Source organism: Amblyomma maculatum, chromosome 7 (genome assembly GCF_055883805.1).
Source record: "Amblyomma maculatum isolate TAMU_Amacu chromosome 7, ASM5588380v1, whole genome shotgun sequence".
Classification (NCBI taxonomy): domain Eukaryota; kingdom Metazoa; phylum Arthropoda; class Arachnida; order Ixodida; family Ixodidae; genus Amblyomma; species Amblyomma maculatum.
This window is the reverse complement of record NC_139350.1, coordinates 114,804,195-114,948,373: the sequence shown is the minus strand read 5'-3', so window position 1 is coordinate 114,948,373 and position 144,179 is coordinate 114,804,195. Positions and strand designations below refer to the sequence as shown.

Here is a 144,179-nt window from a genome sequence, read left to right as displayed (position 1 = left end):
CATCTATCTCGGCAAGGGAAGATCTTCTGCCAGCGTCTTTACGGCATTCACTCACTTTCAGTACCTTTACTGGGTCTACCAGCGATCCAAGCCCTTGAAGTTTGGGTACTGTCAACATTTTGTATACTGTCAACACTCTTGAGCCAAAGCTTTATGCTGAACTGTTCTGCGTCCTCGACATGCTCAGAAATGAGTACATCATTCGCTTGAAACAAGATGTGCTGTCTCACTCAGTGCCCCTCGACGGATACCAATCCCGTGGCGTTCAGTTGTTCGGCAAGAACTTGAAAAACTCGAAAGCCACGCCGTCATTTGCCGTATTGATAAATCAACTCCATGGTGCGCCGGACTGGTGGCAGTGTAAAAAAATGTAATGTACCGTTTGTGTGTGGACCCGACTCGACTAAACAAAGTGGTTCTAAGGGAAATACATATTTGCCTACCGTTGAACAAGTTGTTGGTCTCATCGGTGATGCAGCCATTTTTTCGAAGCTGGATGCAACTGCAGGCTTCCACCAAGTCAAGCGGTCAGCAGACCCGCAAGCATTGACAACTTTCAACACTCCTTTCGGTCGCAATTGTTCTTGCCGACTGCCCTTCGGCATCACTTCCGCTCTGGAGTATTTAAATAAAATGGCCAGGATCCTTTGAGGTCAGGAGGATGTTGTCAACAGGATTGACAATTTTCTTGTTTTTGGACGTACCAATCAGAAACACGATTAAACACTAGAGCGAGAGTTGACTTGTCTTGCAACTGCAGGTGTCACAATAAACAAAGACAAGTTTTGGATCGAGGTCTCCGAAGTCTCGTTCCTAGGTGTCGTCGGCTCAGCACAAGGCATCAAGCCAGACCCGGGCAAGATTGATGCAGTGTATGTAATGCGACCTCCCACAGACGTTGCAGGTGTCAGATGTTTACTCGGAATGTTATTCCTTATTAATTTAAACAGTGCGAACACGATGACAAAGAACAAGATAAAAGAAAGCCAGAGTACAAGCACTTGTACTGTGGCTTTCTTTTATTTGTCCTTTGTGTTCTTGGTCGCACTGTTTAAATTATTAACGAATAAGTACCACCTCGCCCAACAAAGTATAGGGATGGTAAATCATCTTGCTAGGTTCTTGCCTCATATTTCGGAAATCACTGCTCCGATACGCACCTTTCTCATCAAGAATGCTTGTTGGACTTGGCAGCATGAACATCAAACTGCATTCAAAAATGTCAAGCAACTTCTGAGGTCCGAATGATGCTTGGCCAAGTACCACCCATCAGATGCCACAACAGTCTCTGCCGACGCCAGCTCGTTTGGACTCGGAGCAGTATTGCAACAAGCGCAACTGACTGGTGAGCGGAGGCCTTTTCCTCAAGGTCAATGACGACCACAGAACAGAGGTACAGTCAAACAGAAAAAGAGGCCTTGGCTACAGCGTGGACCATCCAGAAGTTCGACCAGTTCATCAGAGGCAATACCATCACCATAGAGACTGATAACCTTCCGCTGATGTCATTGTTCGTCAAAATGAAACTTGACGTGCTTCCTCCGAGAGTGCAAAGACTCAGGCTTAAGGCAATGCCTTACCAGTTTGAGATCATATACGTGCCCGGAAAATTGTTGGCTACAGCGAATGCATTGTCCCGCATCCCTACCAAAGTGCATCCAGTAGAAACGGTGGAACATTTTGCTACAGCAGTCATGGCTTCTGCTCCAAATGTGCTTCTTGTGAAGATGCGGAAAATCAGGAATGCCCAAAGTTGTGACTAACAATGCACCAAGCACATCTCTTTCTGCCAGCACGGCTGGCCAAAGAATTCAAACATTCCTCTTCAAGTGTGAAAGTATGAATCAGTCAAGGATGAACTTTCTGTTTTTGATGATCTTCTCCTCAAAAGCACTCGCCTCTTGATCCCTGCAGCAATGAGGCCAGTAGTCTGGACGCTTCTGCATGAAGGGCTCAGGGCATCAGTCGCTTCAAGGCCCTCGTTCGTGAATCTGTGTGGTGGTCTGGCATAACAGCGGAGATAATCTCCCTCCTGACCAGCTGTCAAAGGTGCGCCCTTACACACTTAATTCTCGTTCCACATAAACGCCGCAGGTTCCACATGAGTTCCAGATAAATCCCTTCTTCCAGATAATTTATCTTTAACAAGACGTTATTAGTTTGCGCTACGTGGAACGCTACACTTATGGCGTATTTCAGTCTTTTTAACTGGAACGAGCTCATATTAACTGGAACATATATATTCTTTAAATGAAACAGCCGCTTTTCCAACTTCCGCGTGTTCCACTTACCAGCAACGTGCTCGAAAGACACATTGTGGCGTTCTAGATAAAACCCGGCACTGTCCAAAAAGAAACAAAAAGATTGCATGGGCAATCTCCAGTTGTGGGTTTCCTCAGAGCAGTTGGCACCCTTTGGAATTAGGACCAAATGCCAATTAGTGCCCACTGGTCCAACTAAAAATAATTTGGAATCAGCTGTCGTTTTTCGACTGGGTGGTTACTGTAGAACGCATATTATGGTTACCATTACACAGCGTACTGCATAGATTTGATTGCAAATTTCAAAATGTTTTATTACTTGCTTGACATTTAGAGCAAAGATTAATGTTGTATTTATTAAATATGCCTAATATTACACACTGGCGAAGGCTATACCAAAGCAGATGAATATATTAGGCTTGATTATGGTTTCTTTTTTTCTCTTGATTATTGGTGCAAGCTTCTAACCCGGTTAACTGATGTCACGTGTGTCTCTTATTATCTGGGCTGACTTTTTATTACATAATTTTGTATTTTGTGGTGGCTGTGATATGGCTGAGCGTAATAGAAAAAGAAACTGTGCTATTCGAGAAGCCGTTTCGACAGCTGAATTTATAAATGTTTGTTGTCTTCCGATATTATTGCCAGACAACTTGAAATGCGGTGATGATTCTATGTCTCAGAAGGCCAAGTAAATATACATGATTCAATGAGAATTCAGGGAAGAAATATTCCTGTACATAATTGCATGCATGTATGCACAAGCGAAATGGTGTTAGAAGTTTGGAGCTCAGATGACTAACTGGAAAAGAGAGCTTAGCGTATGACTATCGCGCTTGGAATTCGTCTTGTCGCAAAACAAAATTATCGTTTACCATTTTTCCCCACTAAACTATTTCTACTTCGGAGCACAATAACCGCTGCCAAGATGACTAATATACAAAACAGCAATGCGCGTGCATTTATATGCTGACTGTGACGCACGCAGGAGGACAGTATTTCAAAACCTGACCTAGGGCATATCTACATGATCAAGTTCATACATCATGCTATCAAACAGTGATGAAAAAAACGGCCCTCAACTCAAGGAAATTGGTGCTGTGAAATTACGTCACATCGCTGATAACGCAAGGAAAAGAAAACCGTGGTAGGTACCATACACACGAATTAATATGGTGGTCTGATGATACGGTGCCCTTTACCGAATGTCCTATATTACGACCCTTACACCTCTTAAAGTGCATCTGTATTTCTAATCAGCCTAGATTGATCTTTTTTATTTGTGTATTATTTCATTTTCAAGCCAGCACTCTACAAGGCATAAACAAAACATATACCTCGTAACTGCATTTTCTATACTCCTTTTTGATTGTTTACCTTCAATGCACTATGGATTCTTGCTTTATTATCTATTTTCTTTTGGTGGTGAACTTGTCATGAACATAGGCTCATCAAATTTGCGCGAGGGGAAATTTGGGGGTCGAAGTGGCCAAGATTTGGGTGGGTCACCCACATTTAGAGGTCACCGTTGAATTGCTGATATTAACCTAAATTGAACTATTTTGGTTAAGTTCGAACCAGGTAAAATTTCGAGTGGCCAGGCGGTTGAATTTTGAGGGTGCGGGCAAATACTCTGATGACACGTTTCGCGGACAGATTCTGCAAACATGGTGTGTTATACTAACGAATTAAAACAATGAAACCCTCAGCATTGCATGGGCTCCGCTCATTTCGCCGCCTGGGGTCGGCATATATGCTCGAGGACAATGTAGAGCCATGGCATCTGCGGTCAGCGCCGAGCGCGCTGCCAGAGCTAACCGCGGTTTAAACGGCTCAGCAAACCGGCACCCTTTACACTTCACCTCTATATGCAAACGCGACTGGCTTGCTTGGGTTCGAACAATAATTGGTACTCCGGCTGAGGCACTCCGACAGTTGTGTACGAGGCCCTCATTATCACATTCGTAGCGGCGGCGGTCTTTGTGGGTGAACGCTAAAGCAAGCCGCCGCGTGCGTGGGTGCATGTAAATGGAGCCCTCCTTCTAAACAGGCCAAGTTGCTTTATTGCAAACCCTCATAATCCAAACCAAATAAACGTAATTGGCGCAAAAACGCCGGCGAGAACATGAAAGGTCTTTACCCCACAAGTTCATGGTCACAATGCTGCGCGAACGAACGCTTGCGAACAAGTTTCCGCAACCATGTGGTTCACGCTACGACAAGCGCCAGCCACATTACTGATAGCATGTGTATACCAGCGTTCGCTCAAAACAAGCTTGGAAAGACGCTTCGCTTGTATCATGCAGCACGTAGCCACAGAAAGTTATTTCTCGCTAAATAAGCTAAACTTGCAGCTTATCTGCCGCCATCAGGCAGACATGATTGCACGCTTTGTTCCACGACGCCGAGCCCGAGAGTCGTCGAAGATAGCTGTCTAGCCCATGAAACACGAACTTAATTTTTCGCACGCAACAGGAGGCGTCACCAAGAGTGCACGGCCACGCGCAGCACAACGTAAGCGGCGCGATGCGCTTCATTACGGTAAGCCATGAACGCGTTACCCGATGGTCCCGAATGAGAACCTCTTATCAGCCCTACGATGGTACCAATTCATTTTGTTGTACTCCTCAGTGCTCTTCCTTTCTTGTCACAACAAAAACAGACCAAAGCTCCCTGATGTCGAAGCTCCGTTAAAATGGACTATGGCGACTGCGACTCCTAGTTTTTGCAGTCCAGAACGCCGCGGATAATTGATGCCATTTAGAAGCGAATCAAGAGCACGAGATGTTTTTGGCGCCACGACACCCTGCTGATGGCCAAGTGCCTAGGTAAGTGCTGACCGCTTGACAACGCTGTGCTTTGTTTGAAATCGTAATGGCTCGTCACAAACTGATGGTATCGTTTTCCTAATTCGCGTAAACCAAGCCATCTCGCACACATTCAAAATATGTTGTGGGTTGCATGTTGGGCTCTTTTATTGGCACGTTGACACAAGTTTTTTCCCAAAAGCAGCCCTCTAAGAAGCATAGTGTCTGCTGTAAGCTAAGAACTAAAGCTGCTGGACATAAATACGCAGATTCAATTCTGATGGCGGCGGCCGCTTTTAGATGGAGGCCAAAATGGTGTCTCAAATGTGAGGCGCTAAGTGAGATTAAGAACCCATAATGGTCCAAATTTTCCGAGATGTCGACGGAGGCATCCCTCACAGCCTTTGTCGCGTTGCTGTGTTAATCCCTGTAAGAGAAAAAGAACACCGAATTGGGCACACATATTACCTGTACTATTCGGCACATTTTACTCTGATCAATTTACTATTGTGTCCGTAGGTATAAAGTTGTACACTGTTAGAATTCCAATCTATTTTTGAATTGGTCATGTACAACTCAAGCACAACTCGTTATCTCAGCATATGATATATTTCCTTGGCAACTCCTAATATTAGTCGATAAGTGATATTGTGTCCATGTGGTTGTGTACATTTTCAAAGCTGTGTTTTATATCTCGTTACAATCCGTCATTCTAACACCATTCTTCAAAGAATTAATCCTTGGACTGTGGCAAAAAATATAAATGGGCAGCGAAGAAGCCGCTACAGTGAATGACAATGCATGTAGCTTCAAACGCACCATGAAACTGGTGACCAATGCTGCATTGCCCTTGGGATGGTGTATTTTTTGAGGACACTCGCCTGTGGCGCATGGACCTTTAGCAGGTGAGATAATTTTTAACAGACGAGGGAAGTAATTTTTAAGCGAGAGCTTCCGCAACCCGTTTGGCCGAAAAGCCCTGGGCGTTGTAGTTGTAGTTGTAGTTAGCGCTTGTCGGAAATAATCGGGGGCTGCGTTGAAAAAAAAATTGTATTGTAGTAATTTGTCGTTGTATTGATTTATGGTTGATTTTGCTGATATGAAATGACCATATTTATGAAATAATTATACTGCATTGATCCATTAAGGACATGAAAATGTTAACAAATCGAAAAGTATGGTTCAAATGTGTCGAAATGCACAAAATCAAAAGCGGATGATTGATGATGGTAATAAAAAAATTTAAACTATCTGATTAATCAATAAAATTGGAATAATTGAAAAATAGGTATCAAAGTGGTCAAAATGATCAGAGTGAAAAGCGAATACTTAAGGATGCTAAACAACAAACTTTTGAGTGTTTACTTGATCAAATAATTGGTATAATTGAGGAAATAAAAACAAAAAGGAGGGATCAAATGTGTCATTACGTTCACAATGAAAAGCCACTGCTTGATTATGGTAAATGAGAAACTTTAGTGTGTAGTTGATGAACTACCTATTTTAAAAATTCTAATACGAAAGATTGCTCATTATGCCAAATTGCTCAGAATGGAAAATCTATGTTTGCCCGTATAAGTATTGGTGTACAAAAAATTAATAAATAACAAAAAAAAACAAATTATAAACTCAAGACAAAAACCATCATGCCTGTGTGTGAAACGCTGCAGCGTGTGTCTGCGTTTTGTATCTGTTTGCGGCTGGAAATCGTCATGCTTGTCAGAGTCGTAGTGAAGGACAAGTTATGGAAAGAATTCATTATTACTCTAAATATAAAATACCTATAGAGAAAATATTGGGGCGAGGAGTGTATTACATAACTATATTTGAAACTTTGCAAAGAGAATAGTTATGACTGCTCAGTGTCACTAAAATTTTTTTATCAGCATCTAACATGTTATGAATTCGAAAGCCGCGCAATGAAAGAAAATTTTGTCAAGAGAGTGGGAAATATTGCGGATCAAGTAAATGTTTCTCTTTAGGAGGAGAACTTCATGTCTAGGCTCAGTTTTATTCATTGCGGCTACTTTTCTTGAGCTTATTGCGATTCTCTCTCATGTCTGCATCTGCTTGCTCTTATTCACAACATGCTGGAAGAAGCTATTCAGAAGGATGGATGGAAGAAGTATGTAGGCACAACACCAATAGGTAACACCTTAACAATACTAACTTGTCAATGCTATGGCGTATAGAGCTAAGTTTTTCATGCAGGCAATTACTTATTTCCTACTCTACATTGTTGTTTGTTTTGCAAACTAACAGCGCTATAATATTCATAATTTGGTATAGATACATATCTAGCATTGAAATAACGAAACTCCCGTTTGTTATATTGTAACGGATGAAATGATTTTTATACAGTCAGCTGGTATAAGTCAAACGGGAACACATTCATCTCTGCTGCGACTGACCACATGTTGTAACGACGGAGAAAAATGTTACCTGAAGAAATACATTTTTTATTGCGTAAGCAATACTACGCGACTTTTCAGCCCGTCGCGTGAACCCGGCCGGTAGCTACGTTTCACCTTTCAACTTAAGATGAAGAAAACAAAAAAAAAAAAAACAAAAAAAGAAGCAAGAACACAAAAAGAAGGTACTTCGGCTTTGCTACGCAACCTACCGGGTTTAACTAAAGGTAAACTCCAGCTAATTTTTTGGTGACAGGAGGTTAAAAATGTATTGTGAGCTTTGGGCAGAAACGGCCAAATTAGGGAAAGCTATTTTAAATTTTTGATATTAAAAAACGCAGATCATGGAGCTTCACCTTGATCCGTGTATTTCTATGACAAAGGAAAACTCTGTCATGAGTGAGAAACACTGTTTGCTTGGCAGCGGAGACTAGCATTGAAGAAGCTTAGTTGTTGTGTTTGACCATGCACTTCATCCTCGGCCTGACGTACCCCAATTTATTTGGCCAAAATTTGGCATTGCTTCAAACCGTTTTCTCTGAACGTCAATATGTCTCATGACTTAAAGCTGGAATCAGTTTTGGAGAAGCTGAACTACTCTAGGTGCAACGTGCGCACCGATTACGAAACCTTCAAGTGCTTCTCAGGTATAATAGTAAAAGCTATCCTCGAAGTTTTGTTGCTAAGCTGAATGCTCTATTTATTCAAGGTCTGCAAACTTTGATATGCTGTTTGTAAGGTATTGATTGCTTTATGAGCCAGAAAAAGGGACACCAAAATAAAATTTGGGAGCAGTTTCTGCAGGCCACAGTTTCTGCTAAGATAAACAACTTGGTTTACAGATTAGATAGCAAAACCAGTTTTTGCTCTGCAATGTGGCGGTCTTTAATGCGTATAAGACATGCGCGTATAAATCGCATGTGATCAGAAATCTATGAAAATGCTGAAGTAAGTGATACTTGTAACAAACTTTGTAACCTACTTTTGTGTCATGCACATCTTTGTATTCCTACTCAAATTCTTGCAAGTGTAGCTACTATAATAAATTCATACTGCCTACTTTTCAAAACATACAGCGAACTAGTCACAGGAAAAAGAATATGGGCCACACACACAGGCAGTGTATTTACATCCCCTTTTCTCTTCCTTCCACAGTTGCACGGTATACTTCTGTGTCATGAACTAGCCAGCCAGCCACAGCATAGTATCCCATTGCTTCCTCGATTTTCATGTTTCCTCATGTTATTCCTACAGTGTTACATCCCTCATGGTTAAGCCACTTTTTCAGCTTGCCTTGTGCCTTTTCAAAAATATCGCATCTCCTTCCTTTAAATCACGAAACGTACCGTGAATATCGCTTTACCGCATAGCAAAAATAAATATTGTAATTGAAAGAAAAAATTATTTCCTTGAATGATAGTACAAGCCACAATTCAAGGCTTATTCCTGGTGTAACCTCTTCGTTCCTTGCAGTTAGCGGAAAACACGAGCATTTGAGATTGCATTCGTTTAATCGTTTGCTCATATTTGTTATAATTCACATGCAAGCATTTTTAGTCGTATGACAAATGTTTTTGTCCGCATAGCTTTTATTAAATAGCAGCTTATATGTAGCTTTCGTTATTTCGAGCTCGAGTGCCTCACTACACTTAACGGTTCTGGTTCGTAATAGTTGACGCTGTGGTTTGCAAGATATAAGTCAAAGCTATAGAAATAATAATAGTTTGAACTCAGAGGTTCTCAAAAACTTGTTTCCAAAACCTGTTACTTCACTTTATGCCGGGTGAAGAATGTGATTACTTAGAAAGGAAAATAAAAAGACAACAGCAGCATGGAAATGTAAAATGTTTTTGGAATTTGTATAACAAAGGAAAGCTAAATACATTTATTTTATTTAAAAGCTCTGCCCGACGTTGAGAGGTGAATTGTAAAGCGCACACAAGGAAGCAATTAAAACACCCTTCAGGTCTTTGCTGTAAGCTTAGATTGGCGGCTAATTTATTTTGTTCTAATTTTGCTATTCTGTAAGCTTTTATCGGTGCCTTTACGTCACAGTGTATCTAGACTTGCGCGTTTTCTTATGCTGTTGCTTTTTTATTTTCCAAGTCACTCAACCATGGGTTCTCAGTAATGAAATATCATCCCCAAGAAAACATTCTTTCATTTTTTGTCGTGCTCGTCTGCCCTCGACCACATTTCTTCTTTTTGAGGCAAAATTACAAGAGCCATGCCAGTGTAGGTTGTCATGCCCAGCAAAAGAGGTACCATGTCTAATCGTTAGCTTGCGAACTGACGCTCACTTTGTACCATTGTTCGCTTTTCTTTAAAACTGTGCACTAATTCTGATCGTTCTATTTGATCAACATAATTCTAATTATTTCAATCTGCTATTCACAAAACCCCTGCACATTTGTTACCTCTCATTGTAAGTGCTTCAGCAGCCGCTAACAATAGATAATTCTGAGCAGATGGGGGGGAGAGTAAACATTAAACACTATACCTCTCGCTATCCAAGTAATGTCGACGGTGGAAAAGTTTGTCTAGCATGTACAAGAGCTCTTGTAATGCAGTTTAATAATGCCTGAGACTGAATCAGTATTCGTGTCCCCAGCACACAAAAAAACTGCAGTGTGATTGCAAACCTGAGCCAATCACGTTTGGCTCTCTGTTAGGTGATGTCGAGCAGCAATCAAGAAATTCAACCAAGAAAGAAGCTGGGCACTCTTGCCGGGCAGCGACTTCGAGCAGTGCAGCCATCAAATAGCTCAACCACCAAGAACATTGGGCACCCCTGTTGAGCCGGGCTGTCGAGGAGAAAAGCCATAAAATAGGTTGAAGCACCGTGAAGAAAACGTGGAACGATGTTTCAGTTACATGTATGTTCAACATGAAACCTTTAGAATTTAACGGGAACGTTGTTCCACATATGGAGGTGCAGCGGTGGCGTAGCGGTAGAACATCCGCCTCGCATGCAAGAGGACCGGGGTTCAAATCCCGGTGCCGCGCAATTCTCCACCGGATGACAAAAAAAAAAAAATCCGCGTGTCGATGGAATTGCATATATAGGTTTGGGGTGCGACCTGATGCCGGTGAACACCTCCGGCAACGCACTCCCTCACCAGAACAGGAGTTGGCCACCCTGGTGCAGTAATTGGCCACAACCTCCTATGATAAGCTCCATAAAACCCCGGCCCTCAGTCACCAGCGGCTGCGGAACAACTGACCACGGCGGCGGTCAGACCTGTGACGCAGCAGGGGGTGCTAAGAAAGCCTGGCTCCGCTGGACAGGCCGCCATTGGAAACTGACCCTGGCAACGTTTAATGCTAGAACCCTAGCTAGTGAAGCTAGTTTAGCAGTGCTGTTAGAGGAACTAGAGGGCATGAAATGGGATGTCATAGGGCTTAGTGAGGTTAGGAGGCCGAATGAGGCATATACTGTACTGAAGGATGGGCATGTACTGTGTTATCGAGGTTTACCAGAGAGGCGACAACTAGGAGTAGGTTTCCTTGTCAATAAGTATATAGCGGGTAATATAGATGAATTCTATAGTATTAATGAGAGGGTTGCAGGCATCGTAATTAGGCTTAATAAGCGGTATAAACTGAAGGTTGTACATGCCTATGCACCTACATGTAGTTATGATGACCAGGCAGTTGAAAGCTTCTATGAAGATGTAGAATCGGCAATGCGAAAAGTAAAGACGCAGTATACTGTACTAATGGGCGACTTCAATGCCAAGGTAGGGAAAGAACAGGCAGGAGGCAAGGCAGTAGGTGACTATGGCATTGGTTCTAGGAATAGCAGGGGGGAGTTACTAGTTGAGTTTGCAGAGCGCAATAACTTACGAATCATGAATACCTTCTTCAGCAAACGGAAGAACCGAAAATGGACATGGAAAAGTCCTAACGGAGAGACTAAAAATGAAATCGACTTCATAATGTGTTCAACCCCCGCCATTGTGCAGGATGTAGAGGTAATCGAGAAAGTTCGATGTAGTGACCACAGGGTGGTGAGGTCCCGAATTAGCCTAAATCTGAAGAAGGAACGTAATAGATTAGTAAGAAAGAAACCCATCAACGAATTAGCGGTGAGGGGGAGGGCAGAAGAGTTCAGGATCTCGCTACAGAATAGGTATTCAGCTCTAACTGAGGATGGCGACATTACCCTAGAGGCAAGGAACAATAATTTCAGAGATATCATTACTGAGTGCGCGGTAGAAGTAGGCGGTAGGATAGTTAGAGAGGATACCGGTAAGCTGTCTAAGGAGACGAAAGATTTGATTAAGAAACGGCAGAGTATGAAAGCTTCCAATCCAACAGACCAGATCGAATTGGCCGAGATATCAAAGCTAATCAATAAGCGCAAGGTGGCCGATATAAGGAAGTATAACATGGAGAAAATTGAGCATGCTGTAAAGAACGGGGGAAGCCTTAAAGCGGTAAAGAAGAAATTGGGCATAGGCAAAAACCAGATGTATGCGATAAGGGACAAGGCGGGCAACGTCATCACTAATATGGACAAGATAGTCAAAGTAGCCGAGGAGTTCTATACAGATCTCTACAGTAGCCAAAGTAGTCAGGACCGTAATGAGATTGGCGGTAGGGAAAAACAGTCAGACGTTCCACCAGTGACGAAGGACGAGGTCAAGAAAGCACTAGAAACTATGAAAAAGGGGAAATCAGCTGGAGAGGATCAGATAACTACAGATTTGCTGAAGGACGGGGGGGATATCGTGCTAGAAAAACTGGCCACCCTGTATACGCAGTGCCTGGTGTCATCGACGGTACCGGAAGCATGGAAGAATGCAAACATTATCCTCATTCACAAGAAAGGGGACTCTAAGGACCTTAAAAATTACAGACCAATCAGCTTACTGTCTGTTACGTATAAGGTATTTACTAAGGTAATCACTAATAGAATCAGGACAACCTTAGACTGCAATCAAGCAAAGGATCAAGCAGGGTTTCGGAAACGATACTCTACTATCGATCATATCCATACCATCAATCAGGTGATAGAAAAATGCGCGGAATATAACCAGCCCTTATACATAGCATTCATTGATTACGAAAAAGCATTTGACTCAGTTGAAACCTCGGCGGTGATGCACGCATTGCGAAATCAGGGGGTAGACGAGCCGTACGTGAAAGTGCTGGAAGATATATATAGTGGCTGCACAGCAACCATAGTTCTGCATAAAGAAAGTAACAAAATTCCCATAAAGAAAGGTGTTAGGCAAGGAGACACAATCTCCCCAGTACTATTCACAGCTTGTTTAGAGGAAGTATTCAGAGACTTGGAATGGGAGCAGTTAGGGATAAGGCTAGATGGAGAATACCTCAGTAATCTGCGATTTGCTGATGACATTGCCTTGCTAAGCAACTCGGGAGATGAACTGCAAATAATGATTGATGACCTAGACAGGAAAAGTAGAAAGGTAGGCTTGAAAATCAATATGCAGAAGACTAAGGTAATGTTCAACAGCCTCGGGAAGGAACAGGAGTTTACATTAGGTAGCGAAATACTGGAAGTAGTAGGCGAATATATCTACTTAGGACAGGTAGTAACCGCAGATCCGGACCATGAAAAGGAAATAACAAGAAGAATAAGATTGGGATGGAGCGCATTTGGCAAGCACTCGCAGATTATGACTAGCAGCTTACCGGTATCGCTCAAGAGGAAAGTATACAACAGTTGCATCTTGCCTGCACTCACCTATGGGGCTGAAACGTGGAGGCTAACCAAGAGAGTTCTACTTAAGTTGAGGACAACCCAGAGGGCTATGGAACGAAAAATGGTAGGGGTAACATTAAGAGATAGAAAGCGTGCAGAGTGGGTCAGAGAAATAACTCAAGTTAACGACATTCTAGTGGAAATTAAGAAGAAGAAATGGACATGGGCAGGACATGTAGTGCGAAGAGAGGATAACCGATGGTCGCTGAGGGTAACAAACTGGATTCCAAGGGAAGGAAAGCGTAGCAGGGGGCGACAGAAAGTTAGGTGGGCGGATGAGATTAAGAAGTTCGCAGGGGTCAAGTGGATGCAGCTAGCACAGAACCGGGTTAAGTGGAGAGATATGGGAGAGGCCTTCGCCCTGCAGTGGGTATAATCAGGCTGATGATGATGATGATGATGATGTTCCACATATTCAGTTTACTTTTATCTGAAAAACTGCCTCAGACATATAAGCGGAACGTTTAAAAAAATCCGCAAACTGAAACTTTTTGTGGAACCTGATTAAGGATGTTCTCAAGTGAATTCATGGTAACCACTCAAATCGAATAAAATTAATTTTATTTTCCAACAAATGTAGAGTCGCCTGGGCTAAAAGCTGTACAAACAGCTTGACAAGGGCCCAGCAAACCCGTACACAACATAGCAGGAGCAAACAGCAAGTTTTAGAAGTTCATTAATCATGACATACAAAAGTGTTATACCATGCATACGTCATTGCAGCACGATATGAAAACAAAAAAAAGTTGATCAATAATAAAATCAATGGAAAAAGCTAAACAAGATAGAAAGTTCGTAAAGGCGAGTATAATATTTAAAGTAAAAATACATATACGAATAGTTTATATTTGCACTAATTACGTTCTGAACTGCTTAAGACTAAACCAACAGTATCTCTATTTGCTGAGAAAAACGGGAACATTATGAGCCAGGGATTGTAGCTCGTAGTCTGTACTAAAATGTGTTAGAAACCACGTGTCAGTGCATCTGGTGTGTACTATTGCAGTGCGGTGTTCAAGAGATGCAAGTTTTACAAAGAAATTTCCCATACCTGTCGAACCGAAATATGTATTTGTAACAAGCGATATTCATAAATATTATCTACTCCGATAATATTACGTGATTAGTATGAACATTCCTACAAACCTCCCTCTTCGTCCCTGGGAAGTTTTGAGCATGGACCTCTTTCACCACAACTCTCAAACACTCTTGATGGTAGTGGACTACTACTCCCCGTATCCTAGAGGGGGTGACACTGAAAAGTAAAACAGCTCCAGTGGTCACTGAGGGGCTCAAAAGCCTCTTCGTCCGTCATGGGATACCGCAACAGGTATCCGCCCTTTGTTTAACGCGAATTAGATGCATTCGCTGCATCTTATGATTTCGACCCCATTGCCAGTAGCCCCCATTACCCACAGTCTTATGGAGAGGCAGAACTAATATTCCGGACTGTGAAACACATCTTCCGTAAGGAAAACGATGCTTACATGGCCCTTCTCAGCTAAAGGGATACACCAGGTGTGAGTGGCTTCAGCCTAGCTCAGCTCCTAATGGGAAGGCGACTGAGAACTAGAGTCCCAAAGCTGGATGAAAAGCTTCGTCCACACTGGCCCGAAAGTGACTTGGTAGCCCCCAGACATGACTCTTTCAAGAAAAGGACTGAAAAGGAATTCAACCGACGTCATCACGTCAGCGATCGCCATTACATCATTACGGTGAACAGGTCTGGGTTCGAACCGACTAGGTGCGTGCTACAATTCTGAGCAAGGCACAGCGTCCAATGTCCTTCGTTGACGAAACGGAGCGAGGAACGATTTTGCAGCGGAATTGTTGACACCTTGTACCTTTGTGCTGAGGGTAGCAGATTCCGCACTTCTCCAGCCTCACCCTCGAACTCAAGAGGCTGCAACACCTCATCTGCCGCCTGTTACAGCGGTACCGTCACGTCCTGGTGATGGTGTTGTGTCTGCCCGTAGCGGCCGCCATGTAGTACCATCGGACCGCTGGAACTTGTGACTGAGAAAGAAGATGTTGGGGTCGCCACCTATGAACCTAAAAGTGGCGCTCAATAATCTGAAGCCCAGCCAGGGTTGATTGAGTTTGTGTTTGGTTCTGGAGCGGGGCGGTAGCCCGGCTCTCTCTTTCTCTCTCGGCCTCCCGGCACGACCGCACGGGAACGGCCACACAACAATTTCCGTTTCAGTCTTCCAAGCCCAATCATCTCTCTTGAGTGTTAATTATGAACTTAGAACTAGGCTGGTCTAAATACTCTAGCAGTTGAGATGTCGAGAGCACTTGAGGCTGTTTTAAAGACTTTTGCTTATTCCTTAGAACGGTTAAAAAATATTTTTCTAAACTTTCCTAGACTTAAAAGGAATGGTTTCTTTGAACAGTTTATGAAGCCATCTCATCTCTCGCTTTACGTCAGCCGTTGTTCCTCCTCTCTGCATAGAATATCAATGTTCCTGGAAGCTTCCAAATATTTCTCAATGGCCCTCTTAAGCAATCTATCCCACTAGCTGTCGGGTTTTTATTTTCTTTCCCCCTTTCGGTTGACTCATATTGTCAGTCACCGCATTGACACCGGTGACGCCAGTCCTATTCACAGGCGGCCCTATCGTGTTTCGCTTGCCGAGCGACGCGTCATCCAAACAGTGGTCGACAAAATGTTGGCGAACGAAATAATTGAGCCTTCCAGTAGCCCCTGGGCATCCCCTGTTGTGTTGGTCAAAAAGAAAGATAACAGTTGGAGATTCTGCGTTGACTATCGTCATTTAAATAAGATAACCAGAAAAGATGTGTATCCTCTTCCGCGTATAGACGACGCGCTTGATACTTTGCACGGAGCCAGCTACTTTTCGTCCATCGACCTTCGCTCTGGCTATTGGCAGATCTCTGTCGACGATAGAGACCGTGAAAAAACAGCGTTCATAACCCCTGACGGCCTTTATCAATTCAAAGTCATGCCTTTTGGCCTTTGCAATGCCCCAGCAACCTTCGAAAGTATGATGGACTCTTTGCTCCGAGGCTTCAAGTGGACCACTTGTTTGTGTTATCTTGATGATGTAATAGTTTTCTCGCCTACATTTGAAAGCCATCTCCGTCGCCTTTCTGCAATCCTAGCGCTTTTTCGCCGCGCGGGACTGCAATTAAACTCCAAAAAGTGCAGCTTTCGTCACCGACAAATCAAAGTCTTTGGTCACTTGGTTAATGTTGCCGGCGTTCAGCCTGACCCCGACAAGATTCGTGCCGTCAGAGATTTTCCCACTCCACGTTCATCCAGCGAGGTTTGAAGCTTTATAGGCCTATGTTCTTATTTCCGACGATTCGTCCCGAATTTCGCAGCGCTAGCTCGTCCTCTCACCAATCTCCTAAAGAAAGACGTTTCATTCTCCTGGGGGCCTGAACAAGTTGCAGCTTTCTCGGAACTCATTGCTGCTCTCACAACTCCACCCTTCTTGGCCCATTTCAACCCATCTGCCAATACTGAACTCCGCACCGACGCAAGTGGCCATGGCATTGGAGCTATACTTGCCCAGAGACAACACGGCCGCACAAGGGTGATTGCGTATGCCAGCCGCCTCTTATCTACGTCCGAACAAAATTACTCTATCACAGAGCGAGAGTGCCTGGCACTTGTTTGGGCTATTACAAAATTCCGCCCTTATTTGTTTGGCCGGCATTTTACTGCTATAACAGAACATCATGCCTTGTGTTGGCTTTCCTCCCTCTAAGATCCTACAGGCCGTTTTGGGCGCTGGGCTCTTCGATTACAAGAGTATACATTTTCCGTCGTGTACACGTCCGACAGGCTTCACCAAAATGCAGACTGCTTGTCCCGTCATCCCGTCGACTCCCCTAGTCCTACCGACTCTGACGATGACGCCTGTGTCTTGTCTGTGGCGGCCTTTTCTAACATTGCCGAGATCATTTGCCCCATTCCATTATCCTCCGTCTGACCTGCGACCGACCTGATCCATCTCTTGCCTTATATGTACTCCACGAGAACACCCTATTACGACACAATACGCGACCAGACGGCGCAGACCTTTTGCTCGTCGTTCCTCAACATCTGCGTTCCACCATCCTTGACCAGTTTCATTATGCTCCAACGGCTGGCAACCTGGGTGTCTCGCACATACGACAGCCTGCGCCGACGCTTCTACTGGCCGGGGCTCTACCGCTCCGTCCAGCAATACAACGCCGCATGTGAATTGTGTCAGCGTCGAAAGAAGCCCAAAATTTTACCTTCAGGCCATTTGCAGCTGATCCCCATACCCACTGACCCGTTTTGCCGTGTAGGTGTTGACCTCCTTGGGCCCTTTCCAGTTTCCGCCTCAGGGAACAAATGGATCGCCGTCGCCACCGATTATGCTACAGGGTATGCTATTACCAGAGCCATCCCGACCAGTTGCGCCACAGACGTCACTGACTTCCTCCTAGAAAACGTGATTCTACATCATGGTGCCCCTCGTGAACTACTAACTGACCGCGGCCGCTGCTTTCTTTCGCGAGTGGTTGACGAAATTCTCCGTTCGTGCTCTGTCCGTCACAAATTCACCACAGCCTATCACCCCCAAACCAACGGCCTCACGGAACACCTAAACCGTACCTTCAGAGACATGCTGTCCATGTATGCGTCTGACGACCACCGGGATTGGGATGTTCATCTACCCTTTGTGACATTCACCTACAATTCATCTGTCCATACTACCGCTGGATACTCCCCATTTTATCTGATATTTGGCCGCCACCCGTTACTGCCCTTCGGCACCTCACTACCCGCGGCAGACGCCACCAGTACTTACGCCAGTGAGGCCGTAGCCCGCGCTCATTATGCCCGCCGGATAGCTCATGCCAGGCTCTCTGCATCCCAAGACTCTCAAAAGTTCCGGTACGACAGTCCCCACCGTGATGTCCACTACCCTCCTGGGTCACTCGTCTTGCTGTGGCTCCCGTGCCGTCGCGTGGGCTTGTGTGAAAACCTTTTGCCCCGTTACACAGGCCCTTACCGAGTTTTGCGCCCCGTGACAGACGTCACATACGAATTTGAATCTGTGCCTCCGAAATCCTCGTCCAGAGCGCCATCCTCTGAAATAGTGCATGTGTCCCGCCTGAAGCCCTATTATGCACGTCCTGGTTCACAAACGTAGAACGCACCGGGCCTGTGCTTTTCCCGAGGGGGGGGGGGGTAGTGTTACTGAGCGGTATTCGCTGGCCGTGCTGACGAAAAAGGAGTGCGACAGACTCCCAGAAGAAGAAGACGCAGACGAGTGCTGTGCTGTGATCATCCTCAGTGGTGTGGACCACGGTGTAAGAAATATTTCAGGTGTAGTAACAGCGCCTCCACGGCCGCGGAAATCTCGTACCAACTTCGACGCTTCACCGTGAGATGGCGCTACTGTACAGGAGGCCTTCAAATGTGCGCCGTGACCACGGTGGCCGTGACGCGTTGTATCAACAATTCCAGCGTTGTCGGCGATGCGTCACCTGTGCGAAATGAATGTTCTTGATTTTAATGGTACATTTTCAGCGAAATTGGTCACCTAGATTTCCAGGCTATGACCTGATGTTACTTTAAAGGTGCGATGGCATCTGAAACCACGATAATTTTTGGCGTGTGGCCCGCTTTTGCTCAGGCAACGAACGCCTAACATGGCCTGTTATTGTGTAGATAAAAAAGCACAATCGAAATGAAATAATTATATGACAACTAGCCATGTCTACCGAATTCCGCTATTTCGCATCGCCACTTTTGCTTTCCATGTGTGTGTAGAACAGCTAGACACTGATGTAAATAGCTCGGTAACAGCTCATCATTCTTACGGAATCTAGAACCGAAGGTATTGGATGTAATACTGACACCCACAAAAGTACTGACAAGGAGTATGTGTGTATATTTTTTTCTCGTGGCACACAAACGGCTTTTCACTACAGGTAGGTGTTTGTTGAGCTCGGGTTAAAAAGAGGGAAGCAGCTGCAAGAATTTCAAAGGCATATAGAACGCACTTAATTTATTCACTGAAAACACAAGCAATGAAATGCACCAATTCATTACGCAGTAATGACAACAAACAGGCCCCGCAGGCGATACTACGCTCTGTGAAAATGCAACGAAAAGAGAGTACTTGAAAATTTCAACGAGGATAAAACAGTTTTAAACTAGCTTCGATAGCTTGCGCAGCTTTTGTGTTTTGTTCCCAGCATTCTTTTTCAGCTGCTTGCAATACTGCCGCATGCGTAGTGCTACGTAATAATGCACGACTTGTGCCATTATATCGACTTTATGCTCACTGCATGGAAATGACATCTTATGATTGTCTAGAATGTAGTCGACAGTTATGTCGTAGACATTCTTATAAAAAGCATGGTTCTGAAACTGTTTTTCTACTTCGTTTAAGAGAGAAAATATGGCGACATTTGCATGTAGCAGACCGCCTCGTGTTTTCTGCAAAACTAAGGATGCTTCGGGCCTGGTCACGTTTGCAGAAGCCGTTAGCCCAGTTTTGCACGCTGAGCAATCGGTGCATTTCAGCAGTTTCCTGCATAGAAACCCGGTCACATAATAAATTATACAATCGGTTACACTAGCTGAGTCGGGTTCGTTGTGAATAAAGTCCTCACATTCATTCTCACTGCCTACAAGACCATCAAGTTTGGCCTTTAGCTCATTGATACGTGGCTCGTAAGGTTCGTTGAAGACTAGAATTATGTCGGACAGGTTTATCAGACGCGAGTCTTCATTTTCATGTACCTGGCAGTTGCCATATCTTGGAGGTTTTAACAAACTGTACACAGAAAGCATGCTATACAGCTGCAAGAAAGTTGGTAGACACGGGTGCTCATTTCGCCCGCCTGCTTGGCGGATAATACCGAAGAATTTTTCGAGCACATCTTGGTTAAACTTCGCAGTTAAAACATACTTGAAATTGCATTTCTCCAACAGGTACTTGGAAAGGTGCATGCTTGAGAGAATAGTCACTCTTATGCCCTCGGCAGTTGAATTTGACAGAAAATTTCTTTGGTCAATACGTCCTGCCTTCACGTTTTTTTCCCATTCATTGAGCCAATTCAGAAAAGATTCTAGAACAACAAAATCTTGACTGTGCAGTTTTAACCCTTCCTTTGGATGTTTCCGATTCAATGCATCGAACAAATTGTTCATTTTCACAGTAAAATCAACAGTGCCCTTGACATTCTCTAGACCTGGCGTACCTCTTTTGGAATAGAACTCTAGCCCATTGGCGACGCTAAGGCTGAACAACTGTGTTGCTAGTTTCACTCGCATCTTTTCAGTATTTGTTGGGTTTAGATGTGAGTATGAGAGTTTAGGACAAACCCTCAATTTGCCTTCATGCTTAGTGTCTGCAACGTATAGCTTGTCATAGTGTGACCAGAAACACGGGTACTATTAACACAAAGCACTTTTTGCTGCAAAAGTCGATTTCGCACGCACTTGACAAGATGTGGTACATCTGAAAAAACATAAACATTCCGCGTCTCACAAGCTGGATTGAGGAAGAAGTTCTTTGTTGCCTCTAGTTCTCCGCTAACGCCAAACTGTTTCCACATGGAACGGTTTGTTGCGCACCATCGCAAACAATTCCATCAACAAGCGCGCCTGCGTCCGCGAGGAGGAGGATAGCCTTTAAGATGAGCGCTGCCAACACAGTTCCTTTTGTGGGTCCAGAGCTGGCGAAAACTGCAACGGGTTGGGAATAGTTTTCTCCGAAGGAACGAAATAAAAACACCAGTCCGTGGTCCGCTAGCTTCTCTGGTGCTGTCACACCATCCCCGAAATCTGCAAATCCAGTGTAGGTCATCGTTCTTGCGTTTACTCGCATCTCTTTCTGGACGTAAATCTCATCGAAAATGAGAATACCATGCCGCTGGAAAGTGTCTTTTTTTGCGAGCTTCTTCTTAAAAGCAGCAAAAAAGCGTGGATCAAAACCGCAGTTCACACGTACCATTGACAAGTACTTGTTTATAGTTGAGACACACGGCAGCGGCAATATGTCGTTATCCCTCAAGAATGAGTACGCTGATGGGCTGCGAATGTGAAGAAGCAGGCAGAGTAGTAGCCAATGTTCCGTGTAACGTCGGCCACTTTTGTTCTTGCATTTTGCAGCTGCAATGCACTCTTTAACTGCAGTTGTTTGTCCTTCAGGAATGTTCAAGCCACTTAGCTTCTCACTTAGGGTTTCATCAGAAATCGAGGAGAGTTTATTCTTCGCCTGCTTTAGCCGGATCGTGATTGTTCGGAGCCTTTTTCGCAGAGAGTCAACTGACCGTTTCAGCGCATATCGGGCTCTCCTGAAAGCAGCTATGTTATTGGCTCCGGGGACAGTCATGCGGAAATAGCGAGGACGTTTTTTTTCTTTGTTTTTCTCGACCATTCGTTTCTTGTGAATTCGAAGTGTCGTTGGAACACGCTCACAGTATAAGCACACGCTTCCACTGTGTTTGAGAATCAATGCACATTTTTTGTGCCGCCACTGGCCTGTGATGTCAACAAACGCACTTTCAGGCCGGACTTTAGGATAGGCTCTAACGTTCGGTCCACCAGAACACAAACGTGTTTCATTGACGCGGGCAATCAAGGACTCAATATCTTGAAAACAGCTCACCTCGGAAGGAAACCCACAGCAGCGAGGGGCTTCTTTTCCCAGCAGCGCAACTGTAACTTTCAGCTCGCTGTCAATAGAAACTGCTTTTCTTGTAACGACACGGCTTGGAGGAGCAGTGAAGTACTCGCTGTAATCGTTACCTGACGCAGTGTTTGAAAGCAGAGTTGCTGACTTAAGGAAATGCAATTCTGCATACACAACTGTTTGCACGCCGTCCAAGTCAATTTTATGACAGGCCCACGCAGTGTTCGGGAGTGCTAGGCTATCTGCCGCTTCGAAAATCACAGAGAACGCATTTGAACAAAGCATCGTTGGAAGTGCTACAGGAACAACAGCCTCACTCAGTGGATTTGGCGGCTCCGACGGCATGTCACCGGCGTCAGTAGCAGTTGCAGATACAGGGCAGTCAGACATTACACGGAGTTTTTTCCTAGCTGCAGGCGGTTGGCGGTTCGCGGGTTCTTTCCTTTTTCTCTCCTCCTTCGACATGTAGCTAGGACAACCGGGGAATTTCGTAGGGACTGCGTCCTTCGCCAGGCTAGCTCTTCGCGGCGCACTAACCAGCACATGCTCTTTGTAAACAGCATCCCAAGTCCGTGTAATATATTTTGGGTCAAAATGTTTTTCGCAGACGTAGTCCGTTGCCTGCAATACACGGTCTTTACGGGGAATAGCGTGGCGCCATACCTTCAAGCGTTCCTCTTCTTTCGGAGCCGCAAAGAGAGATACTTTGTCGGCACAGCTCTGGTACCCGGAGTTGCACCGGGGCACAAACCACTTTTTCCCCATTTCGCTTGCCTTCAAAGAGACGACTTGACTACACGCAAGAAAAAGATAATCCTTGGCAACCAAAGCACCGCCACATAAGTGAAATCATCACGAGCAAAGCAGTACACAAGCGGGAAAAGCAAGCGCAAAAGCAGCACACTACGAACACAGCGTAAGGCGCCAAGCCCCCTAAAGCCCTCTCGGCCCTAATGCCATCTAGGGGCGTGGGAGAGAAATGGGTACTGATTTTCCTCTCCGGCCGCCGTATGAACGGCGCAGTGAGCTGTATCACCTGAAATATTTCTTACACGGTGGTGTGGACCACTGCCGTACAGTGAATGTTTCACGTAACAATATATTAGCTAGTTGTAGATCAAACAGTCGTGTGAACTTCCTGTGAGTCCATACTGCAATAGCAAGCTCAAAAACGGCTGCCTGTTCCAACTTTATTGGTGCTTCAAGTAAAATATTTATTCTGGTTGTTCATTATCTCCCGTTCCTACATTAGTTACTTCTCTGAAACTGAATGGAATACGTTATTGATCACTGCTTAATGTTCTGGAGCAATATTTATTTATGGTAAAGACTCATAACATATTCATATTATTGGCTATAGCGCATAATATATCATCAAATGCAGGCCTATAATCTTCCATGATATGAGCCTTTCATAGTTCTCATTACTTAAAAATCCAGCTACGATATACATTCGAGACACACCCAGCTGCATGTTACCGGTCGAGTTTATGCACCCATCCGGATTGTATCTGTGCACATTAAAATCCCCTATTATAATTATCTCTACCTAGGTGGTGGATTTCACTACCTATACATTCTACCATCCTTTTCTTGCTTTCCTCTTCCATTCTTAATACGGCTACAATAATATAAAGAATGCTTGTTCCTCTCGAATTTGTCTTTAATTCTATTCATAACTCCTGTTTAAGTATTTGCCACTTCATAGACTGAGGGATGAATACATCATCTTCTCTCACTCATGATACCCTTAACTGTTTCAATATTGGCATACATAAACTTACCACTGCGAGGTTGCTCCTTGTCTCTAAGATGTGTGTTCACAAAATCATCCTTAATAAAAATAAGCCGTATTCAAGGAAGCCTGATCTTAAAAGAACCGCAATGGTCAATGCTGCTCCTGTTTGCCTGTAAAAAATTGAAACCATGCCAGGAGTGGCTTTCCTGTTTCCTGTACAGCGCTGATTAGTAGATACCAGGGGCAAGAGTGGACAGGAAGAAGAAATAATGGACACGGATATGCCGTGTTCTGTCTGCTCTTGAACATTTTATCTACTAGTCTTGCATCAAGGAGGCCAACAATATATTCTTCTATACAGCGCTGATACCGATGAGACCGCATGGTTCATTACCGACTTCTTTAGTAGAGTCATCAGATCTTGTGGTACAGCTTCATATCAGTTAGTCGATTATAGAAGAAAAGCTTGTTACGCGAATGTCATCAGCATTAAGAAAGAAACACTCAAGGGCATAACTATAACACAGCGGTGATCTCCGAAATAGGCAGTCTGAGCCACAGTAGGCTACACACTGCACGAAGTAGCTAGGACAAACACACTATCGCTTCATACCGGCCAAATGTAATGAGCACTCCAAGAGGTGTAACAGCTGCTGAAGCATGCAGTACGGAAATGATAAAAAGTTAGGTATTGTTCAATCGTAGCCGAACCTGTTTATACAGCGTTAGCTCTGTTTGTCGTCGCCGCAGGGGTCCAAGGCAGTCGCATAGCGTACTTTCCTTGAAGCCCAGTGTCATCCATAGCGAAGAAGTTAGGATTCAATCGAGAGCAATGAGATCCAGCGATATTAACTGCTCGGTATCAACACCGTGTCGGCGTGCAAGTTTCCATTTTCTCGTTCGGAGCTTAGTTAAGCCACATCGGGTGGTGGGCGTGCGCACTTCCATTAGCCTGAATTGTACCCGTTTTCCACGTGTGTTGTTGCTATGCGGCATCTCACGGTCAAAGCAAGGCTAAGCTTATGCACAACCTGAAGACCGACATGAACACCGAGTAAAGCTTAAGAGCTGCTAAAGAAATGCAGCGCGTTCTGCACACTATGTTCCGTATTCTTCACTGAGGCCGTTTTAGGTGTGAACCAGGCTAGCTGCAGTGCGTTCAACGATTGGTTCATATAGCTTACAACAGTGAAAGTATTGTCGGAGCTGTATTATTGGTGTGATTGCTCTGGTGACCCATGTGAAGCTAAAAGGCCAATCTGACATTCGTTAGCTTGCTAGATATACTTTTACGTAGTATAAATTACGCATGCGTTGGAACATAAACGAAAACAGAACAAGGATGGAGGTGGAGCCTAGATTGGCAGGCCAAAGCTTCAAGAAGAGGACTGCCTTTGACTGTCAAGACGAAGACAGGTTCTGTTCGCCCAACTTTGGCTTGCAGACGGAGGCTCTGCTTTTACCTTGTCTCGTTTTTCGTTTACTTTGCGTAGATATCATCTTCGTCTCTTTGTACAATATCCGTAATAAATCTAGGACAAAAATATGACGATTGATTAAGTTGGATAATAATAAACGTTTCTCGCATAAAGAAATACGTAATAACGATGTGGGGCATTTAAGGCACGTTTTACCCATCAAAATGGTTCAGCCTGCTTAGAGAGCAATGGATTAACTTTCTACAGTTGTGAAAAGTATGCTGAGTGCGAAAGACCGCTGGACAAGGAGACGTACGACATCGTCTCGGAGGTCTTGGCATAGGGCAGTGGTTGGCGCATTCCGATGGGCGTGCAGAAAATAGTGGTGTGAATTTGTGTGCGGACGCACTGCTTCTCCTTTATTCTTTTTTATTTTTCCTAAAAGTAGCCGTGTTATTTGTGAACTTGTTTCTAATCCGTACGCTTTTGAGCATATCGTCCTAAGCTGTGACGTTATGTAAAAGTCCGCAAAACGTACATATAAAGACCCGCTTTACAAAGACGTACTAACGTGCCTGCGTGACCTAGAAGCAGTTGGTATAATTTGGAGTTGATGGAAGGGCCCTGTGAGCTCGAATCCACTACCCCTGCATGCCCTTTGAGGTGAGGGCCCACAGTTTGCAGCTCCTGCCAAATGGGTTGTGTTACGTGGCCGCTTGACGAAGCGTCACCTTACGAAGAATAGATGCATAGCCGTACGTGTCAGTTAGGTGCCAGCTACAATCCTGCCAGAGCCATGTCCGCGATACTTCACTTGCAACACCGACAGCGGGGAATATATATTTTCTGCAGAACGTGACTATTAGCTCTGCCACGGGAAAAACAGATTCCCAGAGTCGGCCTTTCCACCCCCTATCATAGGAAAGATTGATGTCTTTATTCGAGGCAAGGGAATATTACAGGCCACACCTTCCTTTTCCTGCAAGAAAAAATTCAACCATTAATAAACAATGAAGTGATAAAGATTTCCTAAGTAATAATATCGTTCGCTGGTCCCATAACATACCTAGACACAAGTTTTTTTCTGCAGTTTTATGTTTCTTTCCGTTAAATTTCTTTCAGTATTAACACTTCGGTTTAAATTGTTTCAAGTTTCTTCGGCCTTTGACATTAATTATGCATTACCAAAAACAGAGAGAGAAAGGTATTTAACAAAAGAGACAACGGAGAGGACGGCGAGTGGCAGAGAGACCCCGACCTGCAACTGCTTTTCCCAGAGCCATTTGGGCGCACTACAGTAGCTTGCTTCTGTGGACTCAAGCCACGATCATCACCACTTAAGCCGAGAGTTTGAGAACTGTTCTTTGTTTTCTTCCACCTCCCTTATTGTCATCTGATCGGTGCTAGCTGGCGCCTCGCTTGGACGATGTAGCACGCGCCGGAATGCTTTCACTCGATACAACTTTGCTCATTACTCTCAGATAATGAGCAAAGACTCTCTCAGACTCATTACTCTCAGATAACTATGCACAGACAAGAGAGGTCTCCCAGGGCTCAGTGCTCTCTTCACTCCTTTTTAATATAATAATGTGCGCTGTTACGGTTCATCCTGATGTCACTATATAAGTATATACAGATGACATAAGATTCGTCGCCTCCGCAAATCATATTCATGCCCTCTATCGTTCACTACAGCACTTGAGGCCTGGTTTTGACAAAATTAAGTTGCCTTTAAATGAGTGCAAATGTAGTGTGCCGAAACCCCCTTATATTTTCGTTAAACTACCTCTCAGAGGTCACACCTCAAGAGGAATCTGTGAGGTATTTAGGCAATACGCATTTTCTAGTATCGATCTGAGGCCTCACATCAAGTTTGATGTTCTGAAAGGTGAGCATGCACTTTGTAGGCTCATATTGGTAACAGTAAATTTCGAATGCATCGAGATACTCTTCGGCTTCTGCACAAAGCCTATGTGAGAACGATGCTGAAATTTGGCCGCGTTATTTTTTCTCCTTGTCTCCGAAATATAAGCTGTATCCTTTGCTGCTTTTAGAGCGACGTGCTCTGCGCCTCTGCCAAGGGCTTCCACAATAAGTACCAACCACTGTTCTATATTTGGGGGTCCGCGTTCCGGACCTTAACTCCCGTTTCCTCCTGCTAAGTGTCAGAATATTCTTGCGGTCATATGAGGCTACTCCCAGGGTGGCTGTACCTATTTTTGCGTCAAACCCGGCCTTCTTACTCACTCACCAGTGGTCAAGGTTCCGTTTGCCCTAAGTTGTTTTACGCAAAGCATTTTAGCAAACATGGTGTTAACCTCGGTACTATAACTCCTATTGGTTGCTCAACGTCCATTGTCGATATCAATTTTTTTTCTTTTCTTCCATCCTATGTGAAGTACTTACCTTCAAGTCTATTTACAGTCTCCTATCTGATCACATTGAGAAGTTCCGTGAACACACTGTAATCGCCACTGATGCATCTGTGACTGCGTAAAAAGGAGCAATTGCAATCTTTTCAGGCTCTTTTCTGGAGTCTTTCGCTGTGAGTCCCGGATTACACACCGATCTTTTTAGCGGAGTTTATGGCAATCGGTCTTCCACTATCAAAAATTCCTGGCAAAAAGTCAAACATAATTTTTCTACCAGACTCTCTTTTTGTTTTATTGTCACTGGTGTCAGCACGGAACGCTGTTTTCTGGCGCTCACTAAAGTATTTCTTATAAGGATGGGTGAAACAGATACGCTGCATCTGGGTCACCGGTCGCTTCGGCATTTTCCAGAACTAGGCGGCAGACTTTTTGGCTAAATCAGCTCTTGATGCCCCTGCTCCAAGCACCATTCCTAATATCATTGTATTTGTTATGTCCCGTTTTCAGCGTTGTCAATACATAGCCGGCTCATGCAATGATTCTTTGCTATCTACAACAGAATACCAACATCTCACATACTTATGTAAAGTTCATTGAAATCACGGCCGTGTGAGGTAACGCTGCCTCTCATGAGATGCAGGATTCCCCGTCTAAATTTTCACTTATGCAGATGCGGGTTCAGCCATACCAACCTTTGTGAGGCTTGCGGTGAGATTGAAAACATTGAACATCTCTTTCTCGCTTCGCGAAGGATTTGACATGAGAGGAGGGCGCATTCAGAAATTCCAGTAGCCCAATTGGGATTTACGTTGTCGGTCCCGCTTCTACTCTCCTTCGGTGCGAGTGCGAAAGGATTTGCGTTGCCTCAAACTTGTCGGTATTTACTTAACTACTTTTTGGCTACGGAAAGTTTCTTGCTTAATGTATTCCAAATTTTCAAATTTTTAGTTTCGTATTTTTTTTCTTTAATTCAGATTTGTGATCTCATATCTTAGTTTTTGTTTAGTTTATAATTAATTTATTACACTAATTCAGCATCTGTAGGACAATTGGAAGTCCACACGGAACACTGGTCAATCCCTGTTCGTGAGTATGGGCCATTTATCAAGGAAGAAGCAGAAGAAGAACTCGCTGGCAACCGACGGTCGATCGTCAAGGCTCTTGATCCGAAATCGGTTGTTCTCACGCTGATTATTCTCTGAAGCCTGGGTCACTCCAACCAAGGTGCGTGTGCTGCCTCCGGGTACCGCTTTTATGATTTGGATGCGCACCTATATCAAAAAGACAGGCTACTGGCCGCGCTGGTGTTCCCTTCGCGTTATGGCTCTGCTGTGGTATCTGAGTATCTGATACGACCTTCATGTCTTCGAATGATGAGTTGCAGTTCTGCGCATATGAGCAATGTACCAGAATAGGCGGCAGCATCGGTAATCGTATGTGCGGTTAAATATACTGAAGCGGCTCAGGCTTTGAAGGGAGGAATGCGAGTTAACTTGACTAGCTGTGTTGTTTAGCTTGGCCTGACATCGCGCAGTAAATGGGAGGAACTTCGGAGTTGCCGTCATCGAGACTCGGGCGCGGCGGCTAGATTTGAATGCGGATGTCTTGTCTCTGTAATAGAGCACTCAGCTACTGGGCCACCACGGCGGATTCTCTTCGGAGCTGCGGTCGCAGTGAATAAGAGTGGCTGTTTTCTAAAAAGCAACTTCTCAGCTCCGTTTATGTATGAATGTGGGGCTTTCTTACAATGTAGGCCCACATTTTTCTCCGAAACCAGGATCAGTGACCATTACAACGTGGTCCCGCGTAATAGCTCGACCTGCTTTTTTATATGTGTATTGTTCACAATAAGTTCCCATACATTATCGCGCATACATTTCATACTGCAGTTCTCAATACTATAGCATTTATTCTTGCAGCCTTATTTCTCAATATATTTCATCCCATTTCAACCAGCGTTGCATGTATATATACATGGTGCTTAAAATTAGACGTCAACAGTTTTTTTATACATGAAATGCATTATACAATTTAGTTTCTTGTGGCATATGGCTCCAAACGAACGCAAACTGTTTGGTTAGAAAAGGATTATAGGGTCGCACTCCCGAAACGACTTACCCTATGAGAGATGCCGTGTGTGACCTACCATGTGTGCAGAAAAAAATTCCTTTTCCTAACGCTAAGTTCAAATTATTCGTAGAGCATGATAACATTCATCATAGCTTCTTTAAAGACGTCTTTCCCTCTGTATATGTCTCTCAATATCGGCGGGACACAAAACCTGTATTTCACTTGGTACCTTTCCTAAATTTTAAAATCATTTCTTACCTGAAAATTTTGTGTTGCTAAATCAAGATGCTGAATTGCGTTTAAAGCAACTGGTTATGAGCGTCCAAGGAAAATAAAATGTATAAATTCAACATGACAAGCGGGATTCGCTTCAATATGAGAGCCCAATAGGTGGTTTAAAATGGTCGAAACGTAAGCAGGTGGAGCCACTGCCTTTGTTTTGCCATCTGCAGTATACTATGGAGAAAGCCAAATCCAGTCAAAACATTTTTCCGGTAAATGTAAAATTTCAACAACTGAACAGATAACAAAATGTACATGAAGCCCAGATGGCGACACTTATTTGCATTAGGGACATTTTGGCGGCTTACAGCCTGTTTGCACCTATCTAATTTCATAGATTCCCACCTATGACACATAAAGCATAATATAGGGTGTAAAGTGAGGGCACCGGTCGTTCTAATATGAACAACACGGGTGCGCCCTGGTGTATCAATGCAATTTCTTCAATGGAGACTGGTCAAGGCCTAACGTGGGCTGCCGACAAACATCCCAATGAGTCCCATTTGACACAGATAGAGGAAGCAGATGTTGGACTGCCGATTTTCCTCCAATTTCCAAATGTGCTATTCTGACTATTTCCCTTGATGGTTTTACTTTGGACCAATGTGGGTTGCCACTCTGGATGAAAGTTTCCTTTTGATTTCGGCGGGCTACTCACATAATAATATGGACCGACGTGGGTTCCAACTTCCACCAGGATGGGTCTAAGTATATTTGCTCAGGTTGTTAGCATATCGTGCCTATGTGGACAATTGATGGGCTTTTGTTAGGATGTGGACAAAAGCAATAAACATCAGGTTAATAGCATCTGAAACTCTTCTGCTCCTATAAAAGTGTTCAGAAAATTAGTCATCAGTTCATGACTTAGACGATCCAGTGTTGGTCGCACGACACGGCGACAAAACTCATTCGACACAGCTGCGCAATGCTTTAGCCATAAACTGAACGTTCCTGACACTACTGAGAGGCGTGCGAGACTGTCATTGAGAAAACAATCACGTGAAGCAAGTAAAGCAATACAATGTCCACGAATACCGTATTACTTGCGTGCCAGACGACATTCGCACCCCACAGGTGTTGACTGCAGGACTGCTAGACTTCGGGACCTTTGTAGTTCGGGCATAAACTGAGTGCGAAACGTCCTATCGTTCCAAAATATCGCGGATAGGCAGCATAGCCTCTTGGCGCCGCCTAATTATAGTACATTGTCCGCTAGGGACGATGAAGCTATGCGGACCCATTGGACTCGAATTATTGGTGCAAGCCAATTTGCTCGCACATAATATCGGCCACACGATCTTAACAGCATTGATATCATGGTAGGTGAACTTAGCATGTCTTTAAAGAACACTTATTGAAAACATGGATACAACAAACACACGGGAGAGCACGTATGCCTAGTTCAACCTCTTATCTTGTGTGTACTAAATAGAACTATAGTTCTATTTATACTACACTACGGAAATTAGTAGGCTCCCTAAACTAGCCTCTCATATATTAACAATTAGGTGTGAGTAATTCCCCCTCATTTCAGAAAAGTTTACAAGGTCGCAATAATCAAGGCGAATGAAATTTCGTTATAATATATAGAAGCTTCCAACTGTTACACAAATCGGCCGTAATAATAATTTAGGGCACATATAACAGAAATAAGGGATGCAAAATTGCATGCAGATAATACTCAGGCAATGCACTGTGTTCAGCCCGCTGTGACCACTGTAGCACAGGCAGCGGCCTTGAAGCGGCAGCTAAATATGCTTTAGTGCTTATTTTTGCAGGGACAGGTCTCGCTTACCTTGAGTCAGCACTCATGTCCTTGACCATTCTGACACTAGCAATATGGGGACTCGCGGCGTACATAACTCGATGCAGACAGGGGACCTGTTGTGGTTTTGTGAGGGCATTTAGAGTTTGGGCAATCGTTGCAATACCTGCATTAGTCCCTAACAGGACTCTACTACGCAAGAACTATTTGGCACTGCTCTATTTATGCCCCACGGATTCGATATGGTGGTTGCTCGGACTAATGCCGACCAAATAAGCACACACTCAGAATAATGGTTCCTTGTGAGATAACTGACAGCAGATCCAGTAAAGATGGGGTCACTGTGGAAAAGAACTGATGCAGTAGAAATGAAGCCATCCTCATTAGATTGCCTCGGCAAAACTGGGGCCGTGGCGGAAGAAAAAAAAGTCTTGCGTGCCTGCATGCTATCCAAGTCACTTTCTTGTAGGTTACTTGAGGCAGGTGCAGCTTTTATGAGATCACTTTATGGGAAAGCCACCTTTAAGTGCATATGAGGCCGCATAAGCTTTACTGATTTCGCTCATATCAGACGAGATGGGGCTGAACGACTGGCATTCATGCCTACTACCCCCCCCCCCAATGTCCCCAATGTAATATTTGAAGGCGCCTGCTACAGAAAGCTGTGCTCTAACTGCGAAAACGTCATCTAGGTCAACGCAGGCTACCCACACACATTTGCTGAAGTTCCTATATCTGTTTAGCGCTCATGGAAGCACAGTCACGTGTCCGCACGCTGCCTACGTAGGAATAGTTATGTATATGACGGCTAGAAACCCCCTGGATGCGGGTTCGATTCTACACTGGGCATATCAGGGCTCAACACCCTGACACGTGTGCATAATGCTGTCTTGAATTCTCGCTATTCATTATTTGTAATTGTAATTACTGTTATAAATGATTTCTGTACTAATTGTAAGCATGCTCAGTCGGTTCGAAAATTTTCCTTACTTTGGTCATCGCGCTCACGTAATGTTTGCAAATATTACCAGAACATCGAAAGGCGTAACTACCTCTAACATCATGTAACTTGATGTAAAACAACAGTGTGAACAATTTCTAGCATGAAGTCTGTTCAGCGATTAAATAAAGGTGATTTATAGAACAATTCGCAGCATATTTTCTTTTGATGGCCGCGCGAAGGCCGATTTTTAACACTCGCCATTCGTCTTGGTTTCCCACTCTGCCCTCCTCTGCCTTTGTCCTGGCATTGCAGCCTTTAAAGCCTTTCTTCGTGGCTGTAGATCTCCAAGGACTGCTGATGCCAGGCTGCGGCAGTGTGCGTATCACAGCATATTTTGATGGCATCATGCTGTACGTTCCAGAAGAGTTAGCTTAAAAACTTTTATGTCCAGGATGTATACCTCAGCCGGAGGTTTCTGAGAATACCTCTTAAAGCAGCTGCTTCTCATAGAGTTCACGCAAAAGCGCATACCCGAATAATTTTTTTTCTGTTTGAAGGAATGAGCATTTTAGGTATAATTCTTGACTGCTTTTGTGTCTGGGAAGGAGTGTGGTCTTCCTTTGCGGAGGGTGTCAAGGTTCGCGCCCGATTGGCCCAATCATGATTTAGCTTTGCGTTAGCGACGGTATTTTGACTATACAATTATGCTGGACACAATTTGGCACTTGTGCCGCATTTACAAACCACCATTACGAGATATGAGTAATGTGGAGATCTGGTGGCCTTGTATTTTTGACCCAGAGGAACAGAGTTAGTCGTTTTAACTGCGCTTGGAGAGCCACGCTAACGGGGGAGGTTTGCATTTCCAAACCTTTCTATCGCCTGATTTTCTTGCACTGAAGAGCCTTTCTGTGGGAATGGAATCGATGGAAAGCGGCAAACGTAATCGTAAAGCCAAAACCGAGCAAGCCCCTAAAACGGGAAAAACGTATACCCATTCCTTAACCTTGCGTGTTGGGAAATTTATGGAGCACATGGCACAAACGAGACTTGCGTGTTTCATGGAGCAAAGCAACCTATGGGCGGACGAGATGGATGTTTTCCGGCCAGGCTTGGCGCAGAGGACGTGATACTGTGACTAAAACACGAAATATTAGACTAACGATCTGGGAACGTCAAAGTACACATGGGACTAGACCTAACAAAAGCCTTCGACAACGTCAGGCAAGAAGCTATTCTCAGTTGTCTCTAGGAGATCGGAGTGGGATCCAGAATATATGACTACATAAGAGACTTCCTAAGAGATAGAACAGCCTGCGTTAGTTTCCAAGATATTGAGTCTCCCATATTGCAGCTAGGAAGTAGGGGCATACCGCAGGGTCTCTTCTTTCCCAATTCTTCTACAACGTGGCGATAAGGGGTCTCCCAAAAGCGCTGAGTAACATCCTCGAGGGGCTCAAATTTAGCATGTACGCGTACGACACCAATCTCTGGAAAAACCAGGGGTCTAATGCGAGCATTGAGAGACAGCTGCAGGCAGCGGCAGACACTGTAGCGGACTACGCGGCTAGTAGGGGGCATTCATGGTCACCGTAGAAATCGTAACTTCTAGTCGTCAACGCAAAATCATTGAGGTGCGAGAAATCGGAGAAATCGATATGAGTGTGGGAGGAATTCCGTACCAAAGGTTAACCAAATACGAATCCTAATGCTATACATTCAGGAGAATGGATGCAACGACGGGATACTAAAGATATCAAGGAGAGTAGCCGGGTCGGTTGAAACATCATCACTAAAGAAAGCGCGCACTTTCGACAGGATACAGGGAGTAAGACAGCACAGATTTGGAAATGAATACAATATATTTCAAATACATTTTAGCACATCAATACGCGAACATTTTCTTAAAGTATAAAAATATTGCTGAAGAAAAAAACTTTCCAGAAGTGGCAGTGTGAATGAAGCGTATAATAGTTTAATCACACCACAAGAAATGCATATAGTGCTCTCTGCCGGAAAGCAGACTGCACCAGGGTCTGATAATTGAGTCCCGATGCACTGGCTGCAAAACCTATAGTGGGATCGGGGATTGCTCGTGTTCTAGGCGTCTTCCGAGACTTCTTGCTCCTGTTTACTAGAGTCTTCTTCTCCTCGCTCATTATTCTTCCCTTCTCCTCATCTTTTGAAGCCCAGGGAAACTCGCTGACATGTTTATGGCGTGTACATGCGTTGTAGTGACTAGCGACGATTACGCGAAATTCGCCGCTGACTATCCAGTTGTAGCTTTGGATACAAAAGAGATAGGTGCCTCCACATAGGGTCCTTGGTGCCGGGCAAGTTAGAGGTGCATGTAGAGAGCGCTTTTGCTGCCTATGGCTTATTAACCTGTGTTTTAGATGTGCACTGATGTTACAGCAATAACGTTTTTGAAATAAATTTTACCTAAACAAGAAAAGAAACAAAAAGATTTCGTAATGAAACATGGTGTAATGTCGCCTCACGTCTGCTCTTAAGGTAAAACTTGAGCGCTTTCTAATTTTCATTTAAAAATTATATTTTACTCCCAGAAAGAAGTAGAAGCATCCAAAAATTTTATTATAATTTTAACCATTGGCACATAGTTGCGAGTAACAGAATCCACTGACTAGGCCATGAAGAGCGACCTTTCATAGGCCTGTTTCCTAATCTTCATAGGTCGGAGATAAGAGGGTGTGTTTATGTATATGCATGTTAGGTGTTCTTTCACATAATGGTGCACTTTATGTCCGCATGCTACTGTCAACTGTTTTTAATTTCAAACTGGCGATAGGCTGAAAACAAACTCTTTCATCAGAGCTTAAGTCTGGTTGTTTCAAGCAATTTTGTTTAAATATCACACATAATGGTGAAGGTCTATACATAAACATTCTTGTTGCTGGATTGCTCTAAATGAGTGTGAAAAATAAAAATGATTGTGGAGGCCACATCATCTGCTGATATATCCAGGACCTATTGAGCTGCGGCAAGAGCTGAAGGCGATAACTGTACAGGGAATAGAAACAAAATACTGCAGATTTGCATATTTAATCAAATGCGAAGTAGGTGCGTAACACTCCTTATCCCTGCTGTACTTTTCATGCATTTTACACTTTGTTATGAGGTTCTTGCGCCATTTAACTAGTAGAATGACGTTCCCACTTTATTCGTAACCGTTGTACTTCAGCCAGTCAAACCTGCACCGCAGTGCCAGACGGGCAGGCGTCATCCACTGCTACGCGAAGCAAACGCGCAGTCCAGCCGTGTCCTGAACTTTTCCTGCACCGTCTTCAGAAATGAGCGAAAACAGGCAGCCCCGCCGCGGTGGTGCAGTGGTAAGAGGCCCGACTATTGTGCCGGAGTACCTGAGTTCGATCCCGACTACGACGGCTGCGTTTTGATGGAGGCGATCGAAGAGGAATCTCGGGGTTGTGCGATGTCTGCGCATGGTAAAGATCCCCAGGTGATCGAAATTACTCCGCAGCCTTGCACTACGGCTCTTCTTTCTCTCTATTTACTTTCATTCGCCCTTGCCTCCCTTCCCTTACAGCGCGGGTCAGGTGTCGACAGAGCAAGTGTGACAAATACTGTGCCCTTCCCTTCCAGTGAGCCGTTATTATTATTATATTGTTGTTATTATAATTATTAATATTATATAATATTATTATTACAGGCACAACGTATTTCTTTACAATGTCCTTCCGAAAGGTCTGATGGTGGGATTAGTGGGGGAGAGAGAGAGAGAGAGGAAAGCGCGCTTGAAGGTGAGCTCCAGTTGAGGCTCGGAGGTGAGCTCAGTTAACCCTTTAACCAGCAGATCAACAATATTGTTGACCCACTCTAGGCGGCCACAAAATGCCTCTCTCTAAAATTTAGAACGTGTTTCTCCAAATTTAGCATTTTTATAAAGTAGCCTCTGAAATAAAGATGTATGAGTCGTCAATAGATGGCCGTAATGACCGTGTTCAACCTCAAAGTGCCGTCGTCGTCGTCTTCTTCGCGCGCGCCACGTTGGCAGAGTTCTGGCCTCAGCAGATGCCGATATCCGAAGTTAAGGGTGGCGACAATTTTATTTCTTTGTAGAGGCGTCTCTAAACGTGGCCCGTGCAGAATAGTATCACCTATTTCGCAGCAGAAGCGGCAGTGCCGGACGAAATAAATAGACTACAAAATTGTCGAGCTGCCAGAATAAGGTAAAAATTTACCGCCAATGATGTGCAGTCGGCTGTTTGTTTTTATTTCCACAATTGGTTTGAATGTGATACTGGACATGTAAATGAACACAGAAAACTTTGTATAGAACTACCTTTGCGTTGCCGCTTGTGTGTGAGCTGCTCAAGGTCACTTTTCTTTTTTTTTTGGGGGGGGGGGGCAGTTTATGGCGGGAATCTGAGTACTCGTGTTCATATAAAGGTGAAATAAGCTTCGCGGAACGTTAGCTTTTCATCACTTCATTTTTTTTTTGGTTCTTGCCAGCAAGTAACGTACTTATCTTCCTGGAGCCATGGAAACAACGGTGTTTTATGGAAATCGTAGTCAATACAGGAGGTCAGAGGGCGCTGTGCTCTCTGCCATAAAAGTGTGTCAGGCTTCAAGTCCACCAAATGTGCACGTCTTTTTGCGCCTGAAAAGCGGCAACAACTGTTTTCTTCAATTACAGCTCAAATAGGACATGACTGACTCATGTCAGTGCGCCAGCTTTGTGCTCCTTATCTTGGCAGATGAACAAAATTGTTGACGTACTGTATTTTTTGAAATCCTTTTTCAAACGCATTCCCATTTTTTTGGATGCACATTTAGACTAACAAAAACTAATACAAACGAAGGAAAAAACTATGGCATCGCTTTATCTGGTCTTGCCAGTTAAAGGGTTAAGCTTCTTCACGACGCAGCGAGCAGCTCGGAGCCGAGATCCAGGGATCACTACGCGTGAACGTCTGCTATCTGTGAACGCTGGGGAGAAACTGATGTGAAGGGAGATGCCGAAGTTGAGGACGCGTGAGCGACACACGACTGCTCACTCCGGAGTATAGTGAACTATACTCCGGAGTAACACACATTGTGCAACGCTGCCCAGTGACGGTCACCACGCCCTCAACAGACACGTCCCTCTCTCACGGTCTTACTCCCTCACTGGGTGCATCTATTCGGCCGCTCCGCCCCCTCAGTGTTAAAGGGGGCATGAAACGGCTAGAAAGGTCACTGACAAATGTTTTCAATGTGCAGAACAAATGCTTCCGAGCATTTGTTCAAAGTAAAACTCATCGGAAAAAATCCAGCGATTTGTTATTTATTTTTAAAAACAGCCTTTTTTGAAATTCGCAGCTGGAGAAACTGCAGAAAGAACACGAGCTAGCCTTCTTCTCGCTGCGCGGTGAGCAAGCTGCGAAACCGACTGACTACGAAGGCCAGGTTGTTCGCCTGGAGCAGCAGATTGACAAGTACCAAACTCTGGCTGGCATTGAGGAACTGGCCCGAAAGGCTCGTGATCTGGATGCACCTCAGGCAGTCGCGGTGCCGCGACGGGCCCCCGTGTTGCAAGCTGTACCACAGCGGTCTTGGGAAGTCCAGACCACCCTCGTGTCCCTGCGGTCGTGCGAGGCACAGAGTGCCGCAATGGCAACCTGCGAAAAAGGGGTGCAGGCGCAGTGGAGGTTTGCTGTGGGCATGGTTCAGACGGACGAGGTGGAGCGCTCAACGCAAGAGTCTCAGGTGCAGGTCGACACCTGTCACCGGGAGTGCCAGACAGACGAAGTGCCCACTAGCAAAGAACCTAGTCCAACTTCAGTCTCTGTGACCAGCCCTGCTGCTGTGCAGCCCCCGCCTCCTCCCCCTCCGCCACCACCACCATCATCCTTTCCTTGCGCTCCACCGCCTCCTCCACCTCCTCCTCCTTCATCCTTTCTGGGTGGAGCTGCACCCCCGCCTCCTCCCTCTCCACCTCCTCCTCCGCCATCCATTCTGGGTGGGGCCGCAACCCCGCCTCCTCATCCTCCACCCCCTCCTCCCATGGGCATGGCGCCCCCACCACCACCACCACCTACACGGCCTTTCCCAGCCATGTCCTCCATGCCCCCTCCTCCGCCCCCACCACCGCTGATGGCGCCTGTCCATGGCATGCCAGCTCCACCACCTCCTCCCCCACCAGGAATGGGGCCTGCACCGCTGCCAGCGCCCCCTGTGGGCGGCTGGCACAGCGCATATGCCATAGCCCTCAAGCAACCCGTGAACCCCAAGGCACTAATGAAGCCCCTATACTGGACGAGAATTCAGGTGCCCGCACAGCAGCCAGAGAAAGCTCCCGAGAAGGAAAAAGACCACAAAACATTGTGGGAGTGTCTGGAGGAGACTCCTCCTACAGACTGGGATGAGTTTGCTAACATGTTCTCAAGACAGATCCAGGAGAAGAAGCCAACTGCCAAAACGAAAACCAACCAGAAGAAAGGGAAAGAGGTGGCGAAGCTCCTTGTCCAGAAGCGGTCACAAAATGTAGGCATTCTCATATCGAGCCTTCGTCTTGAAATCTCAGACGTCGAAAATGCTATCTACAACTTTGACACATCGATTGTAAGCCTGGAAACTCTGCAAGTTCTGTACGAAATTCGCCCCACGAGTGAGGAGCTCAATTTGATCCAAGACCATCTGGCCCTGAAGCCCGACATTCCCTTGGACAAGCCAGAGCGCTTTCTGCTCGATCAGTCTCGCATCCCCGAGTATGCCGACCGTGTGGGTTGCATTATCTTCCAGTCGACGTACACAGATTCCATCAGTAGTGTGGAACACAAGCTCAACAACCTCAAAATAACATGCGAGACGCTGCTGCACAACAAGGAGGTCCACAACATTCTGGGTCTTATATTGGCTCTCGGTAACTACATGAACGGAGGGAATAGGAGTCGTGGACAGGCTGATGGCTTTGGCCTCGAGATCTTGGCCAAGCTGAAGGACGTCAAGAGCAAGGACAACTCTTTAACTCTTCTTCACTACATTGTCAGAGTCTATATAAGCAAGTTCCAAGAGAGAGCGGACATCACCCGGGAGAAGTTGAAATTTCCTCTGCCTGAGCCGAGCGACATGGAGCGGGCTGGGTTAGTCAGTTTCGATGACATCAGGGCAGATCTTAAGAAGCTTCACTCTCAGGTCGAAGGTTGCGAGACGAAGGTACAAAAAGTGCTGGCAAACTCCGACGCCGAACACCAGGAACCCTTCAAGGAGCAGAAGAACATTTTCCTCAAGAAGGCTTACAACGAGCACAAGGAGCAGGAGGAGAACCTTGAGGAATGCCGGCTAAAATTCCTGGAGACCAAGGAGTACTTCAGTCTGCAGCCAAAGTCCAAGAACGAGTCCGAGTGGCCCAAGGAGTTCTTTGCACCGTGGGTGCCCTTCTGCAACGACTTCAAGAACATCTGGAAGAAAGAGGTGCAGCGCAAGATCAAGCTCGATTTTGAATCAGCAAGGAAGAAGGTGAAGGACCTGCAGGAGGTAATTATTGACCTGGCAAGCGTCGTAAATATCAGTATTGCTCTCAACTGAAAATAAATCCTTATCAACTTCTTCGTGTCAAGATTCGGGCGAGATGATTGCTTATTCCACGCCCATGGCAGGTGCGTTCGCGACGCATGATAGTGGCTTTATAATATAAACAGCCAACGCAGCGGCGAGCTTGCAGCAGCCTTCACGATTTTGATTTGCAGGTGCAGGTGGCTTTCACGATCTTCCGAACATCTCCAAAAGCGTAAGGAACCACAATACGAAATTACACACTCTGCAATAGCTAAAGCAAGGTGCTTACCTCTAGCCGCATGTCGTAGTCGACGCTCTTCATCTCGATCACGAATTTTGCGATTACGTCGGACAGCCCCACGGCGCTGGAAATTTCTTCGCGAACGCCGTAAACGGGCTGAGAAGCATACATATCTTTGCCAAATTGCACACTCGTACCTTTGAAAGACTCTCATAGAAGCTGCCTCATTTGAATCCTGGAAGCAAGTGCTTCATAATGCGAGACCCGATATACAATTGGGCGCCGTAAACCGCACTGAAGAAGCCGCCACAAGCCACCAGCTAACGGCCACTTTGCTCTTCCACTAAGACCCAGTAACACTAGTCTCAACAATAAAGTTTTTTCTCTCTCACATCAACGCTTTCAATTCGCCTGAATCCGCGAAATAGCACGCGACTGCCGCTTCGTTCTGCCATTCTCGAAATACGCGCTGGAGGCGGAACAGACATAATGCGAACGGCTGTGCGGTAGGTGATGCTAGAGCTCCGGCAATGGTAGTGCCCTCATAACAGCGCACGTGGCGTATAGCATTAATAAAAGGGCATCGTAATTAGGCTTAATTATTCGTAATTAAAGATTGTGCAGGAATACTCACCTACATGTGGTCATGATGACCAGGCAGTTGAAAGCGTCTACGAACTGCGGAAAGGAAAGACGCCGTATACTTTACTAATAGGCGACTTCAATGCCAAGGTAGGGAAAAAGCAGACAGGAGACCAGGCAGTGTGTGACTTTGGTATTGGTCTACGAATAGCGGGCGGCAGTTATTAAGTTTGAAGAGTGCAATAACTCACGAATGATGAACATTTTCTTGAGCAAACCGGAAGTGGACATGAAAAATTCTTAACGGGGAGATTAATAATAAAATTGATTTGGTGTGTTCTAACCCCGCCATTATGCAGGATGTAGATGTAATCGGGAAAGTGCAATGCAGGGCCCACAGGATGGTAAGGTCTGAACTTATTCTAAAGCTGAAGAAGGAACGAAACAGATTAGTAAGAAGTCCATCAATGCATTACTGGTGAGGGGGAGTGCAGAATAGTTCAGGATCTCGCTACAGAAAAGATATTAAGCTCTAACCGAGGATGACAGCATTAGCCTAGAAGCAATGTCCAATAATTTCGCAGATATCATTACTGAGTGCGCTTTAGAAGTAGGCAGTAGGATAGTTAGAGAGGATACCGGTAAGCTGTCTAAGGAGACGAAATAGTTATTTAGGCAACACCAAAGTAAGAAAGCTTCAAATTCAACAGACCAGATACATTTGGTAGAGATATCAAAGCTAATCCATGAGCCCAAATTATCCGAAGTAAGAAAGCATAATATGGAGAAAATTGATCATGCTGTAAAGAGTAGGGGAAACCTAAAGTTGATGAAGGAGAAAAGAGGCATAGGCAAAAATCAGGTGTATCCGCTGAGGGACAAGGCGGGCAATGTCAACATGAATATGGTCAAGATAGTCAAAGTTGCCAAGGGGTTCTATACTGTTCTCTGCCGTAGCCAGAGAGGTCAGGACAATAATGAGTTTGGCGGTAGGGAAAACCAATCAGACTTACCCGCAGTGACGAAGGATGTATTTGATTCAGTAGAAAGCTCGACGGTCATAAAGGCATTGCGAAATGAGGGTGTAGACGAGTCGTACGTGAAAGTGCTGGACGATGTATATACTGGCTGTACAGCAACCGTAGTCCTGTTTTAAGAAGTAACAAAATTTTTATAAAGAAATGTGTTAGGCAAGGAGACACGATCTCCCCAGTACGATTCATAGCTTGAATGGAAGAAGTATCCATAGATTTTCAACGAGAGCAGTTAAGGGTAAGGGTAGATAGAAACTACTACAGTAATTGTCGATTTGCTGATGACATTGCCATGCAGTAACTCGGGAGAAATGCAAAGAATAATTCATGGCCTTTATACGAAAATTACAAAAGTTGGCTTAAAAATCAATCTGCGGAAGACTAAGGTAAGGTTCAACAGCCTCGGGAAGAAACAGCAGTTTACGTTAGGTAGCGAAGCACTGGAAATATTAGGCGAATATGTCTACTTAATACAGGTAGAAACCGCAGATCCGGACCTTGAAAGGGAAATAACAAGGAGAATAAGATTGGGACGCAGAGTATTTGGCTAGCACTCGCAGTTTATGACTAGCAGCTTTTCGGTATCGCTCAAGACGAACGTTTACATAGTTGCATATACATGTACTCACCTATAGGGCTAACACGTCGAGGTCAAGGGGGTTCTACTAAAGTTGAGGAATAAGCAGAGGGCTATGGAATGTAAAATGGTACGGGCAGTATTAAGAGATACGAAACCTGCAGAGTGGGTCAGAGAAATACCTCAAGTTACTGACATTTTAGTGCAAGTCAGGAAGAAATTTACATGAACAGGACATGTAGTGCAAGGTGTGTCTCATCGATTGACATGTATAGCGGCTATTGGCAAATTGATTTCGACAAAATATTGGTTGGCTGGTTGATTTGTGGGGTTTAAAGTCCGAAAGCGACTCAGTCTGTGAGAGACGCCCTAGTGGAGGACTCAGGAAATTTCGACCACCAGGGGTTTTTAACGTGCACTTGCATCGCACAGCACATAGGCGCCTTGCTTTTCGCCTCCATTGAAAAGCGGCCGCCGAGACCGGGAGTTGATTCCGCGTCTTTGGGAGCAGTAGTCGAGCGCCGTAACCACTGCGCCACCCCGGCGGGATGATGTCGATGAAAGAGATCGCTAGATGACCGCATTCATCACACCGGACGGCCTATTCGGGTTCAATGTGATGCCATATGGCCTCTCACCAGCATCGTTTCAACGAGTAATGGAATTGTTCTGGCGGGCTTGAAGTGGCAGATTGGTCAGGTATACTTGGATGATGTCGTCGTCTTCTCCTGTAGCTTCGAAAACCACTAAAAAAGGCTTCGGACAGTGCTAGAAGCTATCAAGTCATCAGGGCTAACTTTGAAAGCAGAGAAGGGCCACTTTGCCTACGAGGAACTGCGATTCCTGGGTTTTATCATTAGCAAGGAAGGTGTTCGCCCATCCAGAGAAAACGGTTGCGATCACGCACTTTCCACCTCCCGCCGACAAGAAAGCGTTACGCAGGTTCTTTGGGCTATGCGCTAATTATCGACAATTTGTCAAGAACATTTCGCACATCGCCAAGCCGTTGACGCAGCTTACAAAGATTGACGTAGATTTTAAATTGGAAGGGAAGCAAGAAGAAGCCTTCGTCAAGCTTCAGCGCCGTCTACAGTCCCCTTCTGTTCTGGTCCACTTTGATGAAAACGTCGAAACTGAACTTCACTCCGACGTAAGCGGTTTGGGCCTAGGCGCGGTTCTCGTTCTGAAGAGTGCAGGACAGGATTAAGATATCGCCTATGCCAACCGTTCAATTTCGAAAGCTGAAGCCAATTATTCGACAACGGATAATGAATGTCTTCACATCATTTGGGTGACATAAAAATTTCGCCCCTATTTGTACGGACGACCATTCATGGTTATGACCGATCACCATGCTCTCTGCTGGCTCGCCAACTTAAAAGATCACTCCGAACGCCTTGCAGGATGGAGCCTAGCGTCTTCAAGAACTCGACGTCACAGTCGTCTATAAATAGAGCTGCAAGCCCTTTGAGGCAGACTGCTTGTCACGAGCTCCCCTTGATGCGCTACCGAAGTAACAAGGCGAAGATGCCTTCTTGTGACCGGTAACGCCAGCAGTTTTGTACAGCAGGAGCGCTTGGACCCTGAGTTAAAAGACCTTGCTGATTACCTCGAAGGAAAGATCGCTACCCCTCTTGCTGTGTTCCGGCATCATTTATTGTCGCTCGACCTGTACAACGACGTCGTCGTTTATAACTGCGCAACCAACATAAAAGCACAGCTTCTTGTAGTACCCAAAGTCCTCTTACACGAGATTCTGCAGGCGGTGCACGATGAACCAACAGCAGGGCATCTCGAATTGGCGCGCACGTTACGCATGATACAAGAAAATTATTACTGGTCGCGGTTGCCTGCCAACCTTGTTAAATATGTGTGACCGTGCTGTGAATGCCAGCGACGCAGAGCAACACTGACGAGACCTGGTGGTTGGCTGAGCCCCATGCCGCCGCCGAGTAAACATTTTCAACAAATTGAGATGGACCTTCTAGGCCCCTTCCCAGCTTGATCACCAGTCACGCCGAAGCCAAAGCCGTGCCTAATGGTACCGTAGCACCAGTTGCTAAATTTTCCGTCGAAAGAAGTTTTCTGCGAGAAGGCGCTCCTGAGGTGATCATCACGGACCGAGGAACTGCATTTACGGCTGTGCTCACGCAGGTCATCTTGCACTACAGTCTAACGAGTTCGCTTAGGACAACTGCCTACCATCCCTAGGGCAATGGGCTTACGCAACGCCCCAACAAAACGACCGCAGACATAATCACCATGTACGTGGACGCCGAACACAAGACCTGGGACCCCATCCTGCCGAACGAGATATTCACGTATAAGAAGACAGTCGAGGAGAAGGCGAGAGCGACTCCGTTCAAGCTTGTGCACGGCAGGGAGCCCACAACGACGCTCTACGCAGTGCTGCCGCACGTAACCAACGAAGACAACTTTGACGTCGCCGCCTACCTGCCGCGTGTAGAGGAAGCCCGACGACTCCTACGGCTGCTTATTAAAGATCAACGGCGACATCAACACCTGGCGATATAACTTATGACGATGCCGCGCAGAGTACAACCCAGGAGACCAGTTATGTTTTTGAACTGGGCTAAGCCCATGGGCTAAGCGAAAAGTTATTCGCACGATACTTTGGGCCATACAAAATACTTCGCTGCGTTGAATAACTCGACTATCAAGTCATTCCTGACAGTACGAGAGCATCACAACGTCGGCAGACGCGCCCAGAAATTGTACATGTTGTTCGTCTGAAGCCTTATTACGCGCGTTGAATAATCCGTGGTGTTTAAACTTTGTAACTCTATGAATAAGTTGCTTTGTGTATTTTGGAACATCAAGGCGTTCAAGGCGTTGTTTTTCAAGGGGGGAGTAAAGGCGCGAAATCTTCAAAACTGTATTTGTTGTTCTTTAGGAGCCGTTGTCATGCGGCGTTATCACTCCGGTTCTGGCACGTATATCAATTCTGTATTCTTTGTTTGCTAAATCTCGATGTCGCGAGACTCATTTTATCAGTTTCTTTGTCGCGCAAGGTGCGCCGAGATGTGTCTCGACGATTTCGATGACTCGCGTATGTCTCTGCAATGTTCCAAGTTGTAGCGCTAGTAACAGTTTGGGGCGTTATCTACAGATGGTTCTGAGCAGCCTTTAAATTGAGCATTGATGAGTGCGACAGGTATTGTTTGTTCAACGATCGACGAGCACGTTTGTTGATATCACCGCCGAGTTGCTTAGTTCTTTTGCGGGCGCAGGCCAGGCCAATTTTAATTCCAGCACTATCACGCCTGTGTGCTCTTTTCTTGTATACGGCCTTGTCACCGCCACTACTTGCCAATAACCTGTATTTGTCGTCCTCTTTATCAATAAAAATCCTTAGTGCTCATTGTTTATTGGTAAACTTGGGATCTACTCTGTCCTTGTACCACGGATGTCTGTTATCAGGCGGAAAGGTTTTTATTTATCAGTCATTAGGACTAAATGATCAAGGCGCCTCAGTCCTAGTAATTACTGATTAATTTGTGCGTCTTGATTGAAAAAACGCTTGAAGAATATTGCGGTGTTCTCTGGTTTGGAATGCAGTCCTTGTAGGTGTGCCAAAAACACAAAGATGACAAGAACATCCTTGTCTATAAGCCATGGCTGTACCTCTTTTTACCTTTACAAATATTTTTTAAACGAATAGAAAGTAATTCCAGCCACCGTCTCCAGTGCGCCCAGTATGTCCCACAAATGATCGAACTTCATTGTCGCATGCCTCTTTATTTCAGAAAAGCTACTCACAGGAACCGGCATTTCTTTTGTTCATATGAGTACCCTGAGTAAGTGAGAACTGATTGTCCTCTCACTTGCTTTGTTTTTTGGAATCCATTCTGCAGTTCTTCTATCACACTATCATTCTCCAAGCAAGCCGAAACTTTGTCCTTTATAAACTAGATACCAGCATTTTATACGACTGTGGTTCTTTATGGCGGCTTTCTCCTCATTTTTTGAAAACGAAGCTTACCCTTTTTAATGTCCATATAATGGGGCTTGGCCATTCGTTTTCAGTTGGCACACCCCCTTTCCTTAATGTTTACTTTCAATTGGGGCACAATTTCTTTATAACCAAATTATGATACCACTCACGACCTTTCAAGTGATACATAAAATAATCTTCTAACCCCTTTTGCCACTTCCCACTCCGTTGCTCGTGCAATACCATTGCACCAACAGATCTTTCTTTCTTTCTCCGACAAAAAAACTTCGGACACTTCTTTTTGTCATCCCTATTTTCGTTGGGGTCGCCACATATAACTTCCGTCTTAACTGGAGCCCAGTCAGGGGGATTGGAATGAATCAGTTTGTGTTTGGTTCAGGAGCGGCGTGGTTGCCTGGCTATCTTTCTCTGTCGGCCTCCCGGCACGACAGCACGGGAACGCCCACACAACATAGTGTCAGAAATGACAGCAGCATGCTAAACTCGTATTGAAGCAGCTCTCAACGACCCTCAACGGCAAAAAGATGCTCACGAACGAAAGCGCCCAGTAGGCATATTTGCTAGGCCTCACTCTGCAACCGCTAGACGCGTTCGACGTCTGCAACCCTGCAAGTTGGTCTTTATGGAAGTCTCGCTTCGAGGACTATGCCGCTTTCTCCGGTCTACGAAACACTCCGCTAGACGTGCAAGTACATACGATTCTGTACTGTATGGGCAGGAAGCTCGCTCGCTGCTAGACACTTTTTCATTCGACACTGCCACGTTAGCCACCTACGACGCAGTTATCAAACACTTCTCCGAGAACTTCGAACATCTCTGTAATGAGCTCTATGAGTCGTCTCGGTTTCACAAGCGCGTTCAACAACCAGGTAAGAGTGTCGGCGCATTTTACGCCGAGCTGTTCTAGATAATCAAACGTTGCAACTACCAGTCACCGGCAGTGGAAGAACGCTTGGTCCGCGACAGGTTTGTCATTGGATTGCTCGACATGCGTCTCTCTAATAAGCTTTGCTGCTTCCCGAAGGTATCTCTGAAAGAAGCTTGGACGCAATCTTGTCAGTCCGAGGATGCGGACAAGGAACGCTCACTCGCACAGTCTACCTCGCCAGGGATGGTCAACACTAATACTGCGACTCAAAAGTTTTCGCGAGGGCCGGTCGATGCCAGAACGCGCTCACTGGCGGTGAAGTCGGAACGCTATCGTGATATTCTGGTCTGTTTCTTCTGCGGCCGCGCATTTTATAGGCGCTCAGACTGCCTGCCAAAGAGCTCTGTCTGCAACTGCTGTGGTAAGACAGGTCATATTGCTGAGATTCGCCGCTCTAAGAAGTCGAGGCAGGTCAAACTCAGTCCTATCCAATTGCACACTTTCGAGAAGCCAGCTAAAGCCAAGAATGTGCATTTCACAGTCGACAACTACACAACTCACTTCAAAGTAGATTCAGGTGCCGAGGTTTCCGCAGTTTCAAATCACTTCCCCGATGGCCGGCTGAGCTCGCCAAGGTAGATGCTATTTTGACAGGGCCCTGTGCCTAACCTCTGCTTGTAGGAAATCGTATTTGGCACATCTATCTCGGCAAGGGAAGATCTTCTGCCAGCGTCTTTACGGCATTCACTCACTTTCAGTACCTTTACTGGGTCTACCAGCGATCCAAGCTCTTGAAGTTTGGGTACTGTCAACATTTTGGGTACTGTCAACACTCTTGAGCAAAAGCTTTATGCTGAACTGTTCTGCGTCCTCGGCATGCTAAGAAATGAGTACATCATTCGCTTGAAACAAGATGTGCTGTCTCACTCAGTGCCCCTCGACGGATACCAATCCCGTGGCGTTCAGTTGTTCGGCAAGAACTTGAAAAACTCGAAAGCCACGCCGTCATTTGCCGTATTGATAAATCAACTCCATGGTGCGCCGGACTGGTGGCAGTGTAAAAAAATGTAATGTACCGTTTGTGTGTGGACCCGACTCGACTAAACAAAGTGGTTCTAAGGGAAATACATATTTGCCTACCGTTGAACAAGTTGTTGGTCTCATCGGTGATGCAGCCATTTTTTCGAAGCTGGATGCAACTGCAGGCTTCCACCAAGTCAAGCGGTCAGCAGACGCGCAAGCATTGACAACTTTCATCACTCCTTTCGGTCGCAATTGTTCTTGCCGACTGCCCTTCGGCATCGCTTCCGCTCTGGAGTATTTAAATAAAATGGCCAGGATCCTTTGAGGTCAGGAGGATGTTGTCAACAGGATTGACAATTTTCTTGTTTTTGGACGTACCAATCAGAAACACGATTAAAGACTAGAGCGAGAGTTGACTTGTCTTGCAACTGCAGGTGTCACAATAAACAAAGACAACTTTTGGTTTGAGGTCTCCGAAGTCTCCTTTCTAGGTGTCGTCGGCTCAGCACAAGGCATCAAGCCAGACCCGAAGAAGATTGATGCAGTGTATGTAATGCGACCTCCCACAGACGTTGCAGGTGTCAGACGTTTACTCGGAATGTTATTCCTTATTAATTTAAACAGTGCGAACACGATGCCAAAGAACAAGATAAAAGAAAGCCAGAGTACAAGCACTTGTACTGTGGCTTTCTTTTATTTGTCCTTTGTGTTCTTGTTCGCACTGTTTAAATTATTAACGAATAAGTACCACCTCGCCCAACAAAGTATTGGGATGGTAAATCATCTTGCTAGGTTCTTGCCTCATATTTCGGAAATCACTGCTCCGATACGCACCTTTCTCATCAAGAATGCTTGTTGGACTTGGCAGCATGAACATCAAACTGCATTCAAAAATGTCAAGCAACTTCTGAGGTCCGAATGATGGTTGGCCAAGTACCACCCATCAGATGCCACAACAGTCTCTGCCGACGCCAGCTCGTTTGGACTCGGAGCAGTATTGCAACAAGCGCAACTGACTGGTGAGCGGAGGCCTTTTCCTCAAGGTCAATGACGACCACAGAACAGAGGTACAGTCAAACAGAAAAAGAGGCCTTGGCTACAGCGTGGACCATCCAGAAGTTCGACCAGTTCATCAGAGGCAATACCATCACCATAGAGACTGATAACCTTCCGCTGATGTCATTGTTCGTCAAAATGAAACTTAGCGTGCTTCCTCCGAGAGTGCAAAGACTCAGGTTTAAGGCAATGCCTTACCAGTTTGAGATCATATACGTGCCCGGAAAATTGTTGGCTACAGCGAATGCATTGTCCCGCATCCCTACCAAAGTGCATCCAGTAGACACGGTGGAACATTTTGCTACAGCAGTCATGGCTTCTGCTCCAAATGTGCTTCTTGTGAAGATGCGGAAAATCAGGAATGCCCAAAGTTGTGACTAATGATGCACCAAGCTCATCTCTTTCTGCCAGCATGGTTGGCCAAAGAATTCAAACATTCCTCTTCAAGTGTGAAAGTATGAATCAGTCAAGGATGAACTTTCTGTTTTTGATGATCTTCTCCTCAAAGCACTCGCCTCGTGATCCCTGCAGCAATGAGGCCAGTAGTCTGGACGCTTCTGCATGAAGGGCTCAGGGCATCAGTCGCTTCAAGGCCCTCGTTCGTGAATCTGTGTGGTGGTCTGGCATAACAGCGGAGATAATCTCCCTCCTTACCAGCTGTCAAAGGTGCGCCCTTACACACTTAATTCTTGTTCCACATAAACGCCACAGGTTCCACATGAGTTCCAGATAAATCACTTATTCCAGATAATTTATCTTTAACAAGACGTTATTAGTTTGCGCTACGTGGAACGCTACACTTATGGCGTATTTCAGTCTTTTTAACTGGAACGAGCTCATATTAACTGGAACATATATATTCTTTAAATGAAACAGCCGTTTTTCCAACTTCCGCGTGTTCTACTTACCAACAACGTGCTCGAAAGACACATTGTGGCGTTCTAGATAAAACCCGGCAATGTCCAAAAAGAAACAAAAAGATTGCATGGGCAATCTCCAGTTGTGGGTTTCTTCAGAGCAGTTGGCACCCTTTGGAATTAGGACCAAATGTCAATTAGTGCCCACTGGTCCAACTAAAAATAATTTGGAATCAGCTGTCGTTTTTCGACTGGGTGGTTACTGCAGAACGCATATTATGGTTACCATTACACAGCGTACTGCATAGATTTGATTGCAAATTTCAAAATGTTTTATTACTTGCTTGACATTTAGAGCAAAGCTTAATGTTGTATTTATTAAATATGCTTAATATTACACACTGGCGAAGGCTATACCAAAGCAGATGAATATATTAGGCTTGATTATGGTTTCTTTTTTTCTCTTGATTATTGGTGCAAGCTTCTAACCCGGTTAACTGATGTCACGTGTGTCTCTTATTATCTGGGCTGACTTTTTATTACATAATTTTGTATTTTGTGGTGGCTGTGATATGGCTGCGCGTAATAGAAAAAGAAACTGTGCTATTCAAGAAGCCGCTTCGACAGCTGAATTTATAAATGTTTGTTGTCTTCCGATATTATTGCCAGATAACTTGAAATGCGGTGATGATTCTATGTCTCAGAAGGCCAAGTAAATATACATGATTCAATGAGAATTCAGGGAAGAAATATTCCTGTACATAATTGCATGCATGTATGCACAAGCGAAATGGTGTTAGAAGTTTGGAGCTCAGATGACTAACTGGAAAAGAGAGCTTAGCATATGACTTTATCGCGCTTGGAATTCGTCTTGTCGCAAAACAAAATTATCGTTTACCATTTTTCCCCACTAAACTATTTCTACTTCGGAGCACAATAACCGCTGCCAAGATGACTAATATACAAAACAGCAATGCGCGTGCATTTACATGCTGAGTGTGACGCACGCAGGAGGACAGTATTTCAAAACCTGACCTAGGGCCCATCTACATGATTAAGTTCATGCATCATGCTATCAAACAGTGATGAAAAAAACGGCCCTCAACTCAAGGAAATTGGTGCTGTGAAATTACGTCACATCGCTGATAACGCAAGGAAAAGAAAACCGTGGTAGGTACCATACACACGAAGTATAATGGTGGTCTGATGATACGGTGCCCTTTACCGAATGTCCTATATTACGACCCTTACACCTCTTAAAGTGCATCTGTATTTCTAATCAGCCTAGATTGATCTTTTTTATTTGTGTATTATTTCATTTTCAAGCCAGCACTCTACAAGGCATAAACAAAACATATACCTCGTAACTGCATTTTCTATGCTCCTTTCTGATTGTTTACCTTCACTGCACTATGGATTCTTTGCTTTATTATCTATTTTCTTTTGGTGGTGAACTTGTCATGAACATTGGCTCATCAAATTTGCGCGAGGGGAAATTTGGGGGTCGAAGTGGCCAAGATTTGGGTGGGTCACCCACATTTAGAGGTCACCGTTGAATTGCTGATATTAACCTAAATTGAACTATTTTGGTTAAGTTCGAACCAGGTAAAATTTCGAGTGGCCAGGCGGTTGAATTTTGAGGGTGCGGGAAAATAATCTGATGACACGTTTCGCGGACAGATTCTGCAAACATGGTGTGTTATACAAACGAATTAAAACAATGAAACCCTCAGCATTGCATGGGCTCCGCTCATTTCGTCGCCTGGGGTCGGCATATATGCTCGAGGACAATGTAGAGCCATGGCATCTGCGGTCAGCGCCGAGCGCGCTGCCAGAGCTAACCGCGGTTTAAACGGCTCAGCAAACCCTTCACCTCTATATGCAAACGCGACTGGCTTGCTTGGGTTCGAACAATAATTGGTACTCCGGCTGAGGCACTCCGACAGTTGTGTACGAGGCCCTCATTATCACATTCGTAGCGGCGGCGGTCTTTGTACACATCGGTGAAGGCTAAAGCAAGCCGCCGCGTGCGTGGGTGCATGTAAATGGAGCCCTCCTTCTAAACAGGCCAAGTTGCTTTATTGCAAACCCTCATAATCCAAACCAAATAAACGTAATTGGCGCAAAAACGCCGGCGAGAACATGAAAGGTCTTTACCCCACAAGTTCATGGTCACAATGCTGCGCGAACGAACGCTTGCGAACAAGTTTCCGCAACCATGTGGTTCACGCTACGACAAGCGCCAGCCACATTACTGATAGCATGTGTATACCAGCGTTCGCTCAAAACAAGCTTGGAAAGACGCTTCGCTTGTATCATGCAGCACGTAGCCACAGAAAGTTATTTCTCGCTAAATAAGCTAAACTTGCAGCTTATCTGCCGCCATCAGGCAGACAAGATTGCACGCTTTGTTCCATGACGCCGAGCCCGAGAGTCGTCGAAGATAGCAGTCTAGCCCATGAAACACGAACTTAATTTTTCGCACGCAACAGGAGGCGTCACCAAGAGTGCACGGCCACGCGCAGCACAACGTAAGCGGCGCGAAGCGCTTCATCACGGTAAGCCATGAACGCGTTACCCGATGGTCACGAATGAGAACCCCTTATCAGCCCTACGATGGTACCAATTCATTTTGTTGTGCTCCTCAGTGCTCTTCCTTTCTTGTCACAACAAAAACAGACCAAAGCTCCCTGATGTCGAAGCTCCGTTAAAATGGACTATGGCGACTGCGACTCCTAGTTTTTGCAGTCCAGAACGCCGCGGATAATTGATGCCATTTAGAAGCGAATCAAGAGCACGAAATGTTTTTGGCGCCACGACACCCTGCTGATGGCCAAGTGCCTAGGTAAGTGCTGACCGCTTGACAACGCTGTGCTTTGTTTGAAATCGTAATGGCTCGTCACAAACTGATGGTATCGTTTTCCTAATTCGCGTAAACCAAGCCATCTCGCACACATTCAAAATATGTTGTTGGTTGCATGTTGGGCTCTTTTTTTGGCACGTTGACACAAGTTTTTTCGCAAAAGTAGCCCTCTAAGAAGCATAGTGTCTGCTGTAAGCAAAGAACTAAAGCTGCTGGACATAAATACGCAGATTCAATTCTGATGGCGGCGGCCGCTTTTAGATGGAGGCCAAAATTGTGTCTCAAATGTGAGGCGCTAAGTGAGATTAAGAACCCATAATGGTCCAAATTTTCCGAGATGTCGACGGAGGCATCCCTCACAGCCTTTGTCGCGTTGCTGTGTTAATCCCTATAAGAGAAAAAGAACACCGAATTGGGCACACATATTACCTGTACTATTCGGAACATTTTACTCTGATCAATTTACTATTGTGTCCGTAGGTATAAAGTTGTACACTGTTAGAATTCAAATCTATTTTTGAATTGGTCATGTACAACTCAAGCACAACTTGTTATCTCAGCATATGATATATTTCCTTGGCAACTCATAATATTAGTCGATAAGTGATATTGTGTCCATGTGGTTGTGTACATTTTCAAAGCTGTGTTTTATATCTCGTTACAATCCTTCATTCTAACACCATTCTTCAAAGAATTAATCCTTGGACTGTGGCAAAAAATATAAATAGGCAGCGAAGAAGCCGCTACAGCGAATGACAATGCATGTAGCTTCAAACGCACCATGAAACTGGTGACCAATGCTGCATTGCCCTTGGGATGGTGTATTTTTTGAGGACACTCGCCTGTGGCGCATGGACCTTTAGCAGGTGAGATAATTTTTAACAGACGAGAGAAGTAATTTTTAAGCGAGAGCTTCCGCAACCCGTTTGGCCGAAAAGCCGTGGGCGTTGTAGTTGTAGTTGTAGTTAGCTCTTGTCGGAAATAATCGGGGGCTGCGTTGAAAAAAAAAATTGTATTGTAGTAATTTGTCGTTGTATTGATTTATGGTTGATTTTGCTGATATGAAATGACCATATTTATGAAATAATTATACTGCATTGATCCATTAAGGAAATGAAAATGTTAACAAATCGAAAAGTATGGTTCAAATGTGTCGAAATGCACAAAATCAAAAGCGGATGATTGATGATGGTAATAAAAAAATTTAAACGATCTGATTAATCAATAAAATTGAAATAATTGAAAAATAGGTATCAAAGTGGTCAAAATGATCAGAGCGAAAAGCGAATACTTAAGGATGCTAAACAACAAACTTTTGAGTGTTTACTTGATCAAATAATTGGTATAATTGAGGAAATAAAAACAAAAAGGAGGGATCAAATGTGTCATTACGTTCACAATGAAAAGCCACTGCTTGATTATGGTAAATGAGAAAATTTAGTGTGTAGTTGATGAACTACCTATTTTAAAAATTCTAATACGAAAGATTGCTAATTATGCCAAATTGCTCAGAATGGAAAATCTATGTTTGCCCGTATAAGTATTGGTGTACAAAAATTAATAAATAACAAAAAAACCAAATTATAAACTCAAGACAAAAACCATCATCCCTGTGTGTGAAACGCTGTAGCGTGTGTCTGCGTTTTGTATCTGTTTGCGGCTGGAAATCGTCATGCTTGTCAGAGTCGTAGTGAAGGACAAGTTATGGAAAGAATTCATTATTACTCTAAATATAAAATACCTATAGAGAAAATATTGGGGCGAGGAGTGTATTACATAACTATATTTGAAACTTTGCAAAGAGAATAATTATGACTGCTCAGTGTCACTAAATTTTTTTTATCAGCATCTAACATGTTATGAATTCGAAAGCCGCGCAATGAAAGAAAATTTTGTCAAGAGAGTGGGAAATATTGCGGATCAAGTAAATGTTTCTCTTTAGGAAGAGAACTTCATGTCTAGGCTCAGTTTTATTCATTGCGGCTACTTTTCTTGAGCTTATTGCGATTCTCTCTCATGTCTGCATCTGCTTGCTCTTATTCACAACATGCTGGAAGAAGCTATTCAGAAGGTTGGATGGAAGAAGTATGTAGGCACAACACCAATAGGTAACACCTTAACAATACTAACTTGTCAATGCTATGGCGTATAGAGCTAAGTTTTTCATGCAGGCAATTACTTATTTCCTACTCTATATTGTTGTTTGTTTTGCAAACTAACAGCGCTATAATATTCATAATTTGGTATAGATACATATCTAGCATTGAAATAACGAAACTCCCGTTTATTATATTGTAACGGATGAAATGATTTTTATACAGTCAGCTGGTATGAGTCAAACGGGAACACATTCATCTCTGCTGCGACTGACCACATGTTGTAACGACGGAGAAAAATGTTACCTGAAGAAATACATTTTTTATTGCGTAAGCAATACTACGCGACTTTTCAGCCCGTCGCGTGAATCCGGCCGGTAGCTACGTTTCACCTTTCACCTTAAGAAGAAGAAAACATAAAAAAAAAAAAAAAAAAGAAGCAAGAACACAAAACGAAGGCACTTCGGCTTTGCTACGCAACCTACCGGGTTTAACTAAAGGTAAACTCCAGCTAATTTTTTTGGTGACAGGAGGTTAAAAATGTATTGTGAGTTTTGGGCAGAAACGGCCAAATTAGGAAAAGGTATTTTAAATTTTTGATATTAAAAAACGCAGATCATGGAGCTTCACCTTGATCCGTGTATTTCTATGACAAAGGAAAACTCTGTCATGAGTGAGAAACACTGTTTGCTTGGCAGCGGAGACTAGCATTGAAGAAGCTTAGTTGTTGTGTTTGACCATGCACTTCATCCTCGGCCTGACGTACCCCAATTTATTTGGCCAAAATTTGGCATTGCTTCAAACCGTTTTCTCTGAACGTCAATATGTCTCATGACTTAAAGCTGGAATCAGTTTTGGAGAAGCTGAACTACTCTAGGTGCAACGTGCGCACCGATTACGAAACCTTCAAGTGCCTCTCAGGTATAATAGTAAAAGCTATCTTCGAAGTTTTGTTGCTAAGCTAAATGCTCTATTTATTCAAGGTCTGCAAACTTTGGTATGCTGTTTGTAAAGTATTGATTGCTTTATGAGCCAGAAAATGGACACAAAAATAAAATTTGGGAGCAGTTTCTGCAGGCCACAGTTTCTGCTAAGATAAACAACTTGATTTACAGATTAGATCGCAAAACCAGTTTTTGCTCTGCAATGTGGCGGTCTTTAATGCGTATAAGACATGCGCGTATAAATCGCATGTGATCAGAAATCTATGAAAATGCTGAAGTAAGTGATACTTGTAACATACTTTTGTAACCTACTTTTGTGTCATGCACATCTTTGTGTTCCTACTCAAATTCTTGCAAGTGTAGCTACTATAATAAATTCATACTGCCTACTTTTCAAAACATACAGCGAACTAGTCACAGGAAAAAGAATATGGGCCACACACACAGGCAGTGTATTTACATCCCCTTTTCTCTTCCTTCCACAGTTGCACGGTATACTTCTGTGTCATGAACTAGCCAGCCAGCCACAGCATAGTATCCCATTGCTTACTCAATTTTCATGTTTCCTCATGTTATTCCTACAGTGTTACATCCCTCATGGTTAAGCCACTTTTTCAGCTTGCCTTGTGCCTTTTCAAAAATATCGCATCTCCTTCCTTTAAATCACGAAACGTACCGTGAATATCGCTTTACCGCATAGCAAAAATAAATAATGTAATTGAAAGAAAAAATTATTTCCTTGAATGATAGTACAAGCCACGATTCAAGGCTTATTCCTGGTGTAACCTCTTCGTTCCTTGCAGTTAGCGGAAAACACGAGCATTTGAGACTGCATTCGTTTAATCGTTTGCTCATATTTGTTATAATTCACATGCAAGCATTTTTAGTCGTATGACAAATGTTTTTGTCCGCATAGCTTTTATTAAATAGCAGCTTATATGTAGCTTTCGTTATTTCGAGGTCTAGTGCCTCACTACACTTAACGGTTCTGGTTCGTAATAGTTGACGCTGTGGTTTGCAAGATATAAGTCAAAGCTATAGAAATAATAATAGTTTGAACTCAGAGGTTCTCAAAAACTTGTTTCCAAAACCTGTTACTTCACTTTATGCCGGGTGAAGAATGTGATTACTTAGAAAGGAAAATAAAAAGACAACAGCAGCATGGAAATGTAAAATGTTTTTGGAATTTGTATAACAAAGGAAAGCTAAATACATTTATTTTATTTAAAAGCTCTGCCCGACGTTGAGAGGTGAATTGTAAAGCACACACAAGGAAGCAATTAAAACACCCTTCAGGTCTTTGCTGTAAGCTTAGATTGGCGGCTAATTTATTTTGTTCTAATTTTGCTATTCTGTAAGCTTTTATCGGTGCCTTTACGTCACAGTGTATCTAGACTTGCGCGTTTTCTTATGCTGTTGCTTTTTTATTTTCCAAGTCACTCAACCACGGGTTCTCAGTAATGAAATATCATCCCCAAGAAAACATTCTTTCATTTTTTGTCGTGCTCGTCTGCCCTCGACCACATTTCTTCTTTGTGAGGCAAAATGTACAAGAGCCATGCCAGTGTAGGTTGTCATGCCCAGCAAAAGAGGTACCATGTCTAATCGTTAGCTTGCGAACTGACGCTCACTTTGTACCATTGTTCGCTTTTCTTTAAAACTGTGCACAAAATTCTGTTCGTTCTATTTGATCAACATAATTCTAATTATTTCAATCTGCTATTCACAAAACCCCTGCACATTTGTTACCTCTCATTGTAAGTGCTTCAGCAGCCGCTAACAATAGATAATTCTGAGCAGATGGGGGGGAGAGTAAACATTAAACACTATACCTCTCGCTATCCAAGTAATGTCGACGGTGGAAAAGTTTGTCTAGCATGTACAAGAGCTCTTGTAATGCAGTTTAATAATGCCTGAGACTGAATCAGTATTCGTGTCCCCAGCACACAAAAAAACTGCAGTGTGATTGCAAACCTGAGCCAAGCACGTTTGGCTCTCTGTTAGGTGATGTCGAGCAGCAATCAAAAAATTCAACCAAGAAAGAAGCTGGGCACTCTTGCCGGGCAGCGACTCCGAGCAGTGCAGCCATCAAATAGCTCAACCACCAAGAACATTGGGCACCCCTGTTGAGCCGGGCTGTCGAGGAGAAAAGCCATAAAATAGGTTGAAGCACCGTGAAGAAAACGTGGAACGATGTTTCAGTTACATGTATGTTCAACATGAAACCTTTAGAATTTAACGGGAACGTTGTTCCACATATTCAGTTTACTTTTATCTGAAAAACTGCCTCAGACATATAAGCGGAACGTTTAAAAAATCCGCAAACTGAAACTTTTTGTGGAACCTGATTAAGGATGTTCTCAAGTGAATTCATGGTAACCACTCAAATCGAATAAAATTAAATTTTATTTTCCAACAAATGTAGCGTCGCCTGGGCTAAAAGCTGTACAAACAGCTTGACAAGGGCCCAGCAAACCCGTACACAACATAGCAGGAGCAAACAGCAAGTTTTAGAAGTTCATTAATAATACGATCATGACATACAAAAGTGTTATACCATGCATACGTCATTGCAGCACGATATGAAAACAAAAAAAAAGTTGACCAATAATAAAATCAATGGAAAAAGCTAAACAAGATAGAAAGTTTGTAAAGGCGAGTATAATATTTAAAGTAAAAATACATATACGAAGAGTTTATATTTGCACTAAGTACGTTCTAAACTGCTTAAGACTAAACCAACAGTATCTCTATTTGCTGAGAAAAACGGGAACATTATGAGCCAGGGATTGTAACTCGTAGTCTGTACTAAATTGTGTTAGAAACCACGTGTCAGTGCATCTGGTGTGTACTATTGCAGTGCGGTGTTCAAGAGATGCAATTTTTACAAAGAAATTTCCCATACCTGTCGAACCGAAATATGTATTTGTAACAAGCGATACTCATAAATATTATCTACTCCGATAATATTACGTGATTAGTATGAACTTCCTACAAACCTCCCTCTTCGTCCCTGGGAAGTTTTGAGCATGGACCTCTTTCACCACAACTCTCAAACATTCTTGATGGTAGTGGACTACTACTCCCCGTTCCTAGAGGTGGTGGCTCTGAAAAGTAAAACAGCTCCAGTGGTCACTGAGGGGCTCAAAAGCCTCTTCGCCCGTCATGGGATACCGCAACAGGTATCCGCCCTTTGTTTAACGCGAATTAGATGCATTCGCTGCATCTTATGATTTCGACCCCATTGCCAGTAGCCCCCATTACCCACAGTCTTATGGAGAGGCAGAACTAATATTCCGGTCTGTGAAACAGATATTCCGTAAGGAAAACGATGCTTACATGGCCCTTCTCAGCTAAAGGGATACACCAGGTGTGTGTGGCTTCAGCCTAGCTCAGCTCCCAATGGGAAGGCGACTGAGAACTAGAGTCCCAAAGCTGGATGAAAAGCTTCGTCCACACTGGCCCGAAAGTGACTTGGTAGCCCCCAGACATGACTCTTTCAAGAAAAGGACTGAAAAGGAATTCAACCGACGTCATCACGTCAGCGGTCGCCATTACATCATTACGGTGAACAGGTCTGGGTTCAAACCGACTAGGTGCGTGCTACAATTCTGAGCAAGGCACAGCGTCCAATGTCCTTCGTTGTCGAAACGGAGCGAGGAACGATTTTGCAGCGGAATTGTTGACACCTTGTACCTTTGTGCTGAGGGTAGCAGGTTCCGCACTTCTCCAGCCTCACCCTCGAACTCAAGAGGCTGCAACACCTCATCTGCCGCCTGTTACAGCGGTACCGTCACGTCCTGGTGATGGTGTTGTGTCTGCCCGTAGCAGCCGCCATTTAGTACCATCGGACCGCTGGAACTTGTGACTGAGAAAGAAGATGTTGGGGTCGCAACCTATGAACCTAAAAGTGGCGCTCAATAAGCTGAAGCCCAGCCAGGGGTGATTGAGTTTGTGTTTGGTTCTGGAGCGGCGCGGTAGCCCGGCTCTCTCTTTCTCTCTCGGCCTCCCGGCACGACAGCACGGGAACGGCCACACAACAATTTCCGTTTCAGTCTTCCAAGCCCAATCATCTCTCTTGAGTGTTAATTATGAACTTAGAACTAGGCTGGTCTAAATACTATAGCAGTTGAGATGTCGAGAGCACTTGAGGCTGTTTTAAAGATTTTTGCTTATTCCTTAGAACGGTTAAAAAATATTTTTCTAAACTTTCCTAGACTTAAAAGGAATGGTTTCTTTGAACAGTTTATGAAGTCATCTCATCTCTCGCTTTACGTCAGCCGTTGTTTCTCCTCTCTGCATAGAATATCAATGTTCCTGGAAGCTTCCAAATATTTCTCAATGGCCCTCTTAAGCAATCTATCCCACTAGCTGTCGGGTTTTTATTTTCTTTCCCCCTTTCGGTTGAGTCATATTGTCAGTCACCGCATTGACACTGGTGACGCCAGTCCTATTCACAGGCGGCCCTATCGTGTTTCGCTTGCCGAGCGACGCGTCATCCAAACAGTGGTCGACAAAATGTTGGCGAACGAAATAATTGAGCCTTCCAGTAGCCCCTGGGCATCCCCTGTTGTGTTGGTCAAAAAGAAAGATAACAGTTGGAGATTCTGCGTTGACTATCGTCATTTAAATAAGATAACCAGAAAAGATGTGTATCCTCTTCCGCGTATAGACGACGCGCTTGATACTTTGCACGGAGCCAGCTACTTTTCGTCTATCGACCTTCGTTCTGGCTATTGGCAGATCTCTGTCGACGATAGAGACCGTGAAAAAACGGCGTTCATAACCCCTGACGGCCTTTATAAATTCAAAGTCATGCCTTTTGGCCTTTGCAATGCCCCAGCAACCTTCGAAAGTATGATGGACTCTTTGCTCCGAGGCTTCAAGTGGACCACTTGTTTGTGTTATCTTGATGATGTAATAGTTTTCTCGCCTACATTTGAAAGCCATCTCCGTCGCCTTTCTGCAATCCTAGCGCTTTTTCGCCGCGCGGGACTGCAATTAAACTCCAAAAAGTGCAGCTTTCGTCACCGACAAATCAAAGCCTTTGGTCACTTGGTTAATGTTGCCGGCGTTCAGCCTGACCCCAACAAGATTCGTGCCGTCAGAGATTTTCCCACTCCACGTTCATCCAGCGAGGTTCGAAGCTTTATAGGCCTATGTTCTTATTTCCGACGATTCGTCCCGAATTTCTCAGCGCTAGCTCGTCCTCTGACCAATCTCCTAAAGAAAGACGTTTCATTCTCCTGGGGGCCTGAACAAGTTGCAGCTTTCCCGGAACTCATTGCTGCTCTCACAACTCCACCCTTCTTGGCCCATTTCAACCCATCTGCCAATACTGAACTCCGCACCGACGCAAGTGGCCATGGCATTGGAGCTATACTTGCCCAGAGACAACACGGCCGCACAAAGGTGATTGCGTATGCCAGCCGCCTCTTATCTACGTCCGAACAAAATTACTCTATCACAGAGCAAGAGTGCCTGGCACTTGTTTGGGCTATTAAAAAATTCCGCCCTTATTTGTTTGGCCGGCATTTTACTGCTATAACAGACCATCATGCCTTGTGTTGGCTTTCCTCCCTCTAAGATCCTACAGGCCGTTTTGGGCGCTGGGCTCTTCGATTACAAGAGTATACATTTTCCGTCGTGTACACGTCCGACAGGCTTCACCAAGATGCAGACTGCTTGCCCGTCATCCCGTCGACTCCCCTAGTCCTACCGACTCTGACGATGACGCCTGTGTCTTGTCTGTGGCGGCCTTTTCTAACATTGCCGAGATCATTTGCTCCATTCCATTATCCTCCGTCTGACCTGCGACCGACCTGATCCATCTCTTGCCTTATATGTACTCCACGAGAACACCCTATTACGACACAATACGCGACCAGACGGAGCAGACCTTTTGCTGGTCGTTCCTCAACATCTGCGTTCCACCATCCTTGACCAGTTTCATTATGCTCCAACGGCTGGCAACCTGGGTGTCTCGCACATACGACAGCCTGCGCCGACGCTTCTACTGGCCGGGGCTCTACCGCTCCGTCCAGCAATACAACGCCGCATGTGAATTGTGTCAGCGTCGAAAGAAGCCCAAAATTTTACCTTCAGGCCATTTGCAGCTGATACCCATACCCGCTGACCCGTTTTGCCGTGTAGGTGTTGACCTCCTTGGGCCCTTTCCAGTTTCCGCCTCAGGGAACAAATGGATCGCCGTCGCCACCGATTATGCTACAGGGTATGCTATTACCAGAGCCATCCCGACCAGTTGCGCCACAGACGTCACTGACCTCCTCCTAGAAAACGTGATACTACATCATGGTGCCCCTCGTGAACTACTAACTGACCGCGGCCGCTGCCTTCTTTCGCTAGTGGTTGATGAAATTCTCCGTTCGTGCTCTGTCCGTCACAAATTCACCACAGCCTATCACCCCCAGACCAACGGCCTCACGGAACACCTAAACCGTACCCTCAGAGACATGTTGTCCATGTATGCGTCTGACGACCACCGGGATTGGGATGTTCATCTACCCTTTGTGACATTCACCTACAATTCATCTGTCCATACTACCGCTGGATACTCCCCATATTATCTGATATTTGGCCGTCACCCGTTACTGCCCTTCGACACCTCACTACCCGCGGCAGACGCCACCAGTACTTACGCCAGTGAGGCCGTAGCCCGCGCTCATTATGCCCGCCGGATAGCTCATGCCAGGCTCTCTGCATCCCAAGACTCTCAAAAGTTCCGGTACGACAGTCCCCACCGTGATATCCACTACCCTCCTGGGTCACTCGTCTTGCTGTGGCTCCCATGCCGTCGCGTGGGCTTGTGTGAAAACCTTTTGCCCCGTTACACAGGCCCTTACCGAGTTTTGCGCCCCTTGACAGACGTCACATACGAATTTGAATCTGTGCCTCCGAAATCCTCGTCCAGAGCGCCATCCTCTGAAATAGTGCATGTGTCCCGCCTGAAGCCCTATTATGCACGTCCTGGTTCACAAACGTAGAACGCACCGGGACTGTGCTTTTCCCGAGAGGGGGGGGGGGGGGGGGTAGTGTTACTGAGCGGTATTCGCTGGCCGTGCTGACGAAAAAGGAGTCCGACAGACTCCCAGAAGAAGAAGACGCAGACGAGTGCTGTGCTGTGATCATCCTCAGTGGTGTGGACCACGGTGTAAGAAATATTTCAGGTGTAGTAACAGCGCCTCCACGGCCGCGGAAATCTCGTACCAACTTCGACGCTTCACCGTGAGATGGCGCTACTGTACAGGAGGCCTTCAAATGTGCGCCGTGACCACGGTGGCCGTGACGCGTTGTATCAACAATTCTAGCGTTGTCGGCGATGCGTCACCTGTGCGAAATGAATGTTCTTGATTTTAATGGTACATTTTCAGCGAAATTGGTCAGCTAGATTTCCAGGTTATGACCTGATGTTACTTTAAAGGTGCGATGGCATCTGAAACCACGATAATGTTTGGCGTGTGGCCCGCTTTTCCTCAGGCAACGAACGCCTAACATGGCCTGTTATTGTGTAGATAAAAAAGCACAATCGAAATGAAATAATTATATGACAACTAGCCATGTCTACCGAATTCCGCTATTTCGCATCGCCACTTTTGCTTTCTATGTGTGTGTAGAACAGCTAGACACTGATGTAAATAGCTCGGTAACAGGTCATCATTCTTACGGAATCTAGAACCGAAGGTATTGGATGTAATACTGACACCCACAAAAGTACTGACAAGGAGTATGTGTGTATATTTTTTTCTCGTGGCACACAAACGGCTTTTCACTACAGGTAGGTGTTTGATGAGCTCGGGTTAAAAAGAGGGAAGCAGCTGCAAGAATTTCAAAGGCATATAGAACGCACTTAATTTATTCTCTGAAAACACAAGCAATGAAATGCACCAATTCATTACGCAGTAATGACAACAAACAGGCCCCGCAGGAGATACTACGCTCTGTGAAAATGCAACGAAAAGAGAGTACTTGAAAATTTCAACGAGGATAAAACAGTTTTAAACTAGCTTCGATAGCTTGCGCAGCTTTTGTGTTTTGTTTTCAGCATTCTTTTTCAGCTGCTTGCAATACTGCCGCATACGTAGTGCTACGTAATAATGCACGACTTGTGCCATTATATCGACTTTATGCTCACTGCATGGAAATGACATCTTATGATTGTCTAGAATGTAGTCGACAGTTATGTCGTAGACATTCTTATAAAAAGCATGCTTCTGAAACTGTTTTTCTACTTCGTTTAAGAGAGAAAATATGGCGACATTTGCATGTAGCAGACCGCCTCGTGTTTTCTGCAAAACTAAGGCTGCTTCGGGCCTGGTCACGTTTGCAGAAACCGTTAGCCCAGTTTTGCACGCTGAGCAATCGGTGCATTTCAGCAGTTTCCTGCATAGAAACCCGGTCACATAATAAATTATACAATCGGTTACACTAGCTGAGTCGGGTTCGTTGTGAATAAAGTCCTCACATTCATTCTCACTGCCTACAAGACCATCAAGTTTGGCATTTAGCTCATTGATACGTGGCTCGTAAGGTTCTTTGAAGACTAGAATCATGTCGGACAGGTTTATCAGACGCGAGTCTTCATTTTCATGTACCTGGCAGTTGCCATATCTTGGAGGTTTTAACAAACTGTACACAGAAAGCATGCTATACAGCTGCAAGAAAGTTGGTAGACACGGGTGCTCATTTTGCCCACCTGCTTGGCGGATAATACCGAAGAATTTTTCGAGCACATCTTGGTTAAACTTCGCAGTTAAAACATACTTGAAATTGCATTTCTCCAACAGGTACTTGGAAAGGTGCGTGCTTGAGAGAATAGTCACTCTTAAGCACTCGGCAGTTGAATTTGACAGAAAATTTCTTTGGTCAATACGTCCTGCCTTCACGTTTTTTTCCCAATCATTGAGCCAATTCAGAAAAGATTCTAGAACAACAAAATCTTGACTGTGCAGTTTTAACCCTTCCTTTGGATGTTTCCTATTCAATGCATCGAACAAATTGTTCATTTTCACAGTAAAATCAACAGTGCCCTTGACATTCTCTGGACCTGGCGTACCTCTTTTGGAATAGAACTCTGGCCCATTGGCAACGCTAAGGCTGAACAACTGTGTTGCTATTTCACTCGCATCCTTTCAGTATTTGTTGGGTTTAGATGTGAGTATGAGAGTTTAGGACAAACCCTCAATTTGCCTTCATGCTTAGTGTCTGCAACGTATAGCTTGCCATAGTGGGACCAGAAAACACGGGTACTATTAACACAAAGCACTTTTGCTGCAAAAGTCGATTTCGCACGCACTTGACAAGATGTGGTACATCTGAAAAAACATAAACATTCCGCGTCTCACAAGCTGGATTGAGGAAGAAGTTCTTTGTTGCCTCTAGTTCTCCGCTAACGCCAAACTGTTTCCACATGGAGCGGTTTGTTGCGGCACCATCGCAAACAATTCCATCAACAAACGCGCCTGCGTCCTCGAGGAGGAGGATAGCCTTTACGATGAGCTCTGCCAACACAGTTCCTTTTGTGGGTCCAGAGCTGGCGAAAACTGCAACGGGTTGGGAATAGTTTTCTCCGAAGGAACGAAATAAAAACACGAGTCCGTGGTCCGCTAGCTTCTCTGGTGCTGTCACACCATCCCCGAAATCTGCAAATCCAGTGTAGGTCATCGTTCTTGCGTTTACTCGCATCTCTTTCCGGACGTAAATCTCATCGAAAATGAGAATACCATGCCGCTGGAAAGTGTCTTTTTTTGCGAGCTTCTTCTTAAAAGCAGCAAAAAAGCGTGGATAAAAACCGCAGTTCACACGTACCATTGACAAGTACTTCTTTATAGTTGAGACACACGGCAGCGGCAATATGTCGTTATCCCTCAAGAATGAGTACGCTGATGGGCTGCGAATGTGAAGAAGCAGGCAGAGTAGTAGCCAATGTTCCGTGTAACGTCGGCCACTTTTGTTCTTGCATTTTGCAGCTGCAATGCACTCTTTAATTGCAGTTGTTTGTCCTTCAGGAATATTCAAGCCACTTAGCTTCTCACTTAGGGTTTCATCAGAAATCGAGGAGAGTTTATTCTTCGCCTGCTTTAGCCGGATCGTGATTGTTCGGAGCCTTTTTCGTAGAGAGTCAACTGACCGTTTCAGCGCATATCGGGCTCTCCTGAAAGCAGCTATGTTATTGGCTCCGGGGACAGTCATGCGGAAATAGCGAGGACGTTTTTTTTCTTTGTTTTTCTCGACCATTCGTTTCTTGTGAATTCGAAGTGTCGTTGGAACACGCTCACAGTATAAGCACACGCTTCCACTGTGTTTGAGAATCAATGCACATTTTTTGTGCCGCCACTGGCCTGTGATGTCAACAAACGCACTTTCAGGCCGGACTTTAGGATAGGCTCTAACGTTCGGTCCACCAGAACACAAACGTGTTTCATTGACGCGGGCAATCAAGGACTCAATATCTTGAAAACAGCTCACCTCGGAAGGAAACCCACAGCAGCGAGGGGCTTCTTTTCCCAGCAGCGCAACTGTAACTTTCAGCTCGCTGTCAATAGAAACTGCTTTTCTTGTAACGACACGGCTTGGAGGAGCAGTGAAGTACTCGCTGTAATCGTTACCTGACGCAGTGTTTGAAAGCAGAGTTGCTGACTTAAGGAAATGCAATTCTGCATACACAACTGTTTGCACGCCGTCCAAGTCAATTTTATGACAGGCCCACGCAGTGTTCGGGAGTGCTAGGCTATCTGCCGCTTCGAAAATCGCAGAGAACGCATTTGAACAAAGCATCGTTGGAAGTGCTACAGGAACAACAGCCTCACTCAGTGGATTTGGCGGCTCCGACGGCATGTCACCGGCGTCAGTAGCAGTTGCAGATACAGGGCAGTCAGACATTACACGGAGTTTTTTCCTAGCTGCAGGCGGTTGGCGGTTCGCGGGTTCTTTCCTTTTTCTCTCCTCCTTCGACATGTAGCTAGGACAACCGGGGAATTTCGTAGGGACTGCGTCCTTCGCCAGGCTAGCTCTTCGCGGCGCACTAACCAGCACATGCTCTTTGTAAACAGCATCCCAAGTCCGTGTAATATATTTTGGCTCAAAATGTTTTTCGCAGACGTAGTCCGTTGCCTGCAATACACGGTCTTTACGGGGAATAGCGTGGCGCCATACCTTCAAGCGTTCCTCTTCTTTCGGAGCCGCAAAGAGCGATACTTTGTCGGCACAGCTCTGGTACCCGGAGTTGCACCGGGGCACAAAGCACTTTTTCCCCATTTCGCTTGCCTTCAAAGAGACGACTTGACTACACGCAAGAAAAAGATAATCCTTGGTAACCAAAGCACCACCACATAAGTGAAATCATCACGAGCAAAGCAGTACACAAGCGGGAAAAGCACAGCGTAAGGCGCCAAGCCCCCTAAAGCCCCCTCGGCCCTAATGCCATCTAGTGGTGTGGGAGGGAAATGGGTACTGATTTTCCTCTCCGGCCGCCGTATGAACGGCGCAGTGAGCTGTATCACCTGAAATATTTCTTACACCGTGGTGTGGACCACTGCCGTACTGTGAATATTTCACGTAACAATATATTAGCTGGTTGTAGATCAAACAGTCGTGTGAACTTCCTGTGAGTCCATACTGCAATAGCAACCTCGAAAACAGCTGCCTGTTCCAACTTTATTGATGCTTCAAGTAAAATATTTATTCTGGTTGTTCATTATCTCCCGTTCCTACATTAGTTACTTCTCTGAAACTGAATGGAATACGTTATTGATCACTGCTTAAAGTTCTGGAACAATATTTATTTATGGTAAAGACTCATAACATATTCATATTATGTGGCTATAGCGCATAATATATCATCAAATGCAGGCCTATAATCTTCCATGATATGAGCCTTTCATAGTTCTCACTACTTAAAAATCCAGCTACGATATACATTCGAGACACACCCGGCTGCATGTTACCGGTCGAGTTTATGCACCCATCCGGATTGTATCTGTGCACATTAATATCCCCTATTATAATTATCTCTACCTAGGTGGTGGATTTCACTACCTATACATTCTACCATCCTTTTCTTGCTTTCCTCTTCCATTCTTGTTACGGCTACAATAATATAAAGAATGCTTGTTCCTCTCGAATTTGTCTTTAATTCTATTCATAACTCCTGTTTAAGTATTTGCCACTTCATAGACTGAGGGATGAATACATCATCTTCTCTCACTCATGATACCCTTAACTGTATCAATATTGGCATACATACACTTACCACTGCGAGGTTGCTCCTTGTCTCTAAGATGTGTGTTCACAAAATCATCCTTAATAAAAATAAGCCGTATTCAAGGAAGCCCGATCTTAAAAGAACCGCGATGGTCAATGCTGCTCCTGTTTGCCTGTAAAAAATTGAAACCATGCCAGGAGTGGCTTTCCTGTTTCCTGTACAGCGCTGATTAGTAGATACCAGGGGCAAGAGTGGACAGGAAGAAGAAATAATGGACACGGATATGCCGTGTTCTGTCTGCTCTTGAACATTTTATCTACTAGTCTTGCATCAAGAAGGCCAACAATATATTCTTCTATACAGCGCTGATACCGATGAGACCGCATGGTTCATTACCGACTTCTTTAGTAGAGTCATCAGATCTTGTGGTACAGCTTCATATCAGTTAGTCGATTATAGAAGAAAAGCTTGTTACGCGAATGTCATCAGCATTAAGAAAGAAACACTCAAGGGCATAACTATAACACAGCGGTGATCTCCGAAATAGGCAGTCTGAGCCACAGTAGGCTACACACTGCACGAAGTAGCTAGGACAAACACACTATCGCGTCATACCGGCCAAATGTAATGAGCACTCCAAGAGGTGTAACAGCTGGTGAAGCATGCAGTACGGAAATGATAAAAAGTTAGGTCTTGTTCAATCGTAGCCGAACCTGTTTATACAGCGTTAGCTCTGTTTGTCGTCGCCGCAGGGGTCCAAGGCAGTCGCATAGCGTACTTTCCTTGAAGCCCAGTGTCATCCATAGCGAAGAAGTTAGGATTCAATCGAGAGCAATGAGATCCAGCGATATTAACTGCTCGGTATCAACACCGTGTCGGCGTGCAAGTTTCCATTTTCTCGTTCGGAGCTTAGTTAAGCCACATCAGGTGGTGGGCGTGCGCACTTCCATTAGCCTGAATTGTACCCGTTTTCCAAGTGTGTTGTTGCTATGCGGCATCTCACGGTCAAAGCAAGGCTAAGCTTATGCACAACCTGAAGACCGACATGAACACCGAGTAAAGCTTAAGAGCTGCTAAAGAAATGCAGCGCGTTCTGCACACTATGTTCCGTATTCTTCACTGTGGCAGTTTTAGGTGTGAACCAGACTAGCTGCAGTGCGTTCAACGATTGGTTCATATAGCTTACAACAGTGAAAGTATTGTCGGAGCTGTATTATTGGTGTCATTGCTCTGGTGACCCATGTGAAGCTAAAAGGCCAATCTGACATTCGTTAGCTTGCCAGATATACTTTTACGTAGTATAAATTACGCATGCGTTGGAACATAAACGAAAACAGAACAAGGATAGAGGTGGAGCCTAGATTGGCAGGCCAAAGCTTCGAGAAGAGGACTGCCTTTGACTGTCAAGACGAAGACAGGTTCTGTTCGCCCAACTCTGGCTTGCAGACGGAGGCTCTGCTTTTACCTTGTCTCGTTTTTCGTTTACTTTGCGTAGATATCATCTTCGTCTCTTTGTACAATATCCGTAATAAATCTAGGACAAAAATATGACGATTGATTAAGTTGGATAATAATAAACGTTTCTCGCATAAAGAAATACGTAATAACGATGTGGGGCATTTAAGGCACGTTTTACCCATCAAAATGGTTCAGCCTGCTTAGAGAGCAATGGATTAACTTTCTACAGTTGTGAAAAGTATGCTGAGTGCGAAAGACCGCTGGACAAGGAGACGTACGACATCGTCTCGGAGGTCTTGGCTTAGGGCAGTGGTTGGCGCATTCCGATGGGCGTGCAGAAAATAGTGGTGTGAATTTCTGTGCGGACGCACTGCTTCTCCTTTATTCTTTTTTTATTTTTCCTAAAAGTAGCCGTGTTATTTGTGAACTTGTTTCTAATCCGTATGCTTTTGAGCATATCGTCCTAAGCTGTGACGTTATGTAAAAGTCCGCAAAACGTACATATAAAGACCCGCTTTACAAAGACGTACTAACGTGCCTGCGTGACCTAGAAGCAGTTGGTATAATTTGGAGTTGATGGAAGGGCCCTGTGAGCTCGAATCCACTACCCCTGCATGCCCTTTTAGGTGAGGGCCCACAGTTTGCAGCTCCTGCCAAATGGGTTGTGTTACGTGGCCGTTTGACGAAGCGTCACCTTACGAAGAATAGATGCATAGCCGTACGTGTCAGTTAGGTGCCAGCTACAATCCTGCCAGAGCCATGTCCGCGATACTTCACTTGCAACACCGACAGCGGGGAATATATATTTTATGCAGAACGTGACTATTAACTCTGCCACGGGAAAAACAGATTCCCAGAGTCGGCCTTTCCACCCCCTATCATAGGAAAGATTGATGTCTTTATTCGAGGCAAGGGAATATTACAGGCCACACCTTCCTTTTCCTGCAAGAAAAAATTCAACCATTAATAAACAATGAAGTGATAAAGATTTCCTAAGTAATAAAATCGTTCGCTGGTCCCATAACATACCTAGACACAAGTTTTTTCTGCAGTTTTATGTTTCTTTCCGTTAAATTTCTTTCAGTATTAACACTTCGGTTTAAATTGTTTCAAGTTTCTTCGGCCTTTGACATTAATTATGCATTACCAAAAACAGGAAGAGAAAGGTATTTAACAAAAGAGACAACGGAGAGGACGGCGAGTGGCAGAGAGACCCCGACCTGCAACGGCTTTTCCCAGAGCCATTTGGGCGCACTACAGTAGGTTGCTTCTGTGGACTCAAGCCACGATCATCACCACGTAAGCCGAGAGTTTGAGAACTGTTCTTTGTTTTCTTCCACCTCCCTTATTGTCATCTGATCGGTGCTAGCTGGCGCCTCGCTTAGACGATGTAGCACGCGCCGGAATGCTTTCACTTGAGACAACTTTGCCATGATGACTCATTACTCTCAGATAATTATGCACAGACAAGAGAGGTCTCCCAGGGCACAGTGCTCTCTTCACTCCTTTTTAATATAATAATGTGCGCTGTTACGGTTCATCCTGATGTCACTATATAAGTATATACAGATGACATAAGATTCGTCGCCTCCGCAAATCATATTCATGCCCTCTATCGTTCACTACAGCACTTGAGGCCTGGTTTTGACAAAATTAAGTTGGCTTTAAATGAGTGCAAAAGTAGTGTGCCGAAACCCCCTTATATTTTCGTTAAACTACCTCTCAGAGGTCACACCTCAAGAGGAATCTGTGAGGTATTTAGGTAATACGCATTTTCTAGTATCGATTTGAGGCCTCACATCAAGTTTGATGTTCCGAAAGGTGAGCATGCACTTTGTAGGCTCATATTGGTAACAGTAAATTTCGAATGCATCGAGATACTCTTCGGCTTCTGATCTAAGCCTATGTGAGAACGATGCTGAAATTTGGCCGAGTTATTTTTTCTCCTTGTCTCCGAAATATAAGCTGTATCCTTTGCTGCTTTTAGAGCGACGTGCTCTGCGCCTCTGCCAAGGGCTTCCACAATAAGTACCAACCACTGTTCTATATTTGGGGGTCCGCGTTCCGGACCTTAACTCCCGTTTCCTCCTCCTAAGTGTCAGAATATTCTTGCGGTCATATGAGGCTACTCCCAGGGTGGCTGTACCTATTTTTGCGTCAAACCCGGCCCTCTTACTCACTCACCAGTGGTCAAGGTTCCGTTTGCCCTAAGTTGTTTTTACGCAAAGCATTTTAGCAAACATGGTGTTAACCTCGGTACTATAACTCCTATTGGTTGCTCAACGTCCATTGTCGATATCAATTTTTTTTCTTTACTTCCATCCTATGTGAAGTACTTACCTTCAAGTCTATTTACAGTCTCCTATCTGATCACATTGAGAAGTTCCCTGAAAACACTGTAATCGCCACTGATGCATCTGTGACTGCGTAAAAAGGAGCAATTGCAATCTTTTCAGGCTCTTTTCTGGAGTCTTTCGCTGTGAGTCCCGGATTACACACCGATCTTTTTAGCGGAGTTTAAGGCAATCGGGCTTCCACTATTAAAAATTCCTGGCAAAAAGTCAAACATAATTTTTCTACCAGACTCTCTTTTTGTTTTATTGTCACTGGTGTCAGCACGGAACGCTGTTTTCTGGCGCTCACTAAAGTATTTCTTATAAGGATGGGTGAAACAGATACGCTGCATCTGGGTCACCGGTCGCTTCGGCATTTTCCAGAACTAGGCGGCAGACTTTTTGGCTAAATCAGCTCTTGATGCCCCTGCTCCAAGCACCATTCCTAATATCATTGTATTTGTTATGTCCCGTTTTCAGCGTTGTCAATACATAGCCGGCTCATGCAATGATTCTTTGCTATCTACAACAGAATACCAACATCTCACATACTTATGTAAAGTTCATTGAAATCACGGCCGTGTGAGGTAACGCTGCCTCTCATGAGATGCAGGATTCCCCGTCTAAATTTTCACTTATGCAGATGCGGGTTCAGCCATACCAACCTTTGTGAGGCTTGCGGTGAGATTGAAAACATTGAACATTTCTTTCTCGCTTGGCGAAGGATTTCACATGAGAGGAGGGCGCATTCAGAAATTCCAGTAGCCCAATTGGGATTTACGTTGTCGGTCCCGCTTCTACTCTCCTTCGGTGCGAGTGCGAAAGGATTTGCGTTGCCTCAAATTTGTCAGTATTTACTTAACTACTTTTTGGCTACGGACAGTTTCTTGCTTAATGTATTCCAAATTTTCAAATCTTTAGTTTCGTATTTTTTTCCTTTAATTCAGATTTGTGATCTCATATCTTAGTTTTTGTTTAGTTTATAATTAATTTATTACACTAATTCAGCATCTGTAGGACAATTGGAAGTCCACACGGAACACTGGTCAATCCCTGTTCGTGAGTATGGGCCATTTATCAAGGAAGAAGCAGAAGAAGAAGAACTCGCTGGCAACCGACGGTCGATCGTCAAGGCTCTTGATCCGAAATCGGTTGTTCTCACGCTGATTATTCTCTGAAGCCTGGGTCACTCCAACCAAGGTGCGTAAGCTGCCTCCGGGTACCGCTTTTATGATTTGGATTCGCACCTATATCAAAAAGACAGGCTACTGGCCGCGCTGATGTTCCCTTCGCGTTATGGCTGTGCTGTGGTATCTGAGTATCTGATACGACCTTCATGTCTTCGAATGATGAGTTGCAGTTCTCCGCATATGAGCAATGTACCAGAATAGGCGGCAGCATCGGTAATCGTATGTGCGGTTAAATATACTGAAGTGGCTCAGGCTTTGAAGGGAGGAATGCGAGTTAACTTGACTAGCTGTGTTGTTTAGCTTGGCCTGACATCGCGCAGTAAATGGGAGGAACTTCGGAGTTGCCGCCATCGAGACTCGGGCGCGGCGGCTAGGTTTGAATGCGGATGTCTTGTCTCTGTAATAGAGCACTCAGCTACTGGGCCACCACGGCGGATTCTCTTCGGAGCTGCGGTCGCAGTGAATAAGAGTGGCTGTTTTCTAAAAAGCAACTTCTCAGCTCCGTTTATGTATGAATGTGGGGCTTTCTTACAATGTAGGCCCACATTTTTATCCGAAACCAGGATCAGTGACCATTACAACGTGGTCCCGCGTAATAGCTCGACCTGCGTTTTTATATGTGTATTGTACACAATAAGTTCCCATACATTATCGCGCATACATTTCATACTGCAGTTCTCAATACTATAGCATTTATTCTTGCAGCCTTATTTCTCAATATATTTCATCCCATTTCAACCAGAGTTGCATGTATATATACATGGTGCTTAAAATTAGACGTCAACAGTTTTTTTAAACATGAAATGCATTATACAATTTATTTTCTTGTGGCATATGGCTCCAAACGAACGCAAATTGGTTAGAAAAGGATTATGGGGTCGCACTCCCGAAACGACTTACCCTATGAGAGATGCCGTGTGTGACCTACCATGTGTGCAGAAAAAAATTCCTTTTCCTAACGCTAAGTTCAAATTATTCGTAGAGCATGATAACATTCATCATAGCTTCTTTAAAGACGTCTTTCCCTCTGTATATGTCTCTCAATATCGGCGGGACACAAAACCTGTATTTCACTTGGTACCTTTCCTAAATTTTAAAATCATTTCTTACCTGAAAATTTTGTGTTGCTAAATCAAGATGCTGAATTGCGTTTAAAGCAACTGGTTATGAGCGTCCAAGGAAAATAAAATGTATAAATTAAACATGACAAGCGGGATTCGCTTCAATATGAGAGCCCAATAGGTGGCTTAAAATGGTCGAAACGTAAGCAGGTGGAGCCACTGCCTTTGTTTTGCCATCTGCAGTATACTATGGAGAAAGCCAAATCCAGTCAAAACATTTTTCCGGTAAATGTAAAATTTCAACAACTGAACAGATAACAAAATATACATGAGGCCCACATGGCGACACTTATTTGCATTAGGGACATTTTGGCGGCTTACAGCCTGTTTGCACCTATCTAATTTCATAGATTCCCACCTATGACACATAAAGCATAACATAGGGTGTAAAGTGAGGGCACCGGTCGTTCTAATATGAACAACACGGGTGCGCCCTGGTGTATCAATGCAATTTCTTCAATGGAGACTGGTCAAGGCCTAACGTGGGCTGCCGACAAACATCCGAATGAGTCCCATTTGACACAGATAGAGAAAGCGGATGTTGGACTGCCGATTTTCCTCCAATTTCCAAATGTGCTATTCTGACTATTTCCCTTGATGGTTTTACTTTGGACCAATGTGGGTCGCCACTCTGGATGAAAGTTTCCTTTTGATTTCGGCGGGCTACTCACATAATGATATGGACCGACGTGGGTTCCAACTTCCACCAGGATGGGTCCAAGTATATTTGCTCAGGTAGTTAGCATATCGTGCCTATGTGGACAATTGATGGGCTTTTGTTAGGATGTGGACAAAAGCAATAAACATCAGGTTAATAGCATCTGAAACTCTTCTGCTCCTATAAAAGTGTTCAGAAAATTAGTCATCAGTTCATGACTTAGACGATCCAGTGTTGGTCGCACGACACGGCGACAAAACTCATTCGACACAGCTGCGCAATGATTTAGCCATAAACTGAACGTTCCTGACACTACTGAGAGGCGTGCGAGACTGTCATTGAGGAAACAATCACGTGAAGGAAGTAAAGCAATACAATGTCCACGAATACCTTATTGCTTGCGTGCCAGACGACATTCGCACCCCACAGGTGTTGACTGCGGGACTGCTAGACTTCGGGACCTTTGTAGTTCGGGCATAAACTGAGTGCGAAACGTCCTATCGTTCCAAAATATCGCGGATAGGCAGCATAGCCTCTTGGCGCCGCCTAATTATAGTACATTGTCCGCTAGGGACGATGAAGCTATGCGGACCCATTGGACTCGAATTATTGGTGCAAGCCAATTTGCTCGCACATAATATCGGCCACACGATCTTAACAGCATTGATATCATGGTAGGTGAACTTAGCATGTCTGTAAAGAACACTTATTGAAAACATGGATACAACAAACAGACGGGAGAGCACGTATGCCTAGTTCAACCTCTTATCTTGTGTGTACTAAATAGAACTATAGTTCTATTTATACTACACTACGGAAATTAGTAGGCTCCCTAAACTAGCCTCTCATATATTAAAAATTAGGTGTGAGTAATTCCCCCTCATTTCAGAAAAGTTTACAAGGTCGCAATAATCAAGGCGAATGAAATTTCGTTATAATATATAGAAGCTTCAAACTGTTACACAAATCGGCCGTAATAATAATTTAGGGCACATATAGCACAAATAAGGGATGCAAAATTGCATGCAGATAATACTCAGGCAATGCACTGTGTTCAGCCCGCTGTGACCACTGTAGCACAGGCAGCGGCCTTGAAGCGGCAGCTAAATAGGCTTTAGTGCTTATTTTTGCAGGGACAGGTCTCGCTTACCTTGAGTCAGCACTCATGTCCTTGACCATTCCGACACTAGCAATATGGGGACTCGCGGCGTACATAACTCGATGCAGACAGGGGACCTGTTGTGGTTTTGTGAGGGCATTTAGAATTTGGGCAATCGTTGCAATACCTGCATTAGTCCCTAACAGGACTCTACTACGCAAGAACTATTTGGCACTGCTCTATTTATGCCCCACGGATTCGATATGGTGGTTGCTCGGACTAATGCCGACCAAATAAGCACACACTCAGAATAATGGTTCCTTGTGAGATAACTGACAGCAGATCCAGTAAAGATGGGGTCACTGTGGAAAAGAACTGACGCAGTAGAAATGAAGCCATCCTCTTTAGATTGCCTCGGCAAAACTGGGGCCGTGGCGGAAGAAAAAAAATCTTGCGTGCCTGCATGCTATCCAAGTCACTTTCTTGTAGATTATTTGAGGCAGGTGCAGCTTTTATGAGATCACTTTATGGGAAAGCCACCTTTAAGTGCATATGAGGCCGCATAAGCTTTACTGGTTTCGCTCATATCAGACGAGATGGGGCTGAACGACTGGCATTCATGCCTACTACCCCCCCCCCCCCCCCCAATGTCCCCAATGTAATATTTGAAGGCACCTGCTACAGAAAGCTGTGCTCTAACTGCGAAAACGTCATCTAGGTCAACGCAGGCTACCCACACACATTTGCTGAAGTTCCTATATCTGTTTAGCGCTCATGGAAGCACAGTCACGTGTCCGCACGCTGCCTACGTAGGAATAGTTATGTATATAACGGCTAGAAACCCCCTGGATGCGGGTTCGATTCTACACTGGGCATATCAGGGCTCAACACCCTGACACGTGTGCATAATGCTGTCGTGAATTCTCGCTATTCATTATTTGTAATTGTAATTACTGTTATAAATGATTTGTCTACTAATTGTAAGCATGCTCAGTCGGTTCGAAAATTTTCCTTACTTTGGTCATCGCGCTCACGTAATGTTTGCAAATATTACCAGAACATCGAAAGGCGTAACTACCTCTAACATCATGTAACTTGATGTAAAACAACAGTGTGAACAATTTCTAGCATGAAGTCTGTTCAGCGATTAAATAAAGGTGATTTATAGAACAATTCGCAGCATATTTTCTTTTGATGGCCGCGCGAAGGCCGATTTTTAACACTCGCCATTCGTCTTGGTTTCCCACTCTGCCCTCCTCTGCCTTTGTCCTGGCATTGCAGCCTTTAAAGCCTTTCTTCGTGGCTGTAGATCTCCAAGGACTGCTGATGCCAGGCTGCGGCAGTGTGCGTATCACAGCATATTTTGATGGCATCATGCTGTACGTTCCAGAAGAGTTAGCTTAAAAACTTTTATGTCCAGGATGTATACCTCAGCCGGAGGTTTCTGAGAATACCTCTAAAAGCAGCTGCTTCTCATAGAGTTCACGCAAAAGCGCATACCCGAATAATTTTTTTTCTGTTTGAAGGAATGAGCATTTTAGGTATAATTCTTGACTGCTTTTGTGTCTGGGAAGGAGTGTGGTCTTCCTTTGCGGAGGGTGTCAAGGTTCGCGCCCGATTGGCCCAATCATGATTTAGCTTTGCGTTAGCGACGGTATTTTGACTATACAATTATGCTGGACACAATTTGGCACTTGTGCCGCATTTACAAACCACCATTACGAGATATGAGTAATGTGGAGATCTGGTGGTCTTGTATTTTTGACCCAGAGGAACAGAGTTAGTCGTTTTAACTGCGCTTGGAGAGCCACGCTAACGGGGGAGGTTTGCATTTCCAAACCTTTCTATCGCCTGATTTTCTTGCACTGAAGAGCCTTTCTGTGGGAATGGAATCGATGGAAAGCGGCAAACGTAATCGTAAAGCCAAAACCGAGCAAGCCCCAAAAACGGGAAAAATGTATACCCATTCCTTAACCTTGCGTGTTGGGAAATTTATGGAGCACATGGCACAAACGAGACTTGCGTGTTTCATGGAGCAAAGCAACCTATGGGCGGACGAGATGGATGTTTTCCGGCCAGGCTTGGCGCAGAGGACGTGATACTGTGACTAAAATACGAAATATTAGACTAACGATCTGGGAACGTCAAAGTACACATGGGACTAGACCTAACAAAAGCCTTCGACAACGTCAGGCAAGAAGCTATTCTCAGTTGTCTCTAGGAGATCGGAGTGGGATCCAGAATATATGACTACATAAGAGACTTCCTAAGAGATAGAACAGCCTGCGTTAGTTTCCAAGATATTGAGTCTCCCATATTGCAGCTAGGAAGTAGGGGCATACCGCAGGGTCGCTTCTTTCCCAATTCTTCTACAACGTGGCGATAAGGGGTCTCCCAAAAGCGCTGAGTAACATCGAGGGGCTCAAATTTAGCATGTACGCGTACGACACCAATCTCTGGAAAAACCAGGGGTCTAATGCGAGCATTGAGAGACAGCTGCAGGCAGCGGCAGACACTGTAGCGGACTACGCGGCTAGTAGGGGGCATTCATGGTCACCGTAGAAATCGTAACTTCTAGTCGTCAACGCAAATTCATTGAGGTGCGAGAAATCGGAGAAATCGATATGAATGTGGGAGGAATTCCGTACCAAAGGTTAACCAAATACGAATCCTAATGCTATACATTCAGGAGAATGGATGCAACGACGGGATACTAAAGATATCAAGGAGAGTAGCCGGGTCGGTTGATACATCATCACTAAAGAAAGCGCGCACTTTCGACAGGACACAGGGAGTAAGACAGCACAGATTTGGGAATGAATACAATATATTTCAAATACATTTTAGCACATCAATACGCGAACATTTTCTGAAAGTATAAAAATATTGCTGAAGAAATAAACTTTCCAGAAGTGGCAGTGTAAATGAAGCGTATAATAGTTTAATCACACCACAAGAAATGCATATAGTGCTCTCTGCCGGAAAGCAGACTGCGGCAGGGTCTGATAATTGAGTCCCGATGCACTGGCTGCAAAACCTATAGTGGGATCGGGGATTGCTCGTGTTCTAGGCGTCTTCCGAGACTTCTTGCTCCTGTTTACTAGAGTCTTCTTCTTTTCGCTCATTATTCTTCCCTTCTCCTCATCTTTTGAAGCCCAGGGAAACTCGCTGACATGTTTATGGCGTGTACATGCGTTGTAGTGACTAGCGACGATTACGTGAAATTCGCCGCTGACTATCCAGTTGTAGCTTTGGATACAAAAGAGATAGGTGCCTCCACATAGGGTCCTTGGTGCCGCGCAAGTTAGAGGTGCATGTAGAGAGCGCTTTTGCTGCCTATGGCTTATTAACCTGTGTTTTAGATGTGCACTGATGTTACATCAATAACGTTTTTGAAATAAATTTTACCTAAACAAGAAAAGAAACAAAAAGATTTCGTAATGAAACATGGTGTAATGTCGCCTCACGTCTGCTCTTAAGGTAAAACTTGAGCGCTTTCTAATTTTCATTTAAAAATTATATTTTACTCCCAGAAAGAAGTAGAAGCATCCAAAAATTTTATTATAATTTTAACCATTGGCACATAGTTGCGAGTAACAGAATCCACTGACTAGGCCATGAAGAGCGACCTTTCATAGGCCTGTTTCCTAATCTTCATAGGTCGGAGATAAGAGGGTGTGTTTATGTATATGCATATTAGGTGTTCTTTCACATAATGGTGCATTTTATGTCCGCATGCTACTGTCAACTGTTTTTAATTTCAAACTGGCGATAGGCTGAAAACAAACTCTTTCATCAGCGCTTAAGTCTGATTGTTTCAAGCAATTTTGTTTAGATATCACACATAATGGTGAAGGTCTACACATAAACATTCTTGTTGCTGGATTGCTCTAAATGAGTGTGAAAAATAAAAATGATTGTGGAGGCCACATCATCTGCTGATATATACAGGACCTATTGAGCTGCGGCAAGAGCTGAAGGCGATAACTGTACAGGGAATAGAAACAAAATACTGCAGATTTGAATATTTAATCAAATGCGAAGTAGGTGCGTAACACTCCTTATCCCTGCTGTACTTTTCATGCATTTTACACTTTGTTATGAGGTTCTTGCGCCATTTAATTAGTAGAATGACGTTCCCACTTTATTCGTAACCGTTGTACTTCAGCCCGTCAAACCTGCACCGCAGTGCCAGACGGGCAGGCGTCATCCACTGCTCCGCGAAGCAAACGCGCAGTCCAGCCGTGTCCTGAACTTTTCCTGCACCGTCTTCAGAAATGAGCGAAAACAGGCAGCCCCGCCGCGGTGGTGCAGTGGTAAGAGGCCCGACTATTGTGCCGGAGTACCTGAGTTCGATCCCGACCACGACGGCTGCGTTTTGATAGAGGCGATCGAAGAGGAATCTCGGGGCTGTGCGATGTCTGCGCATGGTAAAGATCCCCAGGTGATCGAAATTACTCCGCAGCCTTGCACTACGGCTCTTCTTTCTCTCTATTTACTTTCATTCGCCCTTGCCTCCCTTCCCTTACAGCGCGGGTCAGGTGTCGACAGAGCTAGTGTGACAAATACTGTGCCCTTCCCTTCCAGTGAGCCGTTATTATTATTATTATTATTGTTGTTATTATAATAATAATTATTATTATTATTATTATTATTATTATTATTATTATTATTATTATTACAGGCACAACGTATTTCTTTACAATGTCCTTCCGAAAGGTCTGATGGTGGGATTAGTGGGGAAGAGAGAGAGAGAGAGAGGGAAGCGCGCTTGAAGGTGAGCTCCAGTTGAGGCTCGGAGGTGAGCTCAGTTAACCCTTTAACCAGCAGATCAAGAATATTGTTGACCCACTCTAGGCGGCCACAAAATGCCTCTCCCTAAAATTTAGAACGTGTTCCTCCAAATTTAGCATTTTTATAAAGTAGCCTCTGAAATAAAGATGTATGAGTCGTCAATAGATGGCCGTAATGACCGTGTTCAACCTCAAAGTGCCGTCGTCGTCGTCTTCTTCGCGCGCGCCACGTTGGCAGAGTTCTGGCCTCAGCAGATGCCGATATCCGAAGTTAAGGGTGGCGACAATTTTACTTCTTTGTAGAGGCGTCTCTAAACGTGGCCCGTACAGAATAGTATCACCTATTTCGCAGCAGAAGCGGCAGTGCCGGACGAAATAAATAGACTACAAAATTGTCGAGCTGCCAGAATAAGGTAAAAATTTACCGCCAATGATGTGCAGTCGGCTGTTTGTTTTTATTTCCACAATTGGTTTGAATGTGATACTGGACATGTAAATGAACACAGAAAACTTTGTTTAGAACTACCTTTGCGTTGCCGCTTGTGTGTGAGCTGCTCAAGGTCACTTTTCTTTTTTTTTTTTTTGGGGGGGGGGGGCAGTTTATGGCGGGAATCTGAGTACTCGTGTTCATATAAAGGTGAAATAAGCTTCGCGGAACGTTAGCTTTTAATCACTTCATTTTTTTTTGGTTCTTGCCAGCAAGTAACGTACTTATCTTCCTGGAGCCATGGAAACAACGGTGTTTTATGGAAATCGTAGTCAACACAGGAGGTCAGAGGGCGCTGTGCTCTCTGCCATAAAAGTGTGTCAGGCTTCAAGTCCACCAAATGTGCACGTCTTTTTGCGCCTGAAAAGCGGCAACAACTGTTTTCTTCAATTACAGCTCAAATAGGACATGACTGACTCATGTCAGTGCGCCAGCTTTGTGCTCCTTATCTTGGCAGATGAACAAAATTGTTGACGTACTGTATTTTTTGAAATCCTTTTTCAAACGCATTCCCATTTTTTTGGATGCACATTTAGACTAACAAAAACTAATACAAACGAAGGAAAAAATTATGGCATCGCTTTATCTGGTCTTGCCAGTTAAAGGGTTAAGCTTCTTCACGACGCAGCGAGCAGCTCGGAGCCGAGATCCAGGGAGCACTACGCGTGAACGTCTGCTATTTGTGAACGCTGGGGAGTAACTGATGTGAAGGGAGATGCCGAAGTTGAGGACGCGTGAGCGACACACGACTGCTCACTCCGGAGTATAGTGAACTATACTCCGGAGTAACACACATTGTGCAACGCTGCCCAGTGACGGTCGCCACGCCCTCAACAGACACGTCCCTCTCTCACGGTCTTACTACCTCACTGGGTGCATCTATCGGGCCGCTCCGCCCCCTCAGTGTTAAAGGGGGCATGAAACGGCTAGAAAGGTCACTGACAAATGTTTTCAATGTGCAGAACAAATGCTTCCGAGCATTCGTTCAAAGTAAAACTCATCGGAAAAAATCCAGCGATTTGTTATTTATTTTTAAAAACAGCCTTTTTTGAAATTCGCAGCTGGAGAAACTGCAGAAAGAACACGAGCTAGCCTTCTTCTCGCTGCGCGGTGAGCAAGCTGCGAAACCGACTTACTACGAAGGCCAGGTTGTTCGCCTGGAGCAGCAGATTGACAAGTACCAAACTCTGGCTGGCATTGAGGAACTGGCCCGAAAGGCTCGTGATCTGGATGCACCTCAGGCAGTCGCGGTGCCCCGACGGGCCCCCGTGTTGCAAGCTGTACCACAGCGGTCTTGGGAAGTCCAGACCACCCTCGTGTCCCTGCGGTCATGCGAGGCACAGACTGCCGCAATGGCAACCTGCGAAAAAGGGGTGCAGGCGCAGTGGAGGTTTGCTGTGGGCATGGTTCAGACGGACGAGGTGGAGCGCTCAACGCAAGAGTCTCAGGCGCAGGTCGACACCTGTCACCGGGAGTGCCAGACAGACGAAGTGCCCACTAGCAAAGAACCTAGTCCAACTTCAGTCTCTGTGACCAGCCCTGCTGCTGTGCAGCCCCCGCCTCCTCCCCCTCCGCCACCACCACCATCATCCTTTCCTTGCGCTCCACCGCCTCCTCCACCTCCTCCTCCTTCATCCTTTCTGGGTGGGGCTGCACCCCCGCCTCCTCCCTCTCCACCTCCTCCTCCGCCATTCATTCTGGGTGGGGCCGCACCCCCACCTCCTCCTCCTCCACCCCCTCCTCCCATGGGCATGGCGCCCCCACCACCACCACCACCTCCACGGCCTTTCCCAGCCATGTCCTCCATGCCCCCTCCTCCGCCCCCACCACCGCTGATGGCGCCTGTCCATGGCATGCCAGCTCCACCACCTCCTCCCCCACCAGGAATGGGGCCTGCACCGCTGCCAGCGCCCCCTGTGGGCGGCTGGCACAGCGCATATGCCATAGCCCGCAAGCAACCCGTGAACCCCAAGGCACTAATGAAGCCCCTGTACTGGGCGAGAATTCAGGTGCCCGCACAGCAGCCAGAGAAAGCTCCCGAGAAGGAAAAAGACCACAAAACATTGTGGGAGTGTCTGGAGGAGACTCCTCCTACAGACTGGGCTGAGTTTGCTAACCTGTTCTCAAGACAGATCCAGGAGAAGAAGCCAACTGCCAAAACGAAAACCAACCAGAAGAAAGGGAAAGGGGTGGCGAAGCTCCTTGTCCAGAAGCGGTCACAAAATGTAGGCATTCTCATATCGAGCCTTCGTCTTGAAATCTCAGACGTCGAAAATGCTATCTACAACTTTGACACATCGATTGTAAGCCTGGAAACTCTGCAAGTTCTGTACGAAATTCGCCCCACGAGTGAGGAGCTCAATTTGATCCAAGACCATCTGGCCCTGAAGCCCGACATTCCCTTGGACAAGCCAGAGCGCTTTCTGCTCGATCTGTCTCGCATCCCCGAGTATGCCGACCGTGTGGGTTGCATTATCTTCCAGTCGACGTACACAGAATCCATCAGTAGTGTGGAACACAAGCTCAACAACCTCAAAATGATATGCGAGACGCTGCTGCACAACAAGGAGGTCCACAACATTCTGGGTCTTATATTGGCTCTCGGTAACTACATGAACGGAGGGAATAGGAGTCGTGGACAGGCTGATGGCTTTGGCCTCGAGATCTTGGCCAAGCTGAAGGACGTCAAGAGCAAGGACAACTCTTTAACTCTTCTTCACTACATTGTCAGAGTCTATATAAGCAAGTTCCAAGAGAGAACGGACATCACCCGGGAGAAGTTGAAATTTCCTCTGCCTGAGCCGAGCGACATGGAGCGGGCTGGGTTAGTCAGTTTCGATGACATCAGGGCAGATCTTAAGAAGCTTCACTCCCAGGTCGAAGGTTGCGAGACGAAGGTACAAAAAGTGCTGGCAAACTCCGACGCCGAACACCAGGAACCCTTCAAGGAGCAGATGAACATTTTCCTCAAGAAGGCTTACAACGAGCACAAGGAGCAGGAGGAGAACCTTGAGGAATGCCGGCTAAAATTCCTGGAGACCAAGGAGTACTTCAGTCTGCAGCCAAAGTCCAAGAACGAGTCCGAGTGGCCCAAGGAGTTCTTTGCACCGTGGGTGCCCTTCTGCAACGACTTCAAGAACATCTGGAAGAAAGAGGTGCAGCGCAAGATCAAGCTCGATTTTGAAGCAGCAAGGAAGAAGGTGAAGGACCTGCAGGAGGCAATTATTGACCTGGCAAGCGTCGTAAATATCAGTATTGCTCTCAACTGAAAATAAATCCTTATCAACTTCTTCGTGTCGAGATTCGGGCGAGATGATTGCTTATTCCACGCCCATGGCAGGTGCGTTTGCGATGCATGATAGTGGCTTTATAATATAAACAGCCAACGCAGCGGCGAGCTTGCAGCAGTCTTCACGATTTTGATTTGCAGGTGCAGGTGGCTTTCACGATCTTCCGAACATCTCCAAAAGCATAAGGAACCACAATACGAAATTACACACTCTGCAATAGCTAAAGCAAGGTGCTTACCTCTAGCCGCATGTCGTAGTCGACGCTCTTCATCTCGATTACGAATTTTGCGATTACATCGGACAGCCCCACGGCGCTGGAAATTTCTTCGCGAACGCCGTAAACGGGCTGAGAAGCATACATATTGTTACGTGGAAGATTTACAGTCCCAAAGCTGTCCGCACAACTAACGTTGATGAGGGCACCGATTTCACAACACTCAGCGTCGTCGTCTTCTCGGAGTCTCTTTCACTTCTTCATCCTCATCACGAACAGCGAATACAGCTAAGTAACACTACCCCCCCGCGGGAAAAGCACAGTCCCGGTGCGGTCTATGTTAGCGAAATAGAACGTTGATGATAGGGCTTCAGACGGGACACATGCACTATTTGGGAGGTTGGAGCTGTGGACGTGGACTTCGGAACCACAGATTCAACTTCGTAGGTGACGTCGGTCACGGGGCGCAAAACACGGTAAGGGCCAGTGTAACGGGGCAAAAGTTTTTCACACAAGCCCACTCGACGGCACGGGAGCCACAGCAAAACGAGAGATCCAGGAGTGTAGTGGACATCACGGTGGCGGCTGTCGTACCGGATCTTTTGAGAGTCTTGGGATGCAGAGAGCCTGGCATGAGCTAACCGGCGGGCATCATGAGCACGGGTGACGGCATCACTGGTGTAAGTACTGGTGGCGTCTGCCGCGGGTAGAGAGGTGTCGAAGGGTAGTAACGGGTGTCGGCCAAATAATAAATAAAATGGGGAGTATCCAGCGGTAGAATGGACAGATGAATTGTAGGCGAATGTGACAAAGGGGAGATGAACGTCCCAATCTCGATGGTCGTCAGAGACATACATGGCCAGCATGTCTGTGAGGGTACGGTTTAGACGTTCCGTGAGGCCGTTGGTCTGGGGGTGATATGCGGTGGTGAATTTGTGGCGGACGGAGCACGAACGGAGAATTTCGTCAACCACTCGCGACAGGAAACAGCGGCCACGGTCAGTTAGTAGTTCGCGAGGAGCACCATGATGAAGAATTACGTTTTCTAGAAGGAAGTCAGCGACGTCTGTGGCGCAGCTGGTCGGGATGGCTCGGGTAATAGCGTACCGAGTAGCGTAATCGGTGGCGACGGCGATCCATTTGTTCCCCGAGGTGGAAACTGGAAAGGGGCCAAGGAGGTCAACGCCTATACGGGAAAATGGGTCAGTTGGTATGGGTATTGGCTGCATATGACCTGAAGGCAAAATTGTGGGCTTCTTCCGACGCTGACACAGTTCACACGCGGCAATGTACTGCTGGACAGAGCGGTAGAGCCCCGGCCAGTAGAAACGTCGGCGCAGGCTGTCGTATGTTCGAGAGACACCCAAGTGGCCAGCCGTGGGAGCATCATGGAACTGTTCAAGGAGGGTGGAACGCAGGTGTTGTGGAACGACGAGCAAAAGGTCTGTGCCATCTGGTCGCATATTACGTCGGTATAGGGTGTTCTCGTGGAGCACAAATAAGGCGAGAGATGGGTCAGGGCGGTCGGAGGTAAGACGGAGGATAATGGAATGCAGAGAAGGATCTAAGTGCTGTTCCTTGGCAATGTTGGCAAAGGCGGAGACAGATAAGACATATGCATCATCGTCAGAGTCTGTAGGATTAGGGGAGTCGACGGGATGACGTGACAAACAGTCGGCATCTTGGTGAAGCCGGCCGGACTTGTAGACGACGGAAAAGGTGTATTCTTGTAATCGTAGCGCCCAGCGCCCCAAACGGCCAGTAGGATCTTTGAGAGAGGAAAGCCAGCACAAGGCATGATGGTCTGTTATCACAGTAAAGTGGCGGCCAAACAAATAAGGGCGGAATTTCGTAATAGCCCAGACAAGCGCCAGGCACTCTCGCTCTGTAATAGAATAATTTTGTTCGGGCGTTGACAGGAGGCGGCTGGCATACGCAATCACCCTTGTACGGCCGTGTTGTTGCTGAGCGAGAATAGCTCCTATTCCATGGCCACTTGCGTCGGTACGGAGTTCAGTATTGGCGAAAGGGTTGAAGTGGGCCAAGACTGGTGGAGTAGTAAGAGCAGCAATAAGCTTTGAGAAAGCTGCAACTTGTTCAGGCCCCCAATAGAATGAAACGTCTTTCTTGAGGAGTTGGGTGAGCGGACGAGCAAGGACTGCGAAGTTCGGGACGAATCGTCGGAAATAGGAACATAGGCCAATAAAGCTTCGGACATCGCTGGATGAACGCGGAGTGGGAAAATCTGTGACGGCACGTATCTTGTCAGGGTCAGGCTGAACACCGGAAGCATTAACCAAGTGACCAAGCACTTTGATTTCCCGATGGCCGAAACTGCATTTCTTTGAGTTGAGTTGAAGGCCGGCGCGGCGGAATAGCTCGAGAATGGTAGAAAGGCGAGAGAGGTGGCTGTCAAAAGTGGACGAGAAAACAATGACGTCGTCTAAGTAACAAAGACAAGTCGTCCACTTGAAGCCGCGCAGCAATGAGTCCATCATCCGTTCGAAAGTTGCAGGGGCGTTACATAAGTCAAAAGGCATGACTTTAAATTGATAGAGGCCGTCAGGGGTGATGAACGCTGTCTTTTCACGGTCTCTCTCGTCGACAGAAATCTGCCAGTAGCCGGAACGAAGGTCGATGGATGAAAAGTAGCTGGCTCCGTGCAAACTATCAAGCGCGTCGTCGATGCGCGGAAGAGGATATACATCTTTTTTGGTTATCTTATTCAAATGACGGTAGTCAACGCAGAATCTCCAACTGTTATCCTTCTTCTTGACTAGCACGACAGGGGATGCCCAGGGGCTACTGGAAGGCTCGATTATGTCGTTCGTTAACATCTTTTCGACCTCCGTTTGAATGACGCGTCGCTCGGCAAGCGAAACACGATAGGGCCGCCTGTGGACAGGACTGGCGTCCCCGGTGTCAATGCGGTGGGTTACAACTGTCGTTTGACCCAATGGGCGGGTGCCGAAGTCAAAAAGGTCACTGTAGGTAAACAAAAGCTTGTGTAAATCAGCGGCGAATTCAGGTTGCAGATCAGCTGATATCATGCTGTCAAGCGGATCAGGGCGCGATGTGGACGACGAGGGGGTGTTGGCAGGGACGGCAGTTGTATGATCTGTAGACAGAGCTGAAATGGCACAATCGGTCATCGGGGACAGCGAAGCTAATGAAATTCCCTCGGGCAGAACTTGAGTTGAAAAGCTGAAGTTGAGGACTGGGAGAGTGGTGCGGTTCTGGGAGATGTGCACAATTAGATGAGGAAGGGTGACGTGCCGCTGCAGCATGACATCAGTAATGGGACAAGCGAGATAGTCGCCATCTGGGACGGGTGGGAATGGCGACATAGGGATGTAAACGGCAGTTTCTGGAGGAAGGCGGCTAAACTGTGCTGATCGAAGTCGGGGTGAGCAGGAGGGGTCTTCAGAGCAGAGCGGGAGGTCCAAGCGAAGTAGGCCACTAGAGCAGTCAATAAGGGCAGAGTGGGCTGTTAAGAAATCAATGCCAAGGATAACGTCGTGGGGGCATTTATGTAGGACGGTGAACAACACTGGGGCATGACGGTCAGCAATTGTAACTCGCGCCGTACACATGCCAACCACGGCAGCAGGGCTGCCATTGGCGACGCGAACTGTGGACGAGACGGCTGGCGTAAGGACTTTCTTGAGGCGACGACGAAATGAGGAGCTTAGAACGGACAGTTGGGCGCCTGTATCAATTAGAGCAGAAACGGGAACTCCATCCACAAGGACGTCGATACGGTTATTTTGTAGGGCAGGGGTCAACAGAGGCTTTTCAGTCCGGGTCATAAATGCAGCGTCACCTCCGGGAGCTGCATTGGCTAGTTTTCCGGTAAGTGGCCAGAGTAGGACGTTGGCGAACTGCGGCGAGGATGAGGAGAACGCGAACGTCGTGCTTGTGGGGATGGTGAACGGTTGGCAGGACGGACAGTGGAACCGGGGTCAGCAAGGGTCTGGTCGGGGCGAGGTGGAGAATAGCGAGGGGCATAGTCTCCGCGGCGGTCAACGTAGGTGTACTGACGAGATGGCGTGTACCAGCGACTACGGCAGTGGCGGGAAATGTGGCCAACGCGAGAACAAGTAAAACAGATGGGGCGATTGTCGTGGGTACGCCATTCATTTGGGTTGCGGTAACGATATCGGGGCGAGAAACCGGCGTTGGTTGAGGTGGCAGCAATTACTGGAGGGGCAGGTCCTGAATCCGTGGTGTCGGTGGTGCTGGTAGAAGGGAGGCCCATATTCGCAACCTCTTGGCGAACAACAGCCTTAATAAGTGATATGGTAGCCATGGTGTTGTCGGGTGTATGCGACAGCGAGGCCGCGGGAGTCATTGCCTCAACCTCTTGGCGGACAATGCGTGTCAAAGTGCTGTCGTTCGCAGGCGGTCGAGGAGCCGGGATATCGATACAGGAGGAGCTAGCAGCCGTGTTCGGCAGCCGGTCAAAACGGTGATATATGCGCCTCTGTTTCGCCTGCTCGAAACGTCGGCACACCTGCAGCACAGAGTCCACGGTTGAGCAATCCCTGCACAACAGGAGATTGAAGGCATCGTCGGCAATGCCTTTTACTATATGGCCGACTTTATCCTCCTCAGGCATGCCTTGGTCGACTTTGCGGCATAGAGACAGGACGTCTTGGATGTAAGTGAGATATGACTCCGTAGACGTTTGAGCCCGAGAGGCGAGCGCTTTTTTGGCGGCAATGTGGCGGCCAATAGGCTTTCCGAATAGGTCGTGCAGCTTTTGTTTGCAAATATCCCAAGATGTTAGCTCGTCTTCGTGGGTTTCAAACCACACCCGCGCGGTTCCAGCCAAGTAAAATATTACATTCGCGAGCATGAGTGTGGCATCCCACCTGTTGTGCTTGCTCACGCGCTCGTATAGGGCTAGCCAGTCGTCCACGTCGACGTCGTCGGTCCCGCAGAAGGTTCCGGGGTCACGGGGGTGGGCCATTACAACAGCAGGGGCGGCGGCTGTAGAGGTAGAGGCGTCGGTAGTCATCGTGGTGGTTCCGATGTGGCGGCCGCTGCGGAGATCCAGCTTGTGACAGGGGATCGAATAGATTAACCTCCACCAAGAGATGTTACGTGGAAGATTTACAGTCCCAAAGCTGTCCGCACAACTAACGTTGATGAGGGCACCGATTTCACAACACTCAGCGTCGTCGTCTTCTCGGAGTCTCTTTCACTTCTTCATCCTCATCACGAACAGCGAATACAGCTAAGTAACAATATCTTTGCCAAATTGCACACTGGTACCTTTGAAAGACTCTCATAGAAGCTGCCTCATTTGAATCCTGGAAGCAAGTGCTTCATAATGCGAGACCCGATATACAATTGGGCGCCGTAAACCGCACTGAAGAAGCCGCCACAAGCCACCAGCTAACGGCCACTTTGCTCTTCCACTAAGACCCAGTAACACTAGTCTCAACAATAAAGTTTTTTCTCTCTCACATCAACGTTTTCAATTCGCCTGATTCCGCGAAATAGCACGCGACTGCCGCTTCGTTCTGCCATTCTCGAAATACGCGCTGGAGGCGGAACAGAGATAATGCGAACGGCTGTGCGGTAGGTGATGCTAGAGCTCCGGCAATGGTAGTGCCCTCATAACAGCGCACGTGGCGTATAGCATTAATAAAAGGGCATCGTAATTAGGCTTAATTATTCGTAATTAAAGATTGTGCAGGAATACTCACCTACATGTGGTCATGATGACCAGGCAGTTGAAAGCGTCTACGAACTGCGGAAAGGAAAGACGCCGTATACTTTACTAATAGGCGACTTCAATGCCAAGGTAGGGAAAAAGCAGACAGGAGACCAGGCAGTGTGTGACTTTGGTATTGGTCTACGAATAGCAGGCGGCAGTTATTAAGTTTGAAGAGTGCAATAACTCACGAGTGATGAACATTTTCTTCAGCAAACCGGAAGTGGACATGAAAAGTTCTTAACGGGGAGATTAATAATAAAATTGATTTGGTGTGTTCTAACCCCGCCATTATGCAGGATGTAGATGTAATCGGGAAAGTGCAATGCAGGGACCACAGGATGGTAAGGTCTGAACTTATTCTAAAGCTGAAGAAGGAACGAAACAGATTAGTAAGAAGTCCATCAATGCATTACTGGTGAGGGGGAGTGCAGAATAGTTCAGGATCTCGCTACAGAAAAGATATTAAGCTCTAACCGAGGATGACAGCATTAGCCTAGAAGCAATGTCCAATAATTTCGCAGATATCATTACTGAGTGCGCTTTAGAAGTAGGCAGTAGGATAGTTAGAGAGGATACCGTTAAGCTGTCTAAGGAGACGAAATAGTTATTTAGGCAACACCAAAGTAAGAAAGCTTCAAATTCAACAGACCAGATACATTTGGTAGAGATATCAAAGCTAATCCATAAGCCCAAATTATCCGAAGTAAGGAAGCATAATATGGATAAAATTGATCTTGCTGTAAAGAGTAGGGGAAACCTGAAGTTGATGAAGGAGAAAAGAGGCATAGGCAAAAATCAGGTGTATCCGCTGAGGGACAAGGCGGGCAATGTCAACATGAATATGGTCAAGATAGTCAAAGTTGCCAAGGGGTTCTATAGTGTTCTCTGCCGTAGCCAGAGAGGTCAGGACAATGATGAGGTTGGCGGTAGGGAAAACCAATCAGACTTACCCGCAGTGACGAAGGACGTATTTGATTCAGTAGAAAGCTCGACGGTCATAAAGGCATTGCGAAATGAGGGTGTAGACGAGTCGTACGTGAAAGTGCTGGACGATGTATATACTGGCTGTACAGCAACCGTAGTCCTGTTTTAAGAAGTAACAAAATTTTTATAAAGAAATGTGTTAGGCAGGAGACACGATCTCCCCAGTACGATTCATAGCTTGAATGGAAGAAGTATCCATAGATTTTCAACGAGAGCAGTTAAGGGTAAGGGTAGATAGAAACTACTACAGTAATTGTCGATTTGCTGATGACATTGCCATGCAGTAACTCGGGAGAAATGCAAAGAATAATTCATGGCCTTTATACGAAAATTACGAAAGTTGGCTTAAAAATCAATCTGCAGAAGACTAAGGTAAGGTTCAACAGCCTCGGGAAGAAACAGCAGTTTACGTTAGGTAGCGAAGCACTGGAAATATTAGGCGAATATGTCTACTTAATACAGGTAGTAACCGCAGATCCGGACCTTGAAAGGGAAATAACAAGGAGAATAAGATTGAGACGCAGAGTATTTGGCTAGCACTCGCAGTTTATGACTAGCAGCTTTTCGGTATCGCTCAAGACGAACGTTTACATAGTTGCATATACATGTACTCACCTATAGGGCTAACACGTCGAGGTCAAGGGGGTTCTACTAAAGTTGAGGAATAAGCAGAGGGCTATGGAATGTAAAATGGTACGGGCAGTATTAAGAGATACGAAACCTGCAGAGTGGGTCAGAGAAATACCTCAAGTTACTGACATTTTAGTGCAAGTCAGGAAGAAATTTACATGAACAGGACATGTAGTGCAAGGTGTGTCTCATCGATTGACATGTATAGCGGCTATTGGCAAATTGATTTCGACAAAATATTGGTTGGTTGGTTGATTTGTGGGGTTTAAAGTCCGAAAGCGACTCAGTCTGTGAGAGACGCCCTAGTGGAGGACTCAGGAAATTTCGATCACCAGGGGTTTTTAACGTGCACTTGCATCGCACAGCACATAGGCGCCTTGCTTTTCGCCTCCATTGAAAAGCGGCCGCCGAGACCGGGATTTGATTCCGCGTCTTTGGGAGCAGTAGTCGAGCGCCGTAACCACTGCGCCACCCCGGCGGGATGATTTCGATGAAAGAGATCGCTAGATGACCGCATTCATCACACCGGACGGCCTATTCGGGTTCAATGTGATGCCATATGGCCTCTCACCAGCATCGTTTCAACGAGTAATGGAATTGTTCTGGCGGGCTTGAAGTGGCAGATTGGTCAGGTATACTTGGATGATGTCGTTGTCTTCTCCTGTAGCTTCGAAAACCACTAAAAAAGGCTTCGGACAGTGCTAGAAGCTATCAAGTCATCAGGGCTAACTTTGAAAGCAGAGAAGGGCCACTTTGCCTACGAGGAACTGCGATTCCTGGGTTTTATCATTAGCAAGGAAGGTGTTCGCCCATCCAGAGAAAACGGTTGCGATCACGCACTTTCCACCTCCCGCCGACAAGAAAGCGTTACGCAGGTTCTTTGGGCTATGCGCTAATTATCGACAATTTGTCAGGAACTTTTCGCACATCGCCAAGCCGTTGACGCAGCTTACAAAGATTGACGTAGATTTTAAATTGGAAGGGAAGCAAGAAGAAGCCTTCGTTAAGCTTAAGCGCCGTCTACAGTCCCCTTCTGTCCTGGTCCACTTTGATGAAAACGTCGAAACTGAACTTCACTCCGACGTAAGCGGTTTGGGCCTAGGCGCGGTTCTCGTTCTGAAGAGTGCAGGACAGGATTAAGATATCGGCTATGCCAACCGTTCAATTTCGAAAGCTGAAGCCAATTATTCGACAACGGATAATGAATGTCTTCACATCATTTGGGTGACATAAAAATTTCGCCCCTATTTGTACGGACGACCATTCAGGGTTATGAAATATCACCATGCTCTCTGCTGGCTCGCCAACTTAAAAGATCACTCCGAACGCCTTGCAGGATGGAGCCTAGCGTCTTCAAGAACTCGACGTCACAGTCGTCTATAAGTAGAGCTGCAAGCCCTTTGAAGCAGACTGCTTGTCACGAGCTCCCCTTGATGCGCTACCGAAGTAACAAGGCGAAGATGCCTTCTTGTGACCGGTAACGCCAGCAGTTTTGTACAGCAGGAGCGCTTGGACCCTGAGGTAAAAGACCTTGCTGATTACCTCGAAGGAAAGATCGCTACCCCTCTTGCTGTGTTCCGGCATCATTTATTGTCGCTCGCCCTGTACAACGACGTCGTCGTTTATAACTGCGCAACCAACATAAAAGCACAGCTTCTTGTAGTACCCAAAGTCCTCTTACATGAGATTCTGCAGGCGGTGCACGATGAACCGACAGCAGGGCATCTCGGATTGGCGCGCACGTTACACATGATACAAGAAAATTATTACTGGTCGCGGTTGCCTGCCAACCTTGTTAAATATGTGTGACCGTGCTGTGAATGCCAGCGACGCAGAGCAACCCTGACGAGACTTGGTGGTTGGCTGAGCCCCATGCCGCCGCCGAGTAAACACTTTCAACAAATTGAGATGGACCTTCTAGGCCCCTTCCCAGCTTGATCACCAGTCACGCCGAAGCCAAAGCCGTTCCTAATGGTACCGTAGCACCAGTTGCTAAATTTTCCGTCGAAAGAAGTTTTCTGCGAGAAGGCGCTTCTGAGGTGATCATCACGGACAGAGGAACTGCATTTACGGCTGTGCTCACGCAGGTCATCTTGCACTACAGTCTAACGAGTCCGCTTAGGACAACTGCCTACCATCCCTAGGGCAATGGGCTTACGCAGCGCCCCAACAAAACGACCGCAGACATAATCACCATGTACGTGGACGCCGAACACAAGACCTGGGGCCCCATCCTGCCGAACGAGATATTCACGTATAAGAAGACAGTCGAGGAGAAGGGGAGAGCGACTCCGTTCAAGCTTGTGCACGGCAGGGAGCCCACAACGACGCTCTACGCAGTGCTGCCGCACGTAACCAACGAGGACAACTTTGACATCGCCGCCTACCTGCCGCGTGTAGAGGAAGCCCGACGACTCCTACGGCTGCTTATTAAAGATCAACGGCGACATCAACACCTGGCGATATAACTTATGACGATGCCGCGCAGAGTACAAGCCAGGAGACCAGTTATGTTTTTGAACTCTAATTTGCCGCCATGGGCTAAGCGAAAAGTTATTCGCACGATACTTTGGGCCATACAAAATACTTCGCTGCGTTGAATAACTCGACTATCAAGTCATTCCTGACAGTACGAGAGCATCACAACGTCGGCAGACGCGCCCAGAAATTGTACATGTTGTTCGTCTGAAGCATTATTACGCGCGTTGAATAATCCGTGGTGTTTAAACTTTGTAACTCTATGAATAAGTTGCTTTGTGTATTTTGGAACATCAAGGCGTTCAAGGCGTTGTTTTTCAAGGGGGGAGTAAACGCGCGAAATCTTCAAAACTGTATTTGTTGTTCTTTAGGAGCCGTTGTCATGCGGCGTTATCACTCTGGTTCTGGCACGTATATCAATTCTGTATTCTTTGTTTGCTAAATCTCGATGTCGCGAGACTCATTTTATCAGTTTCTTTGTCGCGCAAGGTGCGCCGAGATGTGTCTCGACGATTTCGATGACTCGCGTATGTCTCTGCAATGTTCCAAGTTGTTGCGCTAGTAACAGTTTGGGGCGTTATCTATAGATGGTTCTGAGCAGCCTTTAAATTGAGCGTTGATGAGTGCGACAGGTATTGTTTGTTCAACGATCGACGAGCACGTTTGTTGATATCACCACCGAGTTGCTTAGTTCTTTTGCGGGCGCAGGCCAGGCCAATTTTAATTTCAGCACTATCACGCCTGTGTGCTCTTTTCTTGTATACGGCCTTGTCACCGCCACTACTTGCCAATAACCTGTATTTGTCGTCCTCTTTATCAATAAAAATCCTTAGTGCTCATTGTTTATTGGTAAACTTGGGATCTACTCTGTCCTTGTACCACGGATGTCTGTTATCAGGCGGAAAGGTTTTTATTTATCAGTCATTAGGACTACATGATCAAGGCGCCTCAGTCCTAGTAATTACTGATTAATTTGTGCGTCTTGATTGAACAAACGCTTGAAGAATATTGCGGTGTTCTCTGGTTTGGAATGCAGTCCTTGTAGGTGTGCCAAAAACACAAAGATGACAAGAACATCCTTGTCTATAAGCCATGGCTGTATCTCTTTTTACCTTTACAAATATTTTTTAAACGAATAGAAAGTAATTCCAGCCTCCGTCTCCAGTGCGCCCAGTATGTCCCACAAATGATCGAACTCCATTGTCGCATGCCTCTTTATTTCAGAAAAGCTACTCACAGGAACCGGCATTTCTTTTGTTCATATGAGTACCCTGAGTAAGTGAGAACTGATTGTCCTCTCACTTGCTTTGTTTTTTGGAATCCATTCTGCAGTTCTTCTATCACACTATCATTCTCCAAGCAAGCCGAAACTTTGTCCTTTATAAACTAGATACCAGCATTTTATACGACTGTGGTTCTTTATGGCGGCTTTCTCCTCATTTTTTGAAAACGAAGCTTACCCTTTTTAATGTCCATATAATGGGGCTTGGCCATTCGTTTTCAGTTGGCACACCCCCTTTCCTTAATGTTTACTTTCTATTGGGGCACAATTTCTTTATAATCAAATTGTGATACCACTCACGACCTTTCAAGTGATACATAAAATAATTTTCTAACCCCTTTTGCCACTTCCCACTCCATTACTCGTGCAATACCATTGCACCAACAGATCTTTCTTTCTTTCTCCGACAAAAAAAACTTCGGACACTTCTTTTTTGTCATCCCTATTTTCGTTGGGGTCGCCACATATGAACTTCCGTCTTAACTGGAGCCCAGTCAGGGGGATTGGAATGAATCAGTTTGTGTTTGGTTCAGGAGCGGCGTGGTTGCCTGGCTATCTTTCTCTGTCGGCCTCCCGGCACGACAGCACGGGAACGCCCACACAACATAGTGTCAGAAATGACAGCAGCATGCCAAACTCGTATTGAAGCAGCTCTCAACGACCCTCAATGGCAAAAAGATGCTCACGAACGAAAGCGCCCAGTAGGCATAGTTGCTAGGCCTCACTCTGCAACCGCTAGACGCGTTCGACGTCTGCAACCCTGCAAGTTGGTCTTTATGGAAGTCTCGCTTCGAGGACTATGCCGCTTTCTCCGGTCTACGAAACACTTCGCTAAACGTGCAAGTACATACGATTCTGTACTGTATGGGCAGGAAGCTCGCTCGCTGCTAGACACTTTTTCATTCGACACTGCCACGTTAGCCACCTACGACGCAGTTGTCAAACACTTCTCCGAGAACTTCGAACATCTCTGTAATGAGCTCTATGAGTCGTCTCGGTTTCACAAGCGCGTTCAACAACCAGGTAAGAGTGTCGGCGCATTTTACGCCGAGCTGTTCTAGATAATCAAACGTTGCAACTACCAGTCACCGGCAGTGGAAGAACGCTTGGTCCGCGACAGGTTTGTCATTGGATTGCTCGACATGCGTCTCTCTAATAAGCTTTGCTGCTTCCCGAAGGTAACTCTGAAAGAAGCTTGGACGCAATCTTGTCAGTCCGAGGATGCGGACAAGGAACGCTCACTCGCAGAGTCTACCTCGCCAGGCATGGTCAACACTAATACTGCGACTCAAAAGTTTTCGCGATGGCCGGTCGATGCGAAAACGCGCTCACTGGATGTGAAGTCGGAACGCTATTGTGATATTCTGGTCTGTTTCTTCTGCGGCCGCGCATTTTATAGACGCTCAGACTGCCTGCCAAAGAGCTCTGTCTGCAACAGCTGTGGTAAGACAGGTCATATTGCTGAGATTTGCCGCTCTAAGAAGTCGAGGCAGGTCAAACTCAGTCCTATCCAATTGCACACTTTCGAGAAGCCAGCTAAAGCCAAGAATGTGCATTTCACAGTCGACAACTACACAACTCACTTCAAAGTAGACTCAGGTGCCGAGGTTTCCGCAGTTTCAAGTCACTTCCCCGATGGCCGGCTGAGCTCGCCAAGGTAGATGCTATTTTGACAGGGCCCTGTGCATAACCTCTGCTTGTAGGAAATCGTATTTGGCACATCTATCTCGGCAAGGGAAGATCTTCTGCCAGCGTCTTTACGGCATTCACTCACTTTCAGTACCTTTACTGGGTCTACCAGCGATCCAAGCTCTTGAAGTTTGGGTACTGTCAACATTTTGGGTACTGTCAACACTCTTGAGCCAAAGCTTTATGTTGAACTGTTCTGCGTCCTCGGCATGCTCAGAAATGAGTACATCATTCGCTTGAAACAAGATGTGCTGTCTCACTCAGTGCCCCTCGACGGATACCAATCCCGTGGCGTTCAGTTGTTCGGCAAGAACTTGAAAAACTCGAAAGCCACGCCGTCATTTGCCGTGTTGATAAATCAACTCCATGGTGCGCCGGACTGGTGGCAGTGTAAAAAAATGCAATGTACCGTTTGTGTGTGGACCCGACTCGACTAAACAAAGTGGTTCTAAGGGAAATACATATTTGCCTACCGTTGAACAAGTTGTTGGTCTCATCGGTGATGCAGCCATTTTTTCGAAGCTGGATGCAACTGCAGGCTTCCACCAAGTCAAGCGGTCAGCAGACCCGCAATCATTGACAACTTTCATCACTCCTTTCGGTCGCAATTGTTCTTGCCGACTGCCCTTCGGCATCACTTCCGCTCTGGAGTATTTAAATAAAATGGCCAGGATCCTTTGAGGTCAGGAGGATGTTGTCAACACGATTGACAATTTTCTTGTTTTTGGACGTACCAATCAGAAACACGATTAAAGACTAGAGCGAGAGTTGACTTGTCTTGCAACTGCAGGTGTCACAATAAACAAAGACAAGTTTTTATTTGAGGTCTCCGAAGTCTCCTTCCTAGGTGTCGTCGGCTCAGCACAAGGCATCAAGCCAGACCCGGGCATGATTGATGCAGTGTATGTAATGCGACCTCCCACAGACGTTGCAGGTGTCAGACGTTTACTCGGAATGTTATTCCTTATTAATTTAAACAGTGCGAACACGATGACAAAGAACAAGATAAAAGAAAGCCAGAGTACAAGCACTTGTACTGTGGCTTTCTTTTATTTGTCCTTTGTGTTCTTGTTCGCACTGTTTAAATTATTAACGAATAAGTACCACCTCGCCCAACAAAGTATTGGGATGGTAAATCATCTTGCTAGGTTCTTGCCTCATCTTTCGGAAATCACTGCTCCGATACGCACCTTTCTCATCAAGAATGCTTGTTGGACTTGGCAGCATGAACATCAAACTGCATTCAAAAATGTCAAGCAACTTCTGAGGTCCGAATGATGGTTGGCCAAGTACCACCCATCAGATGCCACAACAGTCTCTGCCGACGCCAGCTCGTTTGGACTCGGAGCAGTATTGCAACAAGCGCAACTGACTGGTGAGCTGAGGCCTTTTCCTCAAGGTCAATGACGACCACAGAACAGAGGTACAGTCAAACAGAAAAAGAGGCCTTGGCTACAGCGTGGACCATCCAGAAGTTCGACCAGTTCATCAGAGGCAATACCATCACCATAGAGACTGATAACCTTCCACTGATGTCATTGTTCGTCAAAATGAAACTTAGCGTGCTTCCTCCGAGAGTGCAAAGACTCAGGCTTAAGGCAATGCCTTACCAGTTTGAGATCATATACGTGCCCGGAAAATTGTTGGCTACAGCAAATGCATTGTCCCGCATCCCTACCAAAGTGCATCCAGTAGACACGGTGGAACATTTTGCTACAGCAGTCATGGCTTCTGCTCCAAATGTGCTTCTTGTGAAGATGCGGAAAATCAGGAATGCCCAAAGTTGTGACTAATAATGCACCAAGCTCATCTCTTTCTGCCAGCACGGCTGGCCAAAGAATTCAAACATTCCTCTTCAAGTGTGAAAGTATGAATCAGTCAAGGATGAACTTTCTGTTTTTGATGATCTCCTCAAAAGCACTCGCCTCGTGATCCCTGCAGCAATGAGGCCAGTAGTCTGGACGCTTCTGCATGAAGGGCTCAGGTCATCAGTCGCTTCAAGGCCCTCGTTCGTGAATCTGTGTGGTGGTCTAGCATAACATAGGAGATAATCTCCCTCCTTACCAGCTGTCAAAGGTGCGCCCTTACACACTTAATTCTCGTTCCACATAAACGCCACAGGTTCCACATGAGTTCCAGATAAATCACTTATTCCAGATAATTTATCTTTAACAAGACGTTATTAGTTTGCGCTACGTGGAACGCTACACTTATGGCGTATTTCAGTCTTTTTAACTGAAACGAGCTCATATTAACTGGAACATATATATTCTTTAAATGAAACAGCCGTTTTTCCAACTTCCGCGTGTTCTACTTACCAACAACGTGCTCGAAAGACACATTGTGGCGTTCTAGATAAAACCCGGCAATGCCCAAAAAGAAACAAAAAGATTGCATGGGCAATCTCCAGTTGTGGGTTTCCTCAGAGCAGTTGGCACCCTTTGGAATTAGGACCAAATGCCAATTAGTGCCCACTGGTCCAACTAAAAATAATTTGGAATCAGCTGTCGTTTTTCGACTGGGTGGTTACTGCAGAACGCATATTATGGTTACCATTACACAGCGTACTGCATAGATTTGATTGCAAATTTCAAAATGTTTTATTACTTGCTTGACATTTAGAGCAAAGATTAATGTTGTATTTATTAAATATGCTTAATATTACACACTGGCGAAGGCTATGCCAAAGCAGATGAATATATTAGGCTTGATTATGGTTTCTTTTTTTCTCTTGATTATTGGTGCAAGCTTCTAACCCGGTTAACTGATGTCACGTGTGTCTCTTATTATCTGGGCTGACTTTTTATTACATAATTTTGTATTTTGTGGTGGCTGTGATATGGCTGTGCGTAATAGAAAAAGAAACTGTGCTATTCGAGAAGCCGCTTCGACAGCTGAATTTATAAATGTTTGTTGTCTTCCGATATTATTGCCAGATAACTTGAAATGCGGTGATGATTCTATGTTTCAGAAGGCCAAGTAAATATACATGATTCAATGAGAATTCAGGGAAGAAATATTCCTGTACATAATTGCATGCATGTATGCACAAGCGAAATGGTGTTAGAAGTTTGGAGCTCAGATGACTAACTGGAAAAGAGAGCTTAGCGTATGACTTTATCGCGCTTGGAATTCGTCTTGTCGCAAAACAAAATTATCGTTTACCATTTTTCCCCACTAAACTATTTCTACTTCGGAGCACAATAACCGCTGCCAAGATGACTAATATACAAAACAGCAATGCGCGTGCATTTACATGCTGAGTGTGACGCACGCAGGAGGACAGCATTTCAAAACCTGACCTAGGGCTCATCTACATGATTAAGTTCATGCATCATGCTATCAAACAGTGATGAAAAAAACGGCCCTCAACTCAAGGAAATTGGTGCTGTGAAATTACGTCACATCGCTGATAACGCAAGGAAAAGAAAACCGTGGTAGGTACCATACACACGAAGTATAATGGTGGTCTGATGATATGGTGCCCTTTACCGAATGTCCTATATTACGACCCTTACACCTCTTAAAGTGCATCTGTATTTCTAATCAGCCTAGATTGATCTTTTTTATTTGTGTATTATTTCATTTTCAAGCCAGCACTCTACAAGGCATAAACAAAACATATACCTCCTAACTGCATTTTCTATGCTCCTTTCTGATTGTTTACCTTCACTGCACTATGGATTCTTGCTTTATTATCTATTTTCTTTTGGTGGTGAACTTGTCATGAACATAGGCTCATCAAATTTGCGCGAGGGGAAATTTGGGGGTCGAAGTGGCCAAGATATGGGTGGGTCACCCACATTTAGAGGTCACCGTTGAATTGCTGATATTAACCTAAATTAAACTATTTTGGTTAAGTTCCAACCAGGTAAAATTTCGAGTGGCCAGGCGGTTGAATTTTGAGGGTGCGGGCAAATACTCTGATGACACGTTTCGCGGACAGATTCTGCAAACATGGTGTGTTATACTAACGAATTAAAATAATGAAACCCTCAGCATTGCATGGGCTCCGCTCATTTCGCCGCCTGGGGTCGGCATATATGCTCGAGGACAATGTAGAGCCATGGCATCTGCGGTCAGCGCCGAGCGCGCTGCCAGAGCTAACCGCGGTTTAAACGGCTCAGCAAACCGCCACCCTTTACACTTCACCTCTATATGCAAACGCGACTGGCTTGCTTGGGTTCGAACAATAATTGGTACTCCGGCTGAGGCACTCCGACAGTTGTGTACGAGGCCCTCATTATCACATTCGTAGCGGCGGCGGTCTTTGTACACATCGGTGAAGGCTAAAGCAAGCCGCCGCGTGCGTGGGTGCATGTAAATGGAGCCCTCCTTCTAAACAGGCCAAGTTGCTTTATTGCAAACCCTCATAATCCAAACCAAATAAACGTAATTGGCGCAAAAACGCCGGCGAGAACATGAAAGGTTTTTACCCCACAAGTTCATGGTCACAATACTGCGCGAACGAACGCTTGCGAACAAGTTTCCGCAACCATGTGGTTCACGCTACGACAAGCGCCAGCCACATTACTGATAGCATGTGTATACCAGCGTTCGCTCAAAACAAGCTTGGAAAGACGCTTCGCTTGTATCATGCAGCACGTAGCCACAGAAAGTTATTTCTCGCTAAATAAGCTAAACTTGCAGCTTATCTGCCGCCATCAGGCAGACAAGATTGCACGCTTTGTTCCATGACGCCGAGCCCGAGAGTCGTCGAAGATAGCAGTCTAGCCCATGAAACACGAACTTAATTTTTCGCACGCAACAGGAGGCGTCACCAAGAGTGCACGGCCACGCGCAGCACAACGTAAGCGGCGCGAAGCGCTTCATCACGGTAAGCGATGAACGCGTTACCCGATGGTCACGAATGAGAACCCCTTATCAGCCCTACGATGGTACCAATTCATTTTGTTGTGCTCCTCAGTGCTCTTCCTTTCTTGTCACAACAAAAACAGACCAAAGCTCCCTGATGTCGAAGCTCCGTTAAAATGGACTATGGCGACTGCGACTCCTAGTTTTTGCAGTCCAGAACGCCGCGGATAATTGATGCCATTTAGAAGCGAATCAAGAGCACGAAATGCTTTTGGCGCCACGACACCCTGCTGATGGCCAAGTGCCTAGGTAAGTGCTGACCGCTTGACAACGCTGTGCTTTGTTTGAAATCGTAATGGCTCGTCACAAACTGATGGTATCGTTTTCCTAATTCGCGTAAACCAAGCCATCTCGCACACATTCAAAATATGTTGTGGGTTGCATGTTGGGCTCTTTTATTGGCACGTTGACACAAGTTTTTTTGCAAAAGCAGCCCTCTAAGAAGCATAGTGTCTGCTGTAAGCAAAGAACTAAAGCTGCTGGACATAAATACGCAGATTCAATTCTGATGGCGGCGGCCGCTTTTAGATGGAGGCCAAAATCGTGTCTCAAATGTGAGGCGCTAAGTGAGAATAAGAACCCATAATGGTCCAAATTTTCCGAGATGTCGACGGAGGCATCCCTCACAGCCTTTGTGGCGTTGCTGTGTTAATCCCTATAAGAGAAAAAGAACACCGAATTGGGCATACATATTACCTGTACTATTCGGCACATTTTACTCTGATCAATTTACTATTGTGTCCGTAGGTATAAAGTTGTACACTGTTAGAATTCCAATCTATTTTTGAATTGGTCATGTACAACTCAAGCACAACTTGTTATCTCAGCATATGATATATTTCCTTGGCAACTCCTAATATTAGTCGATAAGTGATATTGTGTCCATGTGGTTGTGTACATTTTCAAAGCTGTGTTTTATATCTCGTTACAATCCGTCATTCTAACACCATTCTTCAAAGAATTAATCCTTGGACTGTGGCAAAAAATATAAATAGGCAGCGAAGAAGCCGCTACAGTGAATGACAATGCATGTAGCTTCAAACGCACCATGAAACTGGTGACCAATGCTGCATTGCCCTTGGGATGGTGTATTTTTTGAGGACACTCGCCTGTGGCGCATGGACCTTTAGCAGGTGAGATAATTTTTAACAGACGAGGGAAGTAATTTTTAAGCGAGAGCTTCCGCAACCCGTTTGGCCGAAAAGCCGTGGGCGTTGTAGTTGTAGTTGTAGTTAGCGCTTGTCGGAAATAATCGGGGGCTGCGTTGAAAAAAAAATTGTATTGTAGTAATTTGTCGTTGTATTGATTTATGGTTGATTTTGCTGATATGAAATGACCATATTTATGAAATAATTATACTGCATTGATCCATTAAGGAAATGAAAATGTTAACAAATCGAAATGTATGGTTCAAATGTGTCGAAATGCACAAAATCAAAAGCGGATGATTGATGATGGTAATAAAAAAATTTAAACGATCTGATTAATCAATAAAATTGAAATAATTGAAAAATAGGTATCAAAGTGGTCAAAATGATCAGAGCGAAAAGCGAATACTTAAGGATGCTAAACAACAAACTTTTGAGTGTTTACTTGATCAAATAATTGGTATAATTGAGGAAATAAAAACAAAAAGGAGGGATCAAATGTGTCATTACGTTCACAATGAAAAGCCACTGCTTGATTATGGTAAATGAGAAAATTTAGTGTGTAGTTGATGAACTACCTATTTTAAAAATTCTAATACGAAAGATTGCTCATTATGCCAAATTGCTCAGAATGGAAAATCTATGTTTGCCCGTATAAGTATTGGTGTACAAAAATTATTAAATAACAAAAAAAAAAACAAATTATAAACTCAAGACAAAAACCATCATCCCTGTGTGTGAAACGCTGTAGCGTGTGTCTGCGTTTTGTATCTGTTTGCGGCTGGAAATCGTCATGCTTGTCAGAGTCGTAGTGAAGGACAAGTTATGGAAAGAATTCATTATTACTCTAAATATAAAATACCTATAGAGAAAATATTGGGGCGAGGAGTGTATTACATAACTATATTTGAAACTTTGCAAAGAGAATAATTATGACTGCTCAGTGTCACTAAAATTTTTTATCAGCATCTAACATGTTATGAATTCGAAAGCCGCGCAATGAAAGAAAATTTTGTCAAGAGAGTGGGAAATATTGCGGATCAAGTAAATGTTTCTCTTTAGGAAGAGAACTTCATGTCTAGGCTCAGTTTTATTCATTGCGGCTACTTTTCTTGAGCTTATTGCGATTCTCTCTCATGTCTGCATCTGCTTGCTCTTATTCACAACATGCTGGAAGAAGCTATTCAGAAGGTTGGATGGAAGAAGTATGTAGGCACAACACCAATAGGTAACACCTTAACAATACTAACTTGTCAATGCTATGGCGTATTGAGCTAAGTTTTTCATGCAGGCAATTACTTATTTCCTACTCTACATTGTTGTTTGTTTTGCAAACTAACAGCGCTATAATATTCATAATTTGGTATAGATACATATCTAGCATTGAAATAACGAAACTCCCGTTTATTATATTGTAACGGATGAAATGATTTTTATACAGTCAGCTGGTATGAGTCAAACGGGAACACATTCATCTCTGCTGCGACTGACCACATGTTGTAACGACGGAGAAAAATGTTACCTGAAGAAATACATTTTTTATTGAGTAAGCAATACTACGCGACTTTTCAGCCCGTCGCGTGAACCCGGCCGGTAGCTACGTTTCACCTTTCACCTTAAGAAGAAGAAAACAAAAAAAAACAAAAAAAGAAGCAAGAACACAAAAAGAAGGTACTTCGGCTTTGCTACGCAACCTACCGGGTTTAACTAAAGGTAAACTCCAGCTAATTTTTTTGGTGACAGGAGGTTAAAAATATATTGTGAGCTTTGGGCAGAAACGGCCAAATTAGGAAAAGCTTTTTTAAATTTTTGATATTAAAAAACGCAGATCATGGAGCTTCACCTTGATCCGTGTATTTCTATGACAAAGGAAAACTCTGTCATGATTGAGAAACACTGTTTGCTTGGCAGCGGAGACTAGCATTGAAGAAGCTTAGTTGTTGTGTTTGACCATGCACTTCATCCTCGGCCTGACGTACCCCAATTTATTTGGCCAAAATTTGGGATTGTTTCAAATCGTTTTCTCTGAACGTCAATATGTCTCATGACTTAAAGCTGGAATCAGTTTTGGAGAAGCTGAACTACTCTAGGTGCAACGTGCGCACCGATTACGAAACCTTCAAGTGCCTCTCAGGTATAATAGTAAAAGCTATCCTCGAAGTTTTGTTGCTAAGCTAAATGCTCTATTTATTCAAGGTCTGCAAACTTTGATATGCTGTTTGTAAGGAGGTATTGATTGCTTTATGAGCCAGAAAATGGACACAAAAATAAAATTTGGGAGCAGTTTCTGCAGGCCACAGTTTCTGCTAAGATAAACAACTTGGTTTACAGATTAGATCGCAAAACCAGTTTTTGCTCTGCAATGTGACGGTCTTTAATGCGTATAAGACATGCGCGTATAAATCGCATGTGATCAGAAATCTATGAAAATGCTGAAGTAAGTGATACTTGTAACATACTTTGTAACCTACTTTTGTGTCATGCACATCTTTCTATTCCTACTCAAATTCTTGCAAGTGTAGCTACTATAATAAATTCATACTGCCTACTTTTCAAAACATACAGCGAACTAGTCACAGGAAAAAGAATATGGGCCACACACACAGGCAGTGTATTTACATCCCCTTTTCTCTTCCTTCCACAGTTGCACGGTATACTTCTGTGTCATGAACTAGCCAGCCAGCCACAGCATAGTATCCCCTTGCTTCCTCAATTTTCATGTTTCCTCATGTTATTCCTACAGTGTTACATCCCTCATGGTTAAGCCACTTTTTCAGCTTGCCTTGTGCCTTTTCAAAAATATCGCATCTCCTTCCTTTAAATCACGAAACGTACCGTAAATATCGCTTTACCGCATAGCAAAAATAATTAATGTAATTGAAAGAAAAAATTATTTCCTTGAATGATAGTACAAACCACAATTCAAGGCTTATTCCTGGTGTAACCTCTTCGTTCCTTGCAGTTAGCGGAAAACACGAGCATTTGAGATTGCATTCGTTTAATCGTTTGCTCATATTTGTTATAATTCACATGCAAGCATTTTTAGTCGTATGACAAATGTTTTTGTCCGCATAGCTTTTATTAAATAGCAGCTTATATGTAGCTTTCGTTATTTCGAGCTCTAGTGCCTCACTACACTTAACGGTTCTGGTTCGTAATAGTTGACGCTGTGGTTTGCAAGATATAAGTCAAAGCTATAGAAATAATAATAGTTTGAACTCAGAGGTTCTCAAAAACTTGTTTCCAAAACCTGTTACTTCACTTTATGCCGGGTGAAGAATGTGATTACTTAGAAAGGAAAATAAAAAGACAACAGCAGCATGGAAATGTAAAATGTTTTTGGAATTTGTATAACAAAGGAAAGCTAAATACATTTATTTTATTTAAAAGCTCTGCCCGACGTTGAGAGGTGAATTGTAAAGGGCACACAAGGAAGGAATTAAAACACCCTTAAGGTCTTTGCTGTAAGCTTGGATTGGCAGCTAATTTATTTTGTTCTAATTTTGCCATTCTGCAAGCTTTTATCGGCGCCTCTACGTCACAGTGTATCTAGACTGGCACGTTTTCTTCTGCTGTTGCTTTTTTATTTTCCAAGTCACTCTACCACGGGTTCTCAGTAATGAAATATCATCCCCAAGAAAACATTCTTTCATTTTTTGTCGTGCTCGTCTGCCCTCGACCACATTTCTTCTTTTTGAGGCAAAATGTACAAGAGCCATGCCAGTGTAGGTTGTCATGCCCAGCAAAAGAGGTACCATGTCTAATCGTTAGCTTGCGAACTGACGCTCACTTTGTACCATTGTTCGCTTTTCTTTAAAACTGTGCACAAAATTCTGATCATTCTATTTGATCAACATAATTTTAATTATTTCAATCTGCTATTCACAAAACCCCTGCACATTTGTTACCTCTCATTGTAACTGCTTCAGCAGCCGCTAACAATAGATAATTCTGAGCAGATGGGGGGGAGAGTAAACATTAAACACTATACCTCTCGCTATCCAAGTAATGTCGACGGTGGACAAGTTTGTCTAGCATGTACAAGAGCTCTTGTAATGCAGTTTAATAATGCCTGAGACTGAATCAGTATTCGTGTCCCCAGCACACAAAAAAACTGCAGTGTGATTGCAAACCTGAGCCAAGCACGTTTGGCTCTCTGTTAGGTGATGTCGAGCAGCAATCAAGAAATTCAACCAAGAAAGAAGCTGGGCACTCTTGCCGGGCAGCGACTTCGAGCAGTGCAGCCATCCAATAGCTCAACCACCAAGAACATTGGGCACCCCTGTTGAGCCGGGCTGTCGAGGAGAAAAGCCATAAAATAGGTTGAAGCACCGTGAAGAAAACCTGGAACGATGTTTCAGTTACATGTATGTTCAACATGAAACCTTTAGAATTTAACGGGAACGTTGTTCCACATATTCAGTTTACTTTTATCTGAAAAACTGCCTCAGACATATTAGCGGAACGTTTAAAAAAATCCGCAAACTGAAACTTTTTGTGGAACCTGATTAAGGATGTTCTCAAGTGAATTCATGGTAACCACTCAAACCGAATAAAATTAAATTTTATTTTCCAACAAATGTAGAGTCGCCTGGGCTAAAAGCTGTACAAACAGCTTGACAAGGGCCCAGCAAACCCGTACACAACATAGCAGGAGCAAACAGCAAGTTTTAGAAGTTCATTAATAATATGATCATGACATAAAAAAGTGTTATACCATGCATACGTCATTGCAGCACGATATGAAAACAAAAAAAAGTTGATAAATAATAAAATCAATGGAAAAAGCTAAACAAGATAGAAAGTTCGTAAAGGCGAGGATAATATTTAAAGTAAAAATACATATACGAATAGTTTATATTTGCACTAAGTACGTTCTAAACTGCTTAAGACTAAACCAACAGTATCTCTATTTGCTGAGAAAAACGGGAACATTATGAGCCAGGGATTGCAACTCGTAGTCTGTACTAAAATGTATTAGAAACCACGTGTCAGTGCATCTGGTGTGTACTATTGCAGTGCGGTGTTCAAGAGATGCAATTTTTACAAAGAAATTTCCCATACCTGTCGAACCGAAATATGTATTTGTAACAAGCGATATTCATAAATATTATCTACTCCGATAATATTACGTGATTAGTATGAACTTCCTACAAACCTCCCTCTTCGTCCCTGGGAAGTTTTGAGCATGGACCTCTTTCACCACAACTCTCAAACACTCTTGATGGTAGTGGACTACTACTCCCCGTTCCTAGAGGTGGTGACACTGAAAAGTAAAACAGCTCCAGTGGTCACTGAGGGGCTCAAAAGCCTCTTCGCCCGTCATGGGATACCGCAACAGGTATCCGCCCTTTGTTTAACGCGAATTAGATGCATTCGCTGCATCTTATGATTTCGACCCCATTGCCAGTAGCCCCCTTTACCCACAGTCTTATGGAGAGGCAGAACTAATATTCCGGACTGTGAAACACATCTTCCGTAAGGAAAACGATGCTTACATGGCCCTTCTCAGCTAAAGGGATACACCAGGTGTGTGTGGCTTCAGCCTAGCTCAGCTCCCAATGGGAAGGCGACTGAGAACTAGAGTCCCAAAGCTGGATGAAAAGCTTCGTCCACACTGGCCCGAAAGTGACTTGGTAGCCCCCAGACATGACTCTTTCAAGAAAAGGACTGAAAAGGAATTCAACCGACGTCATCACGTCAGCGATCGCCATTACATCATTACGGTGAACAGGTCTGGGTTCGAACCGACTAGGTGCGTGCTACAATTCTGAGCAAGGCACAGCGTCCAATGTCCTTCGTTGTCGAAACGGAGCGAGGAACGATTTTGCAGCAGAATTGTTGACACCTTGTACCTTTGTGCTGAGGGTAGCAGATTCCGCACTTCTCCAGCCTCACCCTCGAACTCAAGAGGCTGCAACACCTCATCTGCCGCCTGTTACAGCGGTACCGTCACGTCCTGGTGATGGTGTTGTGTCTGACCGTAGCGGCCGCCATGTAGTACCATCGGACCGCTGGAACTTGTGACTGAGAAAGAAGATGTTGGGGTCGCCACCTATGAACCTAAAAGTGGCGCTCAATAAGCTGAAGCCCAGCCAGGGGTGATTGAGTTTGTGTTTGGTTCTGGAGCGGCGCGGTAGCCCGGCTCTCTCTTTCTCTCTCGGCCTCCCGGCACGACAGCACGGGAACGGCCACACAACAATTTCCGTTTTAGTCTTCCAAGCCCAATCATCTCTCTTGAGTGTTAATTATGAACTTAGAACTAGGCTGGTCTAAATACTCTAGCAGTTGAGATGTCAAGAGCACTTGAGGCTGTTTTAAAGATTTTTGCTTATTCCTTAGAACGGTTAAAAAATATTTTTCTAAACTTTCCTAGACTTAAAATTAATGGTTTCTTTGAACAGTTTATGAAGTCATCTCATCTCTCGCTTTACGTCAGCCGTTGTTTCTCCTCTCTGCATAGAATATCAATGCTCCTGGAAGCTTCCAAATATTTCTCAATGGCCCTCTTAAACAATCTATCCCACTAGCTGTCGGGTTTTTATTTTCTTTCCCCCTTTCGGTTGACTCATATTGTCAGTCACCGCATTGACACCGGTGACGCCAGTCCTATTCACAGGCGGCCCTATCGTGTTTCGCTTGCCGAGCGACGCGTCATCCAAACAGTGGTCGACAAAATGTTGGCGAACGAAATAATTGAGCCTTCCAGTAGCCCCTGGGCATCCCCTGTTGTGTTGGTCAAAAAGAAAGATAACAGTTGGAGATTCTGCGTTGACTATCATCACTTAAATAAGATAACCAGAAAAGATGTGTATCCTCTTCCGCGTATAGACGACGCGCTTGATACTTTGCACGGAGCCAGCTACTTTTCGTCCATCGACCTTCGTTCTGGCTATTGGCAGATCTCTGTCGACGATAGAGACCGTGAAAAAACAGCGTTCACAACCCCTGACGGCCTTTATCAATTCAAAGTCATGCCTTTTGGCCTTTGCAATGCCCCAGCAACCTTCGAAAGTATGATGGACTCTTTGCTCCGAGGCTTCAAGTGGACCACTTGTTTGTGTTATCTTGATGATGTAATAGTTTTCTCGCCTACATTTGAAAGCCATCTCCGTCGCCTTTCTGCAATCCTAGCGCTTTTTCGCCGCGCGGGACTGCAATTAAACTCCAAAAAGTGCAGCTTTGGTCACCGACAAATCAAAGTCTTTGGTCACTTGGTTTATGTTGCCGGCGTTCAGCCTGACCCCGACAAGATTCGTGCCGTCAGAGATTTTCCCACTCCACGTTCATCCAGCGAGGTTCGAAGCTTTATAGGCCTATGTTCTTATTTCCGACGATTCGTCCCGAATTTCGCAGCGCTAGCTCGTCCTCTCACCAATCTCCTAAAGAAAGACGTTTCATTCTCCTGGGGGCCTGAACAAGTTGCAGCTTTCTCGGAACTCATTGCTGCTCTCACAACTCCACCCTTCTTGGCCCATTTCAACCCATCTGCCAATACTGAACTCCGCACCGACGCAAGTGGCCATGGCATTGGAGCTATACTTGCCCGGAGACAACACGGCCGCACAAGGATGATTGCGTATGCCAGCCGCCTATTATCTACGTCCGAACAAAATTACTCTATCACAGAGCGAGAGTGCCTGGCACTTGTTTGGGCTATTACAAAATTCCGCCCTTATTTGTTTGGCCGGCATTTTACTGTTATTACGGACCATCATGCCTTGTGTTGGCTTTCCTCCCTCTAAGATCCTACAGGCCGTTTTGGGCGCTGGGCTCTTCGATTACAAGAGTATACATTTTCCGTCGTGTACACGTCCGACCGGCTTCACCAAGATGCAGACTGCTTCTCCCGTCATCCCGTCGACTCCCCTAGTCTTACCGACTCTGACGATGACGCCTGTGTCTTGTCTGTGGCGGCCTTTTCTAACATTGCCGAGATCATTTGCTCCATTCCATTATCCTCCGTCTGACCTGCGACCGACCTGATCCATCTCTTGCCTTATATGTACTCCACGAGAACACCCTATTACGACACAATATGCGACCAGACGGCGCAGACCTTTTGCTCGTCGTTCCTCAACATCTGCGTTCCGCCATCCTTGACCAGTTTCATGATGCTCCAACGGCGGGCCACCTGGGTGTCTCTCGCACATACGACAGCCTGCGCCGACGCTTCTACTGGCCGGGGCTCTACCGCTCCGTCCAGCAATACAACGCCGCATGTGAATTGTGTCAGCGTCGAAAGAAGCCAAAAATTTTACCTTCAGGCCATTTGTAGCTGATCCCCATACCCACTGACCCGTTTTGCCGTGTAGGTGTTGACCTCCTTGGGCCCTTTCCAGTTTCCGCCTCAGGGAACAAATGCATCGCCGTCGCCACCGATTATGCTACAGGGTATGCTATTACCAGAGCCATCCCGACCAGTTGCGCCACAGACGTCACTGACTTCCTCCTTGAAAACGTGATTCTACATCATGGTGCCCCTCGTGAACTACTAACTGACCGCGGCCGCTGCTTTCTTTCGCGAGTGGTTGACGAAATTCTCCGTTCGTGCTCCGTCCGTCACAAATTCACCACAGCCTATCACCCCCAGACCAACGGCCTCACGGAACACCTAAACCGTACCCTCAGAGACATGCTGTCCATGTATGCGTCTGACGACCACCGGGATTGGGATGTTCATCTACCCTTTGTGACATTCACCTACAATTCATCTGTCCATACTACCGCTGGATACTCCCCATTTTATCTGATATTTGGCCGCCACCCGTTACTGCCCTTCGACACCTCACTACCCGCGGCAGACGCCACCAGTACTTACGCCAGTGAGGCCGTAGCCCGCGCTCATTATGCCCGCCGGATAGCTCATGCCAGGCTCTCTCCATCCCAAGACTCTCAAAAGTTCCGGTACGACAGTCCCCACCGTGATGTCCACTACCCTCCTGGGTCACTCGTCTTGCTGTGGCTCCCGTGCCGTCGAGTGGGCTTGTGTGAAAACCTTTTGCCCCGTTACACAGGCCCTTACCGAGTTTTGCACCCCGTGACAGACGTCACATACGAATTTGAATCTGTGCCTCCGAAATCCTCGTCCAGAGCGCCATCCTCTGAAATAGTGCATGTGTCCCGCCTGAAGCCCTATTATGCACGTCCTGGTTCACAAACGTAGAACGCACCGGGACTGTGCTTTTCCCGAGGGGGGGGGGGTAGTGTTACTGAGCGGTATTCGCTGGCCGTGCTGACGAAAAAGGAGTGCGACAGACTCCCAGAAGAAGACGCAGACGAGTGCTGTGCTGTGATCATCCTCAGTGGTGTGGACCACTGCCGTACTGTGAATATTTCACGTAACAATATATTAGCTAGTTGTAGATCAAGCAGTCGTGTGAACTTCCTGTGAGTCCATACTGCAATATCAACCTCGAAAACGGCTGCCTGTTCCAACTTTATTGATGCTTCAAGTAAAATATTTATTCTGGTTGTTCATTATCTCCCGTTCCTACATTAGTTACTTCTCTGAAACTGAATGGAATACGTTATTGATCACTGCTTAAAGTTCTGGAGCAATATTTATTTATGGTAAAGACTCATAACATATTCATATTATGTGGCTATAGCGCATAATATATCATCAAATGCAGGCCTATAACCTTCCATGATATGAGCCTTTCATAGTTCTCACTACTTAAAAATCCAGCTACGATATACATTCGAGACACACCCGGCTGCATGTTACCGGTCGAGTTTATGCACCCATCCGGATTGTATCTGTGCACATTAATATCCCCTATTATAATTATCTCTACCTAGGTGGTGGATTTCACTAGCTATACATTCTACCATCCTTTTCTTGCTTTCCTCTTCCATTCTTGTTATGGCTACAATAATATAAAGAATGCTTGTTCCTCTCGAATGTGTCTTTAATTCTATTCATAACTCCTGTTTAAGTATTTGCCACTTCATAGACTGAGGGATGAATACATCATCTTCTCTCACTCATGCTACCCTTAACTGTTTCAATATTGGCATACATACACTTACCACTGCGAGGTTGCTCCTTGTCTCTGAGATGTGTGTTCACAAAATCATCCTTAATAAAAATAAGCCGTATTCAAGGAAGCTCGATCTTAAAAGAACCGCGATGGTAAATGCTGCTCCTGTTTGCCTGTAAAAAATTGAAACCATGCCAGGAGTGGCTTTCCTGTTTCCTGTACAGCGCTGATTAGTAGATACCAGGGGCAAGAGTGGACAGGAAGAAGAAATAATGGACACGGATATGCCGTGTTCTGTCTGCTCTTGAACCTTTTATCTACTAGTCTTGCATCAAGAAGGCCAATAATATATTCTTCTATACAGCGCTGATACCGATGAGACCGCATGGTTCATTACCGATTTCTTTAGTAGAGTCATCAGATCTTGTGGTACAGCTTCATATCAGTTAGTCGATTATAGAAGAAAAGCTTGTTACGCGAATGTCATCAGCATTAAGAAAGAAACACTCAAGGGCATAACTATAACACAGCGGTGATCTCCGAAATAGGCAGTCTGAGCCACAGTAGGCTACACACTGCAGGAAGTAAGTAGGACAAACACACTATCGCTTCATACCGGCCAAATGTAATGAGCACTCCAAGAGGTGTAACAGCTGGTGAAGCATGCAGTACGGAAATGATAAAAAGTTAGGTATTATTCAATCGTAGCCGAACCTGTTTATACAGCGTTAGCTCTGTTTGTCGTCGCCGCAGGGGTCCAAGGCAGTCGCATAGCGTACTTTCCTTGAAGCCCAGTGTCATCCATAGCGAAGAAGTTAGGATTCAATCGAGAGCAATGAGATCCAGCGATATTAACTGCTCGGTATCAACACCGTGTCGGCGCGCAAGTTTCCATTTTCTCGTTCGGAGCTTAGTTAAGCCACATCAGGTGGTGGGCGTGCGCACTTCCATTAGCCTGAATTGTACCCGTTTTCCAAGTGTGTTGCTATGCGGCATCTCACGGTCAAAGCAAGGCTAAGCTTATGCACAACCTGAAGACCGACATTTAACACCGAGTAAAGCTTAAGAGCTGCTAAAGAAATGCAGCGTGTTCTGCACACTATGTTCCGTATTCTTCACTGTGGCCGTTTTAGGTGTGAACCAGACTAGCTGCAGTGCGTTCAACGTTTGGTTCATATAGCTTACAACAGTGAAAGTATTGTCGGAGCTGTATTATTGGTGTCATTTCTCTGGTGACCCATGTGAAGCTAAAAGGCCAATCTGACATTCGTTAGCTTGCTAGATATAATTTTTCGTAGTAGAAATTTCGCATGCGTTGGAACATAAACGAAAACAGAACAAGGATAGAGGTGGAGCCTAGATTGGCAGGCCAAAGCTTCGAGAAGAGGACTGCCTTTGACTGTCAAGACGAAGACAGGTTCTGTTCGCCCAACTCTGGCTTGCAAACGGAGGCTCTGCTTTTACCTTGTCTCGTTTTTCGTTTACTTTGCGTAGATATCATCTTCGTCTCTTTGTACAATATCCGTAATAAATCTAGGACAAAAATGTGACGATTGATTAAGTTGGATAATAATAAACGTTTCTCGCATAAACAAATACGTAATACGATGTGGGGCATTTAAGGCACGTTTTACCCATCAAAATGGTTCAGCCTGCTTAGAGAGCAATGGATTAACTGGGAACGGGATTTCTACAATTGTGAAAAGTATGCTGAGTGCGAAAGACCGCTGGACAAGGAGACGTACGACATCGTCTCGGAGGTCTTGGCATAGGGCAGTGGTTGGCGCATTCCGATGGGCGTGCAGAAAATAGTGGTGTGAATTTCTGTGCGGACGCACTGCTTCTCCTGTATTTTTTTTTATTTTTCCGAAAAGTAGGCGTATTATTTGTGAACTTGTTTTTAATCCGTGTGCTTTTGAGCATATCGTCCTAAGCTGTGACGTTATGTAAAAGTCCGCAAAACGTACATATAAAGACCCGCTTTACAAAGACGTACTAACGTGCCTGCGTGACCTAGAAGCAGTTGGTATAATTTGGAGTTGATGGAAGGGCCCTGTGAGCTCGAATCCACTACCCCTGCATGCCCTTTGAGGTGAGGGCCCACAGTTTGCAGCTCCTGCCAAATGGGTTGTGTTACGTGGCAGCTTGACGAAGCGTCACCTTACGAAGAATAGATGCATAGCCGTACGTGTCAGTTAGGTGCCAGCTACAATCCTGCCAGAGCCATGTCCGCGATACTTCACTTGCAACACCGACAGCGGGGAATATATATTTTCTGCAGAACGTGACTATTAGCTCTGCCACGGGAAAAACAGATTCCCAGAGTCGGCCTTTCCACCCCCTATCATAGGAAAGATTGATGTCTCTATTCGAGGCAAGGGAATATTACAGGCCACACCTTCCTTTTCCTGCAAGAAAAAATTCAACCATTAATAAACAATGAAGTGATAAAGATTTCCTAAGTAATAATATCGTTCGCTGGTCCCATAACATACCTAGACACAAGTTTTTTTCTGCAGTTTTATGTTTCTTTCCGTTAAATTTCTTTCAGTATTAACACTTCGGTTTAAATTGTTTCAAGTTTCTTCGGCCTTTGACATTAATTATGCATTACCAAAAACAGAGAGAGAAAGGTATTTAACAAAAGAGACAACGGAGAGGACGGCGAGTGGCAAAGAGACCCCGACCTGCAACTGCTTTTCCCAGAGCCATTTGGGCGCACTACAGTAGCTTGCTTCTGTGGACTCAAGCCACGATCATCACCACGTAAGCCGAGAGTTTGAGAACTGTTCTTTGTTTTCTTCCACCTCCCTTATTGTCATCTGATCGGTGCTAGCTGGCGCCTCGCTTAGACAATGTAGCACGCGCCGGAATGCTTTCACTCGATACAACTTTGCACTGATGACTCATTACTCTCAGATAACTATGCACAGACAAGAGAGGTCTCCCAGGGCTCAGTGCTCTCTTCACTCCTTTTTAATATAATAATGTGCGCTGTTACGGTTCATCCTGATGTCACTATATAAGTATATACAGATGACATAAGATTCGTCGCCTCCGCAAATCATATTCATGCCCTCTATCGTTAACTACAGCACTTGAGGCCTGGTTTTGACAAAATTAAGTTGGCTTTAAATGAGTGCAAAAGTAGTGTGCCGAAACCCCCTTATATTTTCGTTAAACTACCTCTCAGAGGTCACACCTCAAGAGGAATCTGTGAGGTATTTAGGCAATACGCATTTTCTAGTATCGATTTGAGGCCTCACATCAAGTTTGATGTTCCGAAAGGTGAGCATGCACTTTGTAGGCTCATATTGGTAACAGTAAATTTCGAATGCATCGAGATACTCTTCGGCTTCTGCACAAAGCCTATGTGAGAACGATGCTGAAATTTGGCCGCGTTATTTTTTCTCCTTGTTGCCGAAATATCAGCTGTATCCTTTGCTGCTTTTAGAGCGACGTGCTCTGCGCCTCTGCCAAGGGCTTCCACAATAAGTACCAACCACTGTTCTATATTTGGGGGTCCGCGTTCCGGACCTTAACTCCCGTTTCCTCCTCCTAAGTGTCAGAATATTCTTGCGGTCATATGAGGCTACTCCCAGGGTGGCTGTACCTATTTTTGCGTCAAACCCGGCCCTCTTACTCACTCACCAGTGGTCAAGGTTCCGTTTGCCCTAAGTTGTTTTTACGCAAAGCATTTTAGCAAACATGGTGTTAACCTCGGTACTATAACTCCTATTGGTTGCTCAACGTCCATTGTCGATATCAATTTTTTTTCTTTACTTCTATCCTATGTGAAGTACTTACCTTCAAGTCTATTTACAGTCTCCTATCTGATCACATTGAGAAGTTCCCTGAACACACTGTAATCGCCACTGATGCATCTGTGACTGCGTAAAAAGGAGCAATTGCAATCTTTTCAGTCTCTTTTCTGGAGTCTTTCGCTGTGAGTCCCGGATTACACACCGATATTTTTAGCGGAGTTTATGGCAATCGGGCTTCCACTATTAAAAATTGCTGGCAAAAAGTCAAACATAATTTTTCTACCAGACTCTCTTTTTGTTTTATTGTCACTGGTGTCAGCACGGAACGCTGTTTTCTGGCGCTCACTAAAGTATTTCTTATAAGGATGGGTGAAACAGATACGCTGCATCTGGGTCACCGGTCGCTTCGGCATTTTCCACAACTAGGCGGCAGACTTTTTGGCTAAATCAGCTCTTGATGCCCCTGCTCCAAGCATCATTCCTAATATCATAGTATTTGTTATGTCCCGTTTTCAGCGTTATCAATACATAGCCGGCTCATGCAATGATTCTTTGCTATCTACAACAGAATACCAACATCTCACATACTTATGTAAAGTTCATTGAAATCACGGCCGTGTGAGGTAACGCTGCCTCTCCTGAGATGCAGGATTCCCCGTCTAAATTTTCACTTATGCAGATGCGGGTTCAGCCATACCAATCTTTGTGAGGCTTGCGGTGAGATTGAAAGCATTGAACATTTCTTTCTCGCTTGGCGAAGGATTTGACATGAGAGGAGGGCGCATTCAGAAATTCCAGTAGCCCAATTGGGATTTACGTTTTCGGTCCCGCTTCTACTCTCCTTCGGTGCGAGTGCGAAAGGATTTGCGTTGCCTCAAATTTGTCAGTATTTACTTAACTACATTTTGGCTACGGAATGTTTCTTGCTTAATGTATTCCAAATTTTCTAATTTTTATTTTCGTATTTTTTTCCTTTAATTCAGATTTGTGATCTCATATCTTAGTCTTTGTTTAGTTGATAATTAATTTATTACACTAATTCAGCATCTGTAGGACAATTGGAAGTCCACACGGAACATTGGTCAATCCCTGTTCGTGAGTATGGGCCATTTATCAAGGAAGAAGCAGAAGAAGAAGAACTCGCTGGCAACCGACGGTCGATCGTCAAGGCTCTTGATCCGAAATCGGTTGTTCTCACGCTGATTATTCTCTGAAGCCTGGGTCACTCCAACCAAGGTGCGTGTGCTGCCTCCGGGTACCGCTTTTATGATTTGGATTCGCACCTATATCAAAAAGACAGGCTACTGGCCGCGCTGATGTTCCCTTCGCGTTATGGCTCTGCTGTGGTATCTGAGTATCTGATACGACCTTCATGTCTTCGAATGATGAGTTGCAGTTCTCCGCATATGAGCAATGTACCAGAATAGGCGGCAGCATCGGTAATCGTATGTGCGGTTAAATATACTGAAGCGGCTCAGGCTTTGAAGGGAGGAATGCGAGTTAACTTGACTAGCTGTGTTTTTTAGCTTGGCCTGACATCGCGCAGTAAATGGGAGGAACTTCGGAGTTGCCGCCATCGAGACTCGGGCGCGGCGGCTAGGTTTGAATGCGGATGTCTTGTCTCTGTAATAGAGCACTCAGCTACTGGGCCACCACGGCGGATTCTCTTCGGAGCTGCGGTCGCAGTGAATAAGAGTGGCTGTTTTCTAAAAAGCAACTTCTCAGCTCCGTTTATGTATGAATGTGGGGCTTTCTTACAATGTAGACCCAAATTTTTCTCCGAAACCAGGATCAGTGACCATTACAACGTGGTCCCGCGTAATAACTCGACCTGCGTTTTTATATGTGTATTGTGCACAATAAGTTCACATACATTATCGCGCATACATTTCATACTGCAGTTCTCAATACTATAGCATTTATTCTTGCAGCCTTATTTCTCAATATATTTCATCCCATTTCAACCAGAGTTGCATGTATATATACATGGTGCTTAAAATTAGACGTCAACAGTTTTTTTAAACATGAAATGCATTATACAATTTATTTTCTTGTGGCATATGGCTCCAAACGAACGCAAACTGTTTGGTTAGAAAAGGATTATCGGGTCGCACTCCCGAAATGACTTACCCTATGAGAGATGCCGTGTGTGACCTACCATGTGTGCAGAAAAAAATTCCTTTTCCTAACGCTAAGTTCAAATTATTCGTAGAGCATGATAACATTTATCATAGCTTCTTTAAAGACGTCTTTCCCTCTGTATATGTCTCTCAATATCGGCGGGACACAAAACCTGTATTTCACTTGGTACCTTTCTTAAATTTTAAAATCATTTCTTACCTGAAAATTTTGTGTTGCTAAATCAAGATGCTAAATTGCGTTTAAAGCAACTGGTTATGAGCGTCGAAGGAAAATAAAATGTATAAATTCAACATGACAAGCGGGATTCGCTTCAATATGAGAGCCCAATAGGTGGCTTAAAATGCGAAACGTAAGCAGGTGGAGCCACTGCCTTTGTTTTGCCATCTGCAGTATACTATGGAGAAAGCCAAATCCAGTCAAAACATTTTTCCGGTAAATGTAAAATTTCAACAACTGAACAGATAACAAAATATACATGAGGCCCACATGGCGACACTTATTTGCATTAGGGACATTTTGGCGGCTTACAGCCTGTTTGCACCTATCTAATTTCATAGATTCCCACCTATGACACATAAAGCATAACATAGGGTGTAAAGTGAGGGCACCGGTCGTTCTAATATGAACAACACGGGTGCGCCCTGGTGTATCAATGCAATTTCTTCAATGGAGACTGGTCAAGGCCTAACGTGGGCTGCCGACAAACATCCGAATGAGTCCCATTTGACACAGATAGAGGAAGCGGATGTTGGACTGCCGATTTTCCTCCAATTTCCAAATGTGCTATTCTGACTATTTCCCTTGATGGTTTTACTTTGGACCAATGTGGGTCGCCACTCTGGATGAAAGTTTCCTTTTGATTTCGGCGGGCTACTCACATAATGATATGGACCGACGTGGGTTCCAACTTCCACCAGGATGGGTCCAAGTATATTTGCTCAGGTTGTTAGCATATCGTGCCTATGTGGACAATTGATGGGCTTTTGTTAGGATGTGGACAAAAGCAATAAACATCAGGTTAATAGCATCTGAAACTCTTCTGCTCCTATAAAAGTGTTCAGAAAATTAGTCATCAGTTCATGACTTAGACGATCCAGTGTTGGTCGCACGACACGGCGACAAAACTCATTCGACACAGCTGCGCAATGATTTAGCCATAAACTGAACGTTCCTGACACTACTGAGAGGCGTGCGAGACTGTCATTGAGAAAACAATCACGTGAAGGAAGTAAAGCAATACAATGTCCACGAATACCGTATTATTTGCGTGCCAGACGACATTCGCACCCCGCAGGTGTTGACTGCGGGACTGCTAGACTTCGGGACCTTTGTAGTTCGGGCATAAACTGAGTGCGAAACGTCCTATCGTTCCAAAATATCGCGGATAGGCAGCATAGCCTCTTGGCGCCGCCTAATTATAGTACATTGTCCGCTAGGGACGATGAAGCTATGCGGACCCATTGGACTCGAATTATTGGTGCAAGCCAATTTGCTCGCACATAATATCGGCCACACGATCTTAACAGCATTGATATCATGGTAGGTGAACTTAGCATGTCTGTAAAGAACACTTATTGAAAACATGGATACAACAAACACACGGGAGAGCACGTATGCCTAGTTCAACCTCTTATCTTGTGTGTACTAAATAGAACTATAGTTCTATTTATACTACACTACGGAAATTAGTAGGCTCCCTAAACTAGCCTCTCATATATTAACAATTAGGTGTGAGTAATTCCCCCTCATTTCAGAAAAGTTTACAAGGTCGCAATAATCAAGGCGAATGAAATTTCGTTATAATATATAGAAGCTTCCAACTGTTACACAAATCGGCCGTAATAATAATTTAGGGCACATATAGCACAAATAAGGGATGCAAAATTGCATGCAGATAATACTCAGGCAATGCACTGTGTTCAGCCCGCTGTGACCACTGTAGCACAGGCAGCGGCCTTGAAGCAGCAGCTAAATATGCTTTAGTGCTTATTTTTGCAGGGACAGGTCTCGCTTACCTTGAGTCAGCACTCATGTCCTTGACCATTCTGACACTAGCAATATGGGGACTCGCGGCGTACATAACTCGATGCAGACAGGGGACCTGTTGTGGTTTTGTGAGGGCATTTAGAATTTGGGCAATCGTTGCAATACCTGCATTAGTCCCTAACAGGACTCTACTACGCAAGAAGTATTTGGCACTGCTCTATTTATGCCCCACGGATTCGATATGGTGGTTGCTCGGACTAATGCCGACCAAATAAGCATACACTCAGAATAATGGTTCCTTGTGAGATAACTGACAGCAGATCCAGTAAAGATGGGGTCACTGTGGAAAAGAACTGACGGAGTAGAAATGAAGCGATCCTCATTAGATTGCCTCGGCAAAACTGGGGCCGTGGCGGAAGAAAAAAACGTCTTGCGTGCCTGCATGCTATCCAAGTCACTTTCTTGTAGATTACTTGAGGCAGGTGCAGCTTTTATGAGATCACTTTATGGGAAAGCCACCTTTAAGTGCATATGAGGCCGCATAAGCTTTACTGGTTTCGCTCATATCAGACGAGATGGGGCTGAACGACTGGCATTCATGCCTACTACCCCCCCCCCCCCCCCCCCCCCCAATGTCCCCAATGTAATATTTGAAGGCACCTGCTACAGAAAGCTGTGCTCTAACTGCGAAAACGTCATCTAGGTCAACGCAGGCTACCCATACACATTTGCTGAAGTTCCTATATCTGTTTAGCGCTCATGGAAGCACAGTCACGTGTCCGCATGCTGCCTACGTAGGAATAGTTATGTATACGACGGCTAGAAACCCCCTGGATGCGGGTTCGATTCTACACTGGGCATATCAGGGCTCAACACCCTGACATGTGTGCATAATGCTGTCGTGAATTCTCGCTATTCATTATTTGTAATTGTAATTACTGTTATAAATGATTTGTGTACTAATTGTAAGCATGCTCAGTCGGTTCGAAAATTTTCCTTACTTTGGTCATCGCGCTCACGTAATGTTTGCAAATATTACCAGAACATCGAAAGGCGTAACTACCTCTAACATCATGTAACTTGATGTAAAACAACAGTGTGAACAATTTCTAGCATGAAGTCTGTTCAGCGATTAAATAAAGGTGATTTATAGAACAATTCGCAGCATATTTTCTTTTGATGGCCGCGCGAAGGCCGATTTTTAACACTCGCCATTCGTCTTGGTTTCCCACTCTGCCCTCTTCTGCCTTTGTCCTGGCATTGCAGCCTTTAAAGCCTTTCTTCGTGGCTGTAGATCTCCAAGGACTGCTGATTCCAGGCTGCGGCAGTGTGCGTATCACAGCATATTTTGATGGCATCATGTTGTACGTTCCAGAAGAGTTAGCTTAAAAACTTTTATGTCCAGGATGTATACCTCAGCCGGAGGTTTCTGAGAATACCTCTAAAAGCAGCTGCTTCTCATAGAGTTCACGCAAAAGCGCATACCCGAATAATTTTTTTTCTGTTTGAAGGAATGAGCATTTTAGGTATAATTCTTGACTGCTTTTGTGTCTGGGAAGGAGTGTGGTCTTCCTTTGCGGAGGGTGTCAAGGTTCGCGCCCGATTGGCCCAATCATGATTTAGCTTTGCGTTAGCGACGGTATTTTGACTATACAATTATGCTGGACACAATTTGGCACTTGTGCCGCATTTACAAACCACCATTACGAGATATGAGTAATGTGGAGATCTGGTGGTCTTGTATTTTTGACCCAGAGGAACAGAGTTAGTCGTTTTAACTGCGCTTGGAGAGCCACGCTAACGGGGGAGGTTTGCATTTCCAAAACTTTCTATCGCCTGATTTTCTTGCACTGAAGAGCCTTTCTGTGGGAATGGAATCGATGGAAAGTGGCAAACGTAATCGTAAAGCCAAAACCGAGCAAGCCCCTAAAACGGGAAAAATGTATACCCATTCCTTAACCTTGCGTGTTGGGAAATTTATGGAGCACATGGCACAAACGAGACTTGCGTGTTTCATGGAGCAAACCAACCTATGGGCGGACGAGATGGATGTTTTCCGGCCAGGCTTGGCGCAGAGGACGTGATACTGTGACTAAAACACGAAATATTAGACTAACGATCAGGGAACGTCAAAGTACACATGGGACTAGACCTAACAAAAGCCTTCGACAACGTCAGGCAATAAGATATTCTCAGTTGTCTCTAGGAGATCAGAGTGGGGTCCAGAATATATGACTACATAAGAGACTTCCTAAGAGATAGAACAGCCTGCGTTAGTTTCCAAGATATTGAGTCTCCCATATTGCAGCTAGGAAGTAGGGGCATACCGCAGGGTCGCTTCTTTCCCAATTCTTCTACAACGTGGCGATAAGGGGTCTCCCAAAAGCGCTGAGTAACATCGAGGGGCTCAAATTTAGCATGTACGCGTACGACACCAATCTCTGGAAAAACCAGGGGTCTAATGCGAGCATTGAGAGACAGCTGCAGGCAGCGGCAGACACTGTAGCGGACTACGCGGCTAGTAGGGGGCATTCATGGTCACCGTAGAAATCGTAACTTCTAGTCGTCAACGCAAAATCATTGAGGTGCGAGAAATCGGAGAAATCGATATGAATGTGGAAGGAATGTCCATACCAAAGGTTAACCAAATACGAATCCTAATGCTATACATTCAGGAGAATGGATGCAACGACGGGATACTAAAGATATCAAGGAGAGTAGCCGGGTCGGTTGATACATCATCACTAAAGAAAGCGCGCACTTTCGACAGGATACAGGGAGTAAGACAGCACAGATTTGGAAATGAATACAATATATTTCAAATACATTTTAGCACATCAATACGCGAACATTGTTTTAAAGTATAAAAATATTGCTGAAGAAAAAAACTTTCCAGAAGTGGCAGTGTAAATGAAGCGTATAATAGTTTAATCACACCACAAGAAATGCATATAGTGCTGTCTGCCGGAAAGCAGACTGCACCAGGGTCTGATAATTGAGTCCCGATGCACTGGCTGCAAAACCTATAGTGGGATCGGGGATTGCTCATGTTCTAGGCGTCTTCCGAGACTTCTTGCTCCTGTTTACTAGAGTCTTCTTCTCCTCGCTCATTATTCTTCCCTTCTCCTCATCTTTTGAGGCCCAGGGAAACTCGCTGACATGTTTATGGCGTGTACATGCGTTGTAGTGACTAGCGACGATTACGTGAAATTCGCCGCTGACTATCCAGTTGTAGCTTTGGATACAAAAGAGATAGGTGCCTCCACATAGGGTCCTTGGTGCCGCGCAAGTTAGAAGTGCATGTAGAGAGCGCTTTTGCTGCCTATGGCTTATTAACCTGTGTTTTAGATGTGCACTGATGTTACAGCAATAACGTTTTTGAAATAAATTTTACCTAAACAAGAAAAGAAACAAAAAGATTTCGTAATGAAACATGGTGTAATGTCGCCTCACGTCTGCTCTTAAGGTAAAACTTGAGCGCTTTCTAATTTTCATTTAAAAATTATATTTTACTCCCAGAAAGAAGTAGAAGCATCCAAAAATTTTATTATAATTTTAACCATTGGCACATAGTTGCGAGTAACAGAATCCACTGACTAGACCATGAAGAGCGACCTTTCATAGGCCTGTTTCCTAATCTTCATAGGTCGGAGATAAGAGGGTGTGTTTACGTATATGCATATTAGGTGTTCTTTCACATAATGGTGCATTTTATGTCCGCATGCTACTGTCAACTGTTTTTAATTTCAAACTGGCGATAGGCTGAAAACAAACTCTTTCATCAGAGCTTAAGTCTGATTGTTTCAAGCAATTTTGTTTAAATATCACACATAATGGTGAAGGTCTACACATAAACATTCTTGTTGCTGGATTGCTCTAAATGAGTGTGAAAAATAAAAATGATTATGGAGGCCACATCATCTGCTGATATATCCAGGACCTATTGAGCTGCGGCAAGAGCTGAAGGCGATAACTGTACAGGGAATAGAAACAAAATACTGCAGATTTGCATATTTAATCAAATGCGAAGTAGGTGCGTAACACTCCTTATCCCTGCTGCACTTTTCATGCATTTTACACTTTGTTATGAGGTTCTTGCGCCATTTAATTAGTAGAATGACGTTCCCACTTTATTCGTAACCGTTGTACTTCAGCCCGTCAAACCTGCACCGCAGTGCCAGACAGGCAGGCGTCATCCACTGCTACGCGAAGCAAACGCGCAGTCCAGCCGTGTCCTGAACTTTTCCTGCACCGTCTTCAGAAATGAGCGAAAACAGGCAGCCCCGCCGCGGTGGTGCAGTGGTAAGAGGCCCGACTATTGTGCCGGAGTACCTGAGTTCGATCCCGACCACGACGGCTGCGTTTTGATAGAGGCGATCGAAGAGGAATCTCGGGGCTGTGCGATGTCTGCGCATGGTAAAGATCCCCAGGTGATCGAAATTACTCCGCAGCCTTGCACTACGGCTCTTCTTTCTCTCTATTTACTTTCATTCGCCCTTGCCTCCCTTCCCTTACAGCGCGGGTCAGGTGTCGACAGAGCTAGTGTGACAAATACTGTGCCCTTCCCTTCCAGTGAGCCGTTATTATTATTATTATTGTTGTTATTATAATAATAATTATTATTATTATTATTATTATTATTATTATTATTATTATTATTATTATTATTATTATTATTATTATTATTATTATTATTATTACAGGCACAACGTATTTCTTTACAATGTCCTTCCGAAAGGTCTGATGGTGGGATTAGTGGGGGAGAGAGAGAGAGAGAGAGAGGGAAGCGCGCTTGAAGGTGAGCTCCAGTTGAGGCTCGGAGGTGAGCTCAGTTAACCCTTTAACCAGCAGATCAACAATATTGTTGACCCACTCTAGGCGGCCACAAAATGCCTCTCCCTAAAATTTAGAACGTGTTCCTCCAAATTTAGCATTTTTATAAAGTAGCCTCTGAAATAAAGATGTATGAGTCGTCAATAGATGGCCGTAATGACCGTGTTCAACCTCAAAGTGCCGTCGTCGTCGTCTTCTTCGCGCGCGCCACGTTGGCAGAGTTCTGGCCTCAGCAGATGCCGATATCCGAAGTTAAGGGTGGCGACAATTTTATTTCTTTGTAGAGGCGTCTCTAAACGTGGCCCGTGCAGAATAGTATCACCTATTTCGCAGCAGAAGCGGCAGTGCCGGACGAAATAAATAGACTACAAAATTGTCGAGCTGCCAGAATAAGGTAAAAATTTACCGCCAATGATGTGCAGTCGGCTGTTTGTTTTTATTTCCACAATTGGTTTGAATGTGATACTGGACATGTAAATGAACACAGAAAACTTTGTTTAGAACTACCTTTGCGTTGCCGCTTGTGTGTGAGCTGCTCAAGGTCACTTTTCTTTTTTTTTTTTTTGGGGGGGGGGGGGGCAGTTTATGGCGGGAATCTGAGTACTCGTGTTCATATAACGGTGAAATAAGCTTCGCGGAACGTTAGCTTTTCATCACTTCATTTTTTTTTTGGTTCTTGCCAGCAAGTAACGTACTTATCTTCCTGCAGCCATGGAAATAACGGTGTTTTATGGAAATCGTAGTCAACACAGGAGGTCAGAGGGCGCTGTGCTCTCTGCCATAAAAGTGCGTCAGGCTTCAAGTCCACCAAATGTGCACGTCTTTTTGCGCCTGAAAAGCGGCAACAACTGTTTTCTTCAATTACAGCTCAAATAGGACATGACTGACTCATGTCAGTGCGCCAGCTTTGTGCTCCTTATCTTGGCAGATCAACAAAATTGTTGACGTACTGTATTTTTTGAAATCCTTTTTCAAACGCATTCCCATTTTTTTTGATGCACATTTAGACTAACAAAAACTAATACAAACGAAGGAAAAAATTATGGCATCGCTTTATCTGGTCTTGCCAGTTAAAGGGTTAAGCTTCTTCACGACGCAGCGAGCAGCTCGGAGCCGAGATCCAGGGAGCACTACGCGTGAGCGTCTGCTATCTGTGAACGCTGGGGAGTAACTGATGTGAAGGGAGATGCCGAAGTTGAGGACGCGTGAGCGACACACGACTGCTCACTCCGGAGTATAGTGAACTATACTCCGGAGTAACACACATTGTGCAACGCTGCCCAGTGACGGTCGCCACGCCCCCAACAGACACGTCCCTCTCTCACGGTCTTACTCCCTCACTGGGTGCATCTATTCGGCCGCTCCGCCCCCTCAGTGTTAAAGGGGGCATGAAACGGCTAGAAAGGTCACTGACAAATGTTTTCAATGTGCAGAACAAATGCTTCCGAGCATTCGTTCAAAGTAAAACTCATCGGAAAAAAATCCAGCGATTTGTTATTTATTTTTAAAAACAGCCTTTTTTGAAATTCGCAGCTGGAGAAACTGCAGAAAGAACACGAGCTAGCCTTCTTCTCGCTGCGCGGTGAGCAAGCTGCGAAACCGACTGACTACGAAGGCCAGGTTGTTCGCCTGGAGCAGCAGATTGACAAGTACAAAACTCTGGCTGGCATTGAGGAACTGGCCCGAAAGGCTCGTGATCTGGATGCACCTCAGGCAGTCGCGGTGCCCCGACGGGCCCCCGTGTTGCAAGCTGTACCACAGCGGTCTTGGGAAGTCCAGACCACCCTCGTGTCCCTGCGGTCATGCGAGGCACAGACTGCCGCAATGGCAACCTGCGAAAAAGGGGTGCAGGCGCAGTGGAGGTTTGCTGTGGGCATGGTTCAGACGGACGAGGTGGAGCGCTCAACGCAAGAGTCTCAGGCGCAGGTCGACACCTGTCACCGGGAGTGCCAGACAGACGAAGTGCCCACTAGCAAAGAACCTAGTCCAACTTCAGTCTCTGTGACCAGCCCTGCTGCTGTGCAGCCCCCGCCTCCTCCCCCTCCGCCACCACCACCATCATCCTTTCCTTGCGCTCCACCGCCTCCTCCACCTCCTCCTCCTTCATCCTTTCTGGGTGGGGATGCACCCCCGCCTCCTCCCTCTCCACCTCCTCCTCCGCCATCCATTTTTGGGGTGGGGCCGCACCCCCGCCTCCTCCTCCTCCACCCCCTCCTCCCATGGGCATGGCGCCCCCACCACCACCACCACCTCCACGGCCTTTCCCAGCCATGTCCTCCATGCCCCCTCCTCCGCCCCCACCACCGCTGATGGCGCCTGTCCATGGCATGCCAGCTCCACCACCTCCTCCCACACCAGGAATGGGGCCTGCACCGCTGCCAGCGCCCCCTGTGGGCGGCTGGCACAGCGCATATGCCATAGCCCGCAAGCAACCCGTGAACCCCAAGGCACTAATGAAGCCCCTATACTGGGCGAGAATTCAGGTGCCCGCACAGCAGCCAGAGAAAGCTCCCGAGAAGGAAAAAGACCACAAAACATTGTGGGAGTGTCTGGAGGAGACTCCTCCTACAGACTGGGCTGAGTTTGCTAACCTGTTCTCAAGACAGATCCAGGAGAAGAAGCCAACTGCCAAAACGAAAACCAACCAGAAGAAAGGGAAAGAGGTGGCGAAGCTCCTTGTCCAGAAGCGGTCACAAAATGTAGGCATTCTCATATCGAGCCTTCGTCTTGAAATCTCAGACGTCGAAAATGCTATCTACAACTTTGACACATCGATTGTAAGCCTGGAAACTCTGCAAGTTCTGTACGAAATTCGCCCCACGAGTGAGGAGCTCAATTTGATCCAAGACCATCTGGCCCTGAAGCCCGACATTCCCTTGGACAAGCCAGAGCGCTTTCTGCTCGATCTCTCTCGCATCCCCGAGTATGCCGACCGTGTGGGTTGCATTATCTTCCAGTCGACGTACACAGAATCCATCAGTAGTGTGGAACACAAGCTCAACAACCTCAAAATGACATGCGAGACGCTGCTGCACAACAAGGAGGTCCACAACATTCTGGGTCTTATATTGGCTCTCGGTAACTACATGAACGGAGGGAATAGGAGTCGTGGACAGGCTGATGGCTTTGGCCTCGAGATCTTGGCCAAGCTGAAGGACGTCAAGAGCAAGGACAACTCTTTAACTCTTCTTCACTACATTGTCAGAGTCTATATAAGCAAGTTCCAAGAGAGAGCGGACATCACCCGGGAGAAGTTGAAATTTCCTCTGCCTGAGCCGAGCGACATGGAGCGGGCTGGGTTAGTCAGTTTCGATGACATCAGGGCAGATCTTAAGAAGCTTCACTCCCAGGTCGAAGGTTGCGAGACGAAGGTACAAAAAGTGCTGGCAAACTCCGACGCCGAACACCAGGAACCCTTCAAGGAGCAGATGAACATTTTCCTCAAGAAGGCTTACAACGAGCACAAGGAGCAGGAGGAGAGCCTTGAGGAATGCCAGCTAAAATTCCTGGAGACCAAGGAGTACTTCAGTCTGCAGCCAAAGTCCAAGAACGAGTCCGAGTGGCCCAAGGAGTTCTTTGCACCGTGGGTGCCCTTCTGCAACGACTTCAAGAACATCTAGAAGAAAGAGGTGCAGCGCAAGATCAAGCTCGATTTTGAAGCAGCAAGGAAGAAGGTGAAGGACCTGCAGGAGGCAATTATTGACCTGGCAAGCGTCGTAAATATCAGTATTGCTCTCAACTGAAAATAAATCCTTATCAACTTCTTTCTGTCAAGATTCGGGCGAGATGATTGCTTATTCCACGCCCATGGCAGGTGCGTTCGCGACGCATGATAGTGGCATTATAATATAAACAGCCAACGCAGCGGCGAGCTTGCAGCAGTCTTCACGATTTCGATTTGCAGGTGCAGGTGGCTTTCACGATCTTCCGAACATCTCCAAAAGCATAAGGAACCACAATACGAAATTACACACTCTGCAATAGCTAAAGCAAGGTGCTTACCTCTAGCCGCATGTCGTAGTCGACGCTCTTCATCTCGATTACGAATTTTGCGATTACATCGGACAGCCCCACGGCGCTGGAAATTTCTTCGCGAACGCCGTAAACGGGCTGAGAAGCATACATATCTTTGCCAAATTGCACACTGGTACCTTTGAAAGACTCTCATAGAAGCTGCCTCATTTGAATCCTGGAAGCAAGTGCTTCATAATGCGAGACCCGATATACAATTGGGCGCCGTAAACCGCACTGAAGAAGCCGCCACAAGCCACCAGCTAACGGCCACTTTGCTCTTCCACTAAGACCCAGTAACACTAGTCTCAACAATAAAGTTTTTTCTCTCTCACATCAACGTTTTCAATTCGCCTGATTCCGCGAAATAGCACGCGACTGCCGCTTCGTTCTGCCATTCTCGAAATACGCGCTGGAGGCGGAACAGACATAATGCGAACGGCTGTGAGGTAGGTGATGCTAGAGCTCCGGCAATGGTAGTGCCCTCATAACAGCGCACGTGGCGTATAGCATTAATAAAAGGGCATCGTAATTAGGCTTAATTATTCGTAATTAAAGATTGTGCAGGAATACTCACCTACATGTGGTCATGATGACCAGGCAGTTGAAAGCGTCTATGAACTGCGGAAAGGAAAGACGCCGTATACTTTACTAATAGGCGACTTCAATGCCAAGGTAGGGAAAAAGCAGACAGGAGACCAGCAGTGTGTGACTTTGGTATTGGTCTACGAATAGCGGGCGGCAGTTATTAAGTTTGAAGAGTGCAATAACTCACGAATGATGAACATTTTCTTCAGCAAACCGGAAGTGGACATGAAAAGTTCTTAACGGGGAGATTAATAATAAAATTGATTTGGTGTGTTCTAACCCCGCCATTATGCAGGATGTAGATGTAATCGGGAAAGTGCAATGCAGGGACCACAGGATGGTAAGGTCTGAACTTATTCTAAAGCTGAAGAAGGAACGAAACAGATTAGTAAGAAGTCCATCAATGCATTACTGGTGAGGGGGAGTGCAGAATAGTTCAGGATCTCGCTACAGAAAAGATATTAAGCTCTAACCGAGGATGACAGCATTAGCCTAGAAGCAATGTCCAATAATTTCGCAGATATCATTACTGAGTGCGCTTTAGAAGTAGGCAGTAGGATAGTTAGAGAGGATACCGTTAAGCTGTCTAAGGAGACGAAATAGTTATTTAGGCAACACCAAAGTAAGAAAGCTTCAAATTCAACAGACCAGATACATTTGGTAGAGATATCAAAGCTAATCCATAAGCCCAAATTATCCGAAGTAAGGAAGCATAATATGGAGAAAATTGATCATGCTACAAAGAGTAGGGGAAACATGAAGTTGATGAAGGAGAAAAGAGGCATAGGCAAAAATCAGGTGTATCCGCTGAGGGACAAGGCGGGCAATGTCAACATGAATATGGTCAAGATAGTCAAAGTTGCCAAGGGGTTCTATAGTGTTCTCTGCCGTAGCCAGAGAGGTCAGGACAATGATGAGGTGGGCGGTAGGGAAAACCAATCAGACTTACCCGCAGTGACGAAGGACGTATTTGATTCAGTAGAAAGCTCGACGGTCATAAAGGCATTGCGAAATGAGGGTGTAGACGAGTCGTACGTGAGAGTGCTGGACGATGTATATACTGGCTGTAAAGCAACCGTAGTCCTGTTTTAAGAAGTAACAAAATTTTTATAAAGAAATGTGTCAGGCAAGGAGACACGATCTCCCCAGTACGATTCATAGCTTGAATGGAAGAAGTATCCATAGATTTTCAACGAGAGCAGTTAAGGGTAAGGGTAGATAGAAACTACTACAGTAATTGTCGGTTTGCTGATGACATTGCCATGCAGTAACTCGGGAGAAATGCAAAGAATAATTCATGGCCTTTATACTAAAATTACAAAAGTTGGCTTAAAAATCAATCTGCAGAAGACTAAGGTAAGGTTCAACAGCCTCGGGAAGAAATAGCAGTTTACGTTAGGTAGCGAAGCACTGGAAATATTAGGCGAATATGTCTACTTAATACAGGTAGTAACCGCAGATCCGGACCTTGAAAGGGAAATAACAAGGAGAATAAGATTGGGACGCAGAGTATTTGGCTAGCACTCGCAGTTTATGACTAGCAGCTTTTCGGTATCGCTCAAGACGAACGTTTACATAGTTGCATATACATGTACTCACCTATAGGGCTAACACGTCGAGGTCAAGGGGGTTCTACTAAAGTTGAGGAATAAGCAGAGGGCTATGGAATGTAAAATGGTACGGGCAGTATTAAGAGATATTAAGTATTAAGAGTATTAGGCAGTATTAAGAGAGAAACCTGCAGAGTGGGTCAGAGAAATACCTCAAGTTACTGACATTTTAGTGCAAGTCAGGAAGAAATTTACATGAACAGGACATGTAGTGCAAGGTGTGTCTCATCGATTGACATGTATAGCGGCTATTGGCAAATTGATTTCGACAAAATATTGGTTGGTTGGTTGATTTGTGGGGTTTAAAGTCCGAAAGCGACTCAGTCTGTGAGAGACGCCCTAGTGGAGGACTCAGGAAATTTCGATCACCAGGGGTTTTTAACGTGCACTTGCATCGCACAGCACATAGGCGCCTTGCTTTTCGCCTCCATTGAAAAGCGGCCGCCGAGACCGGGATTTGATTCCGCGTCTTTGGGAGCAGTAGTCGAGCGCCGTAACCACTGCGCCACCCCGGCGGGATGATTTCGATGAAAGAGATCGCTAGATGACCGCATTCATCACACCGGACGGCCTATTCGGGTTCAATGTGATGCCATATGGCCTCTCACCAGCATCGTTTCAACGAGTAATGGAATTGTTCTGGCGGGCTTGAAGTGGCAGATTGGTCAGGTATACTTGGATGATGTCGTTGTCTTCTCCTGTAGCTTCGAAAACCACTAAAAAAGGCTTCGGACAGTGCTAGAAGCTATCAAGTCATCAGGGCTAACTTTGAAAGCAGAGAAGGGCCACTTTGCCTACGAGGAACTGCGATTCCTGGGTTTTATCATTAGCAAGGAAGGTGTTCGCCCATCCAGAGAAAACGGTTGCGATCACGCACTTTCCACCTCCCGCCGACAAGAAAGCGTTACGCAGGTTCTTTGGGCTATGCGCTAATTATCGACAATTTGTAAGGAACTTTTCGCACATCGCCAAGCCGTTGACGCAGCTTACAAAGATTGACGTAGATTTTAAATTGGAAGGGGAGCAAGAAGAAGCCTTCGTTAAGCTTAAGCGCCGTCTACGGTCCCCTTCTGTCCTGGTCCACTTTGATGAAAACGTCGAAACTGAACTTCACTCCGACGTAAGCGGTTTGGGCCTAGGCGCGGTTCTCGTTCTGAAGAGTGCAGGACAGGATTAAGATATCGCCTATGCCAACCGTTCAATTTCGAAAGCTGAAGCCAATTATTCGACAACGGATAATGAATGTCTTCACATCATTTGGGTGACATAAAAATTTCGCCCCTATTTGTACGGACGACCATTCAGGGTTATGAAATATCACCATGCTCTCTGCTGGCTCGCCAACTTAAAAGATCACTCCGAACGCCTTGCAGGATGGAGCCTAGCGTCTTCAAGAACTCGACGTCACAGTCGTCTATAAGTAGAGCTGCAAGCCCTTTGAAGCAGACTGCTTGTCACGAGCTCCCCTTGATGCGCTACCGAAGTAACAAGGCGAAGATGCCTTCTTGTGACCGGTAACGCCAGCAGTTTTGTACAGCAGGAGCGCTTGGACCCTGAGGTAAAAGACCTTGCTGATTACCTCGAAGGAAAGATCGCTACCCCTCTTGCTGTGTTCCGGCATCATTTATTGTCGCTCGCCCTGTACAACGACGTCGTCGTTTATAACTGCGCAACCAACATAAAAGCACAGCTTCTTGTAGTACCCAAAGTCCTCTTACATGAGATTCTGCAGGCGGTGCACGATGAACCGACAGCAGGGCATCTCGGATTGGCGCGCACGTTACACATGATACAAGAAAATTATTACTGGTCGCGGTTGCCTGCCAACCTTGTTAAATATGTGTGACCGTGCTGTGAATGCCAGCGACGCAGAGCAACCCTGACGAGACCTGGTGGTTGGCTGAGCCCCATGCCGCCGCCGAGTAAACACTCAACAAATTGAGATGGAACTTCTAGGCCCCTTCCCAGCTTGATCACCAGTCACGCCGAAGCCAAAGCCGTGCCTAATGGTACCGTAGCACCAGTTGCTAAATTTTCCGTCGAAAGAAGTTTTCTGCGAGAAGGCGCTCCTGAGGTGATCATCACGGACAGAGGAACTGCATTTACGGCTGTGCTCACGCAGGTCATCTTGCACTACAGTCTAACGAGTCCGCTTAGGACAACTGCCTACCATCCCTAGGGCAATGGGCTTACGCAGCGCCCCAACAAAACGACCGCAGACATAATCACCATGTACGTGGACGCCGAACACAAGACCTGGGACCCCATCCTGCCGAACGAGATACTCACGTATAAGAAGACAGTCGAGGAGAAGGCGAGAGCGACTCCGTTCAAGCTTGTGCACGGCAGGGAGCCCACAACGACGCTCTACGCAGTGCTGCCGCACGTAACCAACGAGGACAACTTTGACTTCGCCGCCTACCTGCCGCGTGTAGAGGAAGCCCGACGACTCCTACGGCTGCTTATTAAAGATCAACGGCGACATCAACACCTGGCGATATAACTTATGACGATGCCGCGCAGAGTACAAGCCAGGAGACCAGTTATGTTTTTGAACTCTAATTTGCCGCCATGGGCTAAGCGAAAAGTTATTCGCACGATACTTTGGGCCATACAAAATACTTCGCTGCGTTGAATAACTCGACTATCAAGTCATTCCTGACAGTACGAGAGCATCACAACGTCGGCAGACGAGCCCAGAAATTGTACATGTTGTTCGTCTGAAGCATTATTACCCGCGTTGAATAATCCGTGGTGTTTAAACTTTGTAACTCTATGAATAAGTTGCTTTGTGTATTTTGGAACATCAAGGCGTTCAAGGCGTTGTTTTTCAAGGGGGGAGTAAAGGCGCGAAATCTTCAAAACTGTATTTGTTGTTCTTTAGGAGCCGTTGTCATGCGGCGTTATCACTCTGGTTCTGGCACGTATATCAATTCTGTATTCTTTGTTTGCTAAATCTCGATGTCGCGAGACTCATTTTATCAGTTTCTTTGTCGCGCAAGGTGCGCCGAGATGTGTCTCGACGATTTCGATGACTCGCGTATGTCTCTGCAATGTTCCAAGTTGTTGCGCTAGTAACAGTTTGGGGCGTTATCTATAGATGGTTCTGAGCAGCCTTTAAATTGAGCGTTGATGAGTGCGACAGGTATTGTTTGTTCAACGATCGACGAGCACGTTTGTTGATATCACCACCGAGTTGCTTAGTTCTTTTGCGGGCGCAGGCCAGGCCAATTTTAATTTCAGCACTATCACGCCTGTGTGCTCTTTTCTTGTATACGGCCTTGTCACCGCCACTACTTGCCAATAACCTGTATTTGTCGTCCTCTTTATCAATAAAAATCCTTAGTGCTCATTGTTTATTGGTAAACTTGGGATCTACTCTGTCCTTGTACCACGGATGTCTGTTATCAGGCGGAAAGGTTTTTATTTATCAGTCATTAGGACTACATGATCAAGGCGCCTCAGTCCTAGTAATCACTGATTAATTTGTGCGTCTTGATTGAACAAACGCTTGAAGAATATTGCGGTCTTCTCTGGTTTGGAATGCAGTCCTTGTAGGTGTGCCAAAAACATAAAGATGACAAGAACATCCTTGTCTATAAGCCATGGCTGTATCTCTTTTTACCTTTACAAATATTTTTTAAACGAATAGAAAGTAATTCCAGCCTCCGTCTCCAGTGCGCCCAGTATGTCCCACAAATGATCGAACTCCATTGTCGCATGCCTCTTTATTTCAGAAAAGCTACTCACAGGAACCGGCATTTCTTTTGTTCATATGAGTACCCTGAGTAAGTGAGAACTGATTGTCCTCTCACTTGCTTTGTTTTTTTGGAATCCATTCTGCAGTTCTTCTATCACACTATCATTCTCCAAGCAAGCCGAAACTTTGTCCTTTATAAACTAGATACCAGCATTTTATACGACTGTGGTTCTTTATGGCGGCTTTCTCCTCATTTTTTGAAAACGAAGCTTACCCTTTTTAATGTCCATATAATGGGCCTTGGCCATTCGTTTTCAGTTGGCACACCCCCTTTCTTTAATGTTTACTTTCTATTGGGGCACAATTTCTTTATAATTAAATTGTGATACCACTCACGACCTTTCAAGTGATACATAAAATAATCTTCTAACCCCTTTTGCCACTTCCCACTCCATTACTCGCGCAATACCATTGCACCAACAGATCTTTCTTTCTTTCTCCGACAAAAAAACTTCGGACACTTCTTTTTGTCATCCCTATTTTCGTTGGGGTCGCCACATATGAACTTCCGTCTTAACTGGAGCCCAGTCAGGGGGATTGGAATGAATCAGTTTGTGTTTGGTTCAGGAGCGGCGTGGTTGCCTGCCTATCTTTCTCTGTCGGCCTCCCGGCACGACAGCACGGGAACGCCCACACAACATAGTGTCAGAAATGACAGCAGCATGCCAAACTCGTATTGAAGCAGCTCTCAACGACCCTCAATGGCAAAAAGATGGTCACGAACGAAAGCGCCCAGTAGGCATAGTTGCTAGGCCTCACTCTGCAACCGCTAGACGCGTTCGACGTCTGCAACCCTGCAAGTTGGTCTTTATGGAAGTCTCGCTTCGAGGACTATGCCGCTTTCTCCGGTCTACGAAACACTCCGCTAGACGTGCAAGTACATACGATTCTGTACTGTATGGGCAGGAAGCTCGCTCGCTTTTAGACACTTTTTCATTCGACACTGCCACGTTAGCCACCTACGACGCAGTTATCAAACACTTCTCCGAGAACTTCGAACATCTCTGTAATGAGCTGTATGAGTCGTCTCGGTTTCACAAGCGCGTTCAACAACCAGGTAAGAGTGTCGGTGCATTTTACGCCGAGCTGTTCTAGATAATCAAACGTTGCAACTACCAGTCACCGGCAGTGGAAGAACGCTTGTCTGCGACAGGTTTGTCATTGGATTGCTCGACATGCGTCTCTCTAATAAGCTTTGCTGCTTCCCGAAGGTAACTCTGAAAGAAGCTTGGACGCAATCTTGTCAGTCCGAGGATGCGGACAAGGAACGCTCACTCGCACAGTCTACCTCGCCAGGCATGGTCAACACTAATACTGCGACTCAAAAGTTTTCGCGACGGCCGGTCGATGCCAGAACGCGCTCACTGGATGTGAAGTCGGAACGCTATCGTGATATTCTGGTCTGTTTCTTCTGCGGCCGCGCATTTTATAGACGCTCAGACTGCCTGCCAAAGAGCTCTGTCTGCAACTGCTGTGGTAAGACAGGTCATATTGCTGAGATTTGCCGCTCTAAGAAGTCGAGGCAGGTCAAACTCAGTCCTATCCAATTGCACACTTTCGAGAAGCCAGCTAAAGCCAAGAATGTGCATTTCACAGTCGACAACTACACAACTCACTTCAAAGTAGACTCAGGTGCCGAGGTTTCCGCAGTTTCAAATCACTTCCCCGATGGCCGGCTGAGCTCGCCAAGGTAGATGCTATTTTGACAGGGCCCTGTGCCTAACCTCTGCTTGTAGGAAATCGTATTTGGCACATCTATCTCGGCAAGGGAAGATCTTCTGCCAGCGTCTTTACGGCATTCACTCACTTTCAGTACCTTTACTGGGTCTACCAGCGATCCAAGCTCTTGAAGTTTGGATACTGTCAACATTTTGGGTACTGTCAACACTCTTGAGCCAAAGCTTTATGCTGAACTGTTCTGCGTCCTCGGCATGCTCAGAAATGAGTACATCATTCGCTTGAAACAAGATGTGCTGTCTCACTCAGTGCCCCTCGACGGATACCAATCCCGTGGCGTTCAGTTGTTCGGTAAGAACTTGAAAAACTCGAAAGCCACGCCGTCATTTGCCGTATTGATAAATCAACTCCATGGTGCGCCGGACTGGTGGCAGTGTAAAAAAATGTAATGTACCGTTTGTGTGTGGACCCGACTCGACTAAACAAAGTGGTTCTAAGGGAAATACATATTTGCCTACCGTTGAACAAGTTGTTGGTCTCATCGGTGATGCAGCCATTTTTTCGAAGCTGGATGCAACTGCAGGCTTCCACCAAGTCAAGCGGTCAGCAGACCCGCAAGCATTGACAACTTTCATCACTCCTTTCGGTCGCAATTGTTCTTGCCGACTGCCCTTCGGCATCACTTCCGCTCTGGAGTATTTAAATAAAATGGCCAGGATCCTTTGAGGTCAGGAGAATGTTGTCAACAGGATTGACAATTTTCTTGTTTTTGGACGTACCAATCAGAAACACGATTAAAGACTAGAGCGAGAGTTGACTTGTCTTGTAACTGCAGGTGTCACAATAAACAAAGACAAATTTTGGTTTGAGGTCTCCGAAGTCTCCTTCCTAGGTGTCGTCGGCTCAGCACAAGGCATCAAGCCAGACCCGGGCAAGATTGATGCAGTGTATGTAATGCGACCTCGCACAGACGTTGCAGGTGTCAGACGTTTACTCGGAATGTTATTCCTTATTAATTTAAACAGTGCGAACACGATGACAAAGAACAAGATAAAAGAAAGCCAGAGTACAAGCACTTGTACTGTGGCTTTCTCTTATTTGTCTTTGTGTTCTTGTTCGCACTGTTTAAATTATTAACGAATAAGTACCACCTCGCCCAACAAAGTATTGGGATGGTAAATCATCTTGCTAGGTTCTTGCCTCATATTTCGGAAATCACTGCTCCGATACGCACCTTTCTCATCAAGAATGCTTGTTGGACTTGGCAGCATGAACATCAAACTGCATTCAAAAATGTCAAGCAACTTCTGAGGTCCGAATGATGGTTGGCCAAGTACCACCCATCAGATGCCACAACAGTCTCTGCCGACGCCAGCTCGTTTGGACTCGGAGCAGTATTGCAACAAGCGCAACTGACTGGTGAGCGGAGGCCTTTTCCTCAAGGTCAATGACGACCACAGAACAGAGGTACAGTCAAACAGAAAAAGAGGCCTTGGCTACAGCGTGGACCATCCAGAAGTTCGACCAGTTCATCAGAGGCAATACCATCACCATAGAGACTGATAACCTTCCGCTGATGTCATTGTTCGTCAAAATGAAACTTAGCGTGCTTCCTCCGAGAGTGCAAAGACTCAGGCTTAAGGCAATGCCTTACCAGTTTCAGATCATATACGTGCCCGGAAAATTGTTGGCTACAGCGAATGCATTGTCCCGCATCCCTACCAAAGTGCATCCAGTAGACACGGTGGAACATTTTGCTACAGCAGTCATGGCTTCTGCTCCAAATGTGCTTCTTGTGAAGATGCGGAAAATCAGGAATGCCCAAAGTTGTGACTAATAATGCACCAAGCTCATCTCTTTCTGCCAGCACGGCTGGCCAAAGAATTCAAACATTCCTCTTCAAGTGTGAAAGTATGAATCAGTCAAGGATGAACTTTCTGTTTTTGATGATCTTCTCCTCAAAAGCACTCGCCTCGTGATCCCTGCAGCAATGAGGCCAGTAGTCTGGACGCTTCTGCATGAAGGGCTCAGGGCATCAGTCGCTTCAAGGCCCTCGTTCGTGAATCTGTGTGGTGGTCTGGCATAACAGCGGATATAATCTCCCTCCTTATTTGCTGTCAAAGGTGCGCCCTTACACACTTAATTCTCGTTCCACATAAACGCCACAGGTTCCACATGAGTTCCAGATAAATCACTTATTCCAGATAATTTATCTTTAACAAGACGTTATTAGTTTGCGCTACGTGGAACGCTACACTTATGGCGTATTTCAGTCTTTTTAACTGGAACGAGCTCATATTAACTGGAACATATATATTCTTTAAATGAAACAGCCGTTTTTCCAACTTCCGCGTGTTCTACTTACCAACAACGTGCTCGAAAGACACATTGTGGCGTTCTAGATAAAACCCGGCAATGTCCAAAAAGAAACAAAAGGATTGCATGGGCAATCTCCAGTTGTGGGTTTCCTCAGAGCAGTTGGCACCCTTTGGAATTAGGACCAAATGCCAATTAGTGTCCACTGGTCCAACTAAAAATAATTTGGAATCAGCTGTCGTTTTTCGACTAGGTGGTTACTGCAGAACGCATATTATGGTTACCATTACACAGCGTACTGCATAGATTTGATTGCAAATTTCAAAATGTTTTATTACTTGCTTGACATTTAGAGCAAAGATTAATGTTGTATTTATTAAATATGCTTAATATTACCCACTGGCGAAGGCTATACCAAAGCAGATGAATATATTAGGCTTGATTATGGTTTCTTTTTTTCTCTTGATTATTGGTGCAAGCTTCTAACCCGGTTAACTGATGTCACGTGTGTCTCTTAATATCTGGGCTGACTTTTTATTACATAATTTTGTATTTTGTGGTGGCTGTGATATGGCTGTGCGTAATAGAAAAAGAAACTGTGCTATTCGAGAAGCCGCTTCGACAGCTGAATTTATGAATGTTTGTTGTCTTCCGATATTATTGCCAGATAACTTGAAATGCGGTTATGATTCTATGTCTCAGAAGGCCAAGTAAATATACATGATTCAATGAGAATTCAGGGAAGAAATATTCCTGTACATAATTGCATGCATGTATGCACAAGCGAAATGGTGTTAGAAGTTTGGAGCTCAGATGACTAACTGGAAAAGAGAGCTTAGCATATGACTTTATCGCGCTTGGAATTCGTCTTGCCGCAAAACAAAACTATCGTTTACCATTTTTCCCCACTAAACTATTTCTACTTCGGAGCACAATAACCGCTGCCAAGATGACTAATATACAAAACAGCAATGCGCGTGCATTTACATGCTGAGTGTGACGCACGCAGGAGGACAGCATTTCAAAACCTGACCTAGGGCCCATCTACATGATTAAGTTCATGCATCATGCTATCAAACAGTGATGAAAAAAACGGCCCTCAACTCAAGGAAATTGGTGCTGTGAAATTACGTCACATCGCTGATAACGCAAGGAGAAGAAAACCGTGGTAGGTACCATACACACGAAGTATAATGGTGGTCTGATGATACGGTGCCCTTTACCGAATGTCCTATATTACGACCCTTACACCTCTTAAAGTGCATCTGTATTTCTAATCAGCCTAGATTGATCTTTTTTATTTGTGTATTATTTCATTTTCAAGCCAGCACTCTACAAGGCATAAACAAAACATATACCTCGTAACTGCATTTTCTATGCTCCTTTCTGATTGTTTACCTTCACTGCACTATGGATTCTTGCTTTATTATCTATTTTCTTTTGGTGGTGAACTTGTCATGAACATAGGCTCATCAAATTTGCGCGAGGGGAAATTTGGGGGTCGAAGTGGCCAAGATTTGGGTGGGTCACCCACATTTAGAGGTCACCGTTGAATTGCTGATATTAACCTAAATTGAACTATTTTGGTTAAGTTCGAACCAGGTAAAATTTCGAGTGGCCAGGCGGTTGAATTTTGAGGGTGCGGGCAAATACTCTGATGACACGTTTCGCGGACAGATTCTGCAAACATGGTGTGTTATACTAACGAATTAAAATAATGAAACCCTCAGCATTGCATGGGCTCCGCTCATTTCGCCGCCTGGGGTCGGCATATATGCTCGAGGACAATGTAGAGCCATGGCATCTGCGGTCAGCGCCGAGCGCGCTGCCAGAGCTAACCGCGGTTTAAACGGCTCAGCAAACCGCCACCCTTTACACTTCACCTCTATATGCAAACGCGACTGGCTTGCTTGGGTTCGAACAATAATTGGTACTCCGGCTGAGGCACTCCGAGAGTTGTGTACGAGGCCCTCATTATCACATTCGTAGCGGCGGCGGTCTTTGTACACATCGGTGAAGGCTAAAGCAAGCCGCCGCGTGCGTGGGTGCATGTAAATGGAGCCCTCCTTCTAAACAGGCCAAGTTGCTTTATTGCAAACCCTCATAATCCAAACCAAATAAACGTAATTGGCGCAAAAACGCCGGCGAGGACATGAAAGGTCTTTACCCCACAAGTTCATGGTCACAATGCTGCGCGAACGAAAGCTTGCGAAAGAGTTTCCGCAACCATGTGGTTCACGCTACGACAAGCGCCAGCCACATTACTGATAGCATGTGTATACCAGCGTTCGCTCAAAACAAGCTTGGAAAGACGTTTCGCTTGTATCATGCAGCACGTAGCCACAGAATGTTATTTCTCGCTAAATAAGCTAAACTTGCAGCTTATCTGCCGCCATCAGGCAGACATGATTGCACGCTTTGTTCCATGACGCCGAGCCCGAGAGTCGTCGAAGATAGCAGTCTAGCCCATGAAACACGAACTTAATTTTTCGCACGCAACAGGAGGCGTCACCAAGAGTGCACGGCCACGCGCAGCACAACGTAAGCGGCGCGAAGCGCTTCATCACGGTAAGCCATGAACGCGTTACCCGATGGTCACGAATGAGAACCCCTTATCAGCCCTACGATGGTACCAATTCATTTTGTTGTGCTCCTCAGTGCTCTTCCTTTCTTGTCACAACAAAAACAGACCAAAGCTCCCTGATGTCGAAGCTCCGTTAAAATGGACTATGGCGACTGCGACTCCTAGTTTTTGCAGTCCAGAACGCCGCGGATAATTGATGCCATTTAGAAGCGAATCAAGAGCACGAGATGTTTTTGGCGCCACGACACCCTGCTGATGGCCAAGTGCCTAGGTAAGTGCTGACCGCTTGACAACGCTGTGCTTTGTTTGAAATCGTAATGGCTCGTCACAAACTGATGGTATCGTTTTCCTAATTCGCGTAAACCAAGCCATCTCGCACACATTCAAAATATGTTGTGGGTTGCATGTTGGGCTCTTTTATTGGCACGTTGACACAAGTTTTTTTGCAAAAGCAGCCCTCTAAGAAGCATAGTGTCTGCTGTAAGCAAAGAACTAAAGCTGCTGGACATAAATACGCAGATTCAATTCTGATGGCGGCGGCCGCTTTTAGATGGAGGCCAAAATCGTGTCTCAAATGTGAGGCGCTAAGTGAGATTAAGAACCCATAATGGTCCAAATTTTCCGAGATGTCGACGGAGGCATCCCTCACAGCCTTTGTGGCGTTGCTGTGTTAATCCCTATAAGAGAAAAAGAACACCGAATTCGGCACACATATTACCTGTACTATTCGGCACATTTTACTCTGATCAATTTACTATTGTGTCCGTAGGTATAAAGTTGTACACTGTTAGAATTCCAATCTATTTTTGAATTGGTCATGTACAACTCAAGCACAACTTGTTATCTCAGCATATGATATATTTCCTTGGCAACTCCTAATATTAGTCGATAAGTGATATTGTGTCCATGTGGTTGTGTACATTTTCAAAGCTGTGTTTTATATCTCGTTACAATCCGTCATTCTAACACCATTCTTCAAAGAATTAATCCTTGGACTGTGGCAAAAAATATAAATAGGCAGCGAAGACGCCGCTACAGTGAATGACAATGCATGTAGCTTCAAACGCACCATGAAACTGGTGACCAATGCTGCATTGCCCTTGGGATGGTGTATTTTTTGAGGACACTCGCCTGTGGCGCATGGACCTTTAGCAGGTGAGA

General features: G+C 45.2%; 2 protein-coding genes and 3 pseudogenes across 2 annotated transcripts; all 5 read left to right on the top strand.

Annotated features, from left to right (window-relative positions):
- The first annotated feature begins 36,180 nt into the window (after positions 1 to 36,180).
- Positions 36,181 to 49,708, top strand: LOC146184479 (uncharacterized). Its single transcript, XM_084608559.1, has 6 exons — positions 36,181 to 36,231; positions 37,793 to 39,949; positions 44,616 to 44,750; positions 47,288 to 47,346; positions 47,626 to 47,883; positions 49,315 to 49,708. Exons 1-6 carry the CDS (start codon positions 36,181 to 36,183, stop codon positions 49,706 to 49,708), a joined length of 3,054 nt encoding a protein of 1,017 aa, XP_084464685.1.
- Positions 49,709 to 75,120: 25,412 nt separating this feature from the next.
- On the top strand, positions 75,121 to 84,715 carry LOC146184478 (formin-2-like). Its single transcript, XM_084608557.1, has 3 exons — positions 75,121 to 75,144; positions 77,448 to 77,510; positions 82,508 to 84,715. The coding sequence occupies exons 1-3, from the start codon at positions 75,121 to 75,123 to the stop codon at positions 84,713 to 84,715; spliced, it is 2,295 nt and encodes a 764-aa protein (XP_084464683.1).
- A 43-nt stretch (positions 84,716 to 84,758) lies between these two features.
- LOC146184477 (uncharacterized) lies at positions 84,759 to 97,710 on the top strand (annotated as a pseudogene).
- Positions 97,711 to 99,141: 1,431 nt separating this feature from the next.
- On the top strand, positions 99,142 to 130,215 carry LOC146184476 (uncharacterized; annotated as a pseudogene).
- Positions 130,216 to 130,258: 43 nt separating this feature from the next.
- Positions 130,259 to 138,135, top strand: LOC146184475 (uncharacterized; annotated as a pseudogene).
- The last annotated feature ends 6,044 nt before the right edge of the window (positions 138,136 to 144,179 follow it).

What these genes read in the sequence shown, in the direction of transcription:
- LOC146184478 (XM_084608557.1), top strand. Translation starts at nt 75,121, where the DNA reads ATGGGTCCAAGTATATTTGCTCAG. An exon ending in GTCCAAGTATATTTGCTCAG is followed by an intron (nt 75,145 to 77,447) that starts GTAGTTAGCATA and finishes CTGGCATTGCAG; the next exon opens with CCTTTAAAGCCTTTCTTCGT. An exon ending in TGATGCCAGGCTGCGGCAGT is followed by an intron (nt 77,511 to 82,507) that starts GTGCGTATCACA and finishes TGAAATTCGCAG; the next exon opens with CTGGAGAAACTGCAGAAAGA.
- LOC146184479 (XM_084608559.1), top strand. Translation starts at nt 36,181, where the DNA reads ATGGTGGGATTAGTGGGGGAGAGAGAGAGAGAGAGGAAAGCGCGCTTG. An exon ending in AGAGGAAAGCGCGCTTGAAG is followed by an intron (nt 36,232 to 37,792) that starts GTGAGCTCCAGT and finishes TGAAATTCGCAG; the next exon opens with CTGGAGAAACTGCAGAAAGA. An exon ending in AGGTGAAGGACCTGCAGGAG is followed by an intron (nt 39,950 to 44,615) that starts GTAATTATTGAC and finishes TACCATCCCTAG; the next exon opens with GGCAATGGGCTTACGCAACG.